Below are 144,179 nucleotides of genomic sequence, written 5' to 3'. Positions count from 1 at the left end.
AGGACAAACGCATATTATATGATTCCACTTATATAAGGTATCTAGAATACACAAAGTCATTAAGACAGAAAGGATTAATAGAATTGAAATTACCAGGTACTAGGGGCAGGGGGAATGGGGAGTTATTGCTCAACAGAGAGTTTCTGATTGGGATGATGAAAAATTTCTCAAAATAGTGGTGATGGTTGCATAACATTGTTTATATAAAAAATGCCACTGAATTATACACTAAAAATGTCAAAGTGGTAAATTTTATTTTCTGTATATTTTACCACAATAAAAAAGGGGGAGGATAAATAATGGCAAAAAAAAAAAACCCTCCCATATTTTACAAAAGATATAAACCTACAGATTCAAGAATTTCAGTGAATCTCAAACAGGAAAAATCCCAAACAAATCCACAACCAAACACTATGAGAATTGATTATACGAATTGGAGTTATCACGCCCAATTAAATTAGAGTCAAGAGACCACAGGAAGAAAAGAAAAGCACTTAGGGCATAAGTGCCTGCCCAGGGATTGTCTCCTAAGCCAACTGCCAAAATGACCTGTTATAACCTTAAGACTATTTTTACCTAGTAGCTGCTAAGATGAACTGCCATGACTTTAAGCCTAGTTTTACCTACCCATCATTACTCACCAATCAGAGCTTATGAGCCCCCAAAAACTTTCCTAATGCCCATGAGTTTTCTTACAAAACAATACATACCATTTCTCTAATAAAACCCCCAACCTTTTTTTTGCTCTTTGAAGATACCAAAGACCACCCAGGTCTGTGTATATGCCCTGAACTGTAATTACGTTTTTCCAAATAAAACATTTTCTTTGGAGATTCATCTCTATCATTTTATTTGACTTTGACAACACCATAATCAAATTGCTGAAAACTAAAGACAAAGAAAAAAAATTTGAAGGTAGCAAAGAAAAACAATGCTTTATTATAGAAACGAACATTGACTCACATGACTACTGACTTCTCACCAGAAACCAGAGAGACTCAAACGAAATGGCACATTTTTAAAGTGCAGAAACAAAGAAAAAAATCTGTCCGCCTAAAATTCTATAGACTATTAAAATTATTTAAGAATTAAGATGAAATAAAGACATCATTAGAAAAAGGACAACTAAGATAATTTGTTGTCATCAGATCTGCTCTAAAATAATTATAAAGAAAGGTCTTCAGCCAAAAGGAAATAATACCTGAAGGAAACTTGGCATATTATGCATAAAGGACAAGCAACGAAAATGGCGGCTACCTAAGTAACTATAATAGACTATTCTCCTCTTGAGTTCTTTAAAATATATTTGATGACTGAAAGCAAAACTCATAACATTATTCAATGGGTTTTAATGAATATAAACGTAATATGTATGACAATTATAACAAAGCATGCAGGATAAAAGAACATATGTGGGTGAGGCTTCTACATTCCAGTTGAAGTAAAATACTGATTCTAAGTAAAAAGTGAATATGCAAATTGTGCAGCTACTCTGGAAAACAGCTTGCTGGTTTCTTGTAAGTTAAACATACACTTACCATTTGACCCAGCAACCCTACTCCTGGGTATTTACAACAGAAATTAAGACGTATGGTCACACAAAAATATGTACATGAATGTTTATACCAACTCTACTCATAATCAAACAGGAAACAACTGAGATGTCCTTTAATGGTGAATGAATAAATGTATTACTTATAGAATGGATTACTACTCAGTAATAAAAAGGAATGAACTATTGATACATGCAACAACTTGTACGAATCTCATAGACTTTATGCTGAATCAAAGTCTCAAAGTGTTACATAACGTGTCATTCTTTCAGAGGCGTTCAAACCAGGGTGACTATCTTGAGTGAGGGCTGGGAAACTGAGGCTGGGACTAGCTGGGCTACATTCCCAGAAAGTAAGGTATTCCTAACCTCTAGATGTTTATGGTTAAGGGAACAGACTGATAATGTTTACTAAACAGATCTAGACTTGGGAGTGTCCTGATATCCCAGTATCTTGAGAAGAGAAGCATTCCTAGTTTTGCTTTAATGGTAATATCGATTATTGTAAAATACAGTAATTAAGAAAATTAATCCTTTATCACAAACCCTTGTAGCTGAGCACATCTCCCTATGATTTTTTTTATCCTATATATAAACAACTATCATACCTAGGGTGGACGCATTCCTCCTCTTACTTTCAGGAATGCCCTACTCTGTCTAAGGAGTAGTGGTACTTTAACCACTTTACTTTCTTAATAAACTTGCTTTTGCCTTGCACTGCAGATTCACCCTGAATTCTTCCTTGCACGAGATCCAAGAACCCTCCCTTGGGGTCTGGATCGGGATGCCTTTCCGGTAACAATTTCATTTATGTGATACTCTCAAAAAGAAAAACTATCAGTGGCTGAAATATAGCAAAAACTGAAGACCTGAAAAGAGAAATGAATTCAGAGTGGAAGATTTTAATTCACGGTATCCAGTAATTGATACAACAAGTAGTCAAACAAAATCAGTTAGGATATAAAAGTTTTGAATAACAAAGTTAAGAAAATTGACCTACCAGACATATGTAGAATATTGTACCCAACAACTGCAGAATATATATTTGTTTCAAGTGCACATAAAACGTTTACCAAAACTTGCCATATACTCAGCCATAAAGACAATCTTAATATATGTCAAAGACTAAAATTATGGAAAGCATATTCTCTGGTTTACCTCTACACATCCATTAGAATGGACAAAATTAAAGAGACTGACCATACCAAGTGTTAGTGACAATTTGGAAACAACTGGAACTCTCATACAATGCTGATGAAAATATAACAAAAAGTCCCTTTGGAAAACAGTTTAGCAGTTTCCTAAAGAATTAAAAGCATACTCACCATGCCACCCAGTCATCCTATTCCTACTTAACAAAGGCAAATCAGAGCTTATGTCCATACACAGATTTGTATGCGATGTTCAGAGCAGCTCATAATAGCTAAAAATCAGAAATAGTTTGTATTTGTTTTCTGTGCTGCATGACAAATTCCTACAAATTTAGTGGCTTCAAATAGGTATTTTAAATTTATTTTTGAATAGATAATTGCGTAACAGTTCAAAATATGGGTGCATTGGCTGGGCGCCGTGGCTCACGCTGGTAATCCCAACACTTCGGCAGGCTGAGGCGGGCATATCACCTGAGGTCAGGACTTCGAGAACAGCCTGGGCAACATAGTGAAACCCCATCTCTACTAAAAATACAAAACTTAGACGGGCGTGGTAGCAGGCTCCTGTAATCCCAGCTACTCGGGAGGTTGAGGCAGCAGAATCGTTTAAACCTGGGAGGCGGAGGCTGCAGTGAGCCGATCACACCACTGCACTCCAGCCTGGGCAACAGTGCAAGACTCCATCTCAAAAAACAAAAAACAAACAAACAAACAAAAAATACATTGTACTTTAGATATATTGGGTAGGAGGAAGGAAAGTGAGAAATGAAAAATGTCTGTTAAGTTGTTCTTTATATCTATGTATGCATCACTTAACTGGCTGTGATAGGTATGTATCTAATGCTAGTCAAGAGTCCAGGCTTTTGGGAGTCAGAGTACCTATTTGGTTACACTTAACTAATTTCTTATTCACTGTGTATCTCAATTTTCTCATTTATAAACTGAGATACTAATAGTTTCTACTTCAAAAGGCTTTTGGGAAGATTACAGCAAATAATCAATGTGAAGTACTTTTAGCTTGGTGCCTGCCATATGGCAAATAGTTAGTAAATGTTAGCTATACAAAATATTCACCTTAAACTCATTTTTAGAAAATAAGAATAATTCAAAAGGAACTAAGCATCCAAATGAAGCAGCTAGAAAAAGAACAACAAAATAAACTGAGAAAAATGTGTGAAGGGGACAATTTAGGTCAAGAATGCTGTAAATTCAACACTCTGAACTCTCCTCCTGCTCTACAAATGTGAATTATAGATTCAATTAACAAGAAAAAGACAGATTCATGTACACTCAGATACAAAATAAGCATTTATTTGGGTCAGAAGCAGAAGGCGGCAACGTAGTAAGCTGGGGCTAGCGCTGCAGCCCTGCAGATGTCTAGGTCCAGGAAGCAGCCAGGGGCCACTGGGAGTTTTTACTCCTTTGATGTAACGAAAGCACTATGTATGTGGCATGGAACCATTGTACAGCTGGGCTCTCTGTGTGAAAACAGTTGTGATCACTGCCTGAGGTTACTGCTTATGTAAACCTGTCTAACTTCATGGTTGGGAGTGGCATAAGAGAAAACTGCACAGAAATCTGAGCAAAGCTACATACTGCCTCAGAGGCTGAGCCAGCTGCCACTTTGAGGCAGGAGTTTCTAGCCACTGAGGCATAATTTTGTAGCAGAGTCCTAGACAACTAGAGGGGAGAAACCACAGAACTGCTAGACAGGGAAGGGGGAGCACAGAAAGAGGCAAAGGAAAAAAAAATACCACTTAAAATGAATCTGCAGATGAAAACGCCAAACCACCCAATAAAAATTATTAAGTAGAGCTAGGAAAAAAAAATTCACTGAAAATAACCAAAAATATTTTAAAGTTTTCTTAAATAGGTCTTTAATCTGGAAAGAGAGAAAAAAAACACTCTGGAGAAAAACGAATTGAAGGCAGAACCCAGAGAGATGACTTCTTCCTTGAGAACGTTTGCTGAACTGGATGAACGTGAGCATGGGTTTTCACAGCCTTGTCAACAGAAGATGGAAAATACAATTTATATCTACGAGGAGAACTTCACACAATGCTGAAACCACAAGGATCTACCCTTTAGTATAAGGGTGAATTAGAAATACTTACACATTTCCCCAACTGAGGTAGGAGAATAGGGTCTGAAGGCAGGGAACTGAAGGCCATTTCGTGCTGAATCAAGGAAAAACACCAAGATTTGGGGGCACGGAATCTGAGGTCAATTTATGCTAACTTTCTAAGAGAGAAAACACCTGAGTCTGGAGGCAAGGACTCTAAGGCCAATTCAGGCCAACTTCCTAAAGCTAAACCAAAGGAAAAATTCCATCTCCCTACAACCACCTGAGTAGCAAAGGATCAAAGGCTACTGTCCCTGCCACCCTCCCCTTCCTCCATGTCTCAGATGGAAAGGCAGAGTGCCTTGGATTGGCCTTGGGGCCAAGCAGGGACCATCCCTTCATCTGCGTGGGGCACCCATTCACCTCAGCCTTTAGCCACAAACCAAATCCTTCATCCAGATAACGGGTAACAGTAGGAACCTCAACAGGAGTATTTAAAACCCGGAAAACTTTGTAACGGGGCCCGTGAGCCGCTTGTTTGAGCCCACTCCCACCCTGTGGACTGCTTTCTCTAATAAATTCCTGCTTTCGATGCTTAATTCCTGTGTTTCATTCTTTTGTTACTTTGTTCGTGGGTTTTGTCTAATTCTTTGTTTAAAACGCCAAAAACCTGGACAACTTACACTCAAGGCCCTCCTTCTGCTAACACAACCATTAGGACTGTAAGAAAAATTATCTGTCTCCAACTTTAGCACGCTGGAGATAGGCAGGATTTCTCCTGATAATCTGTATTCACAATCTAGTCTTTGAGCAGGTTTGCAGCCTAATTTTATATTATTTTGGTAGTCTCCAAAACCTCAGATAATAAATATAAAGTGGTAGTGGACTAATAGTACTTCCAGATCTTCAGATGCTTGACACAATCTAATCCTCTTTGGAGGAAACTTTCTTTATTCCAGGCCGCTAAGAATTACCATGTGAGGACAATTAAGACATTAGGACAGAATACAAATCACCAAACATTAAGGAAATAAGATCCCACAGGTTAGAACAAACAGAAACCACAGATAGCAGAATCAGACCTGAGAAAAGTTTAGACACTGGAATATTCAGACATAAAATAATTTTGCTTAATACGCTTTAGTAAATAAAAGGCAAGCGTGAAAATGAGTAAATTACAAGTAGAGTTGAAGGAAAAAAAGAGAATGTCTACAATGAAAAATGTAATAACTGAAAATTTTAAAATTTTATGGATACAGTTAACAGCAGATTCAATACAAAGAGAGCATATTAAAACAATTAAGGTGTGCAGAATATATCCCAGAGTTAATAGGAAAAAAATGTTAGGAGTCATAGGGGATACAGTAAAAAAGTCTAACATGAACTTTATCAGTTTTAAAAAGAAAGAGTGGAGCAGAAGCAATATTGGAATAGATAGTGGCTGGGAATGTTCCAAAAAGTCACCATTTCACAGATTCAAAAGCTTTAATAAATCAAACAGAATAATAAACAGAAATCCATACCTAAACATATCACTATGCATCTACAGAACACAGAAGACCAAAAGATTTTAAATGCAGCCTGAGAGAAAGAAGCACAATTAAATGGACAGTTCTCTTCTTAGCAATTGATATAGAAGTAAGAAGAAAATAAATGGCATTTCAATATGCTGAAAGAAAATCACTGTTCAATCCACAATTCTATACTCAGAAAATTTCTTTCCACAGTGAGGACTTAAAGACATTTTCAAACAAGCAAAGGCTGAAAATCTGCAATCTGAAAACTCCCACTGAAGAACATTATAAAGGGATGTACTTCAGCGGGGAGAGTCAATCCAGATAGAAGAAATGAAATTTAAGAGGTAGGGAACAAGAAAATGGTAAATATTATGGTAAATCTGAGAGAACCTGACTGTGATATGCTAATTTTCCTCATGGGAAATTCTTTAAGTCTTGAAATGAAGGCAGGTTCCTCTAAAGAGAATTAGTTCTGTCAAGCATTTGGGGGCACTCTTCATCAAGTAGTTAAAACAAAACAAAGGATTAAAGCACAATTGTGGGGGGGTGCCCATGATGGCCAAATAGGAACACCTGCAGCCTACAGCTCCCAGCGTGAGGCATCGCCTCACCTGGGAAGCTCAAGGGGAAAGGGAATTCCTTTTCCTAGCCAAGGGAATTTGAGACACACAACACCTGGAAAATTGGGTAACTCCCACCCTAATACTGCACTTTACCAAGGGTCTTAGCAAATGGGACACCAGGAGATTATATCCCACACCTGGCCCAGAGGGTCCCATGCCCATGGAGCCTCCCTCATTGCTAGCACAGCAGTCTGAGATCTAACTGCAAGGTGGCAGCCAGGCTGGGGGAGGGGCACCCGCCATTGCTGAGGCTTAAGTAGGTAAACAAAGCTGCTGGGAAGCTCGAATTGGGTGGAGCCCACTGCAGCTCAAGGAGGCCTGCCTGCCTCTGTAGACTCCACCTCTAGGGACAGGGCATAGCTAAACAAAAAGCAGCAGAAACCTCTGCAAATGTAAAAGTCCCTGTCTGACAGCTTTGAAGAGAGCAGTGGATCTCCCAGCAGGGAAGTTGAGATCTGAGAATGGACAGACTGCCTGCTCAGGTGGGTCCCTGACCCCTGAGTAGCCTAACTGGCAGACATCCCCCACTAGGTGCAGACCAACACCTCACACCTCACATGGCTGGGTACACCCCTGAGACGAAGCTTCCAGAGCAAGAATCAGACAGCAACACTCGCTGTTCAGCAATATTCTATCTTCTACAGCCTCCACTGCTGATACCCAGCCAAACAGGGTCTGGAGTGAAACTCAAGCAAACTCCAACAGACCTGCAGCTGAGGGTCCTGACTGTTAGAAGGAAAACTAACAAACAGAAAGGACACCTACACCAAAACCCCATCAGTATGTCACCATCATCAAAGACCAAAGGCAGGTAAAACCATAAAGATGGGGAAAAAGCAGTGCAGAAAAGCTGGAAATTAAAAAAATCAGAGTGCATCTCCCCTTCCAAAGAAACGCAGCTCATCGCCAGCAACAGAACAAAGCTGGATGGAGAATGACTTTGATGAGTTGAGAGAGGAAGGCTTCAGTCCATCAAACTTCTCAGAGCTAAAGGAGAAACTACATAACCAGCGCAAAGAAACTAAAAACCTTGAAAAAAGAATGGATGAATGGATAACTAGAATAATCAATGCAGAGAAGACCTTAAAAGAACTGATAGAGATGAAAACCATGACACGAGAACTGTGTGACAAATGCACAAGCTTCAGTAACCGACTCAATCAGCTGGAAGAAACAGTATCAGTGATTGAAGATCAAATGAATGAAATGAAGTGAGAAGTATAGAGAAAAAAGACTAAAAAGAAATTAACAAAGCCTCCAAGAAATATGGGATTATGTGAAAAGACCAAATCTATGTCTGACTGGTGTGCCTGAAAGTGAAGGGGAAAATGGAACCAAGCTGGAAAACACTCTACAGGATATCATCCAGGAGAACTTCCCCAACCTAGTAAGGCAGGCCAACATTCAAATTCAGGAAATACAGAGAACACCACAAAGATACTCCTCAAGAAGAGCAACTCCAAGACACATAATTGTCAGATTCACCAAAGTTGAAATGAAGGAAAAAATGGTAAGGGCAGCCAGAGAGAAAGGTCGGGTTACCCACAAAGAGAAGCCCATCAGACTAACAGCAGATCTCTCGGCAGAAATTCTACAAGCCAGAAGAGAGTGAGAGCCAATATTCAACATTCTTAAAGAAAAGAATTATCAACCCAGAATTTCATATCCAGCCAAATTAAGTTTCATAAGTGAAGGAGAAATAAAATCCTTTACAGACAAGCAAATGCTGAGAGATTTTGTCACCACCAGGCCTGCCTTACAAGAGACCCTGAAGGAAGCACTAAACATGGAAAGGAACAACTGGTACCAGTCATTGCAAAAACATGCTAAAATGTAAAGTCCATCGGTGCTAGGAAGAAACTGCATCAACTAACGAGCAAAATAACCAGCTAATATCATAATAACAGGATCAAGTTCACACATAATAATATTAACCTTAAATGTAAATGGAGTAAATGGTCCAATTAAAAGACACAGACTGGCAAATTGGATAAAGAGCCAAGACCCATCAGTATGCTGTATTCAGGAGACCCATCTCATGTGCAGAGACACACACAGGCTCAAAATAAAGGGATGGAGGAAGATCTACCAAGCAAATGGAAAACAAAAAAAAGCAGGGGTTGCAATCCTAGTCTCTGATAAAACAGACCTTAAACCGTCAAAGATCAAAAGAGACAAAGAAGGCCATTACATAATGGTAAAGGGATCAATTCATCAGGAAAAGCTAACTATCCTAAATATATATGCACCCAATACAGGAGTACCCAGATTCATAAAACAAGTCCTTAGAGACTTACAAAGAGACTTAGACTCCCATACAATAATAATGGGAGACTTTAACACCTCACTGTCAACATTAGACAGATCAACGAGACAGAAAGTTAACAAAGATATCCAGGAATTGAACTCAACTCTGCACCAAGTGGACTGAATAGACATCTACAGAACTCTCCACCTCAAATCAACAGAATATACATTCTTCTCAGCACCACATAGCACTTATTCAAAAATTGACCACATAATTGGAAGTAAAGCACTCCTCAACAAATGTAAAAGAACAGCAATTATAACAAACTGTCTCTCAGACCACAGTGCAATCAAACTAGAACTCAGGACTAAGAAACCCAATCAAAACCACTCAACTACATGGAAATTGAACAACCTGCTCCTGAATGACTACTGGGTACACAATGAAATGAAGGCAGAAATAAACACGTTCTTTGAAACCAATGAGAACAAAGATACAACACACCAGAATCTCTGGGACACATTTAAAGCAGTGTGGAGGGAAACTTATAGCACTAAATGCCCACAAGAGAAAGCAGGAAAGATCTAAAATTGACACCCTAACATCACAATTAAAAGAACTAGAGAAGCAAGAGCAAACACATTCAAAAGCTAGCAGAAGGCAAGAAATAACTAACATAAGAGCAGAACTGAAGGAGACAGAGACACAAAAAACCCTCCAAAAAATCAATGAATCCAGGAGTTGGTTTTTTGAAAAGATCAACAAAATTGATAGACTGCTAGCAAGATTAATAAAGAAGAAAAGAGAGAAGAATCAAATAGACACAATAAAAAATGATAAAGGGGATATCAGCACTGACCCCACAGAAATACAAACTACCATCAGAGAATACTATAAACACCTCTATGCAAATAAACTAGAAAAGCTAGAAGAAATGGATAATTTTCTGGACACTTACACTCTCCCAAGAATAAACCAGGAAGAAGTTGAATCACCGAATAGACCAATAGCAGGCTCTGAAATTAAGGCAATGATTAATAGCCTACCAATCAAAAACACTCCAGGACCAGACGGATTCACAGCCAAATTCTACCAGAGGTACAAGGAGGAGCTGGTACCATTCCTTCTGAAACTATTCCAATCAATAGAAAAAGAGGGAATCCTCCCTAACTCATTTTATGAGGCCAACATCATCCTGATACCAAAGCCTGGCAGAAACACATCAAAAAAAGAGAATTTTAGACCAATATCCCTGATGAACATCGATGACAAAATCCTCAATAAATTGCTGGCAAACTGAATCCAGCAGCACATCAAAAAACTTATCCACCATGATCAAGTGAGCTTCATCCTGGGATACAAGGCTGGTTTAACATATGCTAATCAATAAACGGAATCCAGCATATAAACAGAACCAAAGACAAAAACCACATGATTATCTCAATAGATGCAGAAAAGGCCTTTGACAAAATTCAACAGCCCTTCATGCTAAAAACTCTCAGTAAATTCAGTATTGATGGAATGTATCTCAAAATAATAAGAGCTATTTATGACAAACCCACAGCCAATATCATACTGAATGGGCAAAAACTGGAAGCATTCCCTTTGAAAACTGGCACAAGACAGGGATGCCCTCTCTCACCATTCCTATTCAACATAGTGTTGGAAGTTCTGGCTATAGACAATCAGGGTAGAGAAAGAAATAAAGGGTATTCAGTTAGGAAAAGAAGAAGTCAAATTGTCTCTGTTTGCAGATGACATGATTGTATATTTAGAAAACCCCATCATCTCAGCCCAAAATCTCCTTAAGCTGATAAGCAACTTCAGCGAAGTCTCAGGATACAAAATCAATGTGCAAAAATCACAAGCATTCTTATACACCAGTAACAGACAAACAGAGAGCCAAATCATGAATGAACTCCCATTCACAATAGCTTCAAAGAGAATAAAATACCTAGGAATCCAACTTACGAGGGATGTAAAGGACCTCTTCAAGGAGAACTACAAACCACTGCTCAGTGAAACAAAAGAGGACACAAACAAATGGAAGAACATACCATGCTCATGGATAGGAAGAATCAATATTGTGAAAATGTCCATACTGCCCAAGGTAATTGATAGATTCAATGCCATCCCCATTAAGCTACAAATGAGTTTCTTCACAGAATTGGAAAAAACTGCTTTAAAGTTCATATGGAACCAAAAAAGAGCCCATATTGCCAAGACAGTCCTAAGCCAAAAGAACAAAGCTGGAGGCATCACACTACCTGACTTCAAACTATACTACAAGGCTACAATAACCAAAATGGCATGGTACTGGTACCAAAACAGAAATATAGACAAATGGAACAGAACAGAGCCCTCAGAAATAATACCACACATCTACAACAATATGATCTTTGACAAACCTGACAAAAACAAGAAATGGGGAAAGGATTCCCTATTTAATAAATCGTGCTGGGAAAACTGGCTAGCCATAAGTAGAAAGCTGAAACTGGATCCTTTCCTTACTCCTTATATGAAAATTAATTCAAGATGGATTAGAGACTTAAATGTTAGACCTAATTCCATAAAAACCCTAGAAGAAAACCTAGGCAATACCATTCAGGACATAGGCATGGGCAAGAACTTCATGGCTAAAACACCAAAAGCAATGACTACAAAAGCCAACATTGATAAATGGGATCTAATTAAACTAAAGAGCTTCTGCACAGCAAAAGAAACTACCATCAGAGTGAACAGGCAACCTACAGAATGGGAGAAAATTTTTGCAACCTACTCATCTGACAGAGGGCTAATATCCAGAATCCACAAAGAACTCAAACAAATTTACAAGAAAAAAACATACAACCCCATCAAAAAGTGGACAAAGGATATGAACAGACACTTCTCAAAAGAAGACATTCATACAGCCAATAGACACATGAAAAAATGCTCATCATCACTGGCCATCAGAGAAATGCAAATCAAAACCACAATGAGATACCATCTCACACCAGTTAGAATGGTGATCATTAAAAAGTCAGGAAACAACAGGTGCTGGAGAGGATGTGGAGAAATAGGAACACTTTTACACTGTTGGTGGGACTGTAAACTAGTTCAACCACTGTGGAAGACAGTGTGGCGATTCCTCAAGGATCTAGAACTAGAAATACCATTTGATCCAGCCATCCCATTACTGGGTACTCAACCAAAGGATTATAAATCATGCTGCTATAAAGACATATGCACACGTGTATTTATTGCAGCACTATTCACAATAGCAAAGGCTTGGAATCAACCCAAATGTCCATCAGTGACAGACTGGATTAAGAAAATGTGGCACATATACACCATGGAATACTATGCAGCCATAAAAAAGGATGAGTTCATGTCCTTTGTGGGGACATGGATGCAGCTGGAAACCATCATTCTCAGCAAACTTTCACAAGAACAGAAAACCAAACACTGCATGTTCTCACTCATAGGTGGGAATTGAACAATGAGATCACTTGGACACAGGAAGGGGAACATCATACACCAGGGCCTATTGTGGGGAGGTGGGAGGGGAGGGATAGCAATAGGAGATATACCTAATGTAAATGATGAGTTAATGGGTGCAGCACACCAACATGGCACATGTATACATATGTAACAAACCTGCATGTTGTGCACATGTACCCTAGAACTTAAAGTATAATAATGAAAAAAAAAAAGCACAATTGTAGGACAGTTGTAAGGGCTCAACAAACATTTACTGAGTGAATGAATGAGTACATAGATGGATATCGTGATTAACTCTACTTGTTTCTAGCAAAGGCTAAAAACTGGCTGCTTGCCAGCCATTTCTGGTTTGTAAACAATTTGTTTGGCCAACAAAATATTAATCAAGACAAAGGCAAAACAAAACAGGATATTTTGTACCAAGTACTGGGCTTACATTCCTGGTTGTCAACGGTGGACTTAAATTGACTCACTGCTGCCACCTTAGAAGGGGCGTCTACTCCTCCATGGGAGATTGGAATTGAAGTGTTTATACCTCCTTGTTTGGGATGAGGTTGAAAATAATTGATTAACTTTAGACATTAATAAGTTAAGGATACATGGTATAATTTTCTGAAGAGACAAACTGAAGCTGTTAGAAGTTTTTACTTCTCTTATTTAACAGGGGAGAAAGCACCCCACATGTGACAAGGAGTAGATAACAGTAGCAGCCACTACTGAGTAAAGCCATCATGAAATATTCTCTTTCTTAGGCCTAAAAGCGGCTTATAACTAGTGAACTGTTAACATATTTTTGTTTTGCTCACACATTTCTGGACAACACTTAAAAATCAAAAGATGTAATATCCCATTCTGAGCCTGCATTTTTGTTGGGCAGTCTTGGGCTAGAACTGAGTAGCAGAGGCCACCTTTTAGAAAGGAGTATATGGTCTCAAGTGGAATTTAAGTATTTTTGGGTTCCTGTTTGGGAAAAGGGTAAATATGATTAACTATAGACTTTAATAAATTTAGAATACATGGTATAAATTCCTGGAAAGCACCCACTAAAAGATTAAAATAAAATTTTAAATAACACTATAAAGTACAGATGCTTCTGGACTTATGATGGAGTTGGGTCATAACAGACCCATTGAAAGGTAAAAATATCATAATTTGAAAATGCATTTAATATACGTAACCTACCGAACATCATAGCTTAGCCTCACCTACTTTAAACATGCTCAAAATACTTATATTAGCCTAGAGTTGGGAAAAATCATCTAACATTTGTTTTATAATAAAGTGTTAAATATCTCATGTAATTTATTGAATACTGTATTGAAAATGAAAAACAGAATGGTTCTATGGGTACTCACAAGCACGGTTTCTGCTGAATGTGTATTGTTTTTGCACCATTGTAAAGTTGAAAAATACTAAGTCAAACATCGTAAGTCAAGGACTGTCTGTATATAACTCCAAAACCAGTAGAATATTAAAATAAGATGAGAAAAGTGATACTTCAAAAGAAAGCAAAAAAATAAAATAAAAATAAAAATAGAATGCAGAATAAACAGAATGTTCACAATTTATCATTACCATAAACATAGTGGACTAAATGCTGTAATTAAAAGACAAAGATTATCTGATTGTATTTTTAAAATGTATGTATATACTACAGAAAGGTTGAAAGTATAGCAGTGGAAAATATATATCATGCAAATACTAACCAAAGAAAGCTTGTATGACTGTTTCAAACAAAATAAACGTTCTGCATTGTCACTATTAATAAGGCTTAATTCACCAGAAAAATTACTTGTCTGCATATAATATAATCTCAAATTAAAACAAAAGTTCATGAAATCACAGCTATAAATGGACAAATCTACCACCACAGTGAGGGATTTTAAAACATTCCTCTCAGTAACTGATAGATCAAGGAGAGAAAGAAAAATCTGTAAGGCCATGGAAAATTTAAATACAGGTAAATAATTTGTTCTCAGATATATACCTTCTGTCCACAGGGCTTCTTTTGGCATTTCTTGTAGTGCAGGTCTGTGATGAAAAATTCTGAAAAAGTATTTGACTTTGTTTAATTAAAAAAAAAAGTTTTTTTAAGGGGCAAGATATTGCTATGTTGCCCAGCCTGGAGTGCAGTGGCTCTCCACAGACAAGATCATAGCTCTTTACAGCTTCGAACTAATTGCTTTAAGCAATCATCCCACCTCAGCCTCCTGAGTAACTGCACCTTTGTTTTTGAAAGACATTTTTGCTGGGAATACAGTTCTAGGTTAACATTTTTTTTCTCTCAGTACTTTTAAGGAAATCTGAAGACATCCATATCTTTTTTCCTCAAAATGTACATGTCTTTTTTTATCTGATTGCTTTAAAAATTTTATTACTTGTTTTGAGCAAGTTATGTTGCCTTTGTGTAATTTTCTTCATGTGTCTTGTGCTTGGGGTTCACTGAGCTTCTTGGATCTGTGAGTTGATCATTTTCAGGTTTGGAAAATATTATAACTCTTGAAGGTGTCCAATAGCTCACTGATGCTTTTTCCTTTTTTAAATAAATTTTTTAACTCCTTTTTTCCTCTCTATTTCATCTTGGATAATTTCTATTTCTATGTCTTCAAACTCACTGATCTTTTCTTCTGCTATGTCTAATCTGCCATTAATCTAATCAGCATAATTTTTATCCCAGAAATTGTAGCTCTTATCCCTGAAAGTTCAATTTGGGTCTTTTAAAAATAATTTAACTTTTTTTTTTTTTTTTTTTTTTTTTGGAGACAGGGTCTTACTCTACAAGCCACGCTGGAACGCAGCGGTACAATCATGGCTCACTGCAACCTTGACCTCTCAGCCTCAAGCAATCCTCCCACCTCAGCCTCCCAAATAGCTGAGACCACAGGTGCACACTACCAAGCTATGCTTTTTTTTTTTTTTGGAGAGATGGGGTCTCACCATGTTGCCCAGGCTGGTCTTGAACTCCTGGGCTCAAGTGATCTTCCCTCACTGGCTTCCCAAAGTGCTGGAATTACAGGTGTGAGACACCGTGCCAGGTCACTTCTTGACTTTTGGAAGATACAGCAGTTATATTAATTATTCTAATGTACCCCCTACTAATGCTGATATCTGTTCATTCTGACTAGTGATTTTCCTCATTATGGTCATGTTTTCCTGCCTTTGTGTAGGCCTGCTAATCTTTGATTGGATGTCAGATATGGTTAATTTTACCTTTGTGGATATTCAATATTTTTGTATTTCTGTATACCTTGAGTTTTATTCTGGGACACAGTATACTTAGAAATTACTTGACCTTTGCGGGTTTGTTTTTATCCTTTGTTTGTTGGGTACAGGGCAGTACTCAGTCTAGGGTTAATTATTCCCATACTACTGAGGCAAACCTTCTTGAGTTCTCCACCCATGCCCCATAAATTATAAGGTTTTTCATTGTGGCTAGTGGGAATGCACTGTTTCTGGTCCTGTTTAAACTGCCAAGCATTGTTTCTCCTACACCTCTGATTGTTCTTTTCCCAGCCTTTGGTAGTTACCTGACACACAACATAGTGCTCTGCTGAATACTGCACATCTCTCCATGCAGCTCTCTGCTCTCTGTAACTCGGTCCTAAGAACTCTCAGGGCCCTCAGTTCTTCCTCCTCAACTCAAGGTCTCTCTTGACTTTGCCTCAGTTCCTATTTCCTGTGCTATGACTCGGAAACTCAAAGCAGTAAGCTGAGGTAATCATAGAGCTCACTTCACTTGTTTTCTGTCTCTCATGGATCACTGTCCTTCAATCCTGATGTTACTAACTTTAACACCATTGTTTCAGGTTGTTTTTTGTTTCAGGTGGTAGGGTAAATCCAGTCCTTATTACTCCAAATTGGCGAGAAGTGAAAGTCCTAAAACTATTTTTTTTAATTATGCAATAAGATAATTTTTGAAAAATCTCTACAGGGACTAATACGGTAAAATTACTATGCCAGAGGACAGCTTGCATTAGTAAAAGATAGGAGCTGCTGAGATAGATCAAAAAGGTTAGAAAATCTGAGATGGGTCCTTAGGCACCGGCATGAAAAATTTTAGAATGAATGAGAAATAAATTTTTGTTGGTTTTAGTCACTGAGATTTGGGGGATTATTACAATGTCATTCTAACCTATCCTGACTGATAGACTTAATCTGCTATCAATCTAAGGCTCAACTCACCAGAAAAAAATAAGGTTCAATTCACCAGAAAAAATAAACTAAACTTGTCTGCATATAATATCATCTCAAAACAAAAGTTCTTGAAAACACAGCTATAAACATTTGAATCTGTTGACAAAGTTCTCATTCATTCTAAAAGTTCAGTGATTTTTCTGTTCATTACAGTAACTCAGATAACAGAGCAACCATCTCAGACATCATCAGCAAACAAATCAGAGGAGAGGCAAAAATCTAGAGGGTCTCAAATCAGTAATTTAATGCTTCAGTTTAGAAGTGACATGTCATATTTGCCCACAGTTCACAATCCAAAACCAGACAGATGGTCCCACTCAACCATGAGGAATGTGTAATCCTGCTGTGTCTGGTTCTCTAGGGAGAACCACTATTATATGGCAGATAGCCCTATGACTCACAGCCAAAACATTCTCTATTCTGAAGAGAGGTAACTCCAAAGTCCCATTGCCATCAAATGGCATCAAAAGTGGCATCGAAAGTCCTATTGGCATCAGTGGCATCAAACTCAAAGTCCACTATCTCCTTGTAGTTTCTAAATCAGTAGATGGCGTGCCCTAGTCTCCTCTTGATCTGTTAATCAATGAACTAAAAAGTTGTTCATACCCTACACATACAAGATTGAAAAAGAGATAGAAAAACTGTAATAAACACTTCTATTCAGAAAGGGAAAGATGGGAGACATAAAATCAGTTAGTGGGCCAAAGCAATTCTCTGCTACGATTTCCTCTGCAATGGGGGTGCACAAATTCCTGATTCAAGCCTGATTCTGTTTCTCAGGAGGTAATCCCCAATGTATTCGTGTCCAAGGCTCTTGATCCTATCATCTAGGAAGTCCCATCTCTTAGTTTTATCCTTCTTGGCCGCATTTGAGGCAGACATTAAGGAATATGTCCTCTTTGGGGCCCAAGGAGCTTTCTCACTCTGCTGCTTCCTATAGAAAGTTGGGGGCTCATGGGTCTCAAACAGTCATAAACTTTTAATCCAGGCCCATGGTTCCTTTAACGGTACAATTCTCTCAAAAATTTTGTTTTTTGTTTATATGATTCGAGTCAGCAGTGAGCCCAGAGGCAACCACAATTTTTAAAGTAGGTCTCCCCCAGCTCCTCCCCACACTTAACTGGAGTACCTTGAGACCATCAGGTATTGGTGGAAGTCTGACCCTTTAGTACCTGCTTCCTAAGCCATTTTGTCTCATTGAAAAGACATATTGGTCATTAGTATTTCCCAATTTCTGACATACTAATATTTGGGATGTGAGAATGAGGAATCAAAATTTCTGAAAATTCTCAGGAATTCCTAAATTATACAGAATCATCATTCTGCAGTTTTTATAACATTATACTTAATGTAGTTTTTAATAATTGTGAGTGACCTTAATAAATATGGAATCATTTTTCTGTAGTAGTTATACTGTTTCAGAATTTTTTTGCTAAAAAATTAAGGGGGCCGGGCGCGGTGGCTCAAGCCTGTAATCCCAGCACTTTGGGAGGCCGAGGCGGGTGGATCACAAGGTCAGGAGATCGAGACCACAGTGAAACCCCGTCTCTACTAAAAATACAAAAAAAATTAGCCGGGCGCGGTGGCGGGCGCCTGTAGTCCTAGCTACTCACGAGGCTGAGGCAGGAGAATGGCGTGAACCCAGGAGGCGGAGCTTGCAGTGAGCCGAGATCGCGCCACTGCACTCCAGCCTGGGCAACACCGTGAGACTCCGTCTCAAAAAAAAAAAAAAAAAAAAAAAATTAAAATGTGGTTTATTACTATGAGCCAATATACTGTGACAAGATGATATATTTTAATATCATTATTTCTACCTGATACATTGACAACAGAAATGAAGGAAACAGTAACATAAATGTGAAATAAAAAATCATTTTAAAAACTGGAAGACTACAAATATTTGTTTAAAAGTTATTCAAAAAAGAAAAATGTAAAGCGCATAAGGCATTAATTGCCCTACCCAATCGTCTTTATCTTTATTTGGTTACAAATGTTTCAGATATAAAAATTTCTTTTATTTGGCATTGATATTAGTCCAGTTCAAAAACCTCTTACTTTTTTTAATGATGAAAGTATTTTGTCTGCCCTGATTTTGGTCTTGCTGTTGAAATTGATACTGCTTTTGCTAATTTATAGTTTAGATCCATTTCTGATTTCTTTTTAAAATGTTCCATAACATTCATGTCTTCTTTTCTTTGCATTTCTTGTTAAAGTATTTGCAAAGAACAGTAGACTTTGGCAAATACTTAAACACTGAAAGTGCCAAAAAATTGATTTGGTAGTATTTGAAATACGTAACATTTGGATCTCTTGGCAAGGTTAACGCATTACACAGAAGCACAGTCAAAATTGCCAATTTAAGGGCTTATTTTGCTCCTATGTTGTGCTATTTCTTGGAACACCATTGATAGGATTTGTATAAAGTATACTATCTACATAAACCCATGGATATTTATTACATTTACAAGAATGACTAACCCTCAGCAGCAGATGAGGCAAGAACACAGACTTACAATATGGCAATGGCAATCACTGAGTGATTCAATTGTGACCACTTTCCTTCTAAGTGCTTCTGTTCTGGTTCTGGGAAATGTTGACCTTACCCTTGAACTTCACATGTCAGCATTCCCTGCTCTTGCTTTTGGGCGTGACTTCAATGAATTCCTTCAAAGGATAATGGCTCTAAGTTGATTATTAAGCTTTAATTCTAAGAGGAGAGTTACAATACTTTTCTCTGTCTCAACAATTTCTTGACTGATTTGTCTTGAAATTCAGAAAATATATAAATTTCCCAAAATATGCTGTTAGGAGTTCCCATATAGAAACACTATGGGACCTCTCTTTAATTTAGTTAAAAGTTTTAACAATTACTGTAATGGCCATATTCTTTATTTAATTAAGTTTTGTTGCTTAAAGGCCTTCTTTTAATGGTTGGAGGTAAGAAGTTGTTGCCTCTCCAGCCTTGCATATATCTGAATTTCTAGAGTTCCTGTGTTCTCTTTTGTTCTCATTTGCAATCCTACCTTTTCTTATTTTTCAGCTGAGTTAATTTCTTTCTTAAAATACATTGTCAGGCCGGGCGTGGTGGCGCACACCTGCAATCCCAGCACTTTGGGAGGCCCAGGTGGATGGATCACCTGAGGTCAGGAGTTTGAGACCAGCCTGGCCAACATGGTGAAACCCCATCTCTACTAAAAATACAAAAAAAGCCAAAAAACAAAAATTAGCTGGGTGTGGTGATGGATACCTGTAATCCCAGCTACTCAGGAGGCCGGGGCAGGAGAATCACTTGAACCCAGGAGGCAGAGGTTGCAGTGAGCCGAGATCACACCACTGCACTCCAGCCTGAGCGACAGAGCGAGACTTCATCCAAAAAAAAAAAATAATAATAATCTTGTCAAATGCAGCTAATACAGAAATCAAAACATGCTGTTAACATTCTGTTATCCGAAGTAGTCTTCTGATAGACATACAAGTTTATTAAGAATATTATTTGTCTTCCAAGTATTACAGGAAATAGTTTACCAAATCTTTCACATCAGAATTTGGATCACCTCATGTAGCCACACCATCTGTCACCTAAGCCACTGTAATAGTTAAGTTGGATTTTATTTTTTTCATGGTAGCACTACACTTCCAGGATTCACGACTGTATTGATCATGATAGGCCAGGTTATGTTGCAGAAACAAAAATTCCCTAACTACAGAGGCTTAAAACAAAAATACTCATTCTCTCTCACACGCCCATCTGAATAAACAGGGAGGCTCTGTTCATAGTAGTCCCTCAGTAACCCAGCCTGATGGAGCAGTCACCATCTCAAATATGACAAGGCACCACGACAAAGGAAAAAAAATTCTGAAGAGTTTCACATCAACAATTATATGCTCCAAACCAGAAGCCACTTTCACTCACAATGCACTGGCCAGGAACTAGTTACACGGCCACACACACTAGAAATATTTGGTGAATTGTAGGAATGAAAATCACATTAGGTTTTTAAAAATTAATAAATAAAACTGAAGAGTTGAAGAAAAAAAATCTAGATGAAAACATCAAGTCTTTGAAGTTTATGCCAGGACAAGAAGCTTTCCGCTAATATTGTGGTAAGAGAATTTTCCATTTCTACCTTACAAACTTAAGTATTATTTTACTATTTTTCTATAAAGATTATGTTAATATAATAATGGATATTTTGGCCGGGCGTGGTGGCTCACGCCTGTAATCCTAGCACTTTGGAAGTCCAAGGCAGGTGGATTACCTGAGGTCAGGAGTTCAGGACCAGCCTGGTCAACATGGTGAAACACCATCTCATACAAAAATTAGCCAGGCATGGTGGCAGGCGCCTGTAATCCCAGCTACTCAGGAGGCTGAGGCAGGAGAATTGCTTGAATCCGGGAGGTGGAGGTTGCAGTGAGCCGAGATCGTGCCATTGCACTCCAGCCTGGGCGACAAGAGCGAAACTCTGTCTCAAAAAAAAAAAAAAAAAAAAAAGGGCGGGCATGGTGGCTCATGCCTGTAATCCTAGCACTTTGGGAGGCCAAGGCGGGTGGACTGCCAGAGCTCAGGAGTTCAAGACCAGCCTGGGCAACACAGTGAAACCCCATCTCTACTAAGATACAAAAAATTAGCGAGTCCTGGCAGCGTGCACCTGTAGTCCCAGCTACTCAGGAGGCTGAGGCAGAAGAATTGCTAGAACCCGGGAGGTGGAAGTTGCAGTGAGCTGAGATCATGCCACTGAATTCCAGCCTGGGCGACAGAGAAAGTCTCTTAATTTAAAAACTGAATAATCTTCAAAAAATTGCAAACTTGTAATTCTAGAACAGGTAATAGTAAGAAATGTGGACCAAATTTATAAACTAAGTTCCACTGTAATGTTTACAATAATGAAAATTAAAGAATGGTTATAAAAGTATGATATGGACTATATGAAAATATAAAGTAAGGGCCAAACTTTTCCTTAAAGGGCCAGATTGTACATAACTTAGGCTTGTGAGCCCTATGGTCTCTGTCTCATATAACTGTGCTGTTGTAGTGCAAAAGTAACAACAGACAATATGTAATTAAATAGTATGGCTGTTCTAATATTTTGATTATAAAAATAGGTAGTCAACTGTGGGTCATAGTCTGCTAACCCCTAACACAGAGAATTAAAATGTTTTCAAGGAAGTGGAGGCCAGGCATGGTGGCTCACGCCTGTAATCCCAGCACTTTGGGAGGCCAAGGCAGGTGGATCACTTGAGATCAGGAGTTCAAAACTAGTCTGGCCAACGTGGCGAAACCCCCATCTCTACCAAAAACAGAAAAATTAGCTGGGTGTGGTGGCAGGCACTTGTAATCCCAGCTACTTGGGAGGCTGAGACACGAGAATTGCTTGAACCTGAGGGGCAGAGGTTGCAGTGAGCTGAGATTGCATCACTGCACCCCAGCCTGGGCAACAGAGCGAGACTCCATCTCAAGAAAAAAAAAAAAAAATGTCTTTAAGGTACCGGATAAAGATGAAATACATTAAAAGTTTAAAACCGGTCTGGCGCGGTGGCTCACGCCTGTAATCCCAGCACTTTGGAAGCTGACGCAGGTGGATCACCAGAGGTCAGGACTTCGAGACCAGCCTGACCAACATAGAGAAACCCCGTCTCTACTAAAACTACAAAATTAGCCGGGCGTGGTGGCACATGCCTGTAATCCCAGCTACTCAGGAGGCTGAGGCAGGAGAATTGCTTGAACCCGGGAGGCGGAGGTTGCGGTGAGCCGAGATCGCGCCACTGCACTCCAGCCTGGACAACAAGAGCAAAAACTCCATCTGAAAAAAAAAGTTTAAAATCATACTTTATACTTCTCCAAATCTCCACAAACAGCATGCCTTACTTTAATATTCAGGGGAGAAAAGTCATTTTAAAAAAGGTGTTGGAGTGGATCAGCAATACAGTCAATTTTTCTATTCTGTTTTTGGTTAAGTCTAATGATCCTAGATGTACCTGGGGCATTTTCCAGAAACCAAAACCCAAGGTAACTTCTGTGATCAACTGTCTTTCAAGTCATTAACTTCTGCAGCTACAGCTTCCCTTAAAGTGTGGCCCAATAATCTTCATAATAATGGCACACTGTGCCATCAATGAAGTCCAAATTATGTGGAAAATATTTGTTAAAAATGAAGGCAATTTTACAAGACTTTTAACAAGCAATTAAAAGTTCGCTAGAGCTAACTATAAAAAGCAATTTCACCCAACATATCTCATTTCTTAAAGATGTTATAGTTGTTGCTACAGATGTGTTTAGTTCCTCACAAATGATCTGAGTGTATCTTTTAATTTGAAGCTTTTAAGTTGAAAATTAAATATTGTCATGGCTTTCAAAAATCTGTTTATTCATTTTGTCTCCATTGATCTGCAGATGTGCCTCAGTCAAAAAAATAGTTATGCATCGCTTAATGAGAGGGATCTATTCTGAGAAGTGCATTGTTAGGCAGTGTCAGCGTTGTGTGAACATCATGGAGTGGTCTTACACAAACCTAGATGGTACTGCCTACTATACACCTAGGCTATATGGCATAGTCTATTGCTCCTAGCTTGCAAACCTGGGCAGCATGTTACTGTACTAAATACTGTAAGCAAGTGTAACACGATGGTGTTTGTGTATCTAAACATAGAAAATGTGCAGTAAAAATATAGTATAAAGATAAAAAATTGTACGCCTGTGAGTACTTACTATCAACGGAGCTTGCAGGTCTGGAAGTTGCTCCGGATGAGTCGGTGAATGGTGACTGTGAAGGCCTAGGACATTACTGTACACTACTGTAGACTTTGTCAATACTGTACACTTGGTCTAAATTTAAAAATGTTTCTTCAATAACAAACCCTAACATACAATAACTTTTTTACTTTATATATTTAAAATTTTTTTACTTGACTCCTGACACAGGGTCTTGCTCTGTCCTTCAGGCTGGAGTATAGTGGCTCGATTACAGCTCACTGTAGCCTTGAACTCCTAGGCTCAAGTGATCCTCCCACCTCAGCCTCCTGGGTAGCTGGGACTACAGGCAACTGCTACCATGCCTAATTTTTTTTTTTTTTTTTTTTGAGACGGAGTCTTGCTCTGTCGCCCAGGCTGGAGTGCAGTGGCGCGATCTCGGCTCACTGCAAGCTCCGCCTCCCGGGTTCACGCCATTCTCCTGCCTCAGCCTCCCACGTAGCTGCAACTACAGGCATCCACCACCATACCCGGCTAATTTTTTGTATTTTTAGTAGAGACGGGGTTTCACCGTGTTAGCCAGGTTGGTCTCGATCTCCTGACCTCGTGATCCACCCGTCTCAGCCTCCCAAAGACTAATTTTTTTATTATTATTATTATTATTTTTTGCAGAGGTGCAGTTTCACCACGTTTTCCTGGCTAGTCTCAAACTCCTGGGCTTAAGCGATCTGCCCCTCTTGGCCTCCCAAAGTGCTAGGACCACAGGCATGAGCCACTGTGCCTGGCCTTTTACTTGACTCTTTTCTATTAATGTTTTGCTAACAACACAAACATTTGACAGCTCTACAAAAATACTTTCTTTCTTTATATCCTATTCTATAACTTTTTTTTTACTATTAAACAGTTTGTTTTTACTTTTTAAACTTTTTTGCTAAAAACTAAGACACACACACGCATTAGCCTAGGCCTATGTGGGGTCAGCATCATCAAGATGTCACCAGGCAAGAGTATTTTTTCAGCTTCATTATAATCTTATTGGACCACCATCATACATGGGGTACGTCATTATGTGGCACATAACTGTACTTAAAAGATAATTGTTTTTCCTCTTATGTTTAGAAATAGGTAAATCAAGTGTTTTGCTTCTTAGCTGAGTAAACAAGTCTTAGTGTTATAATACTCTAGTGAAAATAAAACACTTGCAATCCTCTTATAGTGCATACAAACTTCCTATTTCATTAAAGTTAATACAAAGAGTAGTTTCGTAGTAACAAGAAGTGCATATGTGAATATGGTATTCAGATTTTCAATATAAATTAACAGTGCGTCCTATAAAGCTTCTTGATATTATTAAACTGCACTTATAATCCAGCATAATCCTATTGTTTTAACAGCGAACTATAACATACTAAGGCGTCTTGATGGTTCTTAGGCAAACAGTCACTAGAGTGCATCACTGGCTTTCATATTTCTATCAAAGGAGTTTAAGCACTACAAAGCAGGGGTAGGCAAACTATAGTCCATCGGCCAAATCCAGTCAACATCCTATTTTTGTAAATAAAGTTTTACTGGAACACAGTTTCAAATTTACATATCATCTACACTGGCTTTCATGATACAAGGCAGAGTTGGGTAACTGTACTACATGGCCCACAATTATTTACTGTCTGGCCCTGTAGAGGAAGTTTCCTAACCACTGCTCTAAAGCACTGCTACCAAAGGTTTGGTTTGCATACCTGGATTGGTTGTTCCTGACTGGAGATAAGGAGATTGAGAGAGAATGTAAACCAGCTATGGTTCCAAGTACAATTCTTAATTCAACTATTTTTTTTTTTTCCATTTCCAGGCTTTCTCAATGAAGCAGTTACAGTCCAGTATAGGTTCCTTTTCTCATAGTATATAGGTACAAACAGTTCATTGACCTGCTACTTTGAATACCACAACTCGAAAGGTATATGGGGGCCGGAGTAGCAAAGCTCCAAAGGGATTATAGACTTATTTTGAGCACTTAGAGGCTTATTTTGGCATAGTGCTCTAGAGTTTTGTGGTATAATGTGATAATGTGGCAACACACTGAGTGAGACTCACAAAGTGGTCCTTATAGAGACAGGCCTTTTCCCTACACTCTGCTCTTCTAAGATTCATATTTTCCAAAAATCTTCCATGATACAGAATTACATTTTAACAAGGTGAAGGATGACAGCCAATGGCTCCCTCTCTCCCTATCTTTCCTTGGGAGCAGGAAAGATAAAAATATTAGCTCTCCTCCTCAAAATACTCAAAATAATTCATAATATATTTTGCCTATTTAGCCTCTTTAAATTGTTGAGCAGATAAAAAAGCAGATATTAAATTCTATTTATCTGGAAGTAAAAGAATTTATAAAGCAAATCTATTCTCATAAATATTAGCAATATTGGCCGGGCTCGGTGGCTCAAGCCTGTAATCCTAGCACTTTGGGAGGCTGAGACGGGCGGATCACGAGGTCAGGAGATCAAGACCATCCTGGCTAACACGGTGAAACCCCATCTCTACTAAAGTATACAAAAAACTAGCCGGGCGAGGTGGTGGGCGCCTATAGACCCAGCTACTCCGGAGGCTGAGGCAGGAGAATGGCATAAACCCGGGAGGCGGAGCTTGCAGTGAGCTGAGATCCGGCCACTGCACAGAGCAAGACTCCGTCTCAAAAATAAAATAAAATAAAATAAAATAAAATAAAATAAAATAAAAAAATATTAGCAATATTGTCCCCTGTACTTTAAGTCCTAATTTAAAATAATGCATCAGCAGTTAAAGAACGTAGAATGGAATCCTCACCACTAACACTGATATTAAATTTCTTAAACAAGTATATAATTTCTAAAGGAACCAAAGGTAATCTGAATCAAGCAGTGATTGGAAAAATAGAATTATTCGGGGATAGATTTTTATTGCAAATATTTACTCAAAAACTACTATATACAGCAGAGTTTTAATCGCCATTTAAAACATTGAACATTCAGTGAAACAAAATTTAAGAATCCGAAGCACATTTTAAGAAGTAAAAATGAAGCATTTTAAATAAAAGTTTATTAGTACTTCAAAGCAAACTACTGTTCTTCATATTATTCATTTCTATATCTATTATATTCTAGATGATAAAAAAACTGAGAAATCAATGTAGCAGCCATCTTATAGATAAATTAGGCTAAATCTCCAAAGCCAGTTTTTTACATCACTGTTTTAGGTCCCATTTGAAGTTTTTATTTTACAATTACAGAAAAGTCACTTAAACATGGCTGAATACATGCCAGGATATGTTTTCAGTTTACTGTTTTACAATATCTACATTATACCATACTTTGGTTTGGCTTCCAGACCATTTTTATGGGCCTATTTCTAAAGCAGATCATTAAAACAATATTAAAAGCATAATAGCTACAGGAGTTTCAACAATGGGTGTCTACTTTACATTAATACAACTAATACATCGAAGAATTTCTACACAGCTTACACACTGACAAAAAGCACAAATATAAATTTATATCTTAATAATTCCACTTTCACTGAAAGTTTAATTAAGGTAAGCTTACAGCCTAGCAGGCTAACACTTGTATGGAGGTATAAAGATTCAAATATTCTGTTTACATGCGTCTGACAGACTGGAATGTTATATTAAATCCAAAATTAAGTTTATGTTCATCCAAATTCTCATTAGGTCAATTTCGTACTCTAAGCATGCTCCATTTACCAGCATCATCCTAAAAAATTAAGCCTTCATTACCAATGCCAATCAGCCATTATTTTAAATCAGTTACTCCCAAAAAGTACATGGTTTCCAAATTTTTTCCTCTCAGTTCACTGAAAAGGATGTATAAGTAATAAGGATTTTTAGCTTAGGACTGATGGAAGTTTGAAAGGCTTTATAAATATAACTAATATCATCAATTCATGTCAGCAACCAAATCCCATTTCCTTGAAAACCATTAAACGAGACCTTTCCACTGCAACTGTAACTATCATTAAAATCTTGTTCATGTTTTTAATAACTTCTTGGGAATCCGTACTAATCATGCTATTATTGGCAAATTGATTTGATAACATAGGTTGAACATACAGGTAAAGTGTATGTGTGACCTCCCTTACATATTTCCATTTCTGAACCTACAAAAGCACCACTGAGCTCACCTGATAGCACTGTTCCAAATGCCCTTATCGTTGGTACACTGAAACTTAAAATGACTAATTTCAACTTCTTTCTTTTTCATCTGCCAGGTCTACTGTTGCCTCTGTTGTGCTGGGGTTATTTCCTCCAGGAATGTCATCTGTTTGATCAGACACTACTTCATCAGTCTTGGCTGAAGGATCACCACTACCTTTCTGAAGAATCTCTGTGGCTTCATACTCAAGTACCTCTGACGGAGTCAGAGGTTCCAAATGAATACTGCCTTGCTCACTAACATCAGAACTAACAGATTCAGGTTCATCTCTTTTTCTCAAAAACTGATCAATGCTAACATTATCTGATGTTAACCGCAAATCCTTAATATTCTTTGAAGAAAATCTGGCTTCACTGGAGTTGTGATCCTTAATCTGAGCAGATAAGATTATGTTTTCTGAACTTTGGCGCATCTTCAACTCCATTTCCTGACAAACATGTTGTATTTGTGTTTTCTTTTCCACTTTATCTGCACCAATATTTGAATCACAACTGAAGATGTTTTTGCAGCCAGTTTCCTGGTCTGCAAGACAGGTTTCATTTTCCTTATCTGAAACTGTTAGGCTTTCTTCACTTTTTGTTGCTGATGAGCCTTCAAATGAATTTGCATTACATCCATTTTTTTCTTCTGAAGAAGCAGCTTTATCCTGTTTACTGAAAAATAAAGTAATTTATTATGTATTTCTTCATAAAGCAATGTTTTTGAACACTATCAAAATAAAGACATGCTCTAAAAAATAAAAAGTCAAGGTACATTTGCACATCAAAAAGGAAAACAAGTCCAAGTTCCCCATCCTTGCTGTGCCAGTATAATTTTGCAGGAGGCCATTTTCTTAGGCAAGATTCTGAGAAACTCTGGAGTCACATACTAAAAGATGTCTATCAACTAGTCTTAGTCCTGGCTGTCATTATGTTCATCTGTTCATATCTCTTGCCTGTTTCTAGTTTAAATTTAAGTATTTTTATTAACTTGCAAAAGTACCTAAAATAAAAAAATATATTTGGAAAAAATCTATATTTTTGTATGATTTTTTTCTTTTTTGAGACGGGGTCTTGTTCTGTCACCCAGACTGGAACACAGTGGTGCAAATGTCTCACCGCAGCTTTGACCTCCTGGACTCAAGTGATCCTCCTACCTCGGGCTCCCAAGTAGCTAGCAATATAGGCGCACACCACCAAGCCCAGCTAATGTTTTTATTCTTCACAGAGACAAGGTCTTTCCATGTTGCCCAGGCTGGTTTCCTAGGCTCAAGCAATCCTCTTGCCTTGGCTCCCAAAGTGTTGGGATTACAGGTGTGAGTCACCATGTCCAGCCTCCTTTATGATTTAAATAGCCTCTTATGTTTAGGATGTTTTTTCCATACATAAAATCAGATAATCATTCAAACATATTCTCTAATTTTTAATAGCCTAATTTTAAAAACATAAACACATGCCTGAAAAACTGTATGTAAATATATAACATACATACACATCTAAGTGTGTGGACATGTTTGTACACATATATATTTATATGTGTGTGCTTCTGTGTGTTTATTCTGGCCCTGATGTGTTAACAGAAACTATCTAGTGAACCATAAAATACGAGAAACAAGATTTCTAAGAAGATCACCAATCCATTATCTAGATCTAAGGATGCTTATTTTACAAAAATAAATTTAATGATTACATATACCTTATTTCTTACATTTAATCAATCTGACATTTAGATGTATTCCCAATGAATTGCACAAATATCCTAGCAACATTTCCAAAAGGCAATTTATTATTTACTAAATTGTTATTTATATAAGGCTATTTCTCTGCTATTTGTTTTGTTCTACTGATTTGTCTTTAGACTATTCCTAAACCAATAGCACCCAGTTTTAACAATTACTGATTAACAATATACTTTAGAACTAAACAAATCACCTATATTCTACAACTCTTCCCCATAAATTTCATACTTTAAAAATGTAAAAGATATTTATCAAGGAAGCTCATTAAAACAATGTTTAAAATAGTGAATATTAAAAATCTAATTTTTTTTTTTTGAGACAGAGTCTCACTGTGTCGCCCAGGGTGGAGTGCAGTGGCATGATCTCGGCTCACTGCAACCTCTGCCTCCTGGGTTCAAGTGATTCTTCTGCCTCAGTCTCCCGAGTAGCTGGGATTACAGGCGCATGCCACCAAGCCCGGCTAATTTTTGTATTTTTAGTAGAGATGGGGTTTCACCATATTGGTCAGGCTGGTCTCGAACGCCTGACCTCGTGATCCACCCGCCTCGGCCTCCCAAAGTGCTGGGATTACAGGCATGAGCCACGGTGCCCAGCCAAAAACCTAATATCTTATCCAACAAGAAAGGAATGATTAAATACATTATGGTAATGCTAAGTAGAAAAATACAAATCTTTTTTTAAGTTTGTCAGTTTCCAAAACAAATCCCATAAATGTTTATTCAATTCATAATTTAATTTGTAAAATAGTCTATCATGCAGTTAATATATTATTTTTTATCATGGTAAAATTTTGCTTTTCTTGATTTGGTTCCTCCCCATTTCTCTCTCTCTATATAGATATAGATATTTTTAAGGCTAGTCAAGCGAAGCGGTGGGAGTGGAAAAAGAACAAAGAACTCTGCAACTGGCTGTGATCAATCAGTTGTATCATTTTTGTTACATTATGATTGGGCAAGTTTGTCCACTATATTTTGTAATCATATGTTAGTGGTAGATTAGAAAGATTCTGATTTTTACACCAGGCTACTTTAATCAGTATTCTCATTAATTTCAATCATTCTTAACTCATTTTTTGGATCTTAACTGGCTAATTACATATAGAAAAACTATTATTTTTTTCCTCATTTCAAATTTGTATAATTCTTATTTTTGTTCAGATCATAATGGACTAACTACAATTTACAGAAAACGTTACATAATACAGAGATGACTAGTCCGCATTTTCTAACTCTTTAGTTGATTTTTTGTTAACAGTCCCCTGAGAACTTACAAAAAATGCCAGGTGAAGAAAGGGCGAGATCACTTTACTAATGAAGTATAAGAAACACCTCCATAGGAACTTAATTAATAATTTGCTTTTAGGGACAAAAGATTAATCTCAACAGACTAACAGGCAACCTACTGTAAAATATATAGCATACAGATATAAATGGGTGAAATTACTTAAAAGACAAAATAAAATTACCCTTCTTTGGAATAAAGTTCTAATTGGAATGTTCAGATTCTCTTCTGCTAAAAGACTGTGAAACATCGTGTGTTCTTTAACATTCTACCAAAGTATGAAAATTTTAAAAGCCAATCCCTGAATTTTGAAACTATTGAAATCCTACCACATAAGTAGTCTTATAGCTTTTGGAAAATACTTTAAAAAATCTTAAGATTATCTATTTGCAATAACTGTTCCTGTCCAGTAACACGTAGCATCTTGTAAATGTATTCATTTAATAGGGGCAAAGAAAATCTGCCAACATTTTACTTGCTAGTAAGTAGTTTTTCAAAAATTTAACAACACAAAATATACTCTATATGTTTAAAATATTTAAAAACGAAGGATATAGAGAATATTTTTGTTGGATTAAAGTTTTTAAGTTTTATTTTAATTAAGAGCCATTATAGAAAATAGCACTATATACAAAAATTTAAATAGTCCTTTGCCAGTTAACTGTGAAATAATGCAGCTCAAGTGTTATTTCGTATACTTGAATTTTAAGAAACTCATTTTTTCCTTATATTTACCTTTCAGAATTCGATGTTTCTGTTTCTCTTTCAGCCATGTTAGGTCTTCCAATTTCCTGAAATAATTAATAATACTTTTCTTTTACATTCACAGTTAATCTTAAAGAAAACTATTTTTATTATGCTAAACTTTCTGGATAAAAGAAACTTAAGTGTGCAACTTAATATAACACAGAAATAGAAAAATAATTTATTAAATATAAAATGTAATTAGAATAATTATCATAATTATATGCGGTTTTAAAAATGTTTTTAAACTTATAAAAGTTTCAGTGTACCAAAAGTTTCTGATTCAAGGTAAAAAAAGCAGTTACCCACCCATGTCAATATCTGCTTTTCTTAACTGCTATTTCAAATGTGGGTCATAATTACAATTACTTAAATAGAAAACTAGTAAAACACAACTTGAATTTGAATAACAAGATGCCTCCATAGTATTTTATATAAATATATTAAGCACAGATATTTAGATAAAACATTTTTGAATTTATGATTTCATAGTGAGTCACGGTAACCCTTCCACTGTCAAACCAAAAATATGAAACAGTCCACTAAGGAAGAAATATTCTACTTATTTCAAATGTTTTACAGGGAAGAAAGAAAAGAGTAAAACCTCAGTAAGCCATAGGCCAACCTAACAGCTTGTAACAATTACCAGCTATGCAGTACATATGATGCATGAAGCAGTGTATTAAGAACTTTACATTCACTATCTCATTTAATTTACATATTAGATTTTATAAACACTATTTTTATACATGAGAAATAAGACTGAGTGGGAACCCAAGGCAATACCACAATAACTGGCAAAGAACCAAGGCAATACCACAATTAGTAGTAAAGATTCAAATCTACATCTACCTCTTAACCACTATGGTAGATCAACTCAAGCCTATAAAATTGATAATGGTGTATTTATCACACACATTCATCTACTCAGCCTCTCAAAACCCTGCTAAAATGAGGGCAAAGAAATAAAATATTTTTACTCATAAAGATGAAGAAAACATCAAAGTATACTAATTGCTAAACAGATTTCACCAACTTTTTAGAAATAGGAAAGTCACTGGAAGAGTTGGTACTGACTTAGCAGTATGGAGGAAGTTACAATGAATGTCTGCAGTGGAGGAGTGCAAGGAGAAGAGAATCAATTTGCCCAGAGAACCAAAAATATCTGGTATTTGCAGGTGGTCAGTATACTATTTAGCACACAAAAAGTAAAAACAAAGCATTGCTGGGAAATCTAAATGCTCCTTCCCCGAAGCTTACACAACAGGTACCTATACCTTCCCTTACCAAAGAGGCTAAAAGTTAGCATCCTTCTTAACTTCCTTCCTTCCTTTTTTTTTTTTTTTTTTTTTTGACAGAGTCTTGCTTGTCACCCAGGCTGGAGTGCAATGGTGCGATCTTAGCTCACTGCAACCTCCACCTTCAAAGTTCAAGCGATTCTCCTGTCTCAGCCCCTCCAGTAGCTGGGATTACAGGCACCCACCACCATGCCTGGCTAATTTTTGTATTTTTAGTAGGCATGGAGTTTCACCATGTTGGCCAGACTGGTCCCCAACTCCTGACCTCAGGTGATCCACCCACCTCGGCCTCCCAAAGTGCTGGGATTACAGGCATATTCCACCATGCCCAGCTAATTTTTTTATTTTTAGTAGAGATAGGGTTTCACCACGTTGGTCAGGCTGGTTGTGAACTCCTGACCTCAAATGATCCGCCTGCCTTGGCCTCCCAAAGTGCTGGGATTACAGGGGTCAGCCACCGTGCCAGGCCTAAAAGTTAACTTTCTGAACTGGAGATAGTCTAGACTTATGAACACCAGGAACAGCAAAAGGCACGCAGGAGATACTGAGAAAACGCAAAGATTTCGTAGAAGTCCACATACTTAACAATTCTTCTCCATGCCTGGCTTCCAGAATGCCAACAGCCAGAGAACTCACTCCCCAACCTAGCACCCTCAGCTAGAAGCTAGATTTCTCTCTGAAGAAAATGATCAACCCCAAAGAAAAAATTTTCCAGAATGATTTTTTTTTTTTTTTTTAAGAGACAGGGTCTCACTCTATCACCGAGGCTGGAATGTAGTGGCATGATCATAGCTCAACTGCAACCTCGAACTCCTGAGTTCAAGCAATCCTCCCACCTCAGTCTCCTGAGTAGCTAGGACTACACATTATGTGCTCACTATGACTGGTTAGTTAAAAAGTTTTTTTTAAATAGAGACGAAGTCTCCAGTGTTGCCCAGGCTACTCTCAAACTCCTAGCCCCAAGGGATCCTCCTGCATCAGCTTCCCAAAGTGTTGGGATTACAGGCATGAGCCACCACACCTGGCCTCTCCATAATGATTGAGACCATCCTCCTCAACAAAGAATCAGTCAGCTCAGCACCTAATTATCCCACACTGAAGTCTACGTAATTCTCATGCAGATTGTGCATACTGTACAGTGCACAAATCCAGAAGGCAACAAACTGTAATTCATATCATCCGTTCCCAAAGTAAGATATATGGACACCTGGGGATTCCAAGCCACTTTCAGGAGGCATGTGAAGTCACAACTTTGGCATAAAAACAGTAGTGTGTAAAAATGGTGGCAAATTAATATAACTCAAGGCAGGAGCACCAAACCCAACCTGTACCAGTAGTCATTGCATCCTTCACCACCATACACATAGTATTCTTCACACCACACCGACACAAATTTTAAAAAGTAATAATTTTACTAAATCTCAATCTTTGAGCTCATATCTTTTTAATATTTTGTGTGACAAAATGCAAAGTACGCATAAGATACAACTGTTGCCTACTGAAAATATTTGGGTCTGTGATTGAGTCGTGAGTTGTACTTAACTACATTTTTTTCATAGAACACCATTTTTATTTTAAAGAATGACTGTCAAATTATGAATATTTAGACTTGAGTTTCAGTGGACTTTTTCTTTTTGAAAAATCAATGAAGTGAGCCTGTCGTATCAAGGAAAACAACTGACAGCATTCGTTTCCAGTAACAAAATCAAGCAAAAACTCCTATCTATCACTGATTAGATTAATGCTAATATTTACTGTGAGTACTTGATATTATATAATGAAATATTTCAACATTTGGAAGATGTAGGGCACTGAGTGAGCCAATACGTTCCAAATGACCAATGCATGATATTACAAAATTAGGCATGGATAAAAGATCCATTCAAATTGTAAAACAGACAAACAGATTTTGATGTAACAAAGCAAAAAAGGTCAGTGATACGGAGTTAGATTCCACAGTGTAACAAGCAAGAAAACTTCCACTTGTCTACTTTTGGTGTAGTATCAAAGGAAAATAATCTCAATTATTGGAAAATATTATTAAAGTACTGGGTGAGGCCGGGTATTCCTCATACATTTCAACCAAAAGAATGTATCACAACAGATTGGATTCAGAAACATGAGAATACAATTTTTTTCTACAAAGCCTGACATTAAAGAAACATGCAAAAGTGTAAAATAAAGCCATTCTTTCTCACTAAATTTCTGTTGTTTTGGAAAATAGTTATTTTTCAGAAAAAATGTTATGTATGTTGACATATATTTATTATTTTTATTTTTGACAATAGTTTTAAAATACTATTATTTCAATTTCTAATATGGTAAACATTAGTAATTTTTGAGACTACAAAGGATATACGTAAATAATATCTGCAGGAGTTCTGCAGTCTTCAACCTGAATGGCTATGCAAGAGAGCCCTGTCCCCATTCAAACACTTATGGTTTTCAATGATTATTTTAGCCTCATTCTTTAATTACGTAGGGGCGGGCAAGGATCACCACATAACAAAAGATACACCTTAACATGAAAAATACCAAAATAAAAAGGAATAAAGAAAGGGGCTTGGAGACATCAGATACATTGCTGGGAACAAAAGAAAAAAGTGTATATAAAATATTTAATATCCCCAAAGAGGTATATGTTATTATATCTATTAAATAATAACAAAACTGGCCGGGTGCGGTGGCTCAAGCCTGTAATCCCAGCACTTTGGGAGGCCGAGATGGGCGGATCACGAGGTCAGAAGATCGAGACCATCCTGGCTAACACGGTGAAACCCCGTCTCTACTAAAAAATACGAAAAACTAGCCGGGCGAGGTGGCGGGCGCCTGTAGTCCCAGCTACTCGGGAGGCTGAGGCAGGAGAATGGCGTAAACCCAGGAGGCGAAGCTTGCAGTGAGCTGAGATCGCACCACTGCACTCCAGCCTGGGTGATAGAGCGAGACTCCGTCTCAAAAAATAAAAAAAATTAAAAAAAATAAACAATAATAATAATAACAAAACTGTAAAAAAGAGAACTAAAGAACAAATAAAAAATTGCAGAGCTCTTCATAATTACAAATATGGCAACTAAAATAAGTAATTAAGTTTAGAAAATTATTTAAAAAGATTCAAACAAAAAAACAAAAAGATGAAAGGCCATAAAGAAAATAACATATAATTAAAGGAGTTAAAAAAAAAAAAAAAAGGAGTTGATGCAGGAGGCTCAATATCAGAATAATAGGAGTTTCTTTAAAAAAAGAGAGAGCATAGAAAAAAAAAGTGAGCATTTACCAAAGAAATGAAACAAGAAAACTTCTCCCAAACAGAAATCTCCAAACTCCAAAGGTTTGTCAGATGCCTAATGTAATGAATGAAAAAAGGATGGGTGAACATAGCATGCAATTTCAAAACACCAGTGACAGAGATAATCACTAAAGTTTCCAAAAAGAAAAAAAGTAACCTAAATACCAAGAAACTGGAGCAAGACATGCATTAGACTTAATAAAAATACTGGACATAAGAAGATAGTAAAAACATTTTAAAAACTGCGTGAGAATTGTTTTTATGTACTTCAGCCAAATTATCATTCGGATAAATATATTTTTAGATATTTTTGGACTGAAAAAAAGATGCACACCTTCTGAGGAAGCTAGTAGAGGACACAATTCATCAAAATGATGAGTAAGCAAGAAATGAGGAATAATTCACGGTTCAGCAAACAGGACATCCAACACAATAGAGTGGCAAAGGATAATCTTGATGTAACAAAACTAAGCACAGGCTTAGAGAGCAACTAGTTTAAGTTGAGGTGGGGAGTCTGGGAGGAGATCTTCAGACCCCTTCACCCCCCAACAATTTTTTTTATGTGTGTGAATACTGGAAAAACTATTTCCAAATATTAGAGAGAGAAATTGCAACATTAGAAAAAAATACAGCATTAGGTACACAGCAAACTAAACAAACAAGTAAAAGAGATATATATTTTTAACTCCAGAAAAATAAAATAAGGTATAGAAAAGGAAAAGAAATCATGGGGTATTTTCTGGCTCAGCATAACAGTCTCAAAAACTTTGATGTAACTATTTTGCAATCAGTGCTATACCAAGCCATATTGGAGCCTGAGGCAAAAGAAAAAATGAATGCCCCTGTAAGTTTTGCTTTGTGTGCAGTGTGTTTTTGTTTCATTTTTTGTTTTTAGCAACAGGGTCTCACTTTGTTTCCCAGGCTGGTCTCTAACTCCTAGACTTAAGCAATCCTCCCACCTCTGTCTCCAAAGTGATGGGATTACAGGTGTGTGCCATTGTGCCCAGCCTGTTTTTGTGTACTTAAAAAAATTGTTTTCTAGAATGTCAGTCAGAAAAATATTGAAAAATTTAAAAGTCGGAGAATTAAACTCATATTAGCTTAAATTTAAAAATTTTATTTATGCCAAAAACAGTATTATTTTATTCTCCTGGCTAATGGAAGCAAATGCATCAATAGTACATTTTCAAATCTAACTCTTTTCTTATTTTGTTTTCAAATGAGCAAACTGTCATGTACAACAATTTCTCTTGAACAAGTGACAATCATTAAAAAATGTTATATTAACCTCAGTTTACAGTAAGCTTCATTTGCAGGATTCCACTTTGGCTGGAATTGTTTAAAATTTTTGAATACCATTTCCAAATCTCTTTAAGATTGCACTAAGCAAAATATGTTAAGAAGATTTAGAAGACCCAAACACAAACTTGATTGCATGTTACTGATATCAAATGCTGCTTTAAACTATTTCACATAGAATTTCTACAGAATTTAAATTGTCAGAATATTTAAGTGCAAACTTAGTGGCTCGTTTTTGTAAATCAGATGTATTTATACAAAACAACTTTTCTCCAGTTTAGAAATTCAAAATCTGAAAACATTTCACTGAATTTTTTTTTCTCTATATAAAATATGAAATTAGGGCATTTATAATCTTCATTTCTATTTAATAAGCACTGCCCTCATAATTATCAATACGCTTCACCCAGTGATTCATGCACTTCTCATTTGTTTACTTTTTTCATTTATTTTCAAATTTGAGAAGAATATGCATTATCTCTTGCTCAAGTTTTATGTTCATCAAATACGCTTTCAAAATTACCTTCAATTGTAAGCAAAGGGATAGGATTTTTATTAAGTGTGTAGCTTTATATATAGTCATGTTTACTGACTGTAAAGCCTTGGCTTCTTCCACTTGGCTCAAAATATACATACAGACAATCTGCATAACAATCTGTAATCTATTTGTATCAATATGCTTTCAATTTCAGCATAATGTATTTTGTCATTTGATATTATATCTCTTAATATTTGATAACCATCTTTGTGTGCAAAGTGTCTCAACTGCATTTATCTTGATGTCCATAAGGTAAGTATATGTGATTTTAATGTCGTTTTTAGACCAGACAAGAATATCCCGTTTGCTCACCAAATCCCCCTGCCCCTAAAATATATATCCTTTGTACAATACTAAAAAAGTTGATCATATTTAAATTCACAGAATACAGCATTTTTTCCTGTTAAATTATGATGAGTTAAACAAGGAACAAATTTGGTATAATTATTTTGGGGGCAAACATTGGCTTGTATACCCCTGTATACACCTGAAACATTTGCTCCATTATATCCCTGGCCAGAATTTTTAATGTAAATGTGATAAATAGAAATGAAGACTACATAAAGAAATGAAGAGCACAGGAAATGGTAAAAATAAAGGTAAATATAAAGCTAATTTTAAAGTTTTTAATTGCCCTAAAAAAACCTGTCTAAAGTAAAAACTGTAACACTGCATTCTGTGTATTTACAACATGTTTAAAAGTAAAATAAACAGTAAGAATAGAAAAAACACACAAATTGTCAATATCAGGAATGAGGGGATATCACTGCAGATTCCAAAGATTACAAAGACAGTAAGGGATACTATAAGAAACTTTCTCATTATACAAATACATAAGATTATAGAGTTCAACATATTAGGTAAAACGAAACAATTCCTCAAAAAAAAAAACTACCAAAACTCCCTCAAGAAGAAATAGATTTTAAAAAAACCCTGCATCTGTTAAAGAAATTTGTAGTTAAAAAATTTTTAAACAAAAAACTTCCTATGGTACAAAAGAAAGCTGCTTGGAAGAAGGCTGATACTTCTGTCTGGATTTCACTTATATTATGCACCATTCAAGACAAAGTCTTCAAAAGATAAATGCCAAATCTACCTCACTTCATTACACTCAAAAAGAGGCAGTCATTAAGTAATAACAACATAAATTGACATCAAGAAAGCAAGTAGTTGAGCAAAACTATTTCTACACTCATCTATTAGACTGTTCGGTAAATAACATTTATATGATAATTCTGAGTTTTGCATTCAGAGTACTTGTTCAAGATAGCTAAAATATATTTAACATACATTCAAAATATTTCTATTTTAAAAATTAGTTTAACCTTTTGACAGGTAAAAATTATCCCAGAAAATTAAACCTGGAAAGATTAATTTTTCCAGTGTGCCAAATGACTGACGTTTTATTGATTTGGGGATTTTTAATTCATAAATTTATCTCCATTACTCACTAGTTGAACTAAATAACAGGCAAGTGAAATAAAAGATGTCTTTGTCAAAACAAGAATACCTTAAAATTTTACTTAGGGCTAGACATTTTTATATGTAATGAAAAATTTTAAATCTCAATTTTTTTCTTCCTTACAACATCCCAAATATTGTTGATGTATGCTTGCTGAAATTGAAAAACATTTTTATATCATACCAATAATACTTTCAATGTATAAACCTTTAAGGTATAAAGTAAAACAAACTTTACCTTAGACACAGGTTCTTGTTCCTTTGTGGGAGCTTCTTTTTTTAATCTTGAAAACAAGATAAGTATTGAATATTTTATTTTATACGTACGATGGTAAAATATGAAACAGTTCTTTCTCTGCCAGCCTAAAATAATTAAAATGTAGATCGAAACTAATGTACATTTTATACTTTAATAGTAAATTGACCTCTGTAAATGTCTTAAGGTAAAAGTTAAACGTATGAGACTAAATAGTAGATTCGATAAATGTGCTAAATCAATAAAGACATATATTTCCTTGTTCTCTAAAAACAAGGGCACTTAAGAAATGTTCTCTTTGCTAAGTACAATTTAAAATAAAAGACATACATATTAGTAAAACAGCTTCAAAAAAAGAATTACTCTTTAAAAATTAAAAGCAGGTTATATGCTTTATAAGTAATATGCATCAGTATTTATGATTACAGGACTTAAAAAGTGAAAAAAGATAAATATTTTATCTATTGTGAAATTCAACATGATAATGCCACTTAAATATATATTATAATTAACTTACTCCGGAGGCAGTTAAATCACAGAAATAATTAGAATTTTGAGGAATATATTCTCTTTAAAACTTCCATAAGCACTGCTCAAATATTAAAACTTATTGATTTCAAAAAATACTAATTATAACTTATTAAAACATTAACAAAGGTATATGCCATCCAGAAAATCTTGTAAAATAATCAAGTTAATCTAGGAGCTAGCTTATCCAAAGGATCTTTGTTTTAGAACCTGCAGAAATGACTAAATATTATTTGTGATATTATATATTAAACTCAGTTTTAATCTGTGTAAGTAGGGTACCTATCTGATGTGAAATGTCATTAATCAGGAGTTAAGTGATACATAATTTTATGAAGGCTTAATAGCTATACCTAAGGAATAATATATTTAACATAAGCAACAACTATATTATCTTAAATTTCATTGACAAAAAAAAGATATCTAATAGGATAGAAATGTCAGCCATCCTAAAAGCTACCCTTATGGCTAATGAATGACACAGACTTGGCAAAACCCTCCTTCTTTATCCATCCTTTGAGGGCACAGTTTTTAAAATTAGGGCTACAAATGTTAATACTTTGCTAAATATTAATAATTAACTATATGAAATTACTTATCTATATTTTAGTTATTAGGCAAAACTGCTACTTAAAATAGATTATGTCCTTTGTAAAACCACTATATTGGCAGTGCACTACAATAATTTACAACCAACTTGTTAAGCCAACTGAAATGAGTAAAACTTGCACAAAAAATTGACAAAAGACACAAATGTCAATCATTTTGGGGGCTAAAGATTTTGTAATTGTCTCGAGTATTTAATTGCGCACAATACTTATAAAGATGAGATCACATCAAGTATACAGTATAACTTCACTGGTTTAAGGAAGTATAAAGGAAAATAAGTTTTAAGAATAAAATTAGTTATAAAGTAGTAAGAAAACGTGAAACATTAGTCTAAAAAAGCAAAAAGCATGAAAAAGCAAATTAATGAAGTTTTGAAATAAATGTGTATATTACAACTCATTTTTATTTCTAAGCATTTAGTCATTTTAAATTCAGTTTGAAAAACAAATTGGTCATAGAACAGTTTAAATATTTCATAAAAGATTTTTCTCCCTCAGCTTATCATTGTAAATGTTATCAAAGTAAGACCTTTTATATTCTTATAAAAGAAATATTACCATGCTAATCATTTTAGCATATGCCTATTATAATACATTAATTGTATGCAGCTATTAAAACGAGCCCCATTAAGTATGTTCATTATTGCTGGCATTTCAACAGAGGAAACGCAGTCTTCTTGCTATCCCTGTGATGGGGGTTGGTGACAGAGGTTTTTATTACTCTTTATCGTACTGACAAGAAACTGGTAGGTGAGAACACAGTAAGTTATTGAAATAACTTGCATTAAGAGGCCTATGATTTCAATCTTGTTTTGTGCCTTTTACCTTATTAGTACTCTCTTTAAGGAACAGAATCGTAATAACTAGTGAACACCTTCAGAAAAATAAATCTTAAAAATATTTAGAAAAACACACAGTAAATTTTAAATTATAAAATGCATCACTAAAATGCACACTAAAATTTTGAACTATAAAAGTATACTTTAAGATTAATAAATTCTAATACAATTACTAACACATCATTAATACTTTTAGAAAAGAAAAATTGTCTTACCTATAATTCTTATTTACTAAAGATACCTGCTGAAATAGTCATTATTTTAGACATTCAATTACTTTGGTAGAAGACAGTGAAATTTGCTAAGCTCAAAGTTCTGAGCTAATGACCCACCATTAGGTAATTATACTTTTCACCTGTGAATGTTACAGTAATTTTTAATAGAAAAATATAGTGTAGTATTTATAGCAAACACTATTTAAAATTTAAATGCAAAGAGAACAGAAGGACTGACTGGTGATCAATTTCAACATCATTAGTGATCAAGATTGCAAGTAAATAATTTTTCCCCTCTATGAAAACCTGCTGAAATAGATCTTTCTGATGTATTTCTACAGGATAAGCTTTTTCCTCTAAAGACTAAAATAGCCCTATTTGCATTTTTCTGCACGTCTTAGGAGCAATCCACACAAAATTTTTGTTTTGTTTTGTTATGGAGACGGAGTTTTGTTCTTGTTGCCCAGGTTGGAATGCAATGGCATGATCTTGGCTCACTGCAACCTCCACCTCCCAGGTTCAAGCGATTCTCCCATCTCAGCCTCCCAAGAAGCTGGGATTACAGGAGCATGTCACCACGCCTGGCTAATTTTTGTATTTTTAGTAGACAGAGGGTTTCATCATATTGGTCAGGCTGGTCTCAAACTCCTGACCTCAGGTGTTCCGCCTGCCTCAGCCATCCAAAGTGCTGGGATTACAGGCATGAGCCACTGCGCCCAGCCAATCCATACAAAATTTAACATTCTGGCTCACTTGTAGTAGTATGTTCCTTTGAAGTTTCATTCACACCATAAACATACCATGGGGTGAGGGGAAGAACTGTAAGGGGAAAAATATTCAGATTCATTTCAGCTAGGCCACATTCTTTCTTTCTGATGACATTTAAAAGCCAAAAATTTCAATGCTAATGTTAGAAATGTAATCTTTAAGAATATTTGTAAGCATACTAAAAAAGTTGAAAAGAGGCTGTAAAGCAACTAGTAGTAAAGTCAGCTAGTAATCATGACCTTCCACTTAGCCCAGGCATGGTGGTACATGCCTGTAATCCCAATGCTTTGGGAGGCCAAAATGGGAGGACCACTTGAGACCAGGAGTTTGAGACCAGCCTGGGCAACATAGTGAGAGACCTCATCTCTACCAAAAAAATAAAATAAAATAAAAATAAAAATTAGCCAGGCGTGGTTGTACATACCTGAGTCCCATCTCAGTCTCAGGAGGCTGAGGCAGGAGAATTGCTTGAGCCCAGGACTTTGAGGCTGCAGTGAGCCATGACTGCACACTGCACACCAACCCCCTGGCTTGAGCAAAACAGCAAGACCCCGTCCCAAAAACAAAAAACAAAAAACAAACAAACAAAAAACAGCAGAATAAAATAAAAAGATTATTCACTGAGACATTCAGGGACTAAATTTAATATAGTAATCATCAGACTAAGAAATAACAGGAAAACATCTACTCTACCATTTCTGATCATTTGTTCTGAGAATTATCAATACATTTATATTTGGAAAGGATGCCTGAGCAAAACATCTATCAGGCTGTACATATTTCGGTATTGTACTAAGTGTTCCAGTGCAAAGTTAAAAAAGACTGTCTCTCCTCTCAAGGAGTTCACTGTCAAGAAAACAAAACGAAGCAAATGTTTACATTAGGAAGTTTTGGAAGAGACATCTTTGTTCAGAGAATTAAGCCACTATGAAAGGGAAAGAGGCCAGGAAGCAGTGAAGATACTACAGTGAACTTGGATTTGCAAAAAGAGCAGGAGTTCGCAAAGCAGAGTAAGGAGATCCAAGGCAGAGAAAAAGCAAAGAAGTATAAAACAAGCAAAGAAAGTATGAAAAAGCAAAGAAGTATGAAACAAGATGACCATATGAGAATTGGTGGTCTCATATCACTGAAATGTCAGGCACAAAGCAAAGTAGTCAAAGATGAAGCCTCTTCAGGGAAGGTCTTGATTGCCATGCGAAAGTGTTCATGCTAAGAACTTTAATGCTAATAGGAAAGTATGACCAAATTTGTGCATCAGAAGGACAAAGGTCTGTATTGGTAGAAGACAAACTGAGAGTCCAGTTAAGAGACAGTTAATGACTTTCTCAGTTAAAACAGTAACAGTGTCAATGGAGAAAAGGTTGGTTTAAGGAGATGAGAACAAGTTAAAACCAAAAGAATGTAAGTATATACTAGATAAAGGTAAATGTGGAGAACAAATATGACCCCCTCAAATGCCTGCCCTGGATGGTAAGAGATTATTCATGACACGGAATTCAGAGGAGGCAGAAAGCATTCTTTGAGAGAAAAATAAATTCAATTTTGGACATACTGGAATTTTGGTGCTTATAGAACATTCATATGGAAATATTTACCACTCAGACCTGCCTCTTGTGTATCTCATCCTTACACACAATTCCAACCACAACTTCTATTTATTTGTTTATTTTTTGAGACAAGGTCTCACTCTGTTGCCCAAGCTGGAGTGCAGTGGTACGATCATGGCTCACTGTAACCTCCACATCCCAGGCTCCAGTGATCCTCTCATCTCCATCTCCTGAGTAACTGGGATTACAGTCACACCACAACACTTGGCTAATTTTTATACTTTCTTGTAGAGATGGGGTTTCACCATGTTGCCCAGGCTGGTCTCAAACTCTTGAGCACAAGTGATCCACCTGTCTTGGCCTCCCAAAGTGCTGGGATTACAGGTGTGAGCTACCACACCTGGCCACCAACCATCACTTCTCTTACAACTTCAAAATCAACATCCAGAGAATGACTCCTCCATTTTTAATACAATTTATTATTTTTCAAACAGTTGACAATTCAGTTCAGAAACATTACAGTGTATTAGAGTTAGACTTGAGTCCTAAGAGATTATATAATTCAACTGCCCCTATCTTGCAGATGAGAAAATCTGAGGCCTAAAAAAGCTAAAGTTATAAAGCCATTAAGCAATAGAATGAAGATTAAATTTGTGGGTTCTACTTCAAATTTCCATTGCACTGCCTCAAGCCCATTCCTCTCCTGTGAATCAGGCTCTCTTATGATCATGCCAAGAAAACCGAAAACCTTAACTGATCTCTCTGCCTCTGTATGTTTTCCACTCTAAAACGTGCTGAGTATCACTGCCAAATTAATCCTACTAAAAGACCAATTTATACCATTATTTGCTCAAATGTTATATTGCCCAAACATCATTAGGGCAGTATTTCGATGAAGTTTGAGCAACAGAACATAGGATTGGGACAGTAAACTGGTATGCTAGATTACTGTCCCAATCCTATGATTGTGTCAGTTGCTGCCTACCCTTCTGCAGAAAGAGGACCTTAACACTGAATCTTAGTCCTATGCAGTTTCTTGGCCAGTCACAAACAAGGCAGGATTTACACCTGAAACTACAAGCAGAAGCAGAGAAGTAATAGAGGATACTACTGAGTAGTTTAGTCTCTGAAGACAGCCTGACAGAATTTAAATTGAGGCACTCCACTTAACAGGTATGTGTGACCCTGGCCAAATTAATTAACATATCTGTATCTCAGATGTCTCATCCATAAAATCAGACAGTAACAGCTCATATCTCACAAATATGTGAGAATTAAATGAGTAAATAAATGCAAAAAACTTAGAAGAGTGTCTGCCACACTGTATGTGCTCAGGAAATGTTAGCTATTATTGTCATGGGCATGGGTAGAGTATTGAATCAATCTTCTTGCTCAGAATCTGCTTGAGAGTATACAACAAATTTAGTATACCATCTAAATATCTCTACTCCCATGTTTCCACCTCATCCTCAACCCAACAGACATAATTTTGATTGCTGGTCTACTCTCCTTAGGACTTATTCTATCTTTTCTCGTATGAAATGATCTACTAATCTTAGAACACCAGGGTATGATTTGGCCATCTAAAGCTATTATAACAAAGATAGAGCAGAAAAATCATTTTAGATAGATGGAAGAAAGAACTAGGTAAAGACAGAGAGACAAGAAATAAAAAAGACCAAAATAATCACGTGTAAAAATGTGAAGAAAAAAATAAGACCATCAATGTAGGCAGAAGATTTTAATGACAGTCTAGGACTCTGTTTTATTATTTTGGTTTGTTGGTAATATTGAATTATACCCTGGATATTTAATTTATAATCTATAAGCACCAACCCTCAGGAACCAGAGACTGAAAAAAATGGTAGTAACCTCAGAATCACTGGTACAGATCGGCACAGTTTGTCCTAAATGAAAGACTACACTAAAGTTTCATTTATTTTTCCATCTCATAGGGTCTCAAATTCTCCCTGCTTATCAGATATCAAAGGCAGAAGTCCAAACTGCCAGAAACCACCACATCTTGATGCACAGGTCCTACCTACTGATTTGCAATTACATACCAGGAAGTCTACTTTGAAAAGGAAGAACGATTTCACAGTTCCTAAACATCTGGTTTGAGGTATTAATGTCCATGGTAGGATAAGAGAATCTAGGGGCCACAATCCCAGTCCCATTTCAAAAGTTTAAAGGAAACAAGCCCAAAATGAACTCAATAGATCAGTTTGCTTTTTAAAAAAAATCTTGCTAAATAAATGAAATGAAGACTCCTGACAATTTTGAACACATAAGAACTACAGAGTTATAATTTAGGATTATGACCAGAGCCAATAATTCCTCCATGTAAGTTCAAAATTTCACAGGAAAATAATGGAATGAATCCTTATATATCTTCAGTGGTCACAGATTCAATGACAGTAAGTATCTCTTAACAGAAATAATATTTTAAAACATAACACTTATAGAAAAAGGCTGTCATTCTGTTCCTAAGAGTTTACTTACTGCTTACATTTATGAAAGATAATTAATGACTTATTGGTTTGAGAGTGGCAGAATAAAGTGATATTTCACCTTGAAAATAGGTCCAGATTCTCTCCTGATATAGCATTTCACAAAATATCCCATAATGCAATATATTCATGATATTAATGGTTTAACTGATTACAAAATCAGTTGACTGTAGGCCCTGTAAAAAATGTGGATTCAGTGTCTACATTTCTAATTCCCTTATTCTGTAATTGCTTTGGTGCTATAAACCATGTTTTATTCATGTTTCCATTTCCAACACCTGACACAGAATCTTGCACACATAAAAAGTAGGATATCAATGTTCAGTGACAACGAATATATGGGAGAGTTATCTATATCATACTGTAAATGAGCCATGTAGTTGCTACTGGTGCTAAGTATAAAGTTCATTAAATTAGGGGGATTTAGTAAAGTAAAATACACATATTAACATCTGTAAAACACATTTTACATATTTCTAAGACCTTCAAAACAAAGATATTTTCAACCCCATTTCACAGAAAAAGAAACTGAAGTAACTTTACCTTAAATAAAGCTAGTGAGGCAGCTGGGTCCTTTAACTCTAATATTTTGGCGATCAATGTCTTTCCCATTGTACTTTGCTTAGAACAAACATGGATGTCACTCAGAGAACTAAATCAGCTTTTAAAATCTCTTCAAATTGTGGCTTTTAGGATATTTGATTCAACAATAAAATAGGTAACCAGTTAAGTAGCCTAGTTTAGCAAGCTTGAGTTATTATGTATTTACCACAGATTCTTACACTCTCCAGATCTGTTAGAGGAAATTATCATTCTATTCTCAACTTTTTGTCAAGAAAAATAAACTTACAAAACTCAAACCTTTACTTCTATTTTGTTATAATTCATCCATCCAGGTAGATATGGGAGAAAACAGAGAAGGGGAAAAATGGAAGTAAGGGAGAAACAGAAAAGAACAATTTCATGACTGAGTTTGACTTTGCCTGTTTCATGTCTTCACTCAAATGTCATCTCTCAGTGAGGCCTCACTAAAATAAAAATGGTAGTCTTCCAACTCCTATCCCATACTCCTTTATCCCCCCCTTCTCTGATTCATATTTGTCCATAGTATTGATCACCATCTAACATATTATATGTTTTATTTACTTTTTATTGTCTTTCACAACTATAGGGTAAGTTCCATAAGAGCAGAGATTACAGTCTATATTTCTAGCACCTAGGACACTGCCAGGCACAAAGTAGATGCTCAATAAATATTTGCTGAATATATGACACCCAAAGAAGCAAAGTGTTTTGCCAAAATGTGACAAAAATAGGGCAAGAATCTGAGCCTCTGTAGTTTAATAATTATTTTTCTAAGAATGGTGATGGACTCAAACTGAACCAATCACATATTTTATTCAACAGTAACCAAAAAGCACATATGCATGAAATGGCTATCTGACCAGATGAATAAACCAGAATAACATGATGATAAGGAGGGATTAGACTCAAGCTAAAACTCATTAGCACCAAACTGAAAATTCAACTAGTTGCTTACAATAAGCAAACTCTGTACTGACTGCCAAGTGATTTATTTGAACCAATTTTTTAAAAAAATGAATTTACTGGTGAGAGAACTTTAAGAGTTCATACTTTAAGAAAATGAGCTTGATATATACTATAAAAAATAAAATTTTATATAAGACCACAAAGCAGTACAGTCATTCCCTGGTGTTGGTAGGGGACTGGTTACAGAAACTGCCCTCACCCCATAGGTCCCCGTACCTCCCCAAACCTCCACCAGAAATAACAAAATCCTCAGATGCTCAGGTCACTTATACAATGTAAATGCTATGTAAACAGCTGTTAAACTGTATTGTTTTTATTTGTATTTTTTTATTGTTGTACTGTTATTTGTTATGGTTTTTCCCCCAAAATACTTTCAATCCATAGTTGGCTACATATGTAAACATAAAACCCAAGGATATGAAGGATTGACTGTACTCCTAAATTACTATATTAAGAATGTGGCTTATCCTATTTTCGACCTATGACCAAGGTAAGGTGAGTATCTGTAAATGAACTAATGTTAAAAATGGAAAAAGTTATTGTCTCTGGATAAACTTTTAAAAACTGGGTAGAGAGAGTAGATAACCAAAATTCCTAGAGACAAATAAGGAAAAAAAAAAAACTAGTATATCACTAAGTCCACTACTAAGAAACAAACCACTTGTGGAGATTTTGGAAAACCTTTCACTTAAAATATAAATTAGTTTGGAAATTCAGAACTATTAAACTCTTTTGATAATTGCAAGAAACACATCATATAATAAGTGGTCATCTAAACTGGCTTTAACTGGTCATCTAAACTGGCCTGCCTATCCTTATGGCTATTAAGATCACAAAAGGCACTTTACTAGTCTTTAAAATTTAAGAAATTAGTATAGTAACCTTTCCATTGTGCTGCAAGAAAAAAAATGCAAGGTATACTAAGTAGATATAGCACTGTCTGCAGCCAAGAAACAAGGCTTCCATATAACAATTAGAGCAATGTTCCTATTTATAAGATAAAATCTACACCCTTTATTCATCAGCAAATAATTCCTGAGGCACTTAAACAATATAATTTTTATTAAAAGAATAATAGTATCAGAAGTGTTCAGATCTATATTCAATGTAACTAAAATAAACACATGACAAATTTAAAATATATAAAGGAAAGAAATACATGCATTACTGGTTACCATAAGTATGTTTTTTAACGTGTTACCTTTACCCAAAGGAGCTACATTAATGGCTAAGTAGATATTACATCCTAGACCCACAAATATGTAACTTTAAAACTGGCTCTTAACGTCTGCAAGTAGTACTGCCAATTCTTTACACCTAAGAACTCACAATTAAGGTAATATTAATAATAATCCCAATAGGACAGAGTATCTAATAATGTCTAATGGGCTGAGTAACAGCCAAATTTAAAATCTACAAATAGGCAGCTATACAAAATCTGTAGAGAATTCTAAGAAATCTCTTGGAGTTCTTAAAACAAACACTAAACAAATTTTAAATAATGTAATATAAAAATAGACATCATAAAATAGACATTGATAAATTTTGAGAACATAAAACCAAGCTATTAAAATTAAATTAATTTTTAAAAAATCAAAATGCAAGAATTGGTATTGTTAAACAAATTACAGAATAAATACTGGTTAATAGATTTTATATGTCAGTAAAAATAACTGCAATTTTGGAACATAATTGTGGAGACCTGTTGTTCCAAGGATATGAAAGTAGCCATGGTTTCCTAACAACTAGAGTTTTTATATTCCTTGGACTGCATTCATGCTACAGAAAGATTTAAAGGCAGCAGCCAAAATGACTAAACTTCAACTTGGATGCTGAAGCAGTGATATGATGGGCTTTTCTTGGTCATAATCGACTCATAAGCTTAAGATCATAAGCCAAAGCCCCCAGTGGGAAGTATGCTCAATTTGGTGGGCCTTAAAGCCATCTCTGGCCAAACAGCATCAGCCTTATGGGAGGCCAGCCATGTAGAAAGGGAGTCACCCCAAGATCTGATTTCTTGAGGCCACAACCTAAGAGCAGGTCCCACAGTCAAATTATTCACATTCCTTGGAAAGAGAGAACAGGCATCAGTTGTGTCCATCGAAGGGGGACACTGTCCAGGTATACCCTGGACATTTTTTGAAATCTCTGGGCTGCTTCTGCATCTGAAAAATAAGAAAAACAGCACAATGACAGACAACGAATGAGGAAAAAGACAATTATCTGGCCTAAAACTTAAGACATATAAGAAATTAAGAAAGCAGACAAATAGACAAAAAGACAAACAGCCATATAATTTGGAATCTATTATTCTGAAGGCAAGTACAGCAGAGAAAAACAAAAATTATTGTAAGCAAAGAAAAGACCATAGCAACAAATGTTATTTTTAGACAGCGCAAACTGGAGAAAAAAATATGTTAAGATATGTCAACCTGACACAAAGATAAGGTGGAATAAGAATCTAATCCCCTTTGAAAGCTGAAAAGAGCTGAATAATGAGAGCTAGTGTCATGAACTTGGCTGCTCAACTGCCTTTGTGTAAGAAAACATCTCAGAACTTTGAACTTAGGAAATTCCAACTTGTCTTGCACCAGGTCACGAGCTCCATAGAGCAGGAACCTATTTCAACAAGCAGCTTTAAAAAAAAAAACAAAAACAAAATACTTTAATACTTTTCATTCGTATTAATGATACATTTAAAAATGCAGTAGTGCTAAAATCCATCAAAGTAAAATGCACTGAATAAAAAATAAACTTACTCAGAAAGGTGCTCAGAAGTTGGGATACAAACAGAAACTGAAATTAGAAGAAAAGTTTTACATTTACAACAGCATATGAAATATAATGAGTGAGAATAACGATCTAGTAAAGAGACCATATTGTGGATGACCAAAAATACTGGAATAAAAATCAAAAATCTAAAGTAGCACGGTTACATATGACATACCTTTCTGCATTACAACTTGGCAAGTATGAGTTTTATGTTGACTTAAGTGTGTAGCCATATTATCTAAGCCAGAAACATCACTTAGGAAATCACAATTAAGGCACACTAGAGTAATGCCCCTAAAAAAAAGAAAACAGCATTAAAAAAATATTTTTATTTTTTACGAAAATCCATATATTTTCGATGATTATTTTTCCATAATTTGCTTTTTGTGTCATACATAATTATAACTTCCCATTTTTATTATATAAATTTGATATAAACTGAAATTATTCTCTGGAAAATGACACAGCCATGTCCAAATTATGCTACCATTTATTTACAGGAAGTATTTATTTTATACTTTTACCTGTCATACCAATTGTTAAAAGTTAGGAGTCAGAAGACCTAGAGTCAGTCTTGGCTCCACAACCAACTTGTGTAACTTAGGCAAGTCACACTCTATTTGTTCTCCCATCATCTGCAAAGTGAAGATAGCATATTCATTCACTTGATATTTACTGGAGCTATTTTTATACATACTGTACTACTAGGTATTGTGAATATAATGGTGAACAAAAAAATAGTAATGTCTATGCTCAAATGGAGCTTACTTAGAAGCTGGTGTTTTATTTAGTTGGAGATAAAATCAGAAGAAAAATGGGAAGGCTTTAAAAATAGATCATGTTATAGCCACCATCAACTGTACATTATGTGTCAAGAGTTTTCCCATGTATTATTTCATCTGATTCTCGCTATAACCATCAAGGTTGGTATTATTCTTATTTAACACTGAACTAGCTAAAGTAGTTAATAAAATACTAAAGTCTGCAAACTTGAGTTCCTCATCATCTCAGCACTGTGAACTAGGGAGTCTCGCTCTGTCACCCAGGCTGGAGTGCAGTGGTGTGATCTCAGCTCACTGCAACCTCCACCTCCTGGGTTCAAGCGATTCACCTGCCTCAGCCCCCTGAGTAGCTGGGACCATAGGTGCATGCTACCACACCCGGCTAATTTTAGTATTTTTATTAGAGACAGGGTTTCACCATGCTGGTCAGGCTGGTCTCGAACTTCTGACCTTGTAATCAGCCCTCCTCGGCCTCCCAAAGTGCTGGGATTACAGGCATGAGCCACCACGCCTGGCCTGAGTGCTGCAGTTCTTAAATGAAATGTGTAATTATTATAAATTTTTAAAGAAGTTAGGAAACAAGTCCCTAGTTATCAATACTTTATTTTTGGGTACAGGAATAGCTTTTGTCCTCACTGGATCTAACTGTTTAGCATTTGCTATTTGAAGTATTTGAACATACTTGACATAAAGTACATTAAGATTCTAATTTAAAATGCATTTAGACTTGTGTGATTTTTAGCTGAAAGGTGTTTTAAAATATTAAGCCTGTAAAATACTTCAGAGAACTTAGCCACTATATATTTAATTTCTTATAAGAGTTAAGCACTTGGGAGTTTGTTACACCAAGCATTTGAAGTGCTATTTAAAAGAAAATCAATTATGTTAAATGTATAAATGATGCTAAGTTGCCTAAAGTAATTTAAATTATAAAACAGAACTCTTGAAAAAAATTTAGTCTATTGAACTAGAATGCCCCCGTGCCTCTTCTACCAGTAGAAACAATAACCATCCTTTAAAGCCAAGTAGGCCTAATACCTATCCAGATCACTACAAGAACTGTAATCTTTTTCCTCTCTGAAATAACTCTCATTGCACTTATTAAAATTCATAGTTATTTATGTTCAGACCTTAACTCCCACCCAATAAACTCTACTGCACATTCCCTGAAGGTTGATTCCAGCACTGCTTTATCACTGTTACCTTTACAGGACCTGCTACTTTATGTGCAAGATAGATACATAAAAAATAGTTACAGTATGAATAGTCCATTTCAATAAGAGTAATTACATTAATTAGTATCATATAGAATTATAAATATGCTAAGCTCCATTCACAGAAATTGAACAGTTTTCAATTTGAGACTACCCAAATTAAGTGAAAAAACATCCCAGATCTTTAAAATCACATAGTCCCCATTGAGAAACTAAACACACAACTGAGCTTGACAACAATGAGGTAAAAATTTAATTAAACTCTCATTCTTAGCATGCAATAATACCATATTCACTCTTGTAACTGTTTTTAGTAAAGGTAACATCTAATGTACCTTAATTATTTCCCCAGATTCAGTAAATATTTTAAAAGTAGTACTAATATATTTTAAAAATTGAATGAAATGTTCTCTCCCTGTGAGCTACTAGTCTAACATCACAGATGGGACCTATTTTCCACATACATCATTTTTCATATATACATTAATTTATTCAAGAAGTATTTACTAAGTGCCTACTATGTGCCAGGCATAGACAAAAAAACCAAACCACACACAATGTAGTGAGAGAACAGAGGCAATAAGTAAGTAAAATAAAAGTATGTTAGATGATCTAGAGAAAAGTAAAACATAAAAAGGAGATAGGGAATGCTGAGATAAAGCAAAGGGAAGAGGATACAGTTTTAAATTTTGTAGTCAAGGAAAGACTCACTCAATCAATGTAGAGGCCTAAAGGAGACAAAAGAGCTAACCATACAATATCTGGAGAAAAGCAAACTAGGCATAGGAAATAATAAATGCAAAGGTCCTGAGACATACCATCCCCTCTTCTACATTTTCCACTAATCCAAAGCATCAAAATAAGTATTGGCTAAACTTATCTCTACAGATCAGCTTGGTGGAACAAAGACACTGACATTTCAAGGAGCAATGGCAACATAAAATGAACAAACAAAGTCCAAGAAATCACAAGAATATGAAACAATAGTGCTCAGTGGATTCTAAGTGTGTAGTATAACCAAAGATAACTATTAATGCCTTTAGAAAATTTTATCAACAGTTCTTTCTGTATAGTAATAAAATTGTATAATTCTCTTTATTTTCAAAAGAAAATATAAGAATTATAAAAATCATATACTGATTTCAAGAATTCCAGTGGTTAAAGGAAATTTACTTCAAAACTAAAAAAGTGTTCATTCCTTTACTAGATAGCTTAGCTATCTTTTAAATATTCAAATATTGTTGCAAAGTCTTATTTTTGTTCTCATTTTACAATGTAAAAGCATCAAGGTTTCCTCTGGACACCACCTTTCCACTGAAATAAATTCAGCAAGAGAACAATGGCTCATCACACTTCTGGTCTAAGAATACAATGAACACCACTCTCTAATGTCCAGTAGCAATCAATTATATTTTCAAATTAGGCACCTAACATCAGGTTTAAAAAAAAGTTATAGCAAACCACAATGAGATACCACTTTATACCCATTAGGGTAACTATAATCAAAAGGAGATAATAAAAAGTATTGGCAAAGATGTGGAGAAACTGGAACCCTCAAACACTGCTGGTGGGAATGTAAAACAGTGGAGCTACTTTGGAAAACAGTCTGGTAGTTCCTCAAAGGCTCAGCATGGAGTTATCAATAATCCAGCAATTCCAATTGTAAGTATATACTAAAGAGAAATAAAAATACATGTCCATACAAAAACATGCACACAAATGTTCACAGTAGTATTATTCATAAGGCCTCAAAATGAAGGCAATCTAAATCAATAAACTATATCTTTACAATGGAATATTATGCAGCAATTTTTAACAACGAAATACTGATACATGCTACAACACAGATGAATCTTGAAAACATTATGCTAAATGAAAGAAGCCAGTCACAGAGGACCATATCATGTATCATTTTTTATATGAAATGCCCAGAATGGGCAAATATTACACAGATAGAAAGTAGACTAGTTGTTGTTTAGGGATGGGGAGAGCCAGAGAGTAATGGGAATGACCACTAATAGGTACTGGGTTTTAGTACTAAAACTAACTGGTGATTGCTGCAGAACTCTGTGAATACACTAAAACCTATAAACATGTAAATTGTATGGTATGCTAATTCTACCTCAATAAAGCTGTTGTGTTAAAAAAATTTAAGTCATTACAATTTTTCAATAGAGTAAAAAAAGATCAACTAGTTACCTGAGATTTTCTGAATGCTTCTTAAAAATACAAAATCTTTTGCTTGGACGGTTACTATGAAAGCTGGAGAAACAAAAGAGATTGTAAGAATTTTATTATACAGTAAGTCTTAATTTATATTTCAAGTCCATACTTAAGTTTCTAGTTTTTAATAAAAGATTATAATGTAAGTAATAAAATGGAAGCCCGTTACTTCCATTTAATTCAATATTTTACCTTATATTCCATCTTACCTATTATATTCTAATGACACTATTTTCCTAGGCATATTCTTAGATGGTTAGCACTGTACCTTACCATCATATTAAAAAAGGAAATACTGAGAATTAAAAAAATGTGAAGAGCATCAAACTAAATATGTAAAGAGCATCAAATTAAATATTTTGATTTACTAAGAGTTGAAAACAATTCTAAATTTTTGTTAATAACACGTGTGCTATAATATGAACAGTTATCAATAATAATTCTTTTTTATTACTCTCCAATCTTAACATGTTTGTGTAGGGGGAGGGAAGTAGGATCCAAATGATCTGGGAAGTAAACAGAACTTGAGCTAAATGCCACTGTTTACCATCTGTAAATTCAAACATTTAGTGTTCCTTGTAATTACTAGTAGACTTTTTTTCTTCTTCTTTTGAGAGATGGATCTCACTATGTTGCCCAGCTGGAATCAAACTCCTGGGCTCAAGTGATCCTTCTGCCTCAGTCTCCTCTGTAGCCAAAACTACAGAGGCAGGCTACAGAGGCAGTGTATCTCTATGTATTAAGTACATAGAGCTTAATACTATCCACAGTTTCAGGCATTCACTGGGGGTCTTGGAATATATACCCCAGCGGATAAGGGGGACTACTGTATTTCAAAATGTAGTCTTCCCAGTGTGGCGATTCCTCAAGGATCTAGAACTAGAAATACTATTTGAGCCAGCCATCCTATTACTGAGTATATACCCAAAGGACTATAAATCATGCTGCTATAAAGACACATGCACACGTATGTTTACTGCGGCACTATTCACAATAACAAAGACTTGGAACCAACCCAAATGTCCATCCATGACAGACTGGATTAAGAAAATGTGGCACATATACACCATGGAATGCTATGCAGCCATAAAAAAGAATGAGTTCGTGTTCTTTGTAGGGACATGGATGTAGCTGAAAAAAAAAATATATATATATATATTTTTGTCCTACCCATCTATCTGCAGCTTTCCTTCATGCAATCACAGACTCTGTATGTGTCACTAGCTGTAATCCCCAGAAAATATCCTCAGATTTCTAATAGTCATTTCTTTAACCTAGGAGTAATTACTATTAGAGTTTACAAATTTAAGATGGTATCACAAAAACAGTTTTGTTAGAAGAGTACATTGGGAAGTTGGGAAGCCCTGAAATTATATGCAAAAACTTGTATACACAACTATATTTCCTCAGAGAAATAAGTCTAAGATTTTGTTTGATTACTGAAACATTGAACCAAAATAAGTTATTTTTAAATGAGATTTAAAAGCTCTTTATTCTTTCTCTTCCAACAAGCAGACTATTTTTGGTTTATTTATATATTAAATATAAGAGGAGAGAAAATATTACAGTATAGAGTCTTTTGATAGCCTCTGCATCTGTCTACAACTTATACCAGATCATAATGTTGATAATTAAAAATTTTTAGTTGCCTGAATTCTGTTTTAGAGTTTCTCATCTATAAAAAGGGATTTCTACCATCTATTTGATTTACCTCTATTTAATTCCATACTTACAGTTTTGTGTATCATAGGAAGGGAAAAGTGAATTCATAGCTCACAAATAAAAAGAAAAAAAAATACTACCCTTCTTCCTATTAGCTCTCCATAAAGGTAACAGCAATACAGAAATAAATCTAAGAAATGTTTTTTATTACAATATAGAAAAAATATAATGTTAAAACCTAATTTTTAAAAATCCCTTACCTGGTTAGCTGACAGTATATAATTATCAAAACTCATTAAGCAATTCTCTAAAAATAGTTGAATTGTATTGTGTATAAATTATACCTCAAGAAAACTAAGGTCAAAAACCTCCTTTAACCGTATTTTCTTCATAATCTTGATTCCATATAAATAACAACTTTACTTTCTAAGAAACATAAAAGGAACAATTTCCTTAACAATTTTAAGACACTAGACTAGAAACTGATGATACAATAACAAAGGCAAGTTGCCTGCCCTGGAGCTTATGGTTGGTTGAGGGGAGTGTTTGAGGGAGAGAGGGGCCAGCACAGAATGAATGCCCAATAAATATTTGCTAAATCAATGAATACATATTCATAAATAATTAACACAAGATAAAAATCAATAGTGACACATAGAGAGTTTGTGGTTGCATGAAGGAAAGCTGCAGACAAATGAGGTAGAAGCCAGCTAACAATTAGGAGTTCACTGCAGTTAGAAGGTTCTTACTGCTTCACTTCTGGGCAAAGCAAAGAGTAACTGGAGATACAGAAGGATTTTCAAGAGAATAAAAGGAGTTGAAGGAGTTGAAAAGTAGTTAGGAATTTGATATGGAAAGGTATTATATTGTCCAGAAAATCTGAACTTCATTCTATCAATGTTAGGAAAGGATTTTAGGCCAAAGAATGACCTGCCCAGATTTGCCTATGGTAAAAGAAAGGAGGAACTGGAAAAAAGAGGGAAAACTGTAGGCAGAAGACCAGTTATGATGTTATCATAATAGTCTAACTAGTCCTATGATTATCATTTAGTGTCAATAAATTTATGTAAAATTTATAATGAAGTCAAGTAGATCTTTTTAAAATTCAGTACTCTGTCTTACCTACTGCATAAGAAACAGATTTTTATACCAGCTTTCTTTTTCCTTGGAAATTTTAAATATCATCCCTCAAAGCCTAAGTGAAATTTACAGAAAATCTTCCCTTACTTCTTATTTAAAGATTTCATCTTTACCTCCTTTGTACTTTCATAGTCATTTGGTTATCACATTAAGCTAGGTAAATTTATTTCCCCTTCTAAATTGTGAAAATTACAATCAAGGACTCCCCCAATCCTAATAATGATAACTTAGAAATTAATAGCTATCATTATTTGAATATCTCCTAAGTGCAAATTGTTATTAAGCACTTTAATACAGTTTTTCTAATAATCACAGTAACTTTCTTTTCAAGAAACATAATCTGAGAGTCAGATTAAGTAACTTGTTCAAAGTTCCACACATACACAGTGAAGGTTGGATTCAAATCCAGACTTGTTTGATTCTTCACCCCCAGCTTGCCATACTTCTTAGCAAATTTTATTAAATACCTTCCTAGTAGGTACATAATGAAATACATGAACCTGGTTGAAATAAAACTCTGCTACAAAAAAGAGATACTACTTATGTATGTTAACTTAATTCTCTTTTATGTAAAAAAAAAAATGCTTCTTATACATCATTTTGAGGAATAATAGCAGTATTATAGAGTAATTTATGTGCATTTTTTCAGATAATTTCTATTACTACCTAAAAGCTATAAGCAAATAAGGCACAATAATTTAAACAACTGAACCTAAAAAATGCTGCTTAAAAAAATTAAAAATTACACATTTAATGATGCTTTTCTTTGAAAGGATCTTACTCCAACAATACTTCAACTGCTTCAAGATTTTTGAACACCTTCTTTTGAGATTTTATTTAGGACCTTTTATAATTAAAACAAATGATGACTATCATCTGCAGTTTGTAATGTGCTAGGTGGTATGATAAATACAAAGACCCCCTTCTTTTCAAGAAGATAATGCAAACACAAGTAAATACAATAAAAGGCAAAATAGGGCCAGGCGCGGTGGCTCACGCCTGTAATCCAAAACTTTGGGAGGCTGAGGCAGGTGGATCACCTGGGTGAGAGATGACAGAGCAAGACTCTGTCTCTAAAAAAAAAAAAACAAAAAAGGCAAAATAGATGAATAGTACACAATTATTCAAAGAAAGTAATGGTTGTGGTGATCAGACACTTGAAAAAAGAAGGTAAACTGAGAGGAAAGAACAGGGCATTCTGGGAACTAACAAGGAATACAGAAGTCACTGTAGAAAACAAACATGTGGCCTGGCGCAGCAGCGGGGGCGGCGGGGGGGAATCCCATCTCCACAGAAAAATGATCTGGGCATGGTAGTGCATGCCTGTAAGTCCCAGCTACTCGAGATGCTGAGGTGGGAGGATCACCTGAGCCCAGAAGGTTGAGGCTGCAGTGAACTGTGATGGAGCCACTGCACTCCAGCCTGGGTTGGAGTGAGACCCTTTCTCAAAAAAAAAAAAAAAAAAAAAAAAAGGAAAAAAGAAAGAAAATTAATATGGAAGAAACTATACTCTGTGGAAGATTAACCAACTTACAGGGATGGATTGGGGCAGGTATGAGACCAGAGGGAAAAAGACCAATTGAGAGGCTACAGAGTTAGTACGGGATAGGAATTAAAGGTTCTCGTGCTTTGGAGAAAATTAGGCTTCTATATATATAAACCTCAAGCTTCTAACAAGAATCAACACTGCAGAGAAGAGTTTGCCATTCAGTGGGATGCACCTAATGCAATGAGGGAAGCAAGGGTACCAGTGAAGTTGAGAAAAAGACAAAAAGACCTACCAAACGCTAAGAGTGGCAATGGAAGCTTTTAGTTCCATACGACACTAAGAGCTGTGTGTGATGACAATGAACAAAAATTTCCTGTATACTGCAAAATAATTAGAAGAGTATATTTTGAATGTTCCCATCACAAAGAAATGATGGGCATGGTGGCACACACCTATATAGCTACTCAGGAGGGTAACGCAAGAGGATCACTTGAGCCCAGGAGTCTGAGGGTGCAGTGAGCTTTGACTGCACCACCTAGCACTCTGGGGTGACAGAGTGAGACCCCATCTCAAAAAAATAAAAAGAAGAAATGAAGAAATGATAAACATTGGAAGTGATGATTATTCTGGGTTTATTACATATTGTATGCTTGTAACAAAATATCACATGTACTCCACAAGTATGAGCTAGTCTCTATAAAATTTTTTAAATTAATTAATTTCACATGGCTGTCAGGAAAATTAAACAAATTAAGTTTTAAAAAGTGAGTGACACCAATGTCAAATACTCTAAAGAAGTCACAGAGGAGTAAGAATGAAAAACAGTGAGTAAATATGGTGATATGTTCATAATAGATAATCTTTAAAAGGGGAATGTTAGTTGGTAGGTGGGGGAAATACTCAAAGGGTAAATGAATCACAATAAAGCTGGTAGCAAACACCTTTTACAAATGTTAATAATAAAAAGGAAGACAAGAAATAAGGAAAATAAGTAGTTGGGACAAATTGTCCTCTTTCAAAAAATTTTTTAAATACCTGAAAATGTTTGTAAGCAGAAGGAACCATATAGAGAAAAAGAGATGAAGATCCAAGTTAACTGAATATGGTCGGTGAACTGGGGGAGAAAGGACAGTTAATGGGGAAGTGGGACATGTTAGATTTTTAAGATTAATATCTGATTGAAGGTAACAGGACAAATATGTGGGGTTGAAAGAGTTAATTTCAGGAAAAATAAAAAGGATGACCTACAATTGACTAATAGGCCAGGTTAACAACTGAGAAACTAAAATAAAATCTTTAGGGTACTGAAGAAGGATTAAACAAATGTTGAAGGTAAAAATAAAGAGGTCTTTTAAAAGAAAAAATAAGACCTAATCAGAATTAAAGTTTTTGAAATCAGAGTTGATTAAATCAAGGACCGTTTGATAGTTTAGAAGTGAGCACAGAGAAAGTTCAAAAGGGAAGAGGTTCAAATCTTACCTTGGCCTTTATGCCAAGTGAGCATGACTAAAAATGTAAAGGATTCTAGGACAAAAAGCTGCAATCAGAACAGATGATCCTGAGAGTGAGGTTGACACAAAATTAGATGGGTGCTACTAGGCTGCAAAAAGGAGTCAAAGCCCTGAACATCATGGGGTAATGGAAATCCAAAAGGAATGCACAGTTTATAGGAAGAGATTTAAATGGTACTGTAGTTTCAAGAAAAAAAAAAAAAAAGACAATATATGAACTTAAAAGTTGATGTGAAATTCTGGCACTAAAGAAGCAAGATACCATGAGGTCAGGCCAATCATCAAGATGTGGAAAAACTGAGAGAAGTGCTGAAGCCACCAAGAACGGTAGGAGAATCCTCGAAAGCAGTAGTTGATAATGACCAGCAAGTAACAGAGAAGTCATGTGTAATCCGCAAGAAAGTCACTTATAATACATTAATCCTAATTTTTAAAAAATTGAACAAACTTACTTTGAATAAGCAAACTCTCAGATTTATATCTAAACAATTTTTGCCTACTTAAAAAAAAAATACAGACCCATTCTGAAGGAATAAAGTATTCCCCCAGTGAGATCTAAATGAAAGTAACGCAGACTCTGAAGGCTTTTCCTAACATAGTGTAAATGGTAAGTACTCAAATAATCTAAGTTGAATGAATTAATGAAAAAGAATTCCAAAAGTGGCATCATGACCAGAACGGTGCCTCATTTTCACTGAATGGATGCAAGTATAGATGGCCTGACAGATGGATAAAAAGACAGTTGGAATACAGAAAGAGAAACAGACTCCACTGAAAATCTTAAAGTCTCTCAAAGTGACTGCTTTAAAGAGGATGACACTTATGATTTTACAAATATTTATCCAGTTAATATATTTAAAAATTTAAAATTCTGTTGGAAAATAAACACCAACAGGGCAATAAAAACGTTCATGGAAAAACTATTTCCCAGCCGGGTGCAATGGCTCATGCCTGTAATCCCAGCACTTTGGGAGGCCAAGGCGGGCAGATCACTTGAGGTCAGGAGCTTGAGACCAGCCTAGCCAGCATGGTGAAACCCTGTCTCTACTAAAAATCCAAAAATTAGCCAGGCATGGTGGTACACACCTGTTGTCCCAGCTACTCAGGAGGCTGAGGCAGGAGAACTGCTTGAACCCGGGAGGCAGAGGTTTCAGTGAGCTGAGATGATGCCACTGCATTCCAGCCTGGGCAACACAGCGAGACTCCATCTCAAAAAAGTGAAAAAGAAAAACTATTTCTCTAACAAACCTATTCCAATTTCATTAGCTTAATTTTTCTTACAATTTTAGTCCCATAATTTCTAGTTACTATGCTGAGAAATAGGACCAGGCAATACCCTAAAAGTTCCTTACTGTTAGATCCTTTCAACTCCTTGAAGAGGAGCTTCTAATAGGCTCCTTGGCTTCTAATAGATAACTTTGTTTTCAAAACAGAAACTTGCTGAACTATAATTTTCATTGGTAATTTACACATTTAATTCATCTTACCTCATCATATGATTTACATAGGCTTTGCTACAGCTAGTGTTGTATCTGCAAAAACTACAGTGGACGTACGTAGGAAAGTGGTTTGCAAAATCTTTTATTTCGGAACAACACTCAATGCACTTGTGAATGCCCCGACGATACCTTAGGGAGAAATAAAAAAATGATAAAAATATATTTTAAAACAAAAATAATAAGGAAGAGCCTTATTAATGTTCTGTTAACTAAAGTACAAGTTTTTATACTTAAGTTTAAATTATATTGTATATCAGGAATAAAAGATTACCTTAAATTCCTCAATGCTGTATTGACTTTACTTTTTTTATTGCTACTAGCCAATGTGCTTTGTTTCTTTTGCATATTAGAGATTTTTGGTTTGTATTTAGATTTACTTCCATTAGGCTTACTTGTATTAGGTTTACTTGCGTTGGATTTGATTGTATTAGGTTTACTTGTATTAAATTTTGCAGGATTTTTAGCAGTTATATTTTTAGTCCTTGGAGGTGAAAGCTGAAGGGTAGAAGCACTTGCACTAATGGAAGGTGCAGGTGAAGCTCCTGATTGCAGAGGTCCAACTGAAGCTCGAATAGTAACCTACAAAAATAAAGAGAAGATTTGCTTTAAAAGATTAATCATTACATTAATATTAAAATATCATGGTACCAAAAATAGTTAAAAATCAAGAATTTTGAAAAAAGCACATATAAACTATAATCAGGTAAGTCTCCCATTTATTCTAGATGTTCAAACCATTAAATGATATTAAGTTGTAATATTACATCTTGTATTGCTATCAGTTATATGTTAACACAGTTATCAGTGAATAATTAGGAGTTAATACAAATTATATGAATATACAAAGAGCACATTCCATAGCTAGTTTTATGCCCTGACTTAACTTTAAGAAATTCACAAACATAGAGCTCAAAATTTAAATCTCAAGCCTGAAAAATAATTCTAGAAAGGCCTAAATTACCCTTTAACAACTATAAAAGAAACAGATCTACAGTAAATGTGATCTCCTCTTTCCAGGGGCTCAGTGCCCAAGATTTATGCTTACAAATGTTATAGGAGGAGTTACATCAAGTTATTATACTGCATAGAGGGCTAAATAAGATTTAGAATTTTCTTAAAGTAAACTAATACAAAGTTCATCATTTAGTATTCAGAATGAGAAAACGTTTAATTTTATCTGTTGGTTGACAATGAAAAACACAGTGCCTACCAACATTCTGATTAATCATTTGACTATACCCTCCTGTATTTGAGGAACAGTCAATAAGGAAGTCCTATGACATACATGTGCTTGGGTAACATATAATAGCACTGGACCAGGAATCAAAAGGCCTTCCTAGCCACGTGACCTTGAACAAGGAACTTATCTTCTCTATGCTTCTTCACATCTATGACATGGGGTAATACCTGCCTTATTAACCTCCGTGGACTGTGGTATGAATTAGACAATAAAATGTATGAAAAAGTACACTGAAAGTCTAATTCTAAGGTGCTATAAAAACATTTAGTATCATTATCATTAATATTATTATTATTAATAAGGGAAAAAATGAGAGAGGACTGCACTGCTTACATTAGTGTTCTGCATGTCTAGTCCCAACATGGAATGAATGGATTGCAGGGAAGGATGCTGGATAGCTTCTCTTGCTATCATGTCTTCAGAGCATGGCTTTATATTGTTTTAGTTAATTCAAATAACAGACATACCCACATTCAAAGGTAAGTACCCAAAGCCAAAAATAAATGTTTTGGGGATTATTCACTTTGGATTATCCATGCCTCTGTTTCCCTCCACTGGAGCAAATATTCAAGAGCTGACTGTATATAAAGAAGTCAGAGAAAACAGATGTATATAAGGCAAAAAGGGAAAAGTAAATTACAATCATCAGTATGCAGTCAGACATGTGTTTGCTCACTTAAAACACAACGCTATCCAGCAGAACTTGCTTCTCAGAGTAAACTCAGTAATAACAACGGCAACAAACATCTGAGAACCTATGGCACTCTAGGCACTATACCTGATGCTGGGGACACAAAGATAAATAAAACATGATTCCTGATCTCAAGCATCTTATAGTTTAGCAACGAAAGTCAACATATACTTTCAACTGAAAGCTCAAAAAAAGCCTATAGAATATTGAAACAACCCACTGACCCAGGAAAAGTTAATTGAGTTGTACTTTTTAGAAAGGACTACTACTCTAACCCAACAGCTATCACTGAACTCAAAACAATGGTTAGAAGTTTTTCTTTCTACGCATAAAATTAAACCCTAAAATTAAAGTCTGGGCAAAAATCTGAAGTCATTTAAAAATATATTCAATAGATAAAGCTGGGCAGGAGTTAATTTCTATTATCATACAAGATGTTAAAATACAATATATTTTAACTCACTTTTGTTCCAGGAGGCAACCCTTCTAGTTGTTTAGGTTTTATAAATGTTCGATGGTGTTGAGTCTTATGATCCATTTTCTCCTTGCATGTCAAAAACTGCAGCCTGCATTTTGTACAACGATGTATTCCTTTTTTCTGTTTAGAAAAGAAAACAGAAAAAGGGGGGAAAATAATTTCAACAACTACAAATCCTGTGTCCTGAAACTGCTCTGGCTTAATTTTAATGATACCTAAATAATGTAAAAACTTGCAGTTTAACATCTCCTATCATAAATAATACCAAAATGCCTCATTTTTAAAAAGTCATTACATTAGTATTTGGGTTTCAAAAGTGTTTGCTACTATGTAGGAACTGTACATGAAAGTTCTATCAATAGGTTCTAATAAAACTTCTATTAAGTGTGGTGAGAAATCTCAATTATAAACTTGAAGTAAACACATGATACTGTGAAAATGAGATGTACTACGTTTTCATCCTAGAAAAAGTAAATTATTTCTAATTTTTGCTATTTCTAGTTGGTTGAAAAGTTGGTAAAATAAGTTAAACTCTCTAAAACCAAATAAATCTAACCAGACATTTCAAAGAAGTTTATAGAAATGGTTATATAAACCAATGCTGTCCAATAATATCTCCTATGATAAAGAAATATTCTAGAGCTGTACTGTCAAACACAGTAGCCACTAGCCACATGTGGTTATTGAGCACCTGAAATGTAGCTACTATGACTAAGGAAGTACATTTTTAATACTGTTTAATTTTAATTAATTTAAATCTAAAAAGCCATATGTGGCTAGTAGCTACTACATTAGACAATGTGGATGAAGAGGCATAAAACAGAACAACTGAACTTACTGATTGAGAACCCCTTGACTGACTCCCTCCTCAAACCCAGTCCTGTCATTATTCTACAGATGGGAAATGGGACCCGAAAAAATTCTAAGGCATTTCCCCATAGCTAGTTAGTGACATTACCAGACCCCTGATCCAGTATTCCTTCTATTACAGATTATCAACTGCAACTTTTACCCTCATTAATATATTTTATATATTTTATATATATATATGTGTACTGGATTTAGAGAAATCACTCCTTTGTAGTTATATGTAGTTTTACATATATACACACACATATACACACACACATAATTATACAACATATAAAGGAATGCCTTCTCTAAAGCTGTATCTCTGCCAGATACATCACCATGTCCATTAAATACAACTAACTGTTTGTTTGTTTATTTATTTATTTAACTTTTAAGCTCAGGGAACATGTGCAGGATGTACAGGTTTGTTACACAGGTTTGATACACAGGTAAACGTGTAACCTGGAGGCTTTTTGTATAGATTATTTCATCATCCAGGTATTCATTAGTTATTTTTCCTGATTCTCTCTCTCCTCCCACCCTCTGCCCTCTGGTAGGCCAAAGTATGTGTTGTTCCCCTCTATGTGTCTTGTGTTCTCATCATTTAGCTCCCACTAATAAATGAGAAACGTGGTATTTGTTTTTCTGTTCCTGCATTAGTTTGCTAAGGATAATGGCCTCCAGCTCCATCCATGTCCCTGCAAAGGACATGATCTCATTCCTTTTTATGGCTGCACAGTAGTTCATGGTGTATATGTACCACATTTTTTCATCCAGTCCACCATTGATGGGCATATAGATTGATTGCATGTCTTTGCTATTGTGAATAGTGCTAAAAAGAACATATGTGTGCATGTGTCTTAACAGAACGATTTATATTCTTTTGGGTATATATGCAGCAATGGGATTGCTGTGTGGAATGGTATTTCTGTCTCTAGGTCTTCAAGGAATCACCACACTATCTTCCACAATGGTTAATTTACACTCCCAGCAACAGTATAAAAGCACTCCTTTTCTCCACAACCTTGCCAGCATCTATTACGTTTTGATCTTTTAACGATAGCCATTCTGACGGGTGTGAGATGGTATCTCACCGTGGTTTTGATTTGCATTCCTCTAATAATCAGTGATGTTGAGTTTTTTTTCATATCATTGTTGGCCACATGTATGTCTTCTTTTGAGAGTGTCTGTTCATATCCTTTGCCCACTTTCTAATAGGGTTGGTTTCTTTCTTGTAAATCTGTTTAAGTTCCTTATAGATGCTAGATATTAGACCTTTGTCAGATGCATAGTTTGCAAAAATGTTCTCCCATTCTGTAAGCTGTCTGCTTACTTTTGCTGTGCACAAGCTCTTTAATTAGATCCCATTTGTCAATTTTTGCTTTTGTTGCAATTGCTTTTGGCATCTTCATCATGAAATCTTTGCCCATGCCTATGTCCTGAATGGTATTGCCTAGGTTTCTTCTAGGGTTTTTAGAGTTTTAGGTTTTACATTTAAGTCTTTAATCCATCTTGGGTTAATTTTGGTATACGATGTAAGGAAAGGGTCCAGTTTTAATTTTCTGCCTATGGCCAGCCAGTTTTCCAAGGACCATTTATTGAATAGGGAATCATTGCTTGTGTTTGTCAGGTTTGTTGAAGATCAGATGGTTGTAGGTGTGTGGTTTTATTTCTGGGTTCACTATTCTATTCCACTGTTCTATGGGTCTGTTCTTATACCAGTACCAAGCTGTTTTGGTTACTATAGCCCTGTAGTATAGCTTGAAATCAGGTAGTGTGATGCCTCCAGCTTTGTTCTTTTTGCTTAGGATTGCCTTGGCTATTTGGGCTATTTTTGGTTCCGTATGAATTTTGAAATGGTCTTTCCTAGTTCTGTGAAGCATGTCCATGGTAGTTTAATGGGAATAGCATTGAATCTATAAATTACTTTGGGCAGTATGGCCATTTTCATGATATTGATTCTTCCTATGCATGAGCATGGAATGTTTTTCCATTTGTTTGTGTCATCTCTGATTTCTTTGAGCAGTGATTTGTATAATAATTGTCATGGCAGGGATCATTCCCTTCCCTTGTTAACTGTATTCCTAGGTATTTCATTCTTTTTCTGGCAATTGTGAATGGGAGTTCATTCATGATTTGGCTCTTGGCTTGCCTGTTATTGGTATATAGAAAAGCTAGTGATTTTTGCACATTGATTTTGTATCTTGGGACTTTGCTGAAGTTGCTTATCAGCTTAAGAAGCTTTTGGGCTGAGATGATGGGGTTTTCCAGATATAGGATCATGTCATTAGCAAACAAAGATAGTTTGACTTCCTCTCTTCCTATTTGAATACGCATTATTTCTTTCTCTTGCCTGACTGCCCTGGTCAGAACTTCCAATACTATGTTGAATAGGAGTGGTGAGAGAGGGCATCCTTGTCTTGTGCTGGTTTTCAAGGGGAATGCTTCTAGCTTTTGCCCATTCAGTATGCTATTGGCTGTGAGTTTGTTATATATGGCTTTTATTGTTTTGAGGTATGTTCCTTCAATACCTAGTTTATTGAGAGTTTTTAACATGAAGGATACTGAATTTTATCGAAAGCCTTTTCTGCATCTATTGAGATAGTCATGCGGTTTTTGTCTTTAGTTTTGTTTGTGATGAGTCACATTTATTGATTTGCATATGTTGAACCAACCTTCCATCCTAGGGATAAAGCCTACTTGATCATGGTGGATAAACTTTTTGATGTGCTGCTGGATTCAGTTTGCCAGTATTTTGGTGAAGATTTTTGCGTCGAGGTTCATCAAGGATATTGGCCTGAAGTTTTGTGTGTGTGGTTTTTTTGTTTGTTTTTTGTTTTTTTGCACAACCAATTATTTCTAAAAATCAAATGAAGTAATATATAGGGAAGTACCTAGCACAGTTACTGGCATACAGCAAGCACTTCATAAATGAAAGTTCTTTATAAAATTCAAAGCAATATATAAATATGTGTTACAATTCTATTAATAGCTGCATCTTAAGACTTTTTTTTTTTTTTAACACAAGGTCTCACTCTCTCAGCCAGGCTGGAATGCAGTGGTGCAGTCTTGGCTCACTACAGCCTCAACCTCCTGGGCTCTTAAGACTATTTGACAAGTGTGATACACCGGATTACATTATAGGTACAGGCAATTTAAACAAATTCGCTTATATGTGCTCAAGGAAGAAGAGAAAGACCAAGAAATACATAGCAAAACAATAGAGCAGGTAAAATGTTCACTACAGTTGCGTTCCCAGAAATCTTTTCTCTATCTATAACCACTCAGTAGGTTATATCATCCAGTGTCATGGTTTTTAAATACCATCTATGCAACTGCCTACTTAACATTACTGCTTGATGTCTAATATGCTTCCCAAATCAACCTGAACCAAATTGAACTCAATATTTCCTTCCTTTATCCCTGTCCCCTTCCTCCAAAAAAATCTGTTCCTTATTCAGTCTTCCTCATATCTCAGTATATTAAAATTCCATTCTTGCAACTGCTCAAGACAAAAAATTTAATCTCTTTCTCTTACATCCATTGTCAAACACATTAGTAAAACCTGTCAGCTCTACCTTCAAAACCATTCATAATCTTTCCACTTCTCATTACCTCATTCAACCATTGCTACCATACTGGCCCAAGCCACTTACCTGGACTGCTGTAAAAACTTTCTATCTTCTCCCCCTAATATCCTTTATTCCTTATGGACTTTTCTTTCCATAGCTGCCAGTAATAAACACATGGCACATCTTTTACATGCTTAAAAATGTCTAGTGGCTTTCCAAAGTCTTGGCTGTGGCTTACAAAGCTCCACATGAATTGGTCTGCATTCTATTGCTATAACCTCATCTCCTATTATTCTTCCTCCTATTAATTTACTCTACTCCAGCCACACTGGCCTCCTTGCTATTCTTTGAGCATCCTAGGTATATACTCACTTCAACCCTATATAACGTTACCTTTCCCAGGTAATTCACAGGGCTTACTCCTTTATATCTTTCAGAGAGGGCCATGTTTGAACAGCGTTTATACAACACCCTTTTTTGACCTCTACTCTACTCCTACCACCTCCCCAATCTTTAGCACTCCTCATCTTCCACATTTTCCTCCCACAGTACTTACTGCCAGCATATACATTCTAACACACACATACACAAATGCATTATCTTTCTCTACTATAATGTAAATTCCAGAGGGCACAAACTTGCTTTTGTTCACTGCTATATGATACCTAAAGCAACCCCTGGCACATACGAAGGCACTCAGTAAATATTTCTTAAATGAATAGTGAGGCAGAAAGAAAGAGACTAACAGAGAAAATGCATGAGTAGCATGTACAATTTAGTTCAAAATATCTGCCTTTTCATTCAACGCATGTTTGTCCAGAGTCCTGAGGTAGAATATATTAATCTACTAGTCCCTCAGTTGGACTCACACCTTTACAACTCTTTTATGCATGCATGCATTTCAATGCACTAAGGGTGATGAAGATAGAGTACTTTTTTTATAACACTATGTTCAACAAAAGAAACAGTGATCTATTCCAAGCATTAAGAAATAAATATCTGTATTAAATTCTTTTATAAGTACACTATATTGTTTGGGATACTTGAGAGATTTATAGGTAATTCTTACTATATGTAATTCCTACCTTTAGACCTAATGCCAATGTGAAATCCAACTCTGGTAGAGCAGTAAAAGCTTGGATGCTGAAGTCAAATTTTGACTCTGGCTTTATTAGACAATGTGACATTAGGCAAGTGACTTTCTCTAAACCTCTGTCTCCTCATCTATAAAACTGAAATAATAATATACATCTAGTGGTTGAGAGGATTAAATAAGAAAATGCATGTAAAGTACCAGCTGCTCCCATAAGGTAAGTAATTAGTGTATGTTAACTGCTTGTTTTATTAAAGCTGTAATGAGAGTATTTAACACATCTGGAATTGCTATCAATATTTCTTAAAAGTCACACAAACTGGGTTATTAACTCTAAAATCACTAAAGACGTAGTAAGATAATCTTTAAAAAAAACTTACAACTGAGTTCTTCAAAGACAATAAAATGAGGCATGGAGTCAACTACTCTGATTGTCTAATACTTTCGTAATAATGTCATCTCAACTACAAGTTTATAATCCCACTCAGCTATGGTTTTCCAGCCTTGTAAATAATTACACAAATTGTAAATACCTTCAAGGATGCCCGATGACTGTTCTTATTAATAGACTGCCCCCTCTTTACTGCTGGCTATCTACCTCCCAGGCACTCCAAACAAAAAAGAAAATTGGCAGCCATGGCAAGTTAAAACATACAACTCAGGGCGTAACAACTTGCTTATAAATCCCACAGCCCACATAGCAGGTCCCCAAATCTCTACCATAGTTATTATTCTTCCCACATCTCTATTTCACTCTATAGTTTGGCAAAGCACCTGGGAAATATCATGTTTAAAAGCCCCATCATGAACTAGAGCTACTGCTTTATACCTCATTCTCCCTTTCAAAATTAAAGTCCAAAGATGAAATACAGGGTATCAAGAATAGTGTTTCCCAAACTCTGTTCATCAAAAAATATTAATAGATACTACGCTAAAGAAGAAGTCAACGGTCAAATAAGTTTGGGGAATGACACATACTATATCCTTTCTTGGAGATTTACAATGTCCACTGGCATATTAAAAGCTCTGAGAAGTCCTGTTTTAAAAAAAACGAAACTGCTTGATTTTAGAAATCCAGGCATTTAATAAATTTATTGACCAGTGACGATTTGGGGGAAAATATCTATTAACACCTGATGGAATACTGTTGGAGAAACCCTAGAAAAGATCTTGCCAGAAACTCTCAAGGATGTGTGGCATCCCAGTCACAACACAGACGATCCCAAATTGATCTGGAAATTCTACTTTCATGATCTTCTCCAACTAAAAACAGCAAGTCAATTTCATGATTAACTAACAACTGAAAATGACAGCAAAGTGAGCACCAATGCTGAATAAATTGGCATGTCAATTTTATCAATAATAAGAGAATGCATTGAGCTTTGTAGTGAGTTGGCAAAATTTGATTACATGATCAGATTCAGTAAATCCATTGGCTACTAATTTTGGCAAAGGCACTGTTGTTCTTTCAAGCACTCAAGAACAAGACTAGTGCTGCATCAAAATTTTTAGCCCAAATAAAAGATGGTTTAATTGCTTCAGGAAAGGAGCCAATAAGCATAATATCAGAATTCAAGGGAGGGGTACAAGCACTAATATTGAGTTCCAAAATTATATAGCAAAACTGGTCGAAGCCATCCAGGGAACAAGTGATGATCTAAATACGGTTCTCTGCCAGAGTTCATACATTGATCAGTAAGTGTCATTACTATTCCCATGGTCACACAACTATAAAAGACAACTCCAGGTCAATGACAACATGTCTTCTCATAATGATAAGAGGTTAGAAAGTGGAAATAAAGTTTGAAGAGCAAAAGGAAAAATAAGATTATAAATCCTCAATCTTTTCTTCCTCAGTTCAAACTCATTTTTCCCCTTGTCCTGATAACTCCCTTCAAAATCATTCTCATATCTACTTTTAGACCCTGAAATATTCAATCTTTTGGATATTCCACTCACTTTTTCTATTTTCTCTCAATCCTAGGCTTCCTATTCCTAGCTATCTTTCAGAATTTTCATAATTTATGACCCACACCATCACCAGAAAGGAAGTAAGGAAAAGAAGTGGAAGTTTCACAAGCAATTCAACATGAAGTGTAAATTAATAGTGTCATTTGGAACAACTCTGCTTTTCTTGAAGAACAAATCTAAAGATTCTCCAAGTCATAATCAGTTTTTTCACTAAGACAACATAAACAAATAAGAACTGGTAAATCTCACCTGATGCTTCATATAATGATGCATATATGGTGTTGCAATTTTAATAACTTTGAGGCAAAACGGGCATAGCAAGTTCTTCGTATTTTCATGGGATGTTCTAAAATGAGTTTCTACATCACAAAATGATGATGATCTATAATTACAAACCTAAAAACAGAAAGAAGGCTTAGTTTAACTTGAAAATTTGTAACTGATATGCAATTACAAAGTAACAACGATGGATAATTTGTCAGGAGAACATTATATGCTACTAATCTAGCTCTGATGCCTTTGCAACCAAGAATCTCACTCAGGCAACACCAAAAGACCATCTTTGAGACATTAAATGTAGCTTTCAAAGTTAAGGGATACATCTCAAAAGACAACTAGATCTCCTTCTCTTTATCAAATCTTTTTGTCTGTCACCTTCTGTCTTGACTTGAAGTTTCAAGCTTTGGCACCTCTTGCCCTATAAAATGTTTTTCTGCTACATGAAACAGCATTCTCCTTTGGATTGTTAACCTCCAGGTTTATGGCAATGGCAATTTATCTTTTCCTTGCTTTCTTCTTCCTTCAAATTCTTCTTCTTTGGAAAAATACTTCTGCCAAAGCATTTGGTAGGGTTCTTTGTATCTAACAGCACTTTGTATTTCCCTTGTATGCCTACATTCTTCCCTATATAGCACAGTAAGCCCATATGTTTGTTTTTCTACATACAACAGGGCTCATCCTTGTCCAGTACAGAGGTAAGCAAACAAAAGCCTGTGGACCAAACCCAGCTTGCTGCCTACCCCTCATATAATGTATAGGTTATGCCAAGTTATGCATAAGTTTGCTGACCGCTGGTCTAATAGGCTTAAATTTTATAACCGAAACAACAAACAAACCAAACATGTAAGAAAACAATAAAATGTATGTGTACCTGGCAGACATATGGCATTTCACCAGGTTTATGATTGTCCTTCATGTGTTGTAAAAGAACATGTTCTGTTTCAAATGACAATTCACAGATTTTACAAATAGCTAAATGTGGGAGAAAAACAGTATTACAATATTTAAGATATTAATATAAAAATTCATTTTATACATATATACCAACAACAATAACAGTAGCAGTAGGGACAGTTGTGAACAGTTAAATAGCTTGTTAACTATGTGCAAAGAATAGTTCTAAGCACTCACATCACCTCACCTACATTAACTCAACTTCTATTAACAACCCTATAAAGAAGGTATTTCTATTATCTGCATTAGTCAAGTATTAAGTAACTTGGCTAAAATCTTGTAGCTATATTAAGAGGCAGATCTAGGATTTAAAACCAAGCTATCTTGCTCCAACATCTGTAATTTTCTTTTCTTTTTTTTTTTTGAGACAGTGTCTTGCTCTGTCACTCAGGTTGGAGTGTAATGGCGCAATCTCGGCTCACTGCAACCTCCGTTTCCCAGGTTCAAGTGATTCTCCTGCCTCAGCTTCCCAAGTAGCTGGGATTACAGGCATGCAGCACCACCATGCCTGGCTAATTTTTGTATTTTTAGTACAGACGGGGTTTTGCCATGTTGGCTAGGCTGGTCTCGAACTCCTGGCCTCAAGTGATCTGCCCACATTGGCCTCCCAGAGTGCTGGGATTACAGGCATGAGCCACTGCACCCGGCCTGTGATTTTTAACTACAACTGTAGTTCCCTTTCCTATTAAAGTTTAAATGAAGAGCACTTATTTCATATTTTAAAACTATGATACTAGGCTTCTAATTTAGTCCCCAGCATATAATGCATAGGTTATGTCAAGGAAATTACCATACTGAATCATTTGTAAGAGGCACTTTAATATTAATAACCAATTCTATTTAAAAGTTTATCACAGTTAAAACTTGGCCTTTCAATTGTGCCCTCAAATTCCAAAGTCTATTTCTTATTCTCATTTTTCTAACAGACTTAAGGTTTTCTCACAATTTATATTGTTGAAATCAATAATATGGAATATTTAAATGTTTTGGTAACTTACTAGAAAATTCATGGGGGGTATGTGTACTTTCAATGTGGCACTGCAACTGAAATGGTGTGGGAAACTGACGGTAGCAGTGCTGGCAGGTGGTATGGTTTTCCCAGCTCTCACTGCTCTGCTTCTCAAGTTCCAAATGGTGTTTCATGTGGTTCATAAACCTATAAATGGTTGTCAACAGGTGCAAAACTTGAGATTTAAAAACAAAAAGGATATCTCACAAACAATAATCTGAACCTAAATCTTAAAAATATAGATGTTATTACTCAAACTCTCAAAAGTCTTAAAGTTGTCTAGGAAAGTATACACTTTTAAATAATCACTTTCTTTAAGTGGCTAAGTAAACATCTTTTTAATCTTTACTTTAAAATAATTCATTCATGTAATTAATCTGAAAGATCACCAATTTGATATAACTCTTAATCATTTCAGATTATTTAAAAAATTTTTTTAGATAAAAGAGCAGGTTCCTGATCCATACTTGAAATCCTATTTACATTTTAAAATGAAATACTAAAAGAAAGGAAACCCTATCACCAAAGGCAGCTACAGAGTCAGGAGGAAATCTTTTAAGGCCTTGAAAATATGCAGTAGATTCCAGCAGCTTAAATGACAAATTACTGGTATTTTTACTTGTATCTTGGTTTCTAAATACATGTAATAGCAGTTTTAATGCCTACAATTACAAGAACCTTTTGTTTTATTTAATGATACTGGTTTACTGTTAGCACAGACTGTTCATCTTAACTTGCAGACAGTGCCCTTTGTAGGCAACATACATTTTTCAGTTTTACATACCGCTACTTCAGCTTCCTTAAAAGGCTTCTTATGAGCAAGAACTATGACCTTCAATGGCAGAAGGTGCAATACAAATGGCAATATATTTAAAAGAGCTTACTAAAGCTTTTTGCTGAATTTGAGAGTAAAGTTATTCAATAAAAACAATAATTTTTAGACTAGGTTAACTGTTAACAATTATTCACTTTGAATCCCTAAAAGAAATTATCTTGAAACTAAGTGAAAATGTCATCAATCTGGATAGCAATCATCATGAAGGTTATAATATACACCTCTTTTCACAAATTTACAGCACTACTTCTCTTTAGAATGGGCTATGGTACACCTTGAAATATCTTTTGCTCCTTTGGTTTTAAAAACAGCTCTACAAATGCTTACATAAAATCCTGGTATTGGTTAAATATTTACATATAGAGTAAAGATAATGAGCCATTAAACTTTCAGCTCACAGCTTTCGGCGCTTAAAGTCTAGTAACATAAAATGTTCCCTGGTTCCAATTCGCTTTTTCCCAGTTATATGAGTTCCCATCAGGAGCTCGTACTTCTCAAACCAACAGAAATGAGGGAAATAGCAAAACCTCTTGCAAGGACGTTCACAGAACAAGATAAATCTAAATATTTTTAGTGACACTCAATATAGGAAAGAAACACCACAATATGTTGACATGGCAGAGAATAGAAATGAAATGTTGACCTATCAATTTCTCATCATTCTCTATAAATATCAAGTTGCCTTCCCAGTTTTTACTGTTAAAGTGAAATATTATATAACACATTTAACTTCTTTGTTTATGAGGTGTTTACCATTAAGGTTACATTTAATAAAAGATCGGTATTTTTTAAAATACTCAATTCCTGGATATTATCAGATACAATTTTCTTAAAATCTGTAAATATTATGAAAATCTAGGCATATGTAGCTAGTCTTCATAAAAAATTACCAAAAAAATGAATTTTTCATTTTCTTTTTGAGACTGTCCTGGGCTGTTGCCCAGGCTGGAGTGCAGAGGCACGATTACAGCTCACCGCAGCCTCAACCTCCCAGACTCAAGCGATCCTCCCACCTCAGCGCTCCCCAAGTAGCTGGGACTACAGGTTCGTGTGACCACGCAGAGCAAACTTTTGTATTTTTTGTAGAGATGAGGTTTCACCATGTTCCCCAGGCTGGTCTCGAACTCCTTTGCTAAAGCGATCGTCCTGCCTCAGCCTCCCAAAGTGCTGGGATTACAGGCATGAACCACCATGCCCAGCCTCATTTTCATGTTTGATATTAAATGGGCTAATCTTAAAGGAAAGGTCAAAAAAATACTGCTGAAATAACTTATAACCTCATATTTCAGTACAAGAAATTAAGTCAGTGAACCACATTGCTTTGCATTTTACCCTATTTGCTAACATGATTTCCTGATGTTGGCATGACATCAGAAATAGGTGGTAGAGTTCTACTGCAACACTGTTTCAGTGTTTTATCTCAAAATACACTTTCCCTTTTGTGAAACTACTGCAACCATTAGCTATTGATGGCCCTTAAAACTTGATAAAAGGAGGTAAATAAGAAAACTCATATAAAATAAGTTAAAAAACTTTGAAAATTATAAAGCACTATCATAAAGAAACCACTAATAACTGTTATAGGTGTATATCACAGTGTATTTCAGGATTTTAATATATGCTTCTTTTTGGACCCAAGAACTCACAGGAAAACAAATAAATGCTGAACTCAGAAGTAACTACAGGTGCTTTGAAATGCTAATTACAGATGACAGTTAACAAGAACACAAAAGGCATACGTATATGTATATGCTTGTACACACATGCACAAACATATTGCAGATCACTTTGAAATGCACCAAAAAAATCAGATAGTTCTAAGAAGGATGAAGAGATACATAATAAAGCAAATATAGTAAAATGTTACTGGTAGAATCAAGGTAGTTAAGTGTACAAGGGTCCAATGTGAAATTTTCAAAACTTTGCTTAATATTTGAAAATTCTTATAGTAAAGTGACAGAAAAACCCTTATCTAATATAAATATCAGATATTTAATGTTAACTGTTGACAATTATTCACTTTGAATATCAGGCTACATAATCAACAAATAATATCATTCAATTTCTTATTACTTTTCTCTTCTTACTAATTTATATAGAATAGTTTCAAAGATTACAACTGAATGATTAAGAAGTGCAAATTTCCAGTATTTAAAGCATTTATATATTCCACTGGGAATTAAATCTCTAATTTCTAAAGGTGTTAAATTTTAAAATCAAAACAGACATGTTTCCTATAACTGATACATCTCCAAAACAGGTAACTTTTCCTGCAAGATGAATGTTCTAAAAACTGTAAATATAAATTGAAAAATTTGAGCATTACACAGATTAGTATGGAGGAGCTCAACCTGAACAAACATAAAGTGGTTCTTCTTGTAATGTGAAGAAATATAAAATTCAAAGGCAACTAGAAAATAAAAAATGTCTAATAAAAATTCAAAGAGCACTACTAAAACAGAAAAAAGAAGTTCATTTTGTCTTAAGTTAAAATAAACTGTCCTTTCTTAAGCTATGTGAAAGAAATACAACTAACTGGATCCAAGAGTCAAACTCCACAACACAAGAAAGAACAGAAGCTTTTCAACAAGAGAATCTGCCTCTATTCTCAGTAGAAAGTGTTAAAATCGCTTACCTAGAATGGCATAGAAAACACAAGATAAAAGTGTAACATTTTTATTTGCAGCATTTCAATTTTCAATAGAAATAAAAACAAGTATTTACATACCTAATATTATTTTTTAGAATTTTCAAGCAACTGAAGCATTTAAAGGTTGTATGAGTCTTCTGTTCTTCCTGGACATCTCCTTCATGTTTTCCATAATAAAAGTCATTAACTAACATGATCAATTTTCCTTTCTCTGAATCAATAGTTGTGTTTTTATTTACTGTACTTGAAAATTCTGTTTTAGCCAGTCCCAAAAAGTTATTTATCATGTCTGGACAACAATACTGAAAGAGAAAAAATATATATAAGCCTTACTTATTCTTTAAAAAAAAAATACACCAAAAGGTGATTGTGTGTTTACACCTAAGGCCAGACCATTAAAACTATGCTTGTAACATATCTAGAAAAATAGTCACCAAAAATTTGTGGTGCATATATACAGTCTAAAAATTCAAATAATAAACACCTATTATCTTAATATAAGAATTCAAAAAGATTTGAGAAACCCTAAAACCAAGACACAGCTGTAGCTCTAACAGTTTTACTCTTGCAATTTGCTTTTTTAGATGTAAATATTTAATAATAATTTGTTCCTTAACCAAAAATCATTCATCTCATGTCCATGTCAAGATGTATAGAAAGGAAATGTTTATATGCCTTGATGTATATATTTAATTATCAAGTGATATACAAAATTTCATAAAGCCTGATTGGGGAAAAATTATAATATACAAAAATTATATAATATAGAATAGTCTCCCTAATTAGAAATTTCATAAAGCCTGGTTGGGGAAAAATTATACAAAAATTACATAATATAGAATAGTCTCACTAATTAGAAATGTGGATAATCTTCTGTCCCAAATGTAAAATTATCAAATTACATTGTAATTTATAATTACATTTGTAAAATGTAATGTCTATGAACATTGTAATGTAATTTACATTTGTAAAATGTAACGTCTATGAACATTAAAGATTACCCTAAAATACCTATAAATTATGATACCCATGATAGATGATAAATTACTTGCTGTTTTTCTATTTTTTTTAACAGAAAAGTAGGATAGGATCAGATTTTTAAAATAAACGTATAAACTTTGTTCACAGAGTACCTTTTAAACATTTCTTATCTCTGTAAAAGAGCTGAATAATAAACCATTGATAACCAAAAATGGACAACAACGTATAGTGAATTAGGGTGAAGGATTTAGTCATTGAGAACAGCAAAGTACCCTTTGCTTATCCAAAAAACAAATAAGCACCTTAAGAGATGAGAACCAAAGTTAGATTTTAGGTTTTATAGGAGGATAGAGTAAGCTATGGGGGGCATAGCTGAGCTATGGTACAATATCAACTGGTCATGTTTTATTCAGCTCTAGTACCTTTTAGTTTTATTAATAGATCTTCACTGCAATTCCTCATTTATCCCTTATTTTTGTGGGTTAAACATTCTGCAAATATTAAATATGTACTTTAATGCTGTATACTATAGTTTGACAAATACCAGACATCATCTATGTATCATTCTTATCTTTACTCCTCCCAGTACACAGACCATGTTCTGTTGCTTTGTTAGTGCCCTAAAAATTTAGGTGCATTTTTTTGAGCAAAGGATCCTATTTTTATAGTTAAATAGGCCTTCTCATGAGAACATCTGACATCAGTCAACATTTTCCCCTTTTCCTCCTGAGAGTCATCTAAAAACCACACAAGCAAATTCCACACATTGGTTTATCACTGAAACTAAGGGTCAGATAAAATCCACAGACTCCATAATATATGAAAGCACTATTCAAAGCAGCCAACATCAGGCAGATGGCATTTAGCTAGAAGTAAAACAGAGAAGTAAAGGGGACCCGGTGGTAACAGATCTTAAAGAGTCAGTAAAAAAATACATCTTAAAGGCGAAACACATATTCTGAATCACAAGGGTATATCCTTTGTTTGCAAAAACAGGTGCAGAAGCTGAGGCGAGAAGGATGGCAGGAGAAGTACCCCAGACCTGATTCAGTACAGAGAAGCAGAAAGGCAGTGCTACATAAAGAATCAGACATACAAGTCACAATGGCAGGAAGCCTTCTGCCCAGCAAAAAGCTGTTTAAACCAGCTAGCAAGCTGTGAGACTATCCTGGCAACCTATGCTTTCTCCTAAAAGAAGCTTGTATAACAACAGCTGGCCCAAGAAAATCCAAGTTGTAAACATGATAAGCACTCACATCTAAACAACAATACCATATAATAAAAGAAGGCAAATAACAGAAAAATATAAAATTCTAACAAAAACATCAGAAATATGCTGCCATGGAGCAGATGCAGATGAAAACAGTAGCTACAAATTTTAAAAACATAATGAAGCAATTGTCTCTATTTGGAAGACCACAAAGCAAGAAAAGATGCCAAGACAAGACATTTAGAAGGAAAAAAAAGAGTGGCAAAATCAAGGGTGAAAGTATAGGAAAAAAAATAAAATCAGAGACATGAAGACAAATTAGGAAGGAATACAGTGGTGAGCAGACATTTCAAATAAAATAAAGGAAACATATTAGTAAGAGAAAAGTCCATTTAAAAAAAAATTCAGACATATGCCAGGGAAAGAAGATAAAATAAATTCATATTGGAGATGAATTTGTATGGAATAAATATTTAAAAATACAATTCAAATAAACTGTGCTAAATCCAAATATACAGGTTGAAAGAACAAGAAGTATGCCAGAGAGGACTCAGCCAAAATTCCCAACACCAAGTTATATCATTATAAAATTATCCATCTTCAAAACAAAAACAATGTAGACAACCAAAAGGCTATAGACAGCCAAACAAAAAGATCAAACCACTTATAAAAGGCAAAATAATTCAGCTTGTCCCAGACTCCTCAACAGCAATATTGAATACTAGAAAACGGGAGCTACACCAACAAAATCCTGATAGTGGGATTCGATTAACTTTATATTAGATCAAACTATCTTTCCAGAATGGACTATAGTGAAATTGCTTTGAACATGAACGACCTCAAAGAAAGACATTTTCAGACTCCTCCTAAATGAAATTACTACAGAATGAACTTTAGCTAAACAGAAAACCAAATAAACCATGACAAAAACACTGATGATGAACACTGGATATATTTACTGTAGAAAAAGATCAAAACAAGTATGACACAAGGTCAAAAAAAACCACAAATGTAATGTCATGTGCCCTGACAATGGAAAAATAATACAATGAATAAAAATTGGAAGAGGATAAAAGGACAAAGAGTATGATCTCAAAAGTTCATAGATTGCCTCACATATAGTAGTAGTTCATAAAGGAATATCAGTTAGAGCCACCAAATAAAACTAATATAGGTATAGGCATTTTAACAGCAAAGGCAAACAAATGCTCAGACAATACTGACTAAAATCAAGTAGCAAAAAAGAAGAGAAAGACAGGTGGGTTGAAAACAGGAAGTTTCATGCTACTTTAATCCTTCCTCATAGAAAAGAACAGTAGAGAACTGCTAAAGGAATAGAAGACTAGTGGAGTTATACATTAAAATTAGAAAAATAACCAGGAGAACACAACTACAACTCTCTTAGAAACCCAAGCTAACCACACATAAAGCAACCACATTGGGAAAGTCTTTTTAAAAAAAGAGAAAGAAAGGATTAATGAAAAATATTAACAGAACTAAGACCAAAAAAACTATCACTTTGGTAAATCTAAACCCACTATTAAAAGAAGAGATTTTCATATAGGATCACAAAAGAAAAGTCAACTTTGCTCAAAGCAAAAGGCACACCTAAAACAAAGTAATTCAGACAAGTTGAAAATAAAAGAATAAACAAAGAATCTCGCAGGCAAATGGAAACCATACAGGGGTTGTGACTCTAACATCAAAGTAGAATTTGGGCTAAAAGGCACTAACCATTAAAACCAAGAAAAGGATACTTTATTAAAATGCTAAAGGATACATTCACAACACAGTTTTTTAGTCTATTCTATTCTATTCTATTCTATTCTAATTTTATTTTTGAGACAGAGTCTTACTCTGTCGCCCAGGCTGGAGCGCAGTGGTGCCATCTCAGCTCACTGCAACCTCTGCCTCCCAGGTTCAAGCGATTCTCCCACCTCAGTCTCCCAAGTAGCTGGGACTACAGGCGCGTGTCAACATGGCTGGCTAATTTTTTGTATTTTTAATAGAGATGGGGTTTCACCATGTTGGCCAGGCTGGTCTCAAACTCCTGACCTCAGGTGATCTGCCAGCCTCGGGGCCTCCTAAAGTGCTGGGATTACAGGTGTGAGCCATGACTCCTGGCCTCACAATACAGTTATAAAAGCTAGATTCTTCTATATCATAAACAACAGCAACAACTTTGAAACAAAATTGCAATGTATGAAAGAAAATACTGGTAGTGAAAGATGTGGATTGAAACGTGGTGTTTGTCAATCCAGGACAGACCAAGTGGACTAAATGGAAGCGAAGACACAGAAATATAAATATAATTAATAAGCTATATTTGGCTGATAAATATCAAATTCCATACCCCAAAGGAAAAATAATATACCTATTTTCAAGCTTCCATGTAATATTGAATACCCCCTATACTTTACAAAAAAAAGTATTTGTGAAAGCTTGGGCTTTACCATTAAAGAAACTGAGTTTTGAAAGCTAGTTATGCCAGTTAATTGGTTATACGACAATGAAAAAAAAACTCAAAGAATTTTCTAAGGATTAATGAAATAATGTATTTAAAGCTTAGTACTGTGTCTGACACATGCTCTCAGATAAATACATTTTTATTATTGTAGAATATTTGATATTTTAAATATTTTTCCATTGAAAGAAAACATTATTTACATGCTAGTGTGCAAAAAATCATTCACAAATAATCTAAAAATCATTCTTTTCAAAATGAAAGTTATTATAACATTAAAACTTTAGTTGATACATAAAAATATATAAACTAGAAAGTAAAAAGTTCCCACAGATTCAAACTTTCCCTTCCCAGATTTGGAGACCATTCTTTCAAGATTTCCTTATGATACAAACACATACACTGTTCATATTATCTTCAACTTAGTTCAGTTGTAAGAAATACAATTTCTTAGAATGATAGAGATACTTTCCTTATTTAAAATGTAATATTGTTCTATTATATTAATATGAAAATTCTATGAAGTTCTGGTTGTTTCTACTATACGTAATTACGACCATGAAGTAACACATAAAAGCCACATTTTGGAGAATGTTGCCATTCTCTCCAGGTGCAGAGGTATATATAACATGCTACAATTTCTGTACAAAATAGAAAATAAGAACATTCAGGTTTACTTGTACGTCTAGAAAGAAAACCATAGAGGATTCAAAAGAAACTAATAAAAAATTATTTTTTTGAGTCATACTAGGAACCAGGTAAAAAAGACACAGAGGTAAGATTCTTCACATGTGTATCTCTGTAGGCTTTTTAGTTTTGAATCATATGACTGTATTGCTACCTACTTAAAAAATTAAAGAGATAAAGAGCGTAGTCTTTTTTTTCTTCATTTATAATGCAAAACATAAAAAACATCAGAAATCTCACCAAAACATTACACAGAAGAGGAAAATTGAAAGTACTTCTACAGGATAATTCTCCTATAAAACCAAAGCATAATGTGCAGTTATCCAGGGCTATACTCTGAGAGTAAGGACAGACCAAATATGATTGTGTACATGAATAAGACGACTGTATTTATAATTTTTTAAGTTCCCTTTTTTCTACTTTTTTTGTAAAATGCTCAATTTCAATAAAAATGTGTCAATCTCTGAAACAGCAAAAACTTTTCCTAAGTTACTTCTCTGCCGTTGCACCCCTCTCCTTCTTTCTTTTCCTTATATAATCTACACTGCCTTTTTTCTGATCTCTTTTCTCCCTTCTTGTCATTTATACTGGGCACTCAAGGGGAGTACAGACCATCTCTACACAAACACAGGATACTATAGTATCTACTAAAATACTTTAAGTGTTACCTAAATCTCATACTTCATTAGTACTTTGGACATTTCTTAAAACCTAAATTCAAGGGCTTCCTGTACCAATAAAAAGCTCAAATTAATTTATACAATTATATGAACTATATTCTGGACTGACTTAAAACAATTATTTCATATGAAATGCTCCAACATTTGGAGTTTATACCTGAATATTAAAAATTAAAATATAAAACTCAGATTTTCATTCTGACATGTACATGTTAACATGGACACAAAAATAAGGTAACAGAATTTTTAAGTTATATGCAAAAGTAAACATGTAATAAAATGCCTGTTTTATAAGAAGTTTGAAGAATATGACCAGATAAATAAAATAATATATACAAATTTAAGTTTTAAAATTTAAGGATTTAGAAGGAATTTGAGAATCTATATAATCATTACGAATGTAAATTGTTACTTAAATGGATATACCAGTAAGATTATTTCTGGACAAACCATTAATTACTATAATCATCAGTATTTTTAGAAACGTGCAAACTTTTTACAAATTAAATTTTGAAAGAGTTTCACCTTCATGTGATTTTTCAAAGGATCCAAAAGATTGAAATGAATGTTGCACTTTGGACAGGCTCTTGGAAAAGGTGTTCCATTTTTAGATTGATTTGATGAGGTATTTGCACCTAAAATAAATTCAGAACTTTTATGACTCAAAATTCATCATTTTTTAACCTTAAATAACCACTAATAATACTTTTTAAATTTATAGCCACTTCTAAAATATATGTATAAATACTATAACTTCTTTTTACATACCAGATTTCATATTTACCTTTTGCTAGCATAGCCTGGGAAGATGTCACTGAAGGGGATTTAACTGAAGGTAATACAGTTGAGGAATTTGCTCCAGAAACACTTTCACTGGGCTTAGGCTTCTTTGGATTAGCATTATTTACTTCAGAAGTAGAAGGACGTTTTGATAAAAATGAACTTTCATTCATACCTACAATAATTTAAACAGTGAGAAATATATTTTTTAAAATTAGAATATTACTTACATATGAGTAAAAATACTTTGGAGCTAAATTAAAGGTAATATAATTGAATTATCATATCATGACAATAATGATAAAACTTGATATGATCCAAACTCAAGGGTGTAAAGAAATTGCACATATATTTTCATGGACTACATACATTTAAATAATTTAAAAAAGAATCCCTCTATGAAAGAAAATTCTAAATATGACTTCAAATAAAAAAATATATAAAGAGCTATCATAAAGGAAGCCAGACCAATACTCCAAGCCAAAAAAAAAAGTATACTATGAATAAGTTCTGACAAATGAATTATCTTTAGACGCTTAAGTGCATTGAGTACATTAGAGTTTGTAAAAAAAAAAAAAAAAAAAACAACAATTACCTGTTTCAAAAATTTAGAGATGCTCTTAAGATGCCTTTTTTTATTTAACAACTTAAAATGTCTAATGGAAACTTAGTTCTTTCCTACCTAACAAACTGAAGAGTGGTAAGAGTGGTCTACTCATGGCTTTGAGTGGTATTACTCATTTATCGCTATGTACAAAGTGGAAACAACTAATCTTGAATGATAATACTTCATTCATTTATATGAAAGGACACATCATGGAAGTAGTAAGTATAATGATTTTCACACTATGTTCCCCAGAAATTAATGGGTTTGTTTTAGAGAATATATTGAGCATGTCTAACAGAGAAACTCTTTTTTGTTTTATTTATTTAAATTTTGTTTATATAAAGATTTCTTTCCTAAAAACACTTTCCCATTTGAAAACCAATTTGTTAAGACTAAACAATTTTAGTTTTATTTAATGCATTCGCAAGAGAAATGAGGATATCCAGGCTATAATAAGGCTCAGAAAAGTCTTATTTTGAAAATAACACACAACTGTACTTTGTAAAAGAGATTCTAAAACTGTACATCATATTTTAGTCCTCCCAACTATACATTAAAAGTAGAAATGGTAAGGTAACTATATTTGAAATATTCCAGGTTTTTAAGTCAGACAAGATAAGTTCAAATCCACACCTTGTCACTCTCTAGTTACGTATTCTTAGCTTAATTTCTCTAAGCTTCAGTTTCCTTTTTTATAAAATAAGTTATAATACCCTATTTTACAGAGCTGCTTTAAGGACCAAATAAGATAATGTACTTAAAGCACTCAACAAAACATTTGGTACACAGAAAGCACTCAGTAATAAATTACAGCTATTATCATTACTAACAAAATATTTTATATTTAACTTACCTTAAAGGGGAAAAATATAATAGATTCACTTGTCAGCTTTTTAATAAGGGCAAACATTACAGCAAATTAAGAGTACTACACTACTTGGCTTCTCTGTTTCATCCTTTTCAGATAACATAAAAATGATTTTTTTCCATCTTCAAAATACTCGATTACTGATAGATATACTGTAGGTACATGGGAAAGATTCTGTATAATCACATTCACATTCTTGTGAGATGTTTAAGTTACCTGAAAAACCAACGAATGCTGGAATTCTGAATTAAGCATCTGATTATACAGCAGGCTAGACAGTAGAAACAGACTGCTTTAAGAATTTTTAAAACAAGAAATCTCAAGATTAAATAAAATCACTCTGTATTTGTTTTAAATTTTGATGCTTTAACTTATTTCTCTGTTGTGTTTGGCTTATGCTGCTCCCTACCCGCAACAGCTCTCTCTCTGCTGGTAAAAATCGTATTCTCATTCAAGATTTAGCTCAAATCCAGTCTTCTCCAAACCCCCATAATCTCCCTAGATGGTAGTCTGTTAATCATGTTACTGAACATGTGGCACATACCATTCATAATTATCATTCAGAATAACTGTGTTGTCAAGTCTTTTAAAGCTTATAATGTATTCTCACATTTCACTTGGATTTGGGCATTAAAAAATCCCTAAGTAGAGCAAGAATTAAAATTACATGTCCAAATGAATGGTTCCAGATGTGAAGAATGAATGCATTCTGCAAGAAAAATTAAAATCTCCCTTTTAACAATTTGTGAAAACCAAAGTGGTTAGGTAACTTAACAGAGACTACAAAAATCTTAAGAATAGAGGATCAAATCATCCTACTTACTGCTCAGGCTAAAGTCCCACTCGCTGAAGTAGAACACTTACAGGAAGAATAGGAGTCATTATTTCTCTTTATTCCCAAGAAGTTTCAAGAATTTAGACTTTTTCTATGAATAAAGTCTATATGCTTTATGAAACCAGACTTTAAGACAACTTTTTTACTCCCTGTTTCTTTTGGTTCTTAGCTATTTCACAAACCAGATTGTTACTAAATATGTAAGTGACACCCAGAGAGGTGAATATCAAATCAAGGATTATCAAAATGGAAAAGGAGTTTAAGTTTATAATACATTTAGTATTACCATTAAAAAGAAACTAGGAGAGGGTTTGGTAAATTCTCTGCACTGATTTGTTAGTAAATCTAAAAATTCCAAAAAATCATGTATACGTCTGTTTAGTCACATATTTGAATAGATACAAATCGCGAATATACAAAGAATAACTGCCTTGATTATAGGGAATTTTCAATTAGATAAAATTCTTTTATAGTACACTAATTTATTTTAGATTAATGAAGAACTTTGTTATAGTATACAATCAAATAACTTTCAATGTTCCTCAACAGGGAAAGTTCATTAATCCTTCAACGTACATTAATGAGTACTTACTATGTGCAAATCACTATTTGCTGTTGGCAGTTTATAATAGCACTTTATAATCATATTGAACTATCACTCTGAAATAATTAGAACAGAAAGACACTAATTAGGAAATCAACTATAACCATATATTTTTCACACTAGTGTCCACAGAAACTAATTAATACTTTTTTAAACGGAGTATTTAGGCTACCTGAGAAGTTCTCTAACTCACAGATTATTTTAGTGTATCTCAGCTATGGTTAGCTCCAAGTGAGAATGAGTTCAAAGTTGGTTACTTACTTAATAGGAAGAAATAAAATATTCTGTCATTAAATAGGATTTTACAGAAAATTACCCAAGAAAGGTATTCAAGAACTACTAGTGATGTTCCACCTTACAATATATGAAAAACTTCACACAAGGGTAGGGGCTTCAAAACAGAAAGTCAATCTCATATGTATATTTATCAAGTTTCTTTTTATAATCTTTATGAAAAAAATACTAAAACCAACCTGCCATAGAAAGTGTTGGTCCCCCTTGGTAATGTGATAATCCTGTATCCTGGGTCAAGTCAAATAGTAACTCTGATGACTTATTAGACACAATTCGTGATGAGTTTGTTATATAACCCTGTTAAATAGTTCAAAGGAAAAATAATACGTTTATTCAACAGTTATAATTATTTCAATATAATTATATATTATGTAATTTTACATAATTATGTAAGAATTTTATTTCATAGACATTTACAAAAGTAAACTTAATTGTATGCCCAATATGCTAAGGAAATCCTTTGATGACTCAATTATTAATAAGTTAAAAACACAAAGATAATTGCTACTTTGCCAAAATTATCATCTACTGAAACTGAAAGCAAGCTATTACTTAGAGCTGGTTTACTGCTGACTAGAAAACTAAAATGGGGGGCGTATTCTTAGTTCAACTTCTTCAAGGTAAAAGAAACATAAATCAACTTATATATCAATAAGATTGATACACTTTAGATGACTTCTAAAGATGCAGTATCCTCATTAAAGGGCAAATAATAGAACTTAGCAAAATCTTTGGGCATAAGCAAGGAGAAAACTAAAAACCATATTTACATGACCGAAGAAATTAAAAGCTTCTATGCCTCTAAAAACCTCACAACTGAGATATCAGGGCAAACAAACAGAATCAATCTGCAGTATTATGCATCAGTGTTAAGGATGGATATATCACATAATATGAATTTTGAAATCATCTTTATTGGAGAAATGTATAAGCTACACATCAGAAGGAGAAAAAATGGGCCCCACACCCTTTCCATCATCCCATAGAAAGCCATGCTAGGCCAGGAATCTTCCGTCTCATCAGGCAAATATGAAAGCAAACCGGTCAGTAGAGTGAACAAATAAGAATGCCAGGCAGACACGGTTTAGAACAGAAGTTGTTTATAGGAATAATTGGGGCCAGCTGTCCTGCCCCTGGAGGCCTTGGGACTCAAAGGAAGTTTTAGCCCTTCCATCAGGAGAAAGGGTGGTCCAAACTAAAAGGAAGATCTTAAGAAGAGAGGAGTGAAAAGTATGAGATGCATGATAATGTGGTCAAGTATAAAGCAGTATAAAGTTATAACATATATGAGCATACATATATAGTGTACATAATTATGAAAAATATGGTCAATATAATTTAGGGACATACACTCCAATATTATTATACATTAAATATAATGATACATACACACACACACACACACACACACACACACACACAAATTTACTCCAGTACTATTAATACATTTAAAAGATACTCATTGTGGACAGTAAGCTCTCAGAGTGACTTTTGGACCATTCTACATGTCATAATATATAACAAGCAAAAGTTTCAAGATTAACAATGATTAAAAATTAAAGCAAAAAGACTATCACTTTAGGAGAAATATGGGCAAAGGCCATAAACTGAGAGAATTCAGATATCAAATACTAATGAACACCACATACGAAATACCTTTTTTCCAAATTGCTAGCCAAAGAAATGCAAATAAAAACAATAGCAATATTTAACTAATGAATTGGCATGTTACCATAATATCTACTACAAAATAAATTAATTAGCCACTACTCTTAAAAGTGTCAAGGCTATGGAAGACAAAGAAAGAATGAATAACTAGAAAATATAAGGAGATTAAAAAGAAATAATTGCAAGGTGGAATCCTGAACAGGATACTGGGCAGGAAAAAAAACATTAATGGGAAAACTGATGAAATTCCAGGAAGGTCTATAGTTGGGTTAATGTTAATTACCCAGTTGTGATGTTAACATAAAGGGAAACTGGGTAAGAGGTATATGGGAACTGTTTGTACTATTTTTTCTCTAATATTAGTTTGAATTAAAAAGTAGTAACATTCATTATTGGCAAAGTAGAGCTTATATTTTAGCATAATTTTTCTGCATAAAAGCTTTCGCAGTAGCTATTGAAGGCTTTAAAATGTTCACTTCCTTTGTGTGTGTGTGAAACAGAGTTTCACTTTTGTTGCCCCGGCTGGAGTGCAATGGACTGATCTCCACTCGCTGCAACCTCTGCCTCCTGAGTTCAAGTGATTCTCCTGTCTCAGCCTCCTGAGTAGCTGGGACTACAGGCACATGCCACCACACCTGGCTAATTTTCGTATTTTTAGTAGAGACAGGGTTTCATCATATTGGTCAGGCTGGTCTTGAACTTCTGACCTCAGTGATCCACCTGCCTTGGCCTCCCAAAGTGCTGGGATTACAGGTGTGAGCCACTGTGCCCAGCCAGTTTACCCTCTTTTATCTAATTATTCCATTTTTAAGAATTTATGGTAATGAAATAAAAATGTTTAAGGGAAAATTAGTTATAACAGCAAAGCAATTATAACCTGTATGTCTAACAATGGAGAAATGATTAAACTGATAAACTATTGTGCAAAAATTAACTTTTTTGTGTGTGTGACGGAGTCTCACTCTGTCGCCAGGCTGGAGTGCAGTGGCATGATCTCGGCTCACTGCAACCTCCACCTCCTGGGTTCAAGCAATTCTCCTGCCTCAGTCTCCCGAGTAGCTGGGACTACAGGCACACACCACCATGCCCAGCTAATTTTTGTATTTTTAGTAGAGACAGGGTTTCACCATGTTGGCCAAGATGGTCTTCATCTCTTGACCTTGTGATCTGCCCACCTCAGCCTCCCAAAGTGCTGGGATTACAGGTGTGAGGCACCGCATCCGGCCAAATTAACATTTTTTTAGGAAATGTTCCAAGTAGAATGTTCAGTGAAAAAACAGAAATATGTATTTGCATATACTATAGGGTCCTGATATACTCTTTTCACTGTTCTAAACTCTGTCCCCAAATACATATTATTTCATAAGAGAAACATAAATGTTTTATTATAAATTAAGGAATATTTAAGTTTGAAGAATTTTGCTTTGTTACTAACTTTTCTATTGACACGGGTTTGTTAAGAAGTTATGGAAACAAGCTATTGATGTAACTCAAACTAATCCTAGAATTTGAGGCCTAATAGGCAGATGTAGGCATTTGGGCCTCAACATGTGGTATTTTTTTTAAAATCAATTATGCCCTACGATTTAACAGTAATAAAACATACACTTCAAAGTAAACATTTTCTCCAAATATTTGTGAAAAAATGGGAAAGTTACTTCTGAGTTTCAAGTTATTCACCTTTCAAACTGAAATAATCACAATTGTTTTAAATGTACTTGCTCTTCATGGTACATGTATCATATTAAGCAGCTATCACAACAATACTAATAAAGACCTAATATTATTCCCCATTTTATAAATAGGTAAACTAAGGTTAGGTGTGGTCTAATAAGGCTCCCAGTACAGCCCCACTTGTTGCTGATGGAGCTGGAAATAGAATCCAGGTCTGACTGATTACAAAGCCCAAGCACTTAAGCTATATCACATTGACTTTCTAGGTAATAATAATATATCCCATCCCTGCCAACCTGAAAGCGATGTTCAGATACGACATTCCATGAAAAAGTAAAAACACACACACAAAATATGACATAAAAAATTACTAATTATAATTTATTAAAATAACTTCCAAAATTCAGAGAAAAGTCCCTTAAACAGGATTCTCAATTCATTCCAGAATACTCCACTGTCATTCTTAACTTTAACTGCACAGTAGAATCACACTTAAAGAGTTTTTAAGAAGCTATCATTTCTGGGTTCCACCCAGACCAACTGGCAAAACCTCTCATTTTTAAAAAGAACCCACGTATAGGAACCATCAACTGAGGTGCTTTCATTTAAAAACTATGCCCAAAACATTCTGAGTCAGAAAAGAATCTAATTCCTAATTCCTTTACCAAATGTACAAACTCTTGCTTTTATTTTTTTTTCCCCTCCCTTGGTCAAATGTTGGAAAGATTTTTACCTAACAAACTATTAAACAATGTTTTCTTTTTCTATTTTTTTTCCCTCAAATGCCAAATAGCTTATAAGAAGCATGAAAGAAACCACTGAGTTAATTTGATTCCAACTAATAGCAAAGAATTTTTACATTCTGGGTAGCCTTCCAGCTACCTTCAGGAACACCTTTTTTTTCCTTTCCTTTTCTTTTTTTTTTTTTTTTTTTTTTTTGAGATGGAGTCTCACTCTGTCACCCAGGCTGGAGTGCAGTGGCATGATCTCAGCTCACTGCAACCTCTGCCTCCCAGGTTCAAGTGATTCTCCTGCGTCAGTCTCCCAAGTAGCTGGGATTACAGGCACCCACCACCACGCCCAGATAACTTCTGTATTTTTAGTAGAGACATAAGAGTTTTGCCCTGTTGTCCAGGCTGGTCTTGAACACCTGACCTCAGGTGATCCGCCCATCTTGGCCTCCCAAAGTGCTGGGACTACAGGCATGAGCCACTGCGCCCAGCCACCTATTACATTTTTTAAAACATTAGAAATAGCCTGTGGAACCTTGGATGATTCAAGACAGAGACTCAGCAGTCTCCCTTGTTCTTATTATTTAAAGAATATACATTTTTAGGAAAATTCACTACTAGTTTTCTGAGACAGTGGTGCCCTAACTCTTTGGCTTCAGAACCATTTTATGCACTTTAAAATTGTTGAACCCAAAAAGATTTTGTTTACATTGGTTATGTCTATCAGTATTTTCCATATTAGAAATTAAAACAGAGAATATTTTATAACATTTATTTATTCATTTTAAAATAACAAACTCATTACAGATTAACATAAATAACATTTTAATGAAAATTGACTTGCAAACACAAAAAAAAGCTAGTGAAAAGTGGCATTGTTTCACATCTTTGCAAAGCTCTTAACTATCTAGCTTAATCAAAAATTGTTTTAGCCTCTTATCTGCTTCTGCCTTCAATCTACTAGGACATGTTGTTTTGGTTGAAGAATATTATTAAAATCTGCCTCATAGGAATATGTAACTGGAAAAGGGAGTGTTTTAACAGGGTTTTAATTAACTGTGGATATACTATTTTGATACTATACCAAAACTGAACAGTTGGTACTTTCTTAAAGGTTTGTTGCAGTGTGAAATCTGAAACCGTATCCCTGTTCCATTAAAATCATTGATCTATCTTAGCTTTTAAATGGATGTTTTACCCATACATACTTTTGTAATATATATACTAGTTATGTGGAAAATACTGGTTTCACTGAATTATACAGGTCTTCCAAATGGTGACATAGTTCATTACACAATATTTTTTAAATCATTATTTATGAACGCCACCACTTATCAGAAAACTCTTGGTATTCAAAAGCTGCCAAGATCACGGTGGCAAATGAGTTTTCCAAAATTCTAATTTTTGCTTGAAAGTTCAAATTTTACCATTGGCAAGAAATATTACTATCAATTGTTTTTGTTGAAGTGAGAGGTTTGAGGAAATGTTTGCCAAACAATCAAGATTGAGTAAGTGTGTGGCAGACAGACTCTAAATTGGCCTCCATGTAAATGTCATTACCCATAAACCCCAGGTCCTGGTATTCATGTTCTGTATAATTCCCTCCCTTTGAGTGTGTGCAGGACCTCTGACTTGCTTTTAACCAATAGAATACAACAAAGGTGACAGGATATATATGATTTTTGTGTACATGATTATGTTACCTAAGACCGTAAGGGCATCTTGCTAAGGACTCACTCTCACCTGCTAGCTTTGAGGAAGCAAGCAGTCTTATTGGGAAAACCTACCTGCCAAGGAGCCAGCCAAAAGCCAACAAGATACTGAGATTCTCATTCCAACAACCCTTAAGGAACTGAATGCTACCAACAACCATGTGAACTTGGAAGCAAATACTTCCCCAATAGAATTTCAGATGAAACTGCAACTTCAGGGACCATATCTTGAATGCAGCCTTGTGAGATCCTTAAGCAGAAAACCCACCTAAGCCATGGCTTGATTCCTGACCCACAGAAACTGTGAGACCATGAGATAAAGAGTATATGTTGTTTTAAGCTGTGTAAGTTTGTGGTAATATTGATACACAGAAATAAATATCTAATACACCATGGTATGTCAGTCATTCTTTCATGTAAAAATGGTGCTCTATTAACAACAACAACAAAATCAGGTAGTTTACCTCACAATTCAATCACACAAGTGCTTTTCCTCAAGACAACCATCATACTTCAGACACAGAGGTACTTTATGCATACTACCCATGTCATCACACAGAATATTTTTAAAAACACATATTCAAGTGTAGAGAGTTAACAAAACTAATAACATTTTAATACTTCATCAGGGAAATTGGGTATAACTGAGTAATACTCAGTTGAGTAATATAGTTTACTGTGAGTGCATGGCAGGTGACTAATACAGAAACTGTAAGTACACTTTGGTGGCACTACCTTGATTCACACTAAGGTACCAGCAGCTTACCCACCATTACTTCAGCATCACCAGTGCAAATAACAACACAGTGGAAAAGGAAAACAGTCTGTGATTATAATGACAACACTGTTGACTCTCAAATCTCTGAAAGGGTCTTGGGGAACCCCAGAGGATTGCAAAATACAGTCTAAGAACTGTTCGACTAAGGCAATTCTTTCATGACTAAAAAAGTGTACATTTATATACAACATATATGTATGTATGTGTGCATATACATATAAACTATGGGTTAGGCTGGATTGAAATCCCAGATCCATCAACTGCCAACTTTGGGATTTTGAATAAATCTTTCAACCTCTATAAGCCTCAGTTTCCTCAACTAAAAAATAAGGATAATTATAGTGTCTACTTCACGGGGATGTTTAAGAACTAAATGAAATGAATTTACCTATGGCATTCAGCACAAAGCCTTATACATACTAACAGCTCAATGAATGTTAACTATTACCATTTTCTATTACTTTTTGTAACAAAAAAAGTGGGAGTATTTCGTAATAGGAAAAAAACATTTTTTTTTTTAACTAACCGAACTATAAAGGAATGTTTTCAGAATAAAAAGCTATGATGGTCTCTTGACTGTTTTCCCAATTAAGAATACCTGGCCCAGTTTGCAATCTTAAATATTTGTCATTATGCAATATTTATTACTGATTATAACTTTATTCACATTTTGATAGTATAGTTTTCATTACTGTACCTATTTAGGCATACTGCCTGTTATTAACAGATTGGGTAGTTAGCTCCTTCAGTTATTACTTGGGGTACTGCTAGAGTTACCAAAAATATGGGACATTTTCTGATGCTAACTATGCTTCTACTGGATGACTACTTATGACAGTCCAGAATTTTAACTGGGTATTGTTGATATTGATAAATAACATCCAATGGATCCCTGAGCTGGCTGTATAGTTTTAGAAACACTTACAGGTTTAGAAAAAGGCTGAACAATAACAGAACTATCTGAAGATCTAGACTCAGGATGAAAATTTATTGGTGAGGCAGGCACTGGATTTGATGTTGGATTCGTGTAGTGTTGACTTGTAGGCTTGAATGCAGCAGTAATACCTGTATTTTAAAGTAACACAATATATTGAAATTATTTGTACATAATCAATTTTGTCAAAATACTTCACTTTAAAAATAAAATAGTACAATAATACTGTACCTCGACTGAGTGCACCATTCTTTAGTCCCCTTGAATATGAGCTGGGGTTAACTCTGTTCAAAATATCTATAAAAGATTATATTTATTTATTTTAAAATTCATTGTTTGAATGAAATACATATTAAGATAATAGGAATCATCAATTGAAAACATTTAAACAGATTTATGGAAAGAGTATATAACTAATCACTGATTTAAGAATATAGTTCATTTTAAATACATACATCTTTATCTACTAAAGAAACAAAAGAAACAAGATAACTAGGCTTTGTTTTATAGACTAAGAACAATCTTTCTCATTGTAACTCAAAATCCAAAAGCCAGAAGTAAGGGAATGACAAATCTGACTACATGTGACTCAAAACATTGTGCTTGCGAAGAAACATCACATAGTTAATAAAAATTTTCCAAAAATATATTTATATACAACCTGTAATTTAAATGTATATCTTTCTTTGCATGATGACAGGGCTGTACATACAGTGAAGTTCCTATGATTCAAAATCAAATCCTTGCCCAACCTCTACACTGCATTCACTCCTCTAAAAGCCTTGAAGTTTCATTACGGAAAATCTCATTGGATTATCTACTATTAGTTTTGAGTTAAAAAAGAAAAACTATCAGAGATTGCAGACTAAAGTGAACCAACAGTTTATCATAGCATTTTATTAGTTAAGAAGTTTCAAAACTACCACTACACCAGAAGTCAATCTGAGCCTGCCATGACTTTGAGGATCAATTTAAAGTTCCTCATTCTTGCATGCATGTAAACTCTGTAACTTCTAGCTTATCAAATTGTGGTTTGGAAGCATGAGGATTTGCCTAAAATTGCTGGTTAGAAAAAGGTAAAAAGCACCAAAAAAAAAAAAAAAAAAAAAAAAAAAAAGAACCCACCAAATCTCATAAAAATTTCTTGTATCTTCCTCACAGTAGAAAGGAACCAGATCCCATTAAGTAATTCTATAAAATAATGGTTCAAACAGAAATATGGTTGTTTTCTGATAAGGTCAATGCAGTGCTCTGTAATTAAACACTACAGAAATCTTATTACAGAAAGTTCTACTCAAAGAACTTGAAACTGTTTTCACTCAGAAATTCAGGATTAAATATTTACTCAGACCATGAAAGAACTATTGCTGTCGTACTTTTTACTGGGTGTAGTCTACGGATCACAAGTTTTTGACCTCCTTTCTTGCAGTTTTATACAAACATTTAACTCATGTTCCATACGTTAACATATTTTATGGCTTACACATAAAATAACAATAAAACCATTTAAATTATTCACCTTAACACTGTAGAAAAGAAATTCTATTGGGGTCAATCCCCTTCTTGATGGAATTATTTTAAAACTAATGTACAACGTTCTACTTGAATACCATGAAGAGTCATCTACAATCAGTATAAATTCAACTTGAATCTTAACTGTCATGTTTTCGGTAAGAGTTTGAATAATTTTGCAATATAACATTTCAATATAAAACAATAATCAAGAGAATATTATGTTCCACTATTACCAACAATGCCATCATGCGTAATACATTTTATAATCCAAGTGGCACTCCGCTTAGCATTCCATGAGAGATGACCAACGTGCCACAGAAAATGGTACTGAAAATCCGATTGGTGTAATTACTGTCTCTCTAATAAAACTGAATAAAGGTGCCAATCCGAGTTTAGAGGTAAGCGAAGCAAGAACTAGGCTTTCAGAAAATTTTAGTCTCTTAATCACACTTTGAAGCACTACCATGGTAAGTAAACACACACACACTAGTAAACTGGGTACATAACATTCTTTGGTAAATTCTCCTGGCTTCAAACAAGTAAATGAAATGCAAAAGGATCTATTTTCTCTTTCTCCCTGAAATTTGTACATTATTTCTCTGCACTGTCATACATTTTTGAGTGGACATTTTAACAAATGTCACAGTATCTGCACATTAATATTATAACAATGTCAAGACCAATTCTCTAATTCAAAGCTAATAAGCCACAAAGGTACCAAGTTGTTCTGCCCAAAAGCCTTAAGGATTTAAATGTACTAAACGCTACATCATCCAAGTAGAGTGGCTGTAGACAGCGCCGTTATCTTTCATGAATATAAAAAGGAGTTACTGGAAGATGGATACGGTCAGAAGCTGCAGCTTCTATTGGTACACAGGCCAGAGACTGTGCAATCATTCATCACCTATACATTTTGTGGCCATGTATAGATGACACTACAGTGAGGACTGGATGTGAGAAGTCCCATTTGAGACCAACAAAAACTCACTTAGTATATTCTGAAATTTTAAGCAAAGCATTCCAAATATTTTATTTTCTTTTCTCCTGGGTTTGAAAAAAATAAAAAAGAATAAACAGATAAATACGTTACTTAAGGCCAGGTGCAGTGACTCACACCTACAATCTTAGCACTCTGGAAGGATGAGGCAGGTGGACCATTTGAGCTCAGGAGTTCGAGAGCAGCCTGGGCAGCATGGTGAGATCCTGTCTCTACAAAAAATACAAAAATTCGGCAGGCATGGTAACACACGCCTGTAGTCCCAGCTACTCGGGAAGCTGAAGTGGGAGGATCGCTTGAGCCAAGGAGGTTGAGGCTACAGTGAGCCGTGATTGCACCACTGCACTCCAGTCTCGCAATAGAGTTAGACCCTGTCTCAAATAAATAAATAAATAAATAAATTAACTCCATTAAAAATTACGATTTCTAATCTCAGAAGACCTCCAGGGTCACCAGCTAATCTCAGTCCATTTCTCTTTTCTGACATCTGATATTTAACCTCTTACCTCCTTCCTCAAGTCCCTAAACACATCGCCATCCTGATTCTCAAGCTCTTACTGGCCTCCCACCCAATCTCTCACACCTAACTCTTTACAGTGGAACATGAACACCAAGTACCTATTAAACAGTTCACAAGTTTTTCTATTAGAAGTAATACCTTATAAAGTTTGGTTTCACTAAAAGTAAATGCTTACTTGAAATTGCTGGTTTTGAACTTGATATCTCTCCAACAAAGATTGGCTCATCATCATCGTCATCCTCAACTTCTTTTACTTTCTTCTGCCATGGTTCCAGCTCCTCTTCTTCACATTCCATAAACAGTTCTGCCATTTTTGAATTACCTGATTTTCAAAAGGAGAGAAGTAAACCTCATTTTTGAAAATAAAAATAAAAACATTTTTGTAATACATAGCATTAAATTTAAGATGTACTTTAATAACCCTAATAGGAATTTCTGAATTGATATTTGTAGTCAGTATGTGGTAACAACAGTGAGAAGTGCAGAGCTTACTCTCTAAAATATTAAATAATAAAATTTAGATAAACAGATCATTGATGACAGTAGTTATTTACAGTAGACAGAAAATCTGGAATAGTCAAATTCAGTGAAAGTGAGTTTTAGTCATATACATAGAATATGATTATCTCTACAAAAAGGATTATACCCACTGTCTTTTTAAAAATGTATTCACAAAAGGCAGATTAACTAAGAATAAGAGGCAACAGGTGGGAGATAAATGGGATAAACTAAAGCAGATTCAAGAATGCCAGGCAGGATGGGAGAGGCGGCTCACACCTGTAATCCCAGCACTTTGGGAAGCCAAGGCAGACAGATTGCTTGAGGTCAGGAGTTCGAGACCAGCCTGGCCAACATGGTGAAACCTCCATCTCTACTAAAGACAGAAAAATTAGCCGGGCGTGGTGGCCCGAGTCTGTAATCCCAGCTACTTGGGAGGCTGAGTCAGGAGAATCGCTTGAACCTAGGAGGTGGAGGTTGCAGTGAGCTGAGATCATGCCACTGCATTCCAGCCAGGCTGACAGAGTGAGAGTATGTCTTTAAAAAAATAAATAATAACAATAATAATAATAATAATAATAATGGCAGGCACAGAACACAGCAGGGAAGAGACGCTAGAATAGAATATGGAAAACGAATTAGGCTTATTCAATTAAGGGCAAAGTAGATATTTCTCACAGGAAGAAAGTCACAAATCATTTTCTAGTCTAATGTTATAGTGTAGTCCACCTACCAAAAAAAAAAGGCCTTCCCATTTTCCTAAATGCCATCAATATCAGCAACCTTTTTTTCTCTAAACTGTACTATTTGACTAATTATACAGAGTTCTTCAAATCTAATAATTAAAAATACTAATTTTCATTGGCAAGTCATAACTTAGCATTTGCGTTTTTTAAATACTTGAAACACCAGCCTTATTGTGTGTTTCAGAGCTATTATTTACACCACTTCTTCTACCTAGAATATCCTTCCTTCTCAGCTCTAGCCTGTATCACTCCAGTCTGCAGCAAAGACAGCAGAGACTTGACATCAAATTGAGTAATTCAAATCTGTATTCCACTGTTTATAATCATATGACTCTAGAGAAGTTATTTGAACCTATTTTCCTCATCTATAATAGAAGTATGATATCTACCTAATAGAAGTATCACATAGATTCAAGAAAATGCCACATAAAGCACCTAACATCAAGTGAATATTCAACAAAATATTAATTCCCTGGCCCTCCTGACTCTTGGTTCAATTATAATTCCCCTAATAAACCATTAGATTTTACTTTCCTTCAAAATCTGAACTACACTGATAATCAATATCATGCAGTTCAAGATTTAACATATATGATCTCAAACTGTTTTTTCATGTGTGTTAATTTTATATGTTCAAGGTCATATAGGAATACATTCCCCCCACACATTAGAGGGGCAGTAGGCACATAGCATATAATAATATATGGACTAGGCAAAGTCAGAAAATGCATAATTTTAAATAATTAGGGACACTCGTTGTATAGTAATAACAAAAGTATCATTTACATCCAGTTGTTACATGTATAGGCTGAACTGCATTTTCTCAAAATTCATATGTTTAAGTGCTAACCCTCACCACCATAGAATGTGACTATATTTGGAGACTGGGTCTGCAGAAGTAATTAAACTAAAATAAGGTTAGTAGGGTGGGCCCTAATCTAGTATGACTGGTGTCCTTAATAGAAGAGGAGATTAGGACACAGACACAAGCAAGAAAGGAGATCACAAGAAGGTATAAGAAGCAGATGGAGGATGCACACAGTGGCTCACACCTATAATCACAACACTTTGGGAGGCCGAGGCAGGTGGATCACCTGAGGTCAGGAGTTCAATACCAGCATGGCCAACACGGTGAAACCCAGTCTCTACTAAAAATACAAAAAAACTTAGCCAGGATTAGTGGTGAGCACCTGTAGTCCCAGCTACTCAGGAGGCTAAGGCAGGAGAATCACTTGAGCCCAGGAGGAGGAGATTGCAATAAGTCGAGATCGCGCCACTGTACTCCAGCCTGGGTGACAGAGTGAGAATCCGTCTTAAAAAAAAAAAAAAAAAAAAAGGAGAAGACGGTCATCTACAAGTCAAGAAGAGGCCTCAAACCCCTCCCATATGGCCCTCGGAAGAAATCAATCCTACCAACACCTTAATCTTGGACTTCTAGACTCAAGAATTATGAGAAAAATTTCCACTGTGTAAGCCACCCAGTCTGCGGTACTTTGTTATGGCAGTCCTAGCAAACTCATATCGTATACAAAGGTCTTCCTTGTTCTTTTTAACAGGGCACTGCCATTGTTAATATACCCAGGATATATTTTTGAGAAAAAAATATTTTAAGGCATAATAGCTTTACAACTTTTTAAGAAACAATTTACTTTTTCTCTATGTACAGAAGAAACATGTAAGATTATATGTATCAAATTGGTAAAAGTAGTTTCTTCTGATAATGGGGGAAAACACCTCTATTTTACTCACTTTTTTATTTATATTACTTGTTTTTATGTGAACATTTGTTACTTTAACAATTTTAAGCATTTTTTTTTAAATGTCTCCCAACTTTCATCCTTTCTCCTGAAGTAAAGTGATACGAAAGTCACATATACTAGTATTAGTCGTGGCAGCAACACTTACTTTTTGGTTGAAAAGGGTTGTCGCCCATCAAGCTGCAGAGATGACTTTCTGTAAATTGTCACCTAAGTACTGACACATGACATCAGTCAATTTTATGAGTCACTTTAAGTAACACCAAATATTGAAACATGAAACTTGGGATTCACAAATTATTGGATGTAACTTTAATCTCTAAACTCACCATGTGACTCCAGACAAGGCAGCAAGTTATTTCTGTTTTCCTTCCTATAAAATAAAGATACCAACTATTAGCGTGGACTTCATTAAATTAGACGTATACATATTTAATCTTTTCTCCTATACAGAGATCAATTATGTTTGATATATTTGATATACACATATAGTTCATTTTACATAACTGGTTCATTCCTGAATAAACACAAATTTAATAAAAACATGATTATTATACTCAGCACTTAATACTTGAAGAAATGTCATGATTCATAAATTACAAATAATTTTTTAAAGTATTATTTAGTAAAAATGAGTAATCACCTTACAATGTATTGTTACTGGAAATCGAACTTTTCAAATGCTGAGTGACATTAATCTTTAACTGTTTATCTTTTCTTTGTATTTCAGAAATACATGTAATTATTTCTGTAAGAAAACACAATTTTAAATAAATTTTAGTTTTATCTTTCTGGTTTTTTATCAACTAAATGGGAACAGAAAATTCACTGGAAATATTTCATCATAGATTAATTCATTCAAAAAATAACTACTCATGGCCTTCTGTATGCAAGGTAATGTGCTAAGGTCAGGGGAAAACAAAAATGAGTAAGTCACATTCCTAGACTTCGGAAGTTTACAATCTAGTATGTCAATAATTTATTTGGCTTTAAAAATGCTGTTAGAATACACATTTTTTTGGAAAATAAAAAACTATTTGAATTGCTTTATTCAAACTGAGAATCTGCTTTTTGAATTTCCATGCACACGCAATAGCATAAATTTTACAAAATAAACAAGCTTTTATAAAACTGAGTTATAAAGCAAAAAAATGTCAAAAATTAAACAATGGAAATCTAAAACACTGGAATACACAACTAATTCAACCTTCACTTTCCTCTTTATCCTTAGGCTGACAAAAGCAAGCTTTCCTACTTTTCAATTTCCAAATTATGTAAACTGAAATAGCACAAAGGAAAAAATTATTACTTTAATTCCAGAAGTTATTGTTATTAATTCAGTTATTCAGAGTTACTATCACAAGAGACTCTAGTGAATCTTGTGTTTAACTTAATATCCCCTAGTTCTAAAGTTGTACTATTAAAAATCTCTTTAACTCAATTTTTGAATAGCTGTAGCTTGTCCCACTAGCAACAGTATAATGCTTATTTCAGAAAAATACATGATAATTCTTGCTTCACATTAAGGACTTACCAATACCAGGAACACAGAATATTTTTAAGATTCACAATTACATATCCGATGGACTCATATATAATGTTTTTAAGTGACCACATAAGTATCTACTGGCTTCAGAATTTTGTTGGTAAAGCACAGAATTCTATGAAACATTAAATCTGCTGCCAGAGAAGTGGTATATCCAACAAAGATATGCAACGGGGACGTCAAAGGCATCAGCTCAGAGTTGGCTCTTTAAGATAGCCAGAAAAGGTCGGGTGTGGCAGCTCACGCCTGTAATCCCAACACTTTGGGAGGACAAGGCAGGCGCATCACCTGAGGCAGGAGTTCGAGACCAGCCTGGCCAACACAGAGTCAAACCCCGTCTCTATGAAAAAATACAAAAATTAGCTGGGCGTGGTGGCACATGCCTGTAGTCCCAGCTACTTGGGAAGCTGAGGCAGGAGAATCGCTTGAATCCAGGAGGCAGAGGTTACAGTGAGCTGAGACTGCACCACTGTACTCCAGCCTGAGAGAGAGAGCAAGACTATGACTCTCAAAAAAATAAAATAAAATAAAATAGCCAGGAAAAAAAAAAAAAAGGGAGACTCTCAAGTTCAACTACTAACTCAGGTACATACAGATTACATGCCCATATTTAATATACTGTTTGTATGGGGGAAAAATGAATTCCAAGTAACTGACTTAAAATAAAATCCGTTCATTTATGGATACTGCCCACATAAATAATTATAATTCCTATTTTATAAATGTTTGATTTCAGTTTTTATCTAAAATTAAACGATATCTTTTTCTATAAAAAATTAGAAATCAATGGAAATGTGGGTCTAAGTATTTTCACTAACTGAAATTTTCACTTTCATCCATTGATAGATATCACCTGATGTAATGTTGCTGTATTAAATAATATTAATACTGTATGTGATCTAGTACTGAGCACATACTACGAACACAGGTGTGCTATATACTAGACATAGTCCTCTTTACTCTCTGATAAGAAAAAAATTAAGTAATTTCACAAACTACAACTACAGTGTATGCACATTTGAAAAAAGAATACCACACTAGAAATCAGGAGAACCAAGTCATAGTACCAGCATGGCCACAACTTTCCGCCAAGTCATCTTCAATTCTAGCTCTCAGGCTATACTATATTTCAACTGAAAAGATTCTGGCTTAATTCAGCTCAAAATCTATTGTATACCTTAAACATTCAGTAACCATGAAGAGTAAAACATGGTGAAGAATGAATGCCAAATTCAAATTCTGACTCAATCACTTACTACCCATATGATGTTGGACAAGTTAGTTAACCTAGTGCCTTGTTTACTGCTTTTTATATATACATTTACCATTTACATATACATATAAAATAAAAATAGACTTATGTCATTGGATTATAATGAAGATTAAATGAGATAATATATATAAAACACATCTCAGTGCCTGGCACATAGAAACCACTTAATAATGTTTAACTATTTTTAACTCTGGGATAAATCCCATTTTAAAAAATTCTAGGCCGGGCACGGTGGCTCACGCCTATAATTCCAGCACTTTGGGAGGCCGAGGCAGGAGGATCACTTGAGGTCAGGAGTTCAAGAACAGCCTGGCCAACATGGTGAAACCCGGTCTCTACTAAAAATTAAAACATTAGCCGGGCATGTTGGAGCGTGCCTGCAATCCAAGCTACTCGGGAGGCTGAAGCAGAAGAATGGCTTTAACCAGGAGGCAGAGGTTGCAGCAGTGAGCTGAGACTGCGCCACTGCACTCCAGTCTGGGCGACAGAGCAAGACTCAGTCTCAAAAAAAAAAAAAAAAAAAAAAAAAAAAGAACTAATTCCAATTCTATTATACTGGAATTTATGTGCTATCAGCTAAGCATTTCTCAAACTAATTAAAATATACAAAAAAAAGCATTTCTAAACTAATTAAAATATACACCAAAAAAAATTTTACCCTCATATAAACATAACACACTGTTAAATTATATACTACTAATCTAATAGAATAAGTATCCCATTCAAAAGTACCAACATATAAAAATTAACATTTAGATAAGGTATCTTTATGACATTTCTATTAAGAAAAAACATTCAGGCTGGGCATAGTGGCTCATGCCTATAATCCCAGCACTTTGGGAGGCCAAGGTGGGAGGATGGCTTGAGTTCAGGAGTTCAAGACCAGCCTGGGCAACGTGGCAAAACCCCATCTCCACAAAAAATACACGAAAATTACCGGGAGTGGTGGCACATGCCCATGGTCCCAGCTGCAAGAGGTCAAGGCAGCAATAGGCCGAGACTGGGCCACTGCACTCCAGCCTGGGTGACAGAGAGAGACCCTCACTCCAAAAAAAAAGAAAGAAAAGGTAAGAAAAAGCACTCATTCTACATGTATCTAAGTATTTTATTTTCTAATAAATAAATAAATAAATAAATAAATAAATAGCTAGTAATTAAAACACAAAAGAGATTATGAGGAACATGGTGAATGGTTAGCTTTTTTTTCTGAGATGGAGTCTTGCTCTGTTGATCAGGCTGGAGTGCAGTGGCACCATCTCAGCTCACTGCAACCTCAGCCTCCCAGGTTCAAGTGATTCTCCTGCCTCAGCCTCCCGAGTAGCTGGGACTGTAGGCGCGCACCACCACGCCCGAATAATTTTGTATTTTTGGTACATTCAGGGTTTCACCATGTTGGCCAGGCTGGTCTCAAACTCCTGAACTCAAGTGATCTGCCCGCCTTGGCCTCCCAAAGTGCTGGCATTACAGGTGTGAGCCACCATGCCCGGCAGAACAGTTAACTTCTACATCTTCCCCAATCCCATAAATTCAAGATATATAATCAATGAAATAATCCAAAAAATCACATTATAAAGTTAATCTTTCTTTTTGTCTCCCCATCGTAAAAATATTTTAATTGGGGATTATATTACTAACCAAGAAGTTGGCAACGCCAAAAAAAACAAGATATGATCAACTTAACAAAAAAACAGGTACAAAAAAGAAAACCATTTCAAATAGCAAAAATTTATATGCAAAATAAGTATTGCACATAAAAATGAACTTCAACTAACTCATAAAGTTAGCTCAAGATAATGTTCTATCTATAAAAAACTAACAATTTACTTATATACTTAAAATGAGTGTTTCGGTGGAATCATTTAGATGACACTGGCTTATTGGTTCAGTAAAGTTCGATCTTTCATTTTTTACTCTCAGAAATTTTCCAAGAAATCAGGCATTTAAGTAATTCTACTTAAATCAGCTTTTGTTTATATTCTATTTCATTTTATAAGCAATTCTTTAGTCTTTCTGTCACCAATGGCATACTGAAATGGAGGACTATCATTTTTGAATTCTAATCTCAAATGAATAGAACTTAAAGGATACAAAGTGAATTCTTAACTATGAATACCAATCTAAATTTCAAACCCTGATTTTGTGATCCCTCAAGCACTTCCAACTATCTCAAGAAAGTATTTGAAAATTAATTTTTATTTAATGTTCATCACCTTACAATCATATGAAATCTTTTGAGTAAAAACAGCAATTTTTAAAACTACTGTTGTATATCCCCTTACTATCCATTGCCTGTTGATTCCATTATGGAAAATTGGAAATTACTGTAACAGGATTAGAAAAGCAGTGAATGATGATATCTACTTTGGCACTATCTGTGTGATAGAAAATGTAAATCATAAGCAATAATAATATAATTAAAAGAGAGACCTATGATTAAAATGATTTTTAAAAATTTAGGGATTTAGCTATGAAATTTTATAAAGAAATTAACTTTTATATTTTTTATTTACAATCTTTAAGCAGATGAAATTTAAATCAATACTTTCTTTTGTGCCTCAAGCATTTCTTACAAATGTTTTAGTGTTAGAAAACTAAGTATCTTTTTCAGAATCAGTCTAGTTGTTACTGTTAAAAACCAGTCTTATTCTTGAAAAGGGCACATTCGGACCACACAAACTTCATTATTAAAAACACCTGATCAGCAGTTAAAACACTAGAGACAAAACACTAGATGATTATAGAATCTTAAGAGACTTCAGAAGATAAATCTCACTCAGTTTCTGAAAGATTCTAATTTTTATGAAGAATGTTGTCTCCTGATAATAAGCACTCTAAGAAAGAAAAGATCTTTAAAAAGGGAATATATGGATACACCATAGTTTTTATTTTTAAAACAAACCAAAAATATCAAATGTTATTTTTAAAAGATTACATATTTGAGAATCTTAACAATGAACAGGCAAAGAGAAGGGAAAAGGTTGGAATTCAGTCTTGAAAGAAGTGGCCTTCAAGGTGATCAGGACTAGAACAGGGAAAATCCAGGTCCTCAATGAGGCCAGCTTTCCCTGCCCATCTCCTCACTTACACAAAAAACTTCGTTCTCTGAAGGTAACTTATCAAATAATTAGCATTTTAATTCTCTGAAATTAAGATAAATCCAGATGGATTCCTTAAAGCCAAAACAATTCTCCAAGTTAGTGAGCTCAATCAGACTTTGAAAGGACAATAAAATACTTAATAATATTAACGATTAAGAATTTGAAAAATATCCTTAATTGTTTTCTTTCTAATGCAAGGTGCAAATCGCAACACTTTTTTCATAGGATATGAAAAGGACCCTATCTCAAAAAGCTACCTATTAGGGGGATTATGATGAATACATAAATATCTTATAAAAGAGGATATGGTTGCTATAATTACAAAAACTAAAAGTGGTACACCAGAGGTTCTTGATAAGGTTTGGGGCACCACAGAAATATAAAAGTTAGCAAAATTTTGTGAATACTCAATTTCTGGAAAGATAAGACAGTGCATCAAATTCTCATAGCAGCCTATGAACCAAAAAGTTAAGAGTTTCTAGGTTAGGAGTTTGAATAAAAGCAATCACACTAGCCAGGGGTTAGGAAATACCCTATCATGGAAGAAACATATACATTAATCCTTAAAGTAAAAATATTTTCATTAGCACTGTTTTTAAAAAAATAAAACATGTTTACTGAAAATGGTTCAAACATACAGAAGTATATAGAGTACAAAGTAAGAATCTATTCCCTCTCCTGCCCTATTCCCAATCCCACTCAGTAGTTTGGTGTGTGTGTGATGCAACAGATAATAGTGATTGAAGACAGAGTTGTGGTTAAGGGGTAAAAAGGGTATTCTAATGCCTTGAATGACTTAACTAAGGGCAGTATTTACAGCAATAATTTGAAAAAAGCCTATCCTGTGTGCAGATTAAATTTATACATGAGTAGAGAGTGTAATACATGTAAACAAGCAGAATGAGGCTTTACCCAGTCTGTCCCTGGATCGAAAAACAAATGAAGGAATATGTTAAATAAATAAATAAATGGAATGAAGTTTTAAAAGATCTCAATAAGAGAATGAATGGTAGTAACAGTTTTGTATTTGCCCCCCTCCAAAAAAATTAACAAAAATACAAATTGAAGATGTACTGTTGAAGATGTACCAGAAGATCTATAAGACGGAAGGTCATTTATTCCAAAAGTATACAATTGGCCCTCCCTATCCGTGGTTCCACATCCACAGATTCAACCAACCACGGACTGAAATATTCAGAAACAAAACCAATAAACAGTAACAACAGAATAAAAAATGCAAATTTAAAAACATATAACAACAATTTACATAGCATTTACTTTGTATTAGGTATCATAAGTAATCTAGAGATGATTTAAAGTATATGAGAGCGTGTGTATAGGTTATATCCAAGTACTACACCATGTTATATAAGGGACTTGAGCATCCTCAGATTCTGCTATCCACTGGGGTCCTGGAACCAATCTCTCATGAATACTAAGGGACAGCTGTACTGATTGAACATGTACTGTGTGTCGGGTAGGAATACAACAATGAACAAAAATTAATACATAGTTATTGCATTCATGAAACCTGTAGTCTAGAGATAGGGACAAACTCTCATACAAAGGGATGTAAAATGACAATGGTAAGTGCTATGAAGGTTATGAATCTGGAATTATAGCCAGTATAATCAAAATTGGTTTTGCTAAAAAAAAAAAAAAAAAAAGTGATGATTAAGCTGTTATTTGAAGAAAGGGTTGGAGTTAACTAGGCAAACAGGAGAAGGAAGGGAGGATTCCATGAAGAAAGAACTGCATGTGCAAAAGACCTATGGCAAAAGGCAGGCCAGCAAATATGAAAAGCTGCAAAGAAACCACTGTGACAAAAAAAAAAAAAAAAAGCAAGGAGTTACATGGGAAGAGATAAGACAACAGAGATAGACAAGAGTTAAGAGTTAAACAATGAAGCACCTATGGACTGTGTTAAGAAATTCTGTCCTTATCCTAAGAACAATGAAAAACCATTGAGGGATTTTAAGTGGGGACTGATATCAGATTTGTGACACAGTGTCAAAATAACAGAATTTGAGTATTAAATCAGAGAGAAGGTCATTTTACCCTATTCTATACTAATCAACACCCCCACTTGAAATACTACATATTGGTCATGATTCTTTCAACTATAAGTAACAAAAACCCAACTCAAACTGGTTTATGCAAAAGGATATTTATTGGCTCATTTGTAAAAATAACTAGACATAATTCAAACAATATCATGTGAATCTGGTTTCTTTCTCCATTCCTGGGCTTCGCTTCCTCTGTATTGATTCTATCCTCATAATATCCATTGAGGATGACTGTAACAGCTCCAGTCTAACACTCTTCAAAACTGAAATCCAGGACAATGACAAGAGACCCAGCTATTATTGGAGTTGGTTTGCTTGGCTAAAATTACATGCCCTTCACTAAGCCAATCACTAAGGGAATGCTAAGGCATTGTGATAGGTTTGGGCTTACATCACATGCTCTCCCTGGTACCAGAGGGAGAGTCTTAATCAAAAAGCACAAGAATAAAGATTGGAGGAAAGAATGGTTTTCCAAAGGAAAACCAAGTAAGGGTAAATAGATGCTGGGTGGCAAAAATAACAGATGTCCACTACAAGGAATTCAGAACTAGAGCTTTGTCTAGGTCAAGTTGAAAGGACTAAAGTCCTAAAAAACATGAGACTATAGGGTGGGAGAAGTAAAAGCTATTTACGGAAATTTTAAAGTTTGTCATGAGAAAGAAGGAAAGAAGGTGACTTGATCTTTGTGTGGCTCAAGTAACAATAACAACAATAGTAATATTTACTTGTTTTGAGCAAACTAGAGAATTGCTAGTATTGAGCTTTAACATTACTTCATTCCTTACATTCTACTATGTTATAGTAGAATATTATATACTATATTTTATATATATAAAATATCACTATAAATTATACAATATGATAAATATATAATTATAAAATAATTGTAATTAGTACACAATTATTAACATTAGCTAACATTAAATGCATATATTATTTCATCTAATCCTCAAAAACTCCTATGAGGTAGACACTATCATCATCCCCTGTTTACAGCTGTGGAAATTTAGTTACACAGGGTAAGTACCTTGTCCAAAGTAACAAAACTTAGTAAAGGAGCAAGGATTCAAACCCAGGCACTTCTAAGGCTGAATATTTCAGATATGACACTATTTGCCTCCACCAGGAATACTGGAATATTTGGAATACCAAATTACAGGGAGGCAAACTTCATCTCAATACAAGAACAAAACAATTAGCAGTTAAAATATCAAAAACTAAGACGAACTCTAGGTGAGAAAGCTCACCAAAGAAAAATATGAAAAATTTAAGCATTATGTGATTGAAAATGTTCACTTTCAAGATCCCTTCAAGAACCCTTCCAACCCTAACACCGAAAATATTTCCATCTAGTAGAGGTATGTAAATTTCTGCCTAGACTGAAAGATATGGAAGATTTTTAATTATTTCACTAAAAAAAATTATTCTAATTAGACATGTTGAATTATAAAACTTCATTTTTGAATTGGCAATAAAATATTTGGTAATCAACCTGCTACATCCAAATATTTTCTAGGACCTTGCAAGTACAATATAATGAATGAAGCAGTTAGGTTGAAGCTCAACACTGAGAATAAAAGTCTTGAGTTTATTCAAAACAAGTAAATTCTTTTAAAAAAGTAACATCCAATAATCTTAAATTAATTTCATTTTAATAAAGATGTTTGATGGCTTAAATCAAAACTCTCAATGAAATCACCTGCTTCACAGACACCGATTCAGATCAAACATCTCAAATATTATAGCATCATGATAACTCAACCTTTTAGAATTTTAACATTTTTGTAAACACAAAGTTCTTTTAATATAATATTAATACATAGAAAGGCTATGCTTCAACAGACTACTTAAATCTACAAACGAATCTAAATCAGTACAGTTATTAAAAGCTTTGCTATGAACGAAAACTTTTTCACACAGGGTACAGGGAATCTCTTCATCACTTCCTCTTCACCCAACTATAACCTCCTGCAAACCTGATCCAGGTTGCAAACCACCTGCTCTAGTTACTGCTACCCACTTTGTCAGTCAAAACTGAGCTGAGCACAGCAGGGCAGCTATAGCATTATCTACTCTACAGTACTTTACTAAAAGCAAGTATCCACCTGAAGATCCCAAAAACCCTCCCAATAGCCAAATCAAATTACCTTTTCTTCATTTGCATTTTCCTTGTTTATCTCGCAGCTATTTTAACCCCATTTCTTGAAACATCATGCTCAGTAATTTTCTATACACCAACAGTCCTGGGTACTCACCTACTCCTTTTTAACTCTTTACAGATTCTCCAGATTACTTCCTCCTTAAATAATGTAAAAACAGGTTTTCCACAAAGTTTAGACCTCAGTCCTACATAAACTGTTCCCCACAGCAGATCTAATAAATTCCATAGTCTTACCTATCAATTCTCAACAGCAGCCTATATGATCAGAAAATAATCACCTCTGCTATAGTTTCAATGTTTGTCTCTCAAACCTCATGTTGAAATTTGATCTCCAATGTTGCAGGTAGGGTAATGAGACGTGTTTGGATGGAAGAGACAAATCCCTCATGAATGGCTTGGTGCTGTCCTCACGGTAATGAGTGAGTTCTCAGTCTATTAGTTCCCACAAGAAATGGTTGTTTAAAAAAAAAAAAAGCCTGAGAGACCTCCCTCCTCTTTCTCTCGCTTCTCTCTCACCTTATAAATTGCTACCCACACAGCTTCCCCTTTGTTTTTCCACGAATGGATGCAGCCTGAGGCCCTCACCAGAAGCCAAGCAGATGCTGGTACCACGCTACTTGTACAGCTTGCAGAACCATGAGCCAAATAAACCTTTTTTCTTTATAAAATGCCCAACCTCAGGGATTTATTTATTTATAAGAACACAGACGGAGAAAGACAACCTGACATCTCATCTAAGTCACAGTCCTTCCTCTTTTACTACCGAAAACTGCTATCTAGATATTTAAAAATAATAAAAACACCTCAAATTCAGTACATGCACACCTTGGAGATATTGAGGGCTCTGTCCCAGACCACCACCACCACAATAAAGTGAATATTGCAATAAAGCAAGTCACACGCATTGTTTGGTTTCTCAGTGAATATAAAAGTTAGGTTTACAACTATAGTATAGTCTAAATGTGCAATAGCATTGTCTCTAAAAAACAACATATATACCTTAATAAAAACTACTTTATTACTAAAAAAAAGATAAAGCTCATTTGAGCCTTCAGTGAGTCATAATCTTTCTGCTGGAGGAAGGTCCTGCCTCCATGTTGATGGCTGCTGACTAATCAGGGTATTGCTTGGCTGAAGGTTGGGGTAGCTGTGGCAATATCTTAAAATAGAAATTATTTCTACAGCATTATTCATAAAAGCCAAAAAAGCAGAAACAACCCAAATGTTCAACTAGTAAATAAAATGTGGTATATTAATACAATGTAGCATTATTTAGCAATTTTTTAAAATGAAGCACTGATACATGCTACAACATGAAGCCTTGAAAGTAAAAGAAGTCAGTCACACATTGTTTGATTCTATTTATATCTAATATCCAGAATAATGGGTAATAGGTTTCCTTTTGAGGAGCTGAAAATATTATGGAATTAGATAGTGTTGACAGTTGTACAACACTATCAATGTACTAAATGCCACTGAATTGTACATTTTTAAATGGTGAAATTATGTTATATGAGTCTTACCTTAAATTATAAAAGTTAGTTTTACTTTTGCATTTCCCTTTTTCTACTAATGAAACTGCCATCCTTCCGATCTTGAATCCCTGGAGGTTTTTTTTCAATGTCTCCCTCTTTTAATTATATCTAGTCAATTCCCCAGTCCTATAGACTTCCTTCAAAATATTTCCCACACCACCCTTGCCTCTCCATCCACTCAATACTTGGCCATGCCCATAGAACCTCACACCTAAAGTGAAACAGATTTACTTTATAAGATTCACTTTATGCAGTTGCTCCTTAGCTTATGATGGGGTAATGTCCTGATTAAACCCATCGTAAGTTGAAAATATCGTAAGTTGAAAATGCATTCAATACACCTAAAATACCGAACATCACAGCTTAGTCTAACTTACCTTAAACGTGCTCAGAACCTTTACATTAGCCTGCGGTTGGGCAAAATCATCTGACAACATAGTATACCGTATGTTATCAGTTGTTTACCCTCATGATCATGTAAGTGACTGGTAGCTGCAGCTTGCTGTTGCTGCCTAGTATCACAATATGCTATCATACCACATATCACTGGCCCAGAAAAAGATAAAAATTCAAAACTTGAAGTACAGTTTCTACTAAACGTATACCACTGTCACACCATCATAAAGTCAAAAAACCTTAAGTTGAACCATCTTAAGGTGGGGACTATCTGTACTTGGTCTCTCCGCATCCAGATTTTTGCTTTCATCTCTTCAATAAAGAGCCCCCAAATTAACAATTTACTAAAATAATGCTTTCATTCTGTCATTTACCAATTCCAAATTCTTTAATAACTTCCCATCAACCTATACAGAGCTGGGTTAGGTTATCCTACTGCTAAAAGCTTCTAGGTGCAGTGAGGTGCAGAATAGGTCAAATGCTTTAGGAGCCAGCACTTCTAACAGTTGTTGTCACTGCCAGCCTGTAAGGCTAGCCTGCACTGTCTAGCCCAAATAGAAGAGAACATGTAATTCTGAGATAAAAAGGCTGAGGGTGAAGTGAGGGAAAACCAAGGCACCATATCTTATAAAATGAATACACGGTATCTGGCACCCAGTATTATTCCAATGAATAAAATGAACTTTTTCTAAGACTTGATTTCTTCATCTGTAAAGGATGGATGATGAAAACACTACCTTTTCCAAAGAAGTATTTGTTCTGATGATGGAATATGGTAACTGTGAGCATACTTTATAATCTCTTAAACACTACAAAAAAAGAAATCAAAGAATAGAAAGACATCTCTCGCGTATAACTTCTCAAATGAACAGACACTACAATGTAGTGTCACCAAAGTAGTGCCAGTTTTCTTATTGACCTTTTTCTATTCAATAAAGTTGTCAGATCTATTTTTTTTCTCATGGAATGTAAGAAAGCTATTTCCGTGTTGCATTTTGGTTATGAGGGCCTTTCTAGCAGCAGTCAGCAATCCTGTATAGCTGAGAGTCAGATAATCTTAAACCTTGAATAGGAAAAGCAGAGCAAGTAAAAAAACAAAGCAAGAGATACAACAGAGATTAGGATTATACCTAAAACCCCCAGACCTCTCCCAAGCCCCTCCAGGCTTAGCTTAGACTTGCCAAAGGTAACCCACAAAATAAGGAATGCACAGGAGTGAAGCCTAGAAGCAAGAGGCAAATTAGTTCATAGACTAATCATCTTTGCTTTGGTGACTAGCCCTAGTCAAAATGCATATCAACTGAACAGCATTCAGTTAATAACGTTAAAAAAAAAAAAAAAATCCCAAATCTGAGCAAAAAAAGATGTGTGGTTGACTAACCTTTACGGATGGAATCTTTGCCTGGGAGTCCACAAACCCCAAACCTAGGAAATTTTTTTCAATATGCATTCATTTACTTAAAGATGATAATCATGAAAGCATTACATATTTTTACAAAAAATAAGTGTATTTCTCAAAACAAAAAATTTGGAGAAGAGTGGTATTGTTTTACATTTTTGCTACATTTTTGCATACCTCATTAATATGTCTTAATAAAGACAGCTAGATTCTCTTACAACCTTCTGCATTCAACCTGTTGCACTACACTCTTCCATTGAAGTGAATACAGCTTCACAAGAAAAGTATGTGGTAAAGGGAGGACCCGGTAGAATCCTTCAAAGTGTCTCAAGCCCAAGACCACATTTAAAGAACTACTGTACTAGAGAAACACAAGTCAAAGCCCTTTTAAAAAAGAAAGCTAAATTACTATACTGGCTGGTCAAAAATGTGTAAGTTACATAACAACCCAAAAACTAAAGCAGTAATTTTAAACTGTTGGGGAATATTCAGGTGATTTAAAAAAAAAAAAAAAACACTAAGAAAAAGTATTTATTGAACATTAATTACATGTAAGGCATTGTATTTACAAATACAAAGAAGCAAAGCATACATCATCCCAAAAATCACTTTGTCTTCATCCTGTTATACAAAACCAGAAAAACAGGAATGTTTGCAAAGAAAATGACTGAAATGAAATACACTTTTGGTGTAATCCATTTAACCAAAAAGTCTAAATACAACACCTGATGTGCCAGGGTTCCAATTAATAATTTTTTATTATGAAAGGTCTCTGAAGGTAAAGCTTGGAAGAAAGGTTTAAAAACAACAACAACAAGCTGGTAACAACAAAAAAACTTTAGAAAGAAACCTCAAGGAATAACTTTCTAGGTACTGCCTATATTCATTAGAGATGTATTAAAGTACAACAGGCTAAAACAATCTATTATGGAAGTAGAAGAGGCAGGTAGGTTTAATGTGTGTCTTGGAGAGGGGTGGAACTCTAACTGTCCAAATTAACCATTGAAGTTCAGTGTACTATCAGAGTCCAAAGGAAACTATTTTAGCTTTTTACTTTCTTTCTTCAGCAGTTACTACTTAGAAAGACTGACATTTTATTATTCACATTGTTTCCTAGAGATCTTTAAACAAAGAGGGGAAAATTTACTTTTAAATAGATTAAAACTCTTTATATCTTATAATTATTATGTGGGTCTATAACAGAATCCTTTTATCAATCTAAAATACGTTATGGGATGTTACTGACTTTATTCTTCCTACATCTTGAAATATTTTGTTAACTCCATCATTCTAGGTATTATTTCACCATTGTTCATCAATTAATCCCAACTACGCTAAAAAAATAAGAAAATGGGACTGCCTAAAAGAATAATAGTGAAATAAATCATCACTAATGCATTAGCCTTCATTTTTCTCATTTATTTTCCAGTTTTCTTAGAGTTTTGCAAAAATATTGCATCAACTTTCAAAGACATATGGAAAACTGAAGACATTTTTGTAGTCTATGTCAGGGAGGGAAAACAATTCCTCTATCATCTTTGGTTCAGTACCTCATGGCCTGTGAATTAAACTATGAAAAGACAGATTCACAAGAGATGAAACATACAATTTTTATTAGTATTTACATGCACAGGAGTTCACAAAAAAGAAGTGAAACTCAAACAAGTAGTTAGACGTAGGGGCTTTTATACTGTTTTAATTCCCCCAAAAAAGGGAACTTGGAATATCAGGGACAATAAACCATGGGAAAGTGGCTAGAAAAAGATGGGAGAACTAATGGAAGATAACAGTTATTTCAGTAAAGTTTGTTTATACAAACTCATCTCTGCCTTGACTCTCCATCTCAAGGGAAAAGAATTGCTCTTTCCTCCCTGTTGCAAGAAGGAAATTGGCTGGGCGTGGTGGCTCATGCCTGTAATCCCAGCATTTTGGGAGGCTGAGGTGGGCAGATCACCTGAGGTCAGGAGCTTGGGACCAGCCTGGCCAACATGGCAAAATCTCCTCTACTAAAAATACAAAATTAGCCAGGCATGGTGATGCACGCCTGTAGTTCCAGCTACTCGGGAGGCTGAGGCAGGAGAATCAATTGAACCCGGGAGATGGAGGTTGCAGAGAGCCAAGATCATGCCACTGCACTCCAGCCTGGACAACAAGAGCAAGACACCGTCTCAAAAAAAAAAAAAGGAAAGAAAAAAGATAGAAATTAATGCTCTGCTACTACTAGGCAAATAAGGGGAGGGCACAGAACTCTTCCTGCATCTATTGATTCTCACTTCCCTTCAACTCAAAATAATCCTTATGCTTGAGTGGCATATTCTGATCCCCTTCATCTGTTTTTAGTTTTCACTGAATACAGTTAAGAACTCAGACTTCATTTTCTGACCAAAATGGGAGAAGAAAATTAACAGAGGAAGGCACTTCACAACTATTAGATGAACCAGAAGATTAACACAAAGATGGATAGCACACTTTAGACTCTTAATGATGGTAGTGAAAATGAGTTTGTAAGGGAAATCTCAGACTGAGCCCTCAGATGAGTTATTCTAGACAAATTCTCTCAAACTTAATCAATGAGAGAACATCGTATTTCTAAAAACAAAAAGGAAATATGGCATTCTCATTCAGCGGGAAGAACTTCATCACACAGTATTTTTACATTAAGAATATGGACCATGCTGTTCTGCTCAAAGAAAATTGTGACAGTCTTTGATCCCTTACAAGTGTGTGCTAAAATTTTACTTAATACAATTTTGTTTTTAAGAGACAGGGTCTCACTCTGTCACCCAGGCTGCAATGCAGTGGCACAATCGCAGCTCACTGCGGCCCAGACCTTCCAGGCTCAAGTGATCCTCCCACCTTAGCCTCCCAAGTATCTGGGACAACAGGCATACGCCACTACACCCAGCTAAGTTTTTATTTTTTGTAGAGACAAGGTCTCCTTATGTTGCCCTGGCTGGTCTTAAACTCCTAGGCTCAAGTAATCCCGCCTTGGCCTCCCAAAGTGCTGGGATTATAGGCATAAGTCACCACACCCAGCCTTGATACAACGCTTAAGTGCACAAGTATTGAATGCAGGTGTATGCAAAGGTGACTGGAAGGAAACAGAAAATGAAGACATTTAAAAAAATTCATCGGATTGATCATTCTAATTATTTACAAATCTGAAATTGAAAATATCTTGCAATTGTGGAGCAAAGCAGATAGATGTACTGTCTTCAACAAAATTGTGAACTATCAAAGGTTTCAAAAACTCTTCCAGTATCGCATTTTGATGATGTACACGCAAAAAGGCAACCCAGAAGGAATGACAAGCAAGAACCTATTAGGGAAGCATTTGAAATTTAGAATCAGTATTCATAAGACAAATAGTTCCAGGGTCATGTATGAAAGGTGCTAAGTACAGACAGTCTCCAACTTAAGATAGTTCAACTTAAAACAATTTTTCAACTCTATCATGGTGTCAAAGTGCATTCATTACTTCAAGTACTCATACAACCATTCTGTTTTTCACTTTCAGTGCAGTACTCAAAAAATTACATGAGATATTCAACACTTTATTATTATAAGTTTTAAGTTAGATGATGTCGCCCAACTGTAGACTACTGTGAATGTTCTGTGCATATTTGAGGTAGGCTAAACCAAGGTATGATGTTCAGTATGTTAGGTGCATTAAATGCATTTTCAACTCATGATACTTTCAACTAATGATGGGTTTATCAAGGATGTAACCTATCGTAATTCAAGGAGCATCTATAATTAATTCCATTCAGATGATGTTGCCCATTTCAGGTAGAAATACCTTCAAAGGTGAAAAACAGGAAATGAAAATCTGAGCAACAGGTGACAATGAAATATGATAAGCTTGGACAATGTAGATCTACACAGAGATTTGGAAAAGGTATGAGAGCAGAATCAAGATTGATATATAAGAAATGCCAGGTGGCCGGGCACGGTGGCTCAAGCCTGTAATCCCAGCACTTTGGGAGGCCGAGACGGGTGGATCACGAGGTCAGAAGATCGAGACCATCCTGGCGAACACGGTGAAACCCCGTCTCTACTAAAAAATACAAAAACTAGCCGGGAGAGATGGCGGGCGCCTGTAGTCCCAGTTACTTGGGAGGCTGAGGCAGGAGAATGGCGTAAACCCGGGAGGCGGAGCTTGCAGTGCTTGCAGTGAGCTGAGATCCGGCCATTGCACTCCAGCCCGGGCGACAGAGCGAGACTCCATCTCAAAAAAAAAAAAAAAAAAAAAAAAGAAATGCCAGAAAAATTTCAAAACTGTCAGACATATAACTTGTGACAAATTTTTTACAAATTTAGACTTGGCTGAATATCATACAGCATCAAACTCTCCTTGTTGGCACTCTTATGAAGAATAGCATTGAACTTCTATGAATTTTCACAAATGGAAAAGCAAAAGAAGTCAATCGCACAAAATCTGGATTTTGAATATACTTCATGATTCTTATTGTCCTAAGGAAAACTATACCTACCGAGAATTCTCAGCTCAATTCATCTCAACCATCAATGAATTTTAAATCCTTACATAAATTAACCTGAAGTGATCTGTATTACAAAAAGACTACAGGAGTGATACATTCAAAAAGTGGGTCAGAAACAATACTTGGAAGAGAATGACTTGAAGATGGCTTATGACTGGTATTAGTTCAGAGTATACTTTCATTGTATGGGAAAAGCTTCAGTTACAAAACTGTAAGTTACCAAGAAGAAATTCCTCATGCAACTAGGAAAATAACTTGCAGAAACTAGGAAGGGAATGTTGTCTTATCCTCTAACCAGAATGATTTTTGCACATATCTGAAAATGGGAAGAAAGGAAGATGTTCTTTGTATAGATACAAAAACTCAAAAAGGAAAAAAAATGGGTGTTATTAAATAATAAGAATGTTTACATAAAGCGTTCAAATGTGATGTATATTTGTTGTAGGGGTGTCATGTAATTAAATGCATGAAATAGATATTTTGTTTTTTATTTTTCTAAGTATATAAAAAGAGAATTGCTATATTTAAATTCTTATTAAAAGCTCCAATTATGATATATTTTTACTCCTATAAATTATACATAACTTAAAATGCAAAAAAGTAACAGTCCCTTTTGACCCAGATGATAATGATAATTGTATACTTTTCCTCCTATACTGAGGGTTAAGAGAATCCTTAAAATTGCTTTGGAGAAATGAATTAAAATTCTAAACATACAATTTTTGATACAAGGCACTAAGTAAATCAAGTCATTATTTAAATCACTATTTAAAGAAATCTGACTGAAAATTCAAACAGTTTTTTAATTCTTCTCTAAAGCAAGAAAAAAACTATTCAGGATTTATATATTTAATTAGTGAATATATCAAAAACATTCCTCATCTTCCAAAACTTGCTTTTGGAATAACAAAATATGTTGTCAATAGAAATTTCCAATTTCCTGTCACCTAAAACTACAGTTGACTTTTCATTTGTGAAAACTGCTATTTCAGTGAGCCAATGCTGATTAATAAAACACTGGAATGAAAAAAGACTGGATTAGTAGCCTAACTGGACAGATGTTCCAGTTGAAGCACTTGCAATCCTTCAACATCAAACTACTTCAGAACTTTTCTATTTGCCATAGCTTACTACTGCTAAAATGGTCCTAAGCAAACTTTCAAAGAAGGCAAAGTCTTTCTGACATCTACTTTCTGCCTCCTCTCTCCTAGTCTCCCTAGGCTCTGATGCGGACACACAGTAGCATTCCAAGTTCCCTAAAGTAGATAGGTTAGCATTTCCTCCAGAATTGTCTCCACTCCTCCTTCTTCCTAACTTCCAAACCCATACCTAAAGGACTGCTCCCAACTGTGTTTATCAGATTACTGCAGGTAAATTCTTACCCTAATGCCAAAATATCACACCACAAATTACTTGCTAATTGCAGAAGGAAATGCTTACAATGGAAAGATAGCCTGTCAAATTTAGGATTATTAGTAAGACAAGCCTACTTTATGTGCCTTTGGATGTTGTATGCAATGAAGTATACTGCATGACTTACAAATTATTCCTATCAAAAAAAATATTAAACCTGAATATATTCAAGCCTTTAGACCCAATTCCAAGTTTACAGAAAACAGGATAGAGGGAACAAATTTAAACACTATGAGGAGGAACTATCACTAAAACATGGAATATGGGTTATTCTATAAGACTACAGACCTGGTCTCTCCAAAAGATCAATGTCACCCAGTGCTGTGGCTCACATCTGCAATCCCAGCACTTTGGGAGGCCGGGGCAGGTGGATCACTTGAACCCAGGAGTTTGAGACCAGCCTAGGCAACACTGCAAAACCCCATCTCTACAAAAAATACAAAAATTAGCTGGGTGTGGTGGTGTGCTCCTGGGTTCCCAGCCACTCAGGAGGCTGAGGTGGAAGGATGGCTTGAGCCCAGGAAGAAGGTCAAGGACGCAGCGAGCCAAGACTGCTCCACAGCACTCCATCCTGGGACACAGAGCAAGTACCTATCTCAACAACAACAACAACAACAACAACAAAAAACTATTGAAAAGGAATTTCGAAGAAATGGGGGGAAATGTGAATATATACTACACCACATGTTAGAGTGTAAGGAATATTCTTCACTTTCTTAAGTGTGATTGTGGTACTGTTACACAGAAAAATGGCCTTGATCTCTTACAAAATACATACTGACACACATACAGCATTTAGGGCTGAACTGTCATATCCGTAACGCACTTTGAAAATGTTCGGAAAACAGAATGTGAGGGAAGTGGAAAACGCAAATATGGCAAAAAGGTAGCGTTAAAACTAGGTGGTAGGTATGGTGTTCAAATGGGCTATTTAACTTTTCAATATTTTCGAAAAAAATAACAAGTTGCAAAGTTAATAAATTCATTCGAAAATAAAAATATAAAAGCCAGGCTAGATGATGCACACCTGTAATCCCAGCTACGGAGGCTGAGAGGTCAGCTTGAGCCCAGGAGTCTGAGACCAGCCTGGGCAACATAACACCCGCATTTCAAAAGTAAAACATAAAAATATCAACGAAAGGGCAATTGAGTAGTATTTCTTAAAATCTTTAGGTGAGCCTCCTTGCCTATTCTCATCTACTTCGTTCCCACAAAAATGGTATATACTAGCGTTGAGCACTGGAGAAGGAGTCAGAAGACCTACGGTTCTATTAATATAATTGGCCTTGGCTCTTCCTAGTGACCTCATTCAAGTCCTCTCCCTGAGGCTGTTTCCTTGCCTGCAAAATGATTCCCGCAACCTAGACCACTTCAAAAGGGTTTGCTAAGAGATACAAATCAGGGGTTATCAAAGAAAGAAACAAAAGCAAGACACAATTACAACGGTATTTGTAATGATGTTAAAACATCAGAGGCGCACAGCCCTAACAATGGTATAAGCAAACCAGTGCCTTCCCTGGTTAAGTTTCTGCGTGGAGACAGCTGGAGTTGGCACAGTAGTCCCCCAAAGCAGGACACCTTACAGATGCTAAGAGGCAGCTTTTGTGCTTTAAAACTCTCCTTCCAGCGTTCCATTTTATGTTTCATGGCACTAAAAAAGACAAATTCTGTCCAAACCTGAAAACAATAAAGCCAAATATTTAAGATGACAGTTTTTTTTTTTTAAACTAACGAATCTTCGCAAACAAAGACTCTTGGCCAAAGGTCTCCCGTGCTTGCAGAAGCGGGTTCACCTTGACGTTTTTCCTCTCCAGCAGATTTCTCCTTAAAAGCGTTAAAACTTGAGATAAGTTGGGAGGAACTCCTTCCACCGCTGGAGCAGGCTAAAACCTCAGAGTGAGATCATTCTTTCCGTCTCAGTAAGTGAACCTTGCAAAGCTCAGAAAATTGTGTCTCCAACTCCACGTTTCTCCTCAGGGCCCTTCTTCTGTAGACAATAACGGGAATTCTATGGCAGAGCAGGGGAGGTCCCTTTGACAAAAATGAGGGTGCAAACGTGGAACGACCGGTCATCTGGGCCAAATGAGGGGCCCTGTGCCTGCAAATCCCGAACCCCCTTTTGGTCTCCTTTCCTACGACTGAAGAGACACGGGGGTGGGCTGTGGTGTGAGAAGCATGGGTCTTGGCCAAACATCGGCACAAAATGTACCAAAGGGAGTTGCCTCCAGAGAGAAAAGCCAAAACCAGGCTGGGGCATTACAGGCGCATAGGCCTGGGAGGGGAGGTGGTGGAGGAACAGAAGGCGGCGGCCCGCGCGGCCCAGGCCTGCAGCAGCCGAGGCGGCTGCCGCGTCGCGCCGGGATCCCTCCTCCCCCGCCTGGGCCGACGCAAGATGGCGGTCCGGCCGCCGCCGCGCAGCCGGTCTCCTCCCCCGCGCCCTGGGCGCTCCCGACGACCCGCGCCGGCCTCAAGACCCCCAGTCCAGCGCCCCCGGAGTGAGGCGGCGCAGGCCGCGCGGGAGGGCCTCTGCCTGCTGCAGCGCAGGGCGGGCGGGGGCGGGGGGCGCTTACCGTGAGCGGAGCGGATCGGCCTGACTGGAGCCCTGAGGAGGAGGAGAAAGAGGAGGAGGAAAAGGAGGAGCACGAAAAACTACACTGCGGCGACGGCGGCGGCTCCCATTGCGGAGCTGGCAGCCGAGCCGTGGAAAGGGGGGGCTCTCATGCAGCCGGCGCGCTGCCTCATGGGTAGGCTCCGGGTCAGACTCCCCGTGTCCGAGCTCCCTGTCTTGTCGCCGACGCGGGAGGCGGGCACCGACATGTGCGCCGCGTCGCGGGCCCTCGAAGACCCACGCGCCGGTCGGGGGCGAGGGCCAGGGCCCGGTCACCATGTGGGTGCGAGCTGCTAGTTGGTGTGGCCGGGCGGCAGCCCCAAAATCCGGACTGCTCGGAATTTGCAGGCGAGGAGCCGTGCGTTCCGGGTCCTCCGCGTGTGTCCAGTCCGTTGACTTGGAAAGTGAAAAGGTCACGGGGTAGAACCGCCGTTCGAAAGAATCGTGGAGGCTGCGGGGCGAAGACTAAATCAGAAGAGAAAAAGGAATCGTCCGTTTCTTTTCATAATTGGCTGATTTTACCAAGTCTGTTTTAAATGTGTGGTTTTGCTTGCGACCCTGTCGAAGTCAAATACGAAGAGACGAATCTCTACATTTAGCGTTTCATTTGGGACACAGTAATTGCAAGTTCAGGTTATTACAAATACAGGGTGGTCTTCAGTATGTGAGAAGAACAAAGAGGAGTTGGAGGGTTTTATTTAAAAAAAAAAAAAGTTATCTATTGTTTTTCCAGAAAGTTCATTGACAGTAAAGTTTTGGGCAGCTGGTTAGTTCTGATTGGTGAGTGAAGGGGGTTGGTAAAACTTGCCCTACAGCTGCAGCAGGTTCTTTCAGAAGCTAAAACCTGAAGATAAAACTTACTTCAGGTAACAGCAGGTGGTTTCAGCAGCCAGGCTTGCAGAGAATTCTATTCTTGGAACAATGTTATGTGCCCTGCTTCCCCCACCACTGGCTTCTCCACTCTTAGTTGGCTATGACAAGAGTGACCCAAATCGAATGATTAACTTTCACACTCTAATTCCTAATTCTGCCATCTGGATATTAACCTGTAATAGCATTTTCAAAAGTTATGACAACGAGAAGTATAAGAATTTACAAGAAGAACACTTGCCAAGATACTGCTTGCATAAATACTTGCTAAAAGTTGTATTCTGATCTGTAAGGAAAGTTTCCTAAACTGATTGTCTTCTCAAGAGCAATGGCATTACTGGTGCAGCTTGTGAATGACCAAGACTTGAAATCTTGCCTGGTAGGATCCTTAACAGACACCCTGTTCAATCACTGAATCTTGCTAATTCGTCTTCCTATTTGAATTCAGTTTCTTCTCTCTCATCCAGCTTTCCCTAGCTTTCCTCAAGTGTTTATCATTATTGTAGTCTCCATGTTGATTACTGCCCCCAAATTAATCTTCCCCAAAGGCCACCTGGATCACTCCTACAGATCTTGTGTACTTGGAGGTAACCATGACCTAGCCTTCTCCCAAATGGGCCTGGGATCATCTACCCAGCTTTCCCTTTCCTGCTGGCCCTGAAAATAAACTTTACAGGAAAAGACAGAAAATAGTCAAAACAGCAAACATGGAAAGTTTAAAAATTCCAAAACCTTGAAATATTCTTAAGACGTCGTTTTTCAAATACAGTCCCTACAGGTTAGCAAAGCATGCTACAGTGTCAGGCAAAATTACAACGAATTTAAAGATCTCACTTGGCTTTATTGCAGTTCTAGATTCAGGCACCACTTCATTCCATAAAACAGAATAGGTGTTCCCTTGAATGGAGCAGATGTGGTTGGCTTTATAGACAGAAAAAGGGCTGAAGAAAGAAGAAACAACAAAAAACAAGTTGGTCATTTCAAAGTTACTTTCCTTGTAAGGTGGGGCAGTGAGACAGAATAATAGAAAGAAAACTGATTGGTTAATATCAGGTTGCTCCAGGTTACTATTGTAAGAACAATAGCAGCCGGGTGTGGTGGTGTGTACCGGTAGTCCCAGCTACTGAGGAGGCTGAGGCAGGAGGATTCCTTCAGTTCAGGAGTTCAAGGCTGCAGTGAGCCATGATCCTGCTGCTGCAGTCCAGCCTGAGCAACAGATCAAGACTCTGTCTCAAAAACAAACAAACAAGAGTTAAAACAGGGAACTTCATTATTATGGGGATTGAAGGTTTAAACTGGCCTGTTTGGGAAATTAGGCTGTTACCTCTCTCCTGATTTCTCAGAAGGCCACATAACAACTCAGTTTCAGTTTTGTGAGCATGGGTAACTCCATGTTGATTTTTAGTCTAGTCTGTTGGGGCTTAGTGCAGGAGTTTGGTCCAAAACAATGGCATCCTCATAAAAAGGAATGAAATAATGGCAGTCGCAGCAACCTGGATGGAATTGGAGACCATTGTTTTAAGTGAAGTAACTCAGGAATGGAAAACCAAACATTGTATGTTCTCATAAGTGGGAACTAAGTTGTAGGGATGCAAAGGCATAGTAATGATACAGTGGACTTTGGGGACTCCGCGAAGAGCGTGGGAGGGGAGTGAGGCATGAAAGACCATACATTGGGTAGAGTGTATACTGCTCGGGTGATGGGTGCGCCATAATCTCAGAAATCACCATTAAAGAACGTATTCATGTAACCAGACACCACCTGTTCCCCAAAAACCTATGAAAATAAAAAATAAAAATAAAAAATAAAACAAAATGATGGCATCCTATTATTTTTATTTGTAACAGGATGAAAGAGAAGATTGCACTCTGTATTCTAGAGTCTAGTCCTCACTTTGTAGAGACAAAAGCTCAATGTTGCCAGTCTCCAGAACTAATTTGAATCCTGCGGGATGATTCATACCAACCAAACTTACTGAGACTGATGTGTAAATGAGAATTGCAATTGTTTTTTGTTGTTGTTCATGAAAAACACAACTGCCATGGAGACCAGAAAGCTGGTTAACATTTTCATTCAAAGGAACATTTACATGAGAAGCCAAATTACAAAAGATGAATCGTGAGTATAGAATCAGCACACAGGAAGTTATTTGGATGATTCTGACATCATACTTCAAACTTCTGACATCATACTTCAAACTTCTGACATCATACGCCCTTGGCCTCTAGAACGCCATTCTTTTGGTTCTCCTGACTTACTGTCTGAACTTTCCCATCGTTTTTTACGAGCTTCTCTGACTTACGTTCTCAGCCTATTTTACATGTTACACACTTGCTATAGATATCCTCACAGTACTCATTCTCCTTAAGTGAGATTATGCTCCATATCCCTACCTGGATTACTGCAATGAATATGGGTGATCTCCCAGCTCTCATTCCACAAGTACTTTGTGTTCATCTATGCAATTTGGACAGACGTAATACACCCCATAACAGGTCCAAGAATTGTCCAACTGGCCAAAAGTTATCAGAGTTATCCTCACCCTTTGAACTAGTTTTGTTTCAGAGGCCAATCAGAGGGAAGCCTAGGATTTTTGTTTTATAGCAAAGAACAGAGAAGTTATTTTTTTTCTCTGAATAGTATAGCATTCAAATGTAAATACTGGAAGAGCTACATTCTCTCTCTCTCTCTCTCTTTTTTTTTTTCCTTTGCTACTAAGTAGAGCCAACTGAAAATAAAACCAACACGTGGAGGAGGAATGGTTGGGAGAATCAATCATAGGGAATGGAAGCCAATCCCTGAGAGAATCATAAACCTTCAAATAAAACATCACCGGAACCCATACTACCTCTAGACTTCTCTGGTTTATAAGCCAATAAATTCCCTTTGTTGTTTAAGCTGAAGGGATCCAGAACAAGCCATTGTGGCATAAAAATTATTTTGAGCTGAATATGTTTAAGTTCCTGAAATCCCTTATCTACCTAAAAGCAGAGCCTTTCAAAAGAACCCAAAAGAACTCAATTGTTATAAATTCCCTCCAGGGAGCAACCAAGGAAGATTGAGTCACCGTCAGAGACTGTGAGAATTGTCACCACATCTAAACAGACATTGTCAAAAAACTATGATATCTCCCATCTATTCTCCAAAGGGCCCATTTATCTTTCCTGAAAGTCGTTTCCATAAGTGCCCTTTCCGCTCCTTCCCCTTCTAAGAAGTCATTTGTTTTCCCATAAGTGCTTTTCTCCCCCTCCCCTTCAGGGAAGTATCAGTCTATAAGCCCCAAATTCTAACCAGCCTCTGGAGTCACACTTCTTTGTGATCTCCCTTACATATATGTGATTAAAATCTGTCTTCTCTTGTCCTTTGTCAGTTTAATTCACAGGCCCCCAATTATAGAACCTCAAAAGGTAGAAGGAAAAGTTTTTCCTCCCCAACAAAGCCAATTTGAGTTGAATTTTCTGTTACCTGCAACTGAAATCATCGTTAAGTGTGACAGAGATAATGATACATATTCACCATCTTATTTTCCTCTTTGCACCCAGGAAACCTATGTTTCCCAGCTATCTTACCTTTATATTGGGCTGTGTGACTAATTCTGGACAGTGGAATGTAAACAGAAGCAGTGACCCTCCCATGTAAGCCTGACCTTAAAACTTCCAGTAATTTATAGTTCCTGTTTGTTTTTCACACACCAGTCAGCCAGATACAGAAAACTCTGAGAAGCTGGGGGATGGCAGAAACATTAAATAGAAGGACTCTGGGTTTCTTAATAATTGTATCAACACACTTATCCTCATTGGACTGATTGGAGCAAAAAATAAATCTTTATTGGGTTATGACCCTGAGATTTGAGGGTGGTTTGTTGCAATAGCTAAAATCACTAACTCTGATTAACAATAGCGATGGCCTACAATAACAAAAAACTAAAATATGTGTCATTAGCTTAGCACAGTAATCAGGTGGGAATTGAGGAAATAGATGTAGGAGGGTGGACAGCTGAAGGTTCACATTAGGCGGTGGCTAAACTCTTGCTTACAATATCTCACAAGGCAGATTAGTATCTACATAACTTGTAAAGCTAAGGGAGGAGTTCAGAAAGCAATATTAATGGTAGATGTTGGTGATTTTTTATGTTTTTAGCAAGACATTATCAGAAGGAGATTAGCATAGAACAGAATTAACCAGTTTATTGTTGGGGGCAAAGGAAATTTTTCACATCTGAAGGTTTGAGTCTGATGAAATTACCAACAATAGAGAGAATAACAGGAGAAAAGGCATACAAAGGTATTAACGTGATACTGTGCACAAGAGTCATACAAAACATAAGACTCAAAGAAGGGCCAGACAGTTGACACTCAAGTACTCGCTTCATAGGGGAGAAGAAAATAGAGGACGTAAGCAATTTTGAGGGGTAGCAAATTATTTTGAGAAGACATGAATGAGCTCAAAGAACAGACAATGGTCTGGGACAAAGTTCCTCCGAGCTCTGGGGGAGGTGGCAAAAAGTTGAAGGAAGGTGAGGGGCAATAGAACACGGATAGAATAGGTGTTCCCATGAATGGAGCAGATGTGGTTGGCTTTATAGACAGAAAAAGGGCTGAAGAAAGAAGAAACAACAAAAAGCAAGTTGGTCATTTCAAAGTTACTTTCCTTGTAAGGTGGGGCAGTGAGACAGAATAATAGAAAGAAAACTGATTGGTTAATATCAGGTTACTCCAGGTTACTATTGTAAGAACAGCAGCAGCCAGGTGTGGTGTGTACCTGTAGTCCCAGCTACTGAGGAGGCTGAGGCAGGAGGATTCCTTCAGTTCAGGAGTTCAAGGCTACAGTGGGCCATGATCCTGCCACTACATTCCAGCTTGAGCAACAGAAATGAACAAAGATGGTCTTCTTATGCAGATAAAGTCTCCCAGGTAATCTCAGTTGCCCTGAGAAGAATAGAGGAACAGTCTGTCTGGGCATGATGATGACTTTTAGTCTTTTCTCTTCTTATGGTTAATCTTGGCTGGTTATTTGATGAGATTCCTAGGGAGGAGGCTTTAGAACAATTGCATTTCTTTTGAAAAAACTTTTCTTCTGTAAGATAAGGGAACTTCCAGGGAGAGCCTCTCCCTGTGTTTGGGGGTTGGGGGGACAGAAGAATGTTAGAAAGTCCTTTGTTCTGGGGCAACTTCTAAGCCTTTCCAATTTTCTTTAATTCAGAAGTGCTCAGCACACCCCAAAGCACCATACTTTGAGGTGTTGTTCTCTGAGCCCTGACATTACGAACAGAAATGAAAGGGAATAGAGAGAGTCCATCAATGGGGGACTTTGCAGGGTTGGAAAACACTACTTCTTCTACATTCCAAACAGAGATGTGACTTTAAAAGACTTTGAGCAAGGAAGCACCAGTAGAATTTGAAAAAAGTGACTTGCACTTAGGAAAAGATCAGATTACACGTGTTTCAGATAGCACCTATTATTTCAGATAGCCTCAAAGTAATGGCCATTAAATTGAAAATGAGAAAAATTTAGTCAAAAAAGCAGAAAAATAAGGCAGCTTTTAGAACTATGTCTGCAGAATAAATACTGTTGATGCTTCAGTATTTAAAGGTAGATGATATTTATCTACCTTTTTTGAGTGTTCCCATTACCTGAAGTTTCACTGTGCTTCTATTTTCAACAGCTGGGATCTGCAACTCTTTTTCACAGGACTGTCCTTAGGCTTTTGGAACTACTTTGCATTCTTTCACAAGGACTAGAAGTCCCTGGGAAATTATATTCCTCAAGCGCAGTTCTTAACCAATGACTGATAAATACAGGAGTATGGAAACTTTAGCTCCCCCTGTCTTGGGTAGGAACAACTTAGACACATAACTTACACTCCAGAATTTCCCTGTAGGATCAAGCTGAATATACCCTCTCTAGGGTTTTACCTACAGCTGTATCCTTGGCTTGTGGGCATGTTAAACTACTATTTATTCCAGTTCCACAGCCACCCTTCTTGCTTTGTGATGCTGGGAGCTAGGACTCTGCAAAACAACTTTGTGCTTTTCCAGTTGCTGTTAGGCTCTGCCAAAAGGGGGAACTAAAGAAAGACTGGAAGACTGGAGGAGGAAGAAGGGCTTTGCTCCTTCCTGTTTGCCTGTTTTTTCTTTATCTTCTGTCATGATGAATCCAGCAACTTTTCATCACTCCAGCAGTGACAATTCAATCCTGTAACAGCGGCTCCCAGCACCATATATTGAATAGGGTGTCTTTTCCTTAGTGTGTACTTTTGTTGACTTTGTCAAAGGTCAATTGGTGGTAGGTATGTGGCTTTATTGCTGGGCTCTCTATACTGTTCCATGGATCTATGTGTCTGTTTTTATAGTAGTACCTTGTTGTTTTGGTTACTGTAACCTCATAGTATATTTTGACATCAGATAATGTATGCCTCCAGCCTTGCTCTTTTTGCTTAGGATTGCTTTGGCTCTTCAGGCTTTTTTTTTTTTTTTTTTTAATTCCATAAGATGTTTTTTTTCTTGAGACAGTCTCAGGTGGAGTGCAGTGGCACAATCACAGCTCACTGCAACCTAACCTCCAGGACTCAAGTGATCCTCCCACCTCAGCTTCCCAAGTAGCTGAACTACAGACACATGCCACCACACCCCGCTAAGTTTTCTTAAATTCTTTGTAGAGGTGGGGTCTTGCTATATTACCCAGGCTGTTCTCAAACTCCTGGGATCAAGCAATGTGCACCTCCACCTCCCAAACTGTTGGGATTATAGGCGTGAGCCACCATGCCCGGCATTGGTTCTATAAGAATTTGAAGATTGTTTTTTCTAATTCTGTGAAAAATGACATTGGTAATTTGATGGGAATTGCACTGAATTCATAGATTGCTTTAGGCAGTATGGTCATTTTAGTGATACTGTTTCTTCCAATCCATGGGTTGTTTTTCTATTTGTGTCATACACAATTTCCTTCATCAGTGTTTTATAATTCTTCTTGTGGAGATATATCACCTCCATGGTTAAATGTATTCCTAGGTATCTTATTTCTTTTTTCCTTTTGCAGCCATTGTAAATGGAATTGAGTTATTGATCCAGTTCTCAGCTTGACTGTTATTGGAGTATAGAAATGCTACTGATTTTCATATGTTGATTTTGTATCTTGAAACTTTACTGAAGTCATTTATCAAATCTAGCAGTCTTTTGGAGGAGTCTTTAGGAGTTTCTAAATATAAGGTCATGTTATCAGCAAACAGAGATAATTTGACTTTCTCTTTTCCAATTCAGATGCCTTTTATTTCTTTCTCTTGCCTGATTGGACTAGCTAGTATTTTCAGTACTATATTGAATAGGAGTGGTGAAAGTGGGCATCCTCATGTGTTCCAGTTCTTAAGAGGAATGCTTTTAACTTTTCAGTAAAATGTTGGCTGTGAGTTTTCATATGTGGCTTTTATTATTTTGAGATATGTTCCCTCTATGCTCACAACATCACAACATTTTTATTGTCTTTTACAAAAGTAATGGTCTGCAGCAGATTGGAATTTTTTTTAATTGGTCCTTTCCTACGGATAGTTTGAGAAGCTCCATTTTTTTCTTTTTTCTTTTTTTTTGAGATGTTGTTTCGCTGTTGTCACCGTGGCTGGAGTGCAGTGGTGCAATCTTGGCTCACTGCAACCTCTGCCTCCCAGGTTCAAGCAATTCTTCTGCCTCAGCCTCCCAAGTACCTGGGATTACAGGTGTGTACCACCACACCTGGCTAACTTTTGTATTTTTAGTAGAGATGGGGGTTTCACCATGTTTGCCAGGCTGGTCTCAAACTCCTGATCTCAGGTGATCCACCCGGTTTGGTCTCCCAAAGTGCTGGGATTACAGGCATGAGCCACTGCACCCAGCTGGAGAAGCTCCATTCTAACATTACTTCTAGCCTGGCCCCTAAAACTTGTTAACATTCTCCCAGGCTTTTTTGGTTCTTGGGTCAGTCAGATGCAGAGGATCAACCAATGTATTTTGAGCTCTAGAAGACATGGGAGCTACTGCAAAGAAGTAACCTGGGGTTTCTGAATGGTTGATGGAACAGAAATATCTCCCCCACCAAAATCATAGGATTACTCTGAACCATGAGGTGCGTAGAAAATAAACCTTATTATCTTAAGCCACCAAGAATTTTTGGTAATTTGTTTTAGTAGCTAGTGTTAGTTATCCAACTACAATGTCATTGAATTTTCCTGTGATACTGACTTTTATATATATGCCCATAATTTCTGAATTTATACCTTCAAAGCACATCCCTCTCCAAAGCATCAGAGCCATATATCTTATCACAAACTTGAAATCTCCTTTTAACTGTCCTACAGGACTTAAAAGCTCAACATTTCTAGAACTAATTATGCTTCTTTCTCTTTTTCTTTCTCTATTCCATTTTGTTGAATCATATCACCACTTCTTCAGTTATCCAACTCTGAAAACTGAGAGTAAACCTCATCTTCTCTTTCTCCAACCCAGTATAACTAATTGACCCTGTACCATGTTCTGAAGATTCTACCTTCTCTGTATTTCCCCAGCACTTACTTTACTCTCAATTCCTAGTTATTCTACCCTATCTCACTTGAGTTATTACAAAAATATTTTATTGTATACTCTTGTAATTAATTACTTCCAGTGTCGCAGAAACAACTTTTCAGAAAGCAAATCTAAGTGTGTAATATCCATACTTTAGATATATATTAACTGTTTTCATAGTCCTTGAGATAAACTTCATACATAAAATGACATACATGGTGTGTTAGACACTATGGATTGACTACTTTAATTTCTCTCCATTCTCCTAATCAGAGATGATGGAAATCTAAAAATAAATAAATAAATAAATAAATAATAAACAAACAAAAAAACCCTATATTCCCCATACAATAGTGCCACGGAGCTCTAGATGTAGTAGATTCTGCCAATTTGATGCACTACCACCAGATTTGGAAGACAAAAATGAGGTAGAGGCGATATTCTGTTGTTGTTGATACTGGCAAGCAAAGTTATGAAGATGCTGGTGTTAAGAGACAATTGCAGTAGTTAAACTTGGAGTCCTGATATCTATTCACCAGTTTCACGGATGTGAGAGGCAACTGATGCAGCCACAATGGCAACAGCAGCAGCAGCTTCCTGAACCCTAGATCTCAGCTATGAAATTATAGCAGCCCCTTGATTTCTATTCTTCCAGTTTTTCTGCCAATGTTATATTTCCCTGAATTAAATACCTTTCTATATGAAATACCGATTTTCTCTTTCTTCTACATTATAACCTGACCAAATAACATTACATAACACACAAGGCTTCGCTGGGCACCATGGCTCATGTCTGTAATCCTAACACTTTGGGAGGCTGAGGCAGGCGGATCACCTGAGGTCAAGAGTTCGAGACCAGCCTGGGCAACATGGTGAAACCTCGTCTCTACTAAAAATACAAAAATTAGCCAGGCATGGTGGTGGGCGCCTGTAATCCCAGCTACTCAGGAGGCTGATGCAGGATAATCACTTGAACCCAGGAGGCAGAGGTTTCAGTGAGCCGAGATTGCACTGTTGCATTCCAGCCTGGGCCACAGAGCAAAAACTCCATCTCAAACAAAAACAAAAACAAAACAAACAAACAAACAAAAAATCGAGGCTTTCATGATGTATCTCCTATTTCTTTCACCAACAATCTCATGACACTCTTCCATGACTGCTCCATACACATCCATCCCCATACGTTGTACTTAAGCTGTACTAAACTATTGCACATCCACAAGTGTGCCATTTTCTCATGACTCTTTCTATTTCAAAGGCCATTGTTACTACTTCTTCTGAACTCTCTAGCTACATTGTTACTACTTCTTTCTGAACTCTCTAGCTCCTAATCTACTCTGGAAGACTTTCCTGATGCCTCTGCCTCCATCTGTGTGCTTATAATGGAAATTCCTCATTCTTCTTTCTTGCCGCACAGCATCTGAGTCCCCTCCCTGTGTTTGAGATGTTGCCATTATGAGATGGAGGCTCCCCCTCTTTAAAAACTGAAAAAGCCACATGCTTGCTTTCCCACATCCCCTGTAATCAGAGCATGTGCATGTGATCTAGGATCTGCCAATCAAATACATATGTTCCAGATTTTGAATTAGAAGCTAATGGCATGAAAAAGAGCATCTTTTTCAGAACTCTGACAATGTATAGCAACAAAAAAGGCAGCTAAAATCAATTTTTAGAGGCAATAGTGCCAGTAGTTCTAGCAACAGTATTGTATTAGTAGTGTGGGCAGTTATAGTGGGAGTGTCTGTGCTACTGGCAATAACAGTGGTGTCTTCTCCAGCCTACTTTTGTATGATTTTGGAAGTTGTACCTGGTTGCATAGTCTCTGGGACTGGTTTTCAGACCTTTCAAGAGACTTTATGTACTAATCAATAGGGCTCCTTAGTAAATGCCTTTTCTGCTTAAATATTCCAGAGTCTGTTTCTACTGGTTATAATCAAGAACTTTGACTTATATAATCCTTCTCTATTTTTTCCAGTTGCACTGTGTATGTGTGAGTTTGGATTATTATTCAGCAAATATTTGCTCCTGTAGACTCCAATTATAGTTTCTTTCCTATCCTATTGACATTAGTCTTGGTTATATGTTTTGGGTTTTGGCCAATGGGATGTCAGCATCTGTAATTCAGAGGTTTGACATATGCTGTGTGCTTGAGCTTGCCCTCCTGTTCCAGTTACGTGAAGAGTATTTCCCAGGTTGCTGCTGATTATTCAGCCTAGTCCCTGAGTGAGACACATGGAACAGACCACATACCCCAGGCAGCTTCTGGTCCAAAGATGAGGAGCATATGGAGCTGACCTAAACCCAACCTGTATCCGAGATCCCAAAACCCAGGGGTTGGAGTCTTACCTATCTAGCCCACAGACCTAGAGAATACAACTGCTATTTTAAATCACTGCATTCTTATGCAGTATTGTGTCCATAGCTGACTAATACAGCATGTAATTATTATTAATAGTTACAGTCATAGTCAGCCTATAATATAATGATTGGTTTTCTGGTCTGTTGCTCTCTACTAGACTGTAAGTTTGTTGTGAGTGAAGACTGTGTCTTATTGGTCTTTACATTTTCAGTGCTTATCACAAAACCTACACCAAGCCTCTGTGAATGTTTGACAATGCATAAACACATAAAGGAAGAAATGGCAAGCATTCTTTGCATTTTTTGGTCTATTGCACCACTACAGGAGCCATGCAGAACAGTATGTCTTTATTAAAATATTTCTTCTACCAAAGTATGGTAAAATTGATTAGATTGAGCTGGATTGAATTATAGCATAGCAATACATTCATCTTTTCCTGAGACTATTCTCTTTTTATCTTGTTTGAAGTTTTGGGCACTCCTCACTCAGGGAAAAACACAGGACCAGCTCCTAATAAATATGCTCAATGAATTTCATTTTAACTTTCTTTCCAGAATTCCTTAGTTACTGATTTACACACAGACCCTTCTACTTCTTTATAGGTAGTTGGTTACTTCTATTATGTATGGATTCTGCTAGTTCCACTCTCAAATATTAGATTAATTTCTTTGCTATCAATTTGGGTTTATCTTGTAGTATCTCATTATCACTTTCATGTACCAAATGCCTAACCCATAGCTGAGACACAATAAAAGTTTGTTAAATGAATTTGGCATTTGTTATATTAATAGTCTCCTGAGTAATTAAAATTTTGATGCAATCATTTTGACTAGGGTACATTTTGGTACAGACTAAAATAGAAACTCTTATACATTTTTTTTTTCTCATTTTGACACATTGTGCAAAATGACTGTTTTCAGCCCATTCCTGAGCCTCCTGCAATTACTGACATCCTCAGCTGGGGTGAAGATCAGAAATGTGATGAGGCTCAGGAATGAAGTGAGTATAAGGAATGAGGTATAAACAATAAAAATGAATTTATATTTTGTCATAACCATGGCCATTTTGATGAGTCTGTAACTACAGCAAAGTGACCATGTCAAAAACAGAATTGAAAGCTATGAGTACATCCTGTCTCCCTAAGTTTAAGCCCTAAAGCAGTAGTAGTAAGGTACTGGACCATAAATAGATATGTTGTCTATAATGCAGAAAGCAAATCAATTTCTTGGAAAAGCAAAACTGCTTAAATTAAAACCAGAAAATAATTTCTCTATTGGGTCATCGTAGGCAAGATTCTACGTATGGTATGTCTTAATCCAGAGGTAGATTTTCTTGTATCCAGAAAAATGAATGAATTGCAAATCCTTCCAATGGCCCTCCTTAGTGTTTCTTTCAACTGAGCTTTTAAAATACAGTGAACAGCTCTGAATTTGAGATTAACTCTCCTGAGAAATACCTAGAAAACATCTATTCATTGTCACTAATTAAGTACAGAGCCTTATGTTTTAATAATCAGCAGAGCTGGGGGGTAGCATTGACATTTTCTGGCGAATATTAAAACATGAAAAAAGCTGCATGGATAGAAAGTCAGTCCACCTGGTACTTGGAGTTGTGCCAAAGAAATAAAGTACTAGGAGTAAGGATGAGATTGTCTTCAGAAAGTAATTTGTGTCCCCTCTGAATTACAGACAAATGAGTTGCCGATGTTTCAGAGTTCCACACCATAAAAGATGGCAGCAATAATTTTAGTATGGAAAATGTTAAATACCACCACCACCCTTTAACAATAATATTTGTATACTAAAATATCCATAGAGCATCAAGGTGTTAATTTCTTATTATAGAATGGCCCACCTGAAACTTGCCTGCTTTTTGAACTTAATATTGGCCCAGATGGCTACAGCTGCAATTTATCAGGTATGAAAGTGGAATTTTAAATGACATATTAAATAAGCAACACATAAATGAAGCTTCTAATTTGTAGATGATGAGTGGAGTAGTGTTTTTAAAATGGAATAGCCTGTGTTGCAAACATTTGAGGTCTATAGTGAGATGGCCAAGTCATCTGAAATGAATTTCTTCATTAGTTCTGGAACATCCTTAGTCATTATTTCTCTCCTTCCTCTTCCTTTATAACTCTGATTTAAAAATGTTAGATTCCCCCAGTCTCCTCCATGTCTTCTAACTTTTCTTCTATATGTCCTTTTTTGTCTATCTATGCTGCATTCTGCATAATTTCTTAACATATATGTCTTCTAATTTGCTGTTATATTTATCCACTGATTTTTTTAAGAGACAGAGTCTCACTATGTTGCCCAGACTGGACTCAAGCTCTAGGGCTCAGGCAATCCTCCCACCTCAGCCTCCCAAGTAGCTGAGATTACTGGCACACACCACCAAGCCCAGCCTGTCCACTGATTTTTTAATTTTTTCATTTTTTATATTTATTTCTATACAATACCATTGGTTCTTTTCAAATATGATCACTTTTTAGAGTATTTTGATGTTTTAAATTGTAAATAGACTCTGATAATTCATATATCTGCTAAATTTCATATCTATATTTTTCTCATGAGACCTCTTCTGTTTGTGTGTGTATGCGCATGTGCACATGTATGTTTTACTGTGCACTGATTATTGTCCCTAAAATATTATGTAAAGGAATTCTTCGAGGCCTAGGATGAAGGTTACCTTCTTTCAGTGAGAATTTTCCTCTACCAGTCAGAACCACATTATCCGACTTCATGGTTTCATGTTCCCTGACTATCCAAACCCAGCTCTGTAATTCTTGGTGGGGCACAACTTTTCAGGGAGGAGTTCTCTCCTTTTCTTTTTACATCTGTTCTTCTCAGTGTTAAGGCAATATTCCCTTCTACCCCTGGGAGTATGGGAGGGTAGTATAACTAAATATCTGAGATTGGGTAATTTATAAAGGAAATAAATGTCTTTTTCTTTTCTTTTCTTTTCTTTGTTCTTTTTGAGAGAGTCTCACTCTGTCACCCAGGCTGGAGTGCGGTGGTGTGATCTCGGCTCACTGCAACCTCCACCTCCTGGGTTCAAGTGATTCTCCTGTCTCAGCCTCCCAAGTAGCTGGGGCTACAGGCTCACACCACCATGCCCAGCTAATTTTTGTATTTTTAGTAGAGACAGGGTTTCACCATGTTGGTCAGGCTGGTCTTGAACTCCTGACCTCATGATCTGCCCTCCTCAGCCTCCCAAAGTGCTGGGATTACAGGCATGAGCCACCGTGCCCTGCCAGAAATGTATTTCTTAGTTTTGGAGGCTGGGAAGTCCAGGATTGAAGGACTGCGTCTGGTGAGGGCCTTTTTGCTGGTTGGGACTCTTTGCAGAGTCCTCAGGCAGTATAGGTCATCACATGGTAAAGGGGTTTATGATAGGTGGCCCTACTGGCCTTTTTAAATAACAGATCTACTCTGGTGATAATTAACTCATTCCCAAGATAACTCATTAATTTATTAATCTATTAACCTATTAACTCATTAATCCATGAATGGTCTAATCCAGTCATGAGGGCTCTGCCTATTAAAGGCCAACTTCTTAAAAGTGTTTCCTTGACGATTAAGTTTCAACATGAGTTGAAATCATAGCAGTATATTTCAGATTTTCTTTTACTCTGAGGGTGACACCCTTTGGGGTGCTAGCTCAGTTACGGAGGGGTCATCTTGTAGGATCCCCTCCTTGGATAGGCCCTGCGTACATCTGCTAAAACCAAGGTTCAAATCTGTTCAAATCAACAAGTTCCCTCAGAGAAAAGGCATCTTCAGTACATTCATGCTCAGCTTCTTTCTCCAGATTCCAGTGTTTTCTTAGATTTTGGCCCTTAAGTCCTTACTACTTTGACAGTTCTACAATGCTTCTGAGAAAAAAATTAGTATTTTTTCCAACTTTTTAGTTTTTTCAGCAGGAGGATTCAGAATAGAAATAAAATACATAACTTTAAAATGAAGAGAGGAGATAAAAGGGAATGAAGAAAAATTGATCACAGAAGGCAAAAAAACACAAACTAAAAGCATGGAAAATAAAAAACATAAAATAGAAATTAATCCAAGTTGCACAATGATACATTCAGTATGATACCATTTATATAAAATTTTTTAAACATAAAATAAAATCACATAGAATGTATTAAAATATTCATGATAATGCACATACCAACTTCAGTAGAAATGCTAGTTCAACAGAAAGGAAAGGATGAAAGGGAAAAAATGGAAAACTTTATTGTATGCATTTTGTTTATCTAAAAAGAGAGAGTGAGGCTGGGTGTGGTGGCTCAGGCCTGTAATCTCAGCATTTTGGGAGGCCGAGGCAGGTGGATCACTTGAGCTCATGAGTTCGAAACCAGCCTGGGCAACATGGCAAAACCCCATCTCTACCAAAAATACAAAAAATTAGCCGGGCATGGTGGCATGTGCCTGTAGCCCAGCTACTCAGGAGGCTGAGGTGGGAGGATTGCTTAAACCTGGGAGATGGAGGCTGCAGCAAGCAGTGATCATCCCACTGCACTCCAGCCTGGGTGACAGAGTGCGACCCCATGTTGGAAAAAAAAAAGAAAGAGAGAGAGAGTGAGCTGAGCAAATATGGCAAAATGCTAATGTCTATAAATACTGGTAGTGGGTGCATATGTGTCTGTTACATTATTGTTTGTATTTTTCAGTATGTTTGAAATGTTTCCTAATTTAAAACATGTTAAATAAAACTTAATTCAGTGTCTTAAAAGTTTAAAGGAGAAAGTCATATGATCATCTTAGTAGATGCCAAAATTATTTGATAAAATTCAACATCCATCCCTAAGGGAATTGGGAAGCATCCTTAGTAAAATAGCAATCGAATGAATGTTCTGTATAATTTTTATTGGCTCTGGAGAAATGCTAAGAGAGCACTAGGAGATTCAGACTTCAACTTTTCCATTTTAAACAAACTTGTGAAAACAAAGTTGTGAAACTCTTGGCAAATATAATAGTTCAAGAGAAGGAGCAGAATGGCTAAGTTACATGTAAGTCCAGGACTAGGGTGAAACCAGAGAAGCACCTAGGATGCAATTTAAAGGAGACAGTCTCCTCAGTCATCTCACTCCAGTCCTGGCCCACATGGCAGGTGTTATGTTTAACTTTTTAAGAAACTGCTGCATCCTTACCAATACTTAGTATAATCAATCTTTTTTAATTTTAGACATTCTAATAAATTCATATATGGCTTAAAATTTTGCATGTTCCTAATGACTAATGATACTGAACATTTTTTCATGTGTTTATTTGCCATCCATATATCTTCTTTGGTAAAGTGTGTGTTCAAGTGTTTTACCATTTTTATTGGATATTTTTAAATATTTAGATTTTGTGAAATCTCTATATATTATGAATACAAGTCCTTTAATATACGGCTTGAAATTATTTTTTCTGGTCTGTGGCTTGTCTTTTCTTTCTCAGAACAGTGTCTTCCAAAGAGCAAAAGTCCTTAATTCTGTGGTATAATTTGTCACATTTTTTAATGACTCATGCTTTGAGTGATGATGTGTCTTTACCTAAGCCAAAATCACAAATATTTTCTCCTGTTTTATTCTAGAAGTGTTATAGTTTTAGGTTTTAGACATAAGTCTATGATCTATTTTGGATGAATTTTTGAATATGTTTGTATATGGTGCAAGGTATGAATTGAGGATACTTATTTATTTATATACTTATTGAATATGGATATCCAATTATTCCAGAATCATTTGCTGAAAACCTTTCTCCATTGCAATGCCTTTGTATCTTTGTCAAAAAATCAATTGATCATATATGTGTAGGTCTATTTGTGGATTCTCTACTCTGTGTGGTTGATTTGTCTATATTTTTACCAATATCATACTCTCCTGATTAAAATAGCTTTATTTATCATACTCTCTTGATTAAAATAGTTTTACTAAAAGTTTTGAAATCAGAGAGTGTTGGTCTTCCAATTTTTTTTCTTTTTGGCAAAGTTGTTTTAGCCCTTCTAGGTCCTGTGTATTTTCATATGAATGAAAAAATCAGACTGTTGATTTATTCAATAAAAGCCTGCTGGGATTTTGAATGAGATTACATGGAATCTATAGATCAGTTTGGGAGATAATTGGCATCTTAACAATATTGAGCTTTCATTTCCATAAATGTGGTTTATTTTTTCATTTATTTGGGTCATTAATTTCTAGTAGCAATATTTTAGTCTTTTTAGTGGACAGGTCTTACCCATGCATTGTCAGATTTTTTTCTATGTGTTTCATGTTTTTGATGCCACTGTAAATAGTAATTTCTTAAATTTCTGTTTCAATTGTTTGTTGCTAATATGTAGAAATAAAATTGTAGTTTTTTAAAAATTTACCTTGTAACCTGTAACCTTGCTAAAGTCCCTTACTAGCTCTACCAGCTTTTTTGTAGAGTCCACGGGATACTCTACATACATGATCGCATGGTCTGCAAATACAGTTTTAGTTTTTCCTTCCCAATCTGGATGCCCTTCTTTCATTTCCTTACATTATTGTACTAATGTTGAATAGAAGCAGTGACAGTGTACATTTTTCTTTTTCTTTTTCTTTTGACATGGAGTCTCGCACTGTCGCCCAGGCTGTAGTGTAGTGGCGCAATCTTGGCTCACTGCAACCTCTGCCTCCTGGGTTCAAGCAATTCTCCTGCCTCAGCCTCCCCAGCAGCTTGGATTACAGGTGCCTGCCACCATGCCCAGCTAATTTTTTGTATTTTTTTAGTACAGACGGGATTTCACCTCGTTGGCCAGGCTGGTCTTGAAATCCTGACCTCGTGATTCACCCGCCTTGGCCTCCCAAAGTGCTGGGATTACAGGTGTGAGCCACCTTGCCCAGCAACAGTGTACATTTTTCTGTGGCTTCTGATCTCAGAAGGTAGAAACAAAACATTTAATTTTTTATCAATAGGGTTTTTTTTGTCAATGTCCTTTATCAAGGTGAGTAGATTTCCTTCTATTTCTCATTTGCTGAGAGTTTTTATCATGAGTGGATGCTAGATTTTGTCAAATGCTTTTATTGAAACTATTGAGATTATCATTTTTTCTTTTTTAGTCCATCAAAATAGTGAATTATATTGACTGATTTTCAAATGTTAAGTCAGCCTGGTATTCCTAGACCTTTTTTGGTTCTTTTTATATACTGTTGGATTCAATTTGTTAAATTTTTAAAAATATGTTTACATCAAACTTTATGAGGGGGATTTGTCTGTGGTTTTCCTGTCTTATAATCTATTTGACTGCTTTTGGGGATCACAGTAATTCTGGCCTCACAGAATGAGTTGGAAGTATTTCCTCCTCTTTAATTTTTTAGAAGTGTTTATGTGGAATTGGTATTATTTTCTTCCCCAAATGTTTGGTAGAATTCACCAATGAAAGCATCTGGGCCTGGATTTTTTGTGGGTAAGTTTTTAAATACAAATTAAATCTTTTAATAGATATATAGATATTTATGTTATCTATTTCTTCTTGGATAAGCTTTGGCAGTTTGTATCTTTCAATGAATCTGTCCATTTCATCTAAGTTGTCAGATTTATTGGCATAAGGTTTTTCATAATATTCTTTTTATCCTTTTAACATCTGAACCATAACCTGTATTATGTTATTGCTCTCATTTCAGATATTGTTATTAGTGTATTCTCATTTTTTTCTAGATCAGTCTGGCTAGAGATTTATTTACTTAATTATTTATTCAACCTTCTCAAAGATTTAGGTTTTCACCGATTTTCTCTAGTTCTTCTGTTTTCTATTTCATTGATTTCTACTCTGGTATGTAGCATTTTCTTTCTTCTGCTTATTTTGAGTTTTTGTTTTTTCTTCTTTCTCTAGTTCCTTAAGGTAGAAAACCTGAGGACTTTCTTATTTTCTAACACAAACATTGAGTGCCATAATTTCTAAGTACAGCTTTAGCTGCATCTCATACATTTTAATTTGTTGTGTTTTTATATACTTTCATTCACTTCAAAATCCTTTAATTTTTTCCTTGCCATATAGATTATTTAGAAGTATGATATATATTTTCCAATATTTGACGATTTCCCAGATACATTTTTGTTATTGATTGTTAATTTTTTAGTTTGCTTTTTAAATTTATATATATATATTTAGATCAGTTTTAGGCTTACAGAAAAATTGAGCAGACATTACAGAGAATTCCCATACATCCCCTCGCCTTCCCCACCCCAGTTTTCCCTGTTGTTAACATATTGCATTAATGTAGTACCTTTGTTGTGATTCTCCATAGTTTACATTAGGGTACAGTAATATGGGTTTTGACAAAAGTACAATGTCATGTATCTACCATTATAGTATCATAAAGAATAGTTTCACTGCCCTAAAATTCCCTCAGCTCCACCTATTCATTTCTCCTCCACTTGCCTACCCCCACCACTCGCCCCAAACCCATGGACCACTGATCTTTTTATCATATTGATGGTTTTGCCTTTTTACAGAGTGTCATATAGTTGGAATTGTACAGTATCTAGCCTTTTCATACTGGCTTGTTTTACTTAGCCACATGCATTTGAGGTTTTTCCATGTCTTTTCATGGCTTGACAGCTCATTTCTTCTTATTACTGAATATTTCATTGCATGGATGTACCAAACTTTATTTATTCACCTATTGAAGGACATCTTGGTTGCTTCCAGTTTTTTGCAATTATGAAGAAAGCTGCTATAAACATTCATATGCGGGTTTTTGTGTGGACACAAGTTTTTAAATCATTTGGATAAATACCTAGGGCACTTAGAGGTTGATTTACTTGCACAAGGCCATATAATTATGGA

The 144,179-nt window shown here is 35.7% G+C and overlaps 2 protein-coding genes across 12 annotated transcripts; both read right to left on the bottom strand.

Moving 5' to 3' along the window:
- Positions 1-26,569: 26,569 nt before the first annotated feature.
- LOC105489777 (zinc finger protein 280D) lies at positions 26,570-123,703 on the bottom strand. 11 transcript variants are annotated; one of them, XM_011754875.3, is made up of 23 exons: positions 123,579-123,692; positions 102,263-102,367; positions 101,949-101,992; positions 101,768-101,836; positions 98,794-98,940; positions 95,818-95,883; positions 95,578-95,717; positions 88,269-88,386; positions 84,886-85,056; positions 84,627-84,736; positions 78,158-78,381; positions 74,584-74,741; positions 73,503-73,603; positions 72,602-72,748; positions 64,850-64,984; positions 62,727-63,034; positions 62,444-62,584; positions 55,131-55,193; positions 51,111-51,229; positions 50,923-50,959; positions 39,580-39,625; positions 31,451-31,506; positions 26,570-28,370 (listed from the first exon to the last, which is right to left on the bottom strand). In XM_011754875.3, the coding sequence occupies exons 4-23, from the start codon at positions 101,793-101,795 to the stop codon at positions 27,746-27,748; spliced, it is 2,940 nt and encodes a 979-aa protein (XP_011753177.1). In that variant the 5' UTR covers positions 101,796-101,836; positions 101,949-101,992; positions 102,263-102,367; positions 123,579-123,692; the 3' UTR covers positions 26,570-27,745. The 11 variants fall into 11 exon arrangements, with proteins under 11 accessions (XP_011753177.1, XP_011753196.1, XP_011753205.1 ...); XM_011754894.3 differs by having other exon boundaries at positions 101,768-101,829; XM_011754903.3 differs by lacking the exon at positions 101,768-101,836.
- Positions 123,575-141,818, bottom strand: LOC139364028 (uncharacterized). Its single transcript, XM_071099252.1, has 4 exons — positions 141,738-141,818; positions 133,368-133,499; positions 124,478-124,587; positions 123,575-124,067 (listed from the first exon to the last, which is right to left on the bottom strand). Exons 1-4 carry the CDS (start codon positions 141,816-141,818, stop codon positions 123,575-123,577), a joined length of 816 nt encoding a protein of 271 aa, XP_070955353.1.
- Between the last annotated feature and the right edge of the window lie 2,361 nt (positions 141,819-144,179).

The sequence above is a fragment of the Macaca nemestrina genome, chromosome 7 (assembly GCF_043159975.1).
Source record: "Macaca nemestrina isolate mMacNem1 chromosome 7, mMacNem.hap1, whole genome shotgun sequence".
Taxonomy (NCBI): domain Eukaryota; kingdom Metazoa; phylum Chordata; class Mammalia; order Primates; family Cercopithecidae; genus Macaca; species Macaca nemestrina.
This window is presented reverse-complemented; position numbering and strand designations above follow the sequence as displayed.

Coding starts and splice junctions, on each gene's coding strand:
- LOC139364028 (XM_071099252.1), bottom strand. CDS start 141,818: ATGTATGTAGAGTATCCCGTGGACTCTACAAAAAAGCTGGTAGAGCTA. Junction 124,588..133,367: donor TAGAGCTCCGTGGCACTATT/GTATGGGGAATA, acceptor CTCTTGTCATAG/CCAACTAAGAGTGGAGAAGC. Junction 124,068..124,477: donor ACCACCTGCTGTTACCTGAA/GTAAGTTTTATC, acceptor TTCGCCCCGCAG/CCTCCACGATTCTTTCGAAC.
- LOC105489777 (XM_011754875.3), bottom strand. CDS start 101,795: ATGGGCGACAACCCTTTTCAACCAAAAA. Junction 55,194..62,443: donor TATGTAAATCATATGATGAG/GTAAGATGAATT, acceptor TTGTTTCTCCAG/CTTTCATAGTAACCGTCCAA. Junction 39,626..50,922: donor ACTTCTGAGCACCTTTCTGA/GTAAGTTTATTT, acceptor CTTGTTTTCAAG/ATTAAAAAAAGAAGCTCCCA.